The sequence below is a fragment of the Tamandua tetradactyla genome, chromosome 9, assembly GCF_023851605.1.
Source record: "Tamandua tetradactyla isolate mTamTet1 chromosome 9, mTamTet1.pri, whole genome shotgun sequence".
Lineage (NCBI taxonomy): Eukaryota > Metazoa > Chordata > Mammalia > Pilosa > Myrmecophagidae > Tamandua > Tamandua tetradactyla.
The window spans coordinates 11,440,808-11,584,986 of record NC_135335.1 but is presented as its reverse complement, the minus strand read 5'-3'; the positions used below and the strand labels follow the sequence as shown (position 1 = coordinate 11,584,986).

Sequence of the window (144,179 nt, the reverse complement as noted above, 5' to 3'; positions counted from 1 at the left end):
ATGTCTTCTTCATGTCCTCCCTCAATTTATCGATTTCGTTTTTGAAGAGGTTTTCCATTTCTGTTCGTATATTTAGAATTAGTTGTCTCAGCTCCTGTATCTCATTTGAACTATTGGTTTGTTCCTTTGACTGGGCCATATTTTCAATTATTTGAGCATGATCCGTTATCTTCTGTTGGTGTCTGCGCATTTAGACAGATTTCCCTGGGTATTGGATCCAAAAGTTTGGAAGATTTTTCTGTGAAATCTCTGGGTTCTGTTTTTCTTATCCTGCCCAGTAGGTGGCGCTCGTGGCACACATTTGTCTGCGGGTCCCACCAGTAAAAGGTGCTGTGGGACCTTAAACTTTGGAAAACTCTCGCCGTCCTGGGGGTTCGCTAGCTGAAGCGGCTTGAGCCGGCCTGGCGTCCGAACGCAGGGAGGGTTGCTGGTCGCCGCAGCCAGGGAAAGAGCCCGTCCGAATTTCCTAGTCGGCCCTGGGTAACAAGCGTGGCGGGAGGGCGCCAGCGGCAGCGGCCCGCCCGAGAGAGTGCACGTTCCCTGGGAGTCACGGGTTTGGAAGGGGCCTCCCGCACCCGTCACCGTTCTCCGTGGCCTGGCGGTTTCCGATCCAATTTTCTCAGTTGGTCCGGGGGCTGCGCGTGGTGTGGGCGCCAGCCGCCTTGGTTTCAGGGGACCACCTCTCCAATTCTCCCAGCCGGCCCGGGAAGGGGGAAGGGAGTAACTCCGGCTGCTTGCCACCCCGCCCGGTAAGGCCGCGCCTTGGCGATCTCACTCGAGCTGCTTCTCTCAGCCAGCCAGCCGTTCCAGGATGGGGTACGCTGTCTTTTTTATCTCTGTTGTGGCTTTGGGCACTTTCTGTATCGTTTCTACTCCCCTAGTAGGTGTCCTGGAGAAGAAACTAAGATCCGCGCCTTACTAAGTCGCCATCTTCCAGGAAGTCCCCCTGTGGGTCGAATATAGAATTCTTTTTTTTTTTTTTTTTTTGTGTAATTTTTTTATTAATCAAAAAAAGAAAAGAAATTAACACAACATTTAGAAATCATTCCATTCTACAAATGCACTCAGTAATTCTTAGTATCATCACATAGATATATGATCATCATTTCTTAGTACATTTGCATCGATTTAGGAAAAGAACTAGCAAAACAGCAGAAAAAAATATAGAATGTTAATATAGAGAAGAGAATTAAAATAATAATACTAATAATATATATATATATAAAGGAAAAAGAAAAAAAACAAAAACAAAAGATACAAACACACAAACAAACAAACAAAAAACCATATTTCAGGTGCAGCTTCATTCAGTGTTCCAACATAGTTACATTACACTTAGGTATTATTGTGCTGTCCATTTTTGAGTTTTTGTATCTAGTCCTGTTGCACAGTCTGTATCCCTTCAGCTCCAATTACCCATTATCTTACCCTGTTTCTAACTCCTGCTGGTCTCTGTTACCAATGATATATTCCAAGCTGATTCTCAAATGTCGGTTCACATCAGTGGGACCTTACAGTATTTGTCCTTTAGTTTTGGGCTAGACTCACTCAGCATAATGTTCTCTAGGTCCATCCATGTTATTACATGCTTCATAAGTTTAGTCTGTCTTAAAGCTGCATAATATTCCATCGTAGGTATACGCCACAGTTTGTTTAGCCACTCATCTGTTGATGAACATTTTGGCTGTTTCCATCTCTTTGCAATTGTAGATAATGCTGCTATAAACACTGGTGTGCAAATGTCCGTCTGTGTCTTTGCCCTTAAGTCCCTTGAGTAGATACTTAGCAGTGGTATTGCTGGGTCGTAATCCATTCTGCCATTCTATGTCTTTTGATTGGGAAATTCAGTTCATTAACTTTTAGTATTATTACTGTTTGGATAATATTTTCCTCTACCATTTTGGCTTTTGTATTATATATATCATATCTGATTTTCCTTCTTTCTACACTTTACTCCATACCTCTCTCTTCTGTCTTTTCGTATCTGACTCTAGTGCTCCCTTTAGTATTTCTTGCAGAGCTGGTCTCTTGGTCACAAATTCTCTCAGTGACTTTTTGTCTATAAATGTTTTAATTTCTCCTTCATTTTTGAAGGACAATTTTGCTGGATATAGGAGTCTTGGTTGGCAGTTTTTCTCTTTTAGTAATTTAAATATATCATCCCACTGTCTTCTAGCTTCCATGGTTTCTGCTGAGAAATCTACACATAGTCTTATTGGGTTTCCCTTGTATGTGACAGATTGTTTTTCTCTTGCTGCTTTCAAGATCCTCTCTTTCTCTTTGACCTCTGACATCCTAACTAGTAAGTGTCTTGGAGAACGCCTATTTGGGTCTATTTTCTTTGGGGTGCGCTGCACTTCTTGGATCTGTAAATTTAGGTCTTTCATAAGAGTTGGGAAATTTTCAGTGATAATTTCTTCCATTAGTTTTTCTCCTCCTTTTCCCTTCTCTTCTCCTTCTGGGACACCCACAACACGTATATTTGTGTGCTTCATATTGTCATTCAGTTCCCTGATCCCCTGCTCAAGTTTTTCCATTCTTTTCCCTATAGTTTCTGTTTCTTTTTGGAATTCAGATGTTCCATCCTCCAGTTCACTAATTGTAGCTTCTGCCTCTTTAGATCTACCATTGTAGGTATCCATTGTTTTTTCCATTTTTTCTTCTTTGTCCTTCACTCCCATAAGTTCTGTGATTTGTTTTTTCAGATTTTCTATTTCTTCTTTTTGTTCAGCTCATGTCTTCTTCATGTCCTCCCTCAATTTATTGATTTGGTTTTTGAAGAATATTTCCATTTCTGTTCGTATATTCAGCATTAGTTGTCTCAGCTCCTGTATCTCATTTGAACTATTGGTTTGTTCCTTTGACTGGGCCATATCTTCAATTTTCCGAGCGTCATCCATTATTTTCTGCTGGTGTCTGGGTATTTGATCAGATTTCCCTGGGTGTGTTACACAGCTGGTTGAAAGCTTTTTCTGTAAAATCTCTGGGCTCTGTTTTTCTTTTCCTGCCCAGTAGGTGGCACTCGTGGCGCTCGTCTGTCTGCACCGCAGTCGGCCAGGGAAACCGCGTGTGGAGGTGGGGGTCGCTGGCCGCCGCGGCTTGGGAGAGTGCCGGTCCTAATTGCCCAGCTGGCCCGAAATGCCAAGCGTGACGGGAGGGCCCCGCTATCCAACGTTCCCAGTCAGGCCGGTGAGCCACGTGCATGGAGGGGACCCCAGTCGCCAGCCGCCCCGGCCGGGAAAACGCGCACCCCTCGGGTATCTCACCACAGCAGATTCTCCCTGCCCGTTCAGCTGTTCCAGAATGGGGTACGCTGTCTTTTTGGTCTCTGTCGTGACTCCGGGAGCTGTTTCGTATTGTTTCTGTTTCTTTAGTTGCTTTTCTGGAGGAGGAACTAAGACCCGCGCGTCTTACTAAGCCGCCATCTTCTCCGGAAGTCCCCGAATATAGAATTCTTAATTGACAAGTTTTTTTTCCCCTCTAAGGACTCTAAATAGGCCATTCCACTATCTTCTGGTTTCCATGATTTCTAATGAGAAATCATTTGTTACTCTTATGGGGGGGGGGTCCCTTGTGTATGACCAGTTGCTTCTCTCTTGCTGCTTTCAAAATCCTTTGTCTTTGGACTTTAATAATTTCACTCTAGTGAGTCTTGGGGTGGATCTCTTACAGTCTATCTTGCTTGGAGTTCATTGAGTTTCCTGGATGTGCATGTTTATGTCTTTTATCAAATTTGGGAAGTTTTCAGCCATTATTTCTTCAAATACTTTTTCTGCCCCCTTTCCCCCTCTCTTCTGGGACTCCAGTGGTGCATATTGTGCTGGTTTGAAAGGAAGTATGCCCCCTAAGAAAAGCCATGTTTTGATAAAAATCCCATTTCTTAAAGGTAGAATACTCCCTATTCAATATTGTATATTTGAAACTGTAATGAGATCATCTCCCTAGGTGATGTGATTTAGTCAAGAATGGTTGTTTAACTGGATTAGGGGATGACATGTCTCCACCCATTTGAGTGGGTCTTGATTGGTTTATTGGAGTCCTATAAAAGAGGAAACATTTTGGAGAGAGAGACTCAGAGAGGGCAGAGAATGCTGCAGCACCACAAAGCAGAGTCCACCAGCCAGTGACCTTTGGAGATGAAGAAGGAAAACGCCTCCCGGGGAGCTTCATGAAACAGGAAGCCAGGAGACCAAGCTAGCAGATGACACCGTATTCGCCATGTGCCTGTCCAGCCAAGAGAGAAGCCCTGCCTGTGTTTGCCATGTGCATCTCACTTGAGAGAGAAACCCTGAACTTCATCGGCCTTCTTGAACCAAGGTATCTTTCCCTGGATGCCTTAGATTGGACATTACTATAGACTTGTTGTAATTGAGACATTTTCTTGGCCTTAGAACTGTAAACTAGCAACTCATTAAATCACCCCTTTTAAAAGCCATTCCGTTTTTGGTATATTGCATTCTGGCAGCTAACAAACTAGCTGTGTTGTTGGTATCTCATAGGTCCTTCAGGCTCTGTTCATTTTTCTTTAATTTTTCCCTTTCCACTCCTCACACTGCATAATTTCAATTACCATGTTTTCAAGTTCACTGATCCTTTTTCCTACCCGTTCAAATCTGTTAAATCTGTCTAGTGAGTTTTTTTTAAATTGCAATGACTATGTTTTGCAACTCCAAAATTTCTGCTTGGTTCTTTTTTATAGTTTCTATCTCTTTATTTTTTTCCAGACAATGTTTTCCTAATTTCCTTTAGTTCTTTGTGTATGTATTATTTCAGCTCATTGGACGTTTAAAGTCTTTGACTACTAGTTCCAATGTATGAATTTCCTTAGGGATGCTTGATGACAAATTCTTTTTCCCTGTGAATTGTCCATACCTTCCTGTTTCTTTGTCCATTTCATAGCTTTTTTTTTGTTGAGAACTGCATATTCTAGGTATTATGTTGTTAATACTGTGCAAACCTAGTTCTCTCACTCCTCTGAAATTAGTTTTCTTTGTTGTTGTTGCTGAGGGTTGGAGCTGTCAATTTGTATCTTTTCCAAACTAATTTGCCCCCTAACAGAGTGAAAAGAGAAAAGAGAAGGAAAAAAAGATACTGCCTCTTTAAATCTCTTTTCCCGAAGGGAAGTTGGGACAATGATTTCCCTCAGAACTTACCCCCAGAGCAATTTGCAGTAGTTATCAAAAGCAGTGATCAGCAATCAGAACTCAGACACCCAGATTTTGAAGACTAAGTCCTTATAGCCTATGCTGGCACCAGCAAACTACACCAGGAACTGAGCTGTATTCCCTACTGCAGCCTTCCATGTGGCCGGGGATGAGAGATGGTAGCCACTGCATAGAGGGTGACATTCACCAATACTTACCACAGTTTTCCAGGCTCTTCCTCCATCTCTTCCCTGAATGCTACTCGGTGTTCCATTAGACTCCAGAGTTTCAAAATAGTTTATTCACACAGTTCCTTCCAGTTCAATAATTATTTTGGTGGAATGACTAATTCCACCATCTCTCTACAATCCTCTTCCTGCACGACTTCTTGAACTGAGGGTTGGTTAATGTGTAGTGACCATTGAGTTTGGGCCAGAGGGACAAACTCTGTATAGTTACATTTAATTAAGTGGTTTTGCATTGATCTGGCCAGGAGTGGAGCATTTCTCTGAAACCACAGGTCAAGCAGAGGTCCCTTCTGCCCCACCCCCCATGGCTGCCATTTCTCCATTCCTTCTCTTGGAGTGGATACCCAGAAGATGCAGAGGCTCCTTCCCTCTTTCCTCTGGGGAGCTGGATTCAGGCTCCAACCTGAAGACCCCCTATTAGTCCTCAGAGTCCATCCTTTTCTTGTTCTGGTACTTGCAGTGGAATCATCTGCTGCTTCTGCCACGTCTTCCTAACCTTAGTTTTTCTTTCCACCTACAGGGGAAGGAGAAGCAGGATTCAAGAGTAGAGTTGGGGAATTCTTGTTAGGTGTTCAGACTCAGTTGTCCCACTTCATTTCCAAACCACCCATTCTTTCCAAGAGTTGGAAGTCTTAGGGAAGATTTCAGGCAACTCAGCCCATCTGTGAAAACAGGGTCCTGGCCGAGGAGGCAGGATGCTTGGATTCTAGCCTTGGCTTCATCAGAGTAAATCGTTGGGTCTGGCTTTATTTGTCCAAGAGGAGTGGACTAAGGGACTGTGAGATCCTTATAGCTCTGAGTGATGGATGGGGAGAGTGTTGGTCAATGGCTGGCCCAGGGTCTCTGGTAGGAGGATAGGGATGGGTCTGGCAGCCACAGAGATTGCACCATAGATGAAGAGAGGAAAGGAGGAGTAGAGCTTGGTGGTCATGCCCAGCAGTGGGCTCAGGATGCTACCTATAGTGGCGGAGGTCACCATCATGCTCAGATCCCTCTGTCTATGAGAAAGAGCACCTTAATGAGGCCAGTGGAGCCCGCAGTTGACCTAGCTCTACCTGCCACACTGTGCCACCTCTATTCACACTCACCACCCACTGGGTCAAATGCTTGTACTTGGTGCAAGAGAAGCAAATGACCGAGAACCAGAAAGTTTGCATTCCAGTCCCATTTTGACTGCTGTATGACTGTGAACAAATTCCCAATCAATCTCTCTCCTGAGGTCTAGGCTATACATCCACTCTCCTACTTTGCATCTTCACTGGGGTGTCTAAAATTTACCTTAAATTTTATATAGTCAAGGAACCCTTCATTTCTACCTCCACGCCTGCTCCTCCCATAGGTTTCCCCATCATGGGAAATGGCACTTCCAACCACCTAGTTGCTCAAGCCAAGTTTCTAGGAATTGTCCTTGATGCCTTCTGTACCCTTATTTTCCCACATCCAAAATGTAAATTTGGATGGCTTTTCTTCCAAAACATCCTCAGAGCTAGTCCCCCTCTCTCCATCTCAACACCATTGCCTCCCCACTTGATTCCAAGCCATTCTCTTACCTTCCCTGGATGACTGCAGTAGCCTTCCAACTGGCCTTCCCATTTCTACTCTTGACCCTACCCCCCCCAACCTGTTTTCCATGCAGAAGCCAAAGTGGATGATAATTAGATCAATTAATTAGATAATAGATCAGATAATCTTATTCCCTGCTTAAAACCTTCCAGTGACATCCCGTTGTACTAGAATGAAATCTAAATTGTTTATTCCCCTTTATCACCATTTCTAATCCCTTCCTTGCCAAAGTCAATTATTCTCTTGTCTTTGATGTACATTCATTTGTACATGTTCTTGTAATATGTGTGCAAGTATTTTACACCTAAATGGCATAGGTAATAGAACATTCTGTTTCTTGTTTCATTCAGCACTCTGTTTTCAACATATTTCCATGTAGCTGTGTGTTTACCTGCTGTTGCATCATACCTTACAGCGTGCATCTCCCCACATTTTGGACGTCCAGTTTGCTACCATCAACCATGAATTGTTTCGCTCAAATGATACTGCAATGAGCTTCCATGTCCCTTTCACAGTGTATATGCGTGTGTTTGTGTAAGTGCTGTAGATTGCTTTCCAGGGTGGCAGCCTCGATTTTTCCCTCCGGCCAGCAGTGCATGTGGGCCCCATGGGGTATAGGAGTCTTAAATCCTCACATGGCCAGCAATACTTGGCATTATCTCATTCTTTCTGTGGTCATTAACCTTTTGGGTGTTGTCAGCTGTAAAATGCCTGTTCATTTTCTTTGCTCATGTTTCTACTAGGGTTCTTTCTTTTTCTTGTTAACTTGTACGATTTCCATGTATATTTTTAATATTAGAATCTAGTCAGTTTTAAATGTTGCAAATATTTTCTCCCGATCTGTCATCTTTCTGTTAAATTGTGCCATTGTGTTCTTCAATAAGCAGAAATTCTTTTTGCTGTAATTAAGTTTATATAGTTGAAATATAAATGTCTGCTTTTAAGCCCTCACTTCAATTCTATTTGTCTGTTCTTGCACCAATACTGCACTCTTTTTGTTACTGTGATTTTGACATATGTTTTATGTCAAACAGTTTTAACTGTTTTACATTTGAAGTCTAATTTGTTGGATATTAGTATAGCTACTCCTGTTCTTTTCTGGTTGTTATTTGCATGAAATATCTTTTCCCAACCTTTCACTTTCAACTTATGTTTATCTTTGGGTCTAAGATGTGTTTCCTGTAGACAGCATATAGAAGGATCCTGTTTTTCAATCCATTCTGCCAGTCTATGTCTTTTGATTGGGGAGTTTAATCCATTAACATTTAGTGTTATTACTGTATGGGTAGTACTTTCTTCTACCATTTTGCCTTTTGTATTTTATATGTCATATCTAATTTTCTTTCTTTCTACACTCTTCTCCACACCTCTCTCTTCTGTCTTTTCATATCTGTCTCTAGTGCTCCCTTTAGTATTTCTTGCAGAGCTGGTCTCTTGGTCACAAATTCTCTCAGTGATTTTTTGTCTGAAAATGTTTTAATTTCTCCCTCATTTTTGAAGGACAATTTTGCTGGGTATAGAATTCTTGGTTGGCAGTTTTTCTCTTTTAGTAATTTAAATATATCACCTCACTGTCTTCTTGCCTCCATGGTTTCTGCTGAGAAATCTACACATAGTCTTATTGGGTTTCCCTTGTATGTGATGGATTGCTTTTCTCTTGCTGCTTTCAAGATTCTCTCTTTCCCTTTGACCTCTGACATTCTGACTAGTAAGTGTCTTGGAGAACGCCTATTTGGATCTATTCTCTTTGGGGTGTGCTGCACTTCTTGGATCTGTAATTTTAGGTCTTTCATAAGAGTTGGGAAATTTTCAGTGATAATTTCTTCCATTAGTTTTTCTCCTCCTTTTCCCTTCTCTTCTCCTTCTGGGACACCCACAACACGTATATTTGTGCGCTTTATATTATCATTCAATGCCCTGAGTCCCTGCTCACATTTTTCCATTCTTTTCCCTATAGTGTCTGTTTCTTTTTGGATTTCAGATGTTCCATCCTCCAGTTCACTAATCCTAACCTCTGTCTCTTGAAATCTACCATTGTAGGTTTCCATTGTTTTTTTCATCTCTTCTACTGTACCTTTTAGTCCCATAAATTCTGTGATTTGTTTTTTCAGACTTTCCATTTCTTTTTTTTTGTTCATTCCTTGCCTTCTTCATATCCTCCCTCAATTCATTGATTTGGTTTTTGATGAGGTTTTCCATGTCTGTTCGTATATTCTGAATTAATTGTTTCAGCTCCTGTATCTCATTTGAACTATTGGTTTGTTCCTTTGACTGGGCCATATCTTCAATTTTCCTAGTGTGATTTGTTATTTTTTGCTGGCGTCTGGACATTTAATTACTTTAATTAGTTTATTCTGGTGATTGCTTTCACTTATCTTACTTAGGGTTTTCTTGCTAAATGAGTTTGTTGTCTATCTGTTCTTTGACCTTCAGTTCAGCTTTTTCTGGACCTCTACCTTAGGTTTTGTTTAACAGAGGAGAATTTTTCTTGTTTTCTTGTTTCTTGCCCTGCTTGTAAGGTGCCTTTTCCCTCCCCACCCTTAGGAGGGTCTACCTAGGTAATATAGACTCCAGCCAGGTTTTCCCCGACTAAACTGGCCTCCTATCAAGGGGAAGGAGTCACCTGCATCAGTTTTCCCTGAGGGTGAGACCCAGCAGGTTGAAAGACTTTCCTGTGAAGTCTCTGGGCTGTTTTTCTTATCCTGCCCAGTATGTGGCACTTGTTTGCCTGCGGGTCCCACCAGCAAAAGATGTTGTGGCACCTTTAAGTTTGGAAGGCTCTCCCTGTGGGAGGCATGGTGGAGACAGAGGAGAGGTTGTAGGCTGGTTTTAATGGCTTCAAATTGCTGAGCCCTGGGTTCTGAATTCCTTGAGAGAGGGATTCCACCTGAGTTGGGCTTCACCCCTCCCCTGGGGAAGGCACAGGCGGGAGACAGCCCTGAAAGCAGTCCGTTTCTGCCTATGGCTGGGGCAGTTGCAGCCTGAGTAGTCCCGCCACTGAATCCAGAGGCAGCCAGCTTCCGTAGAGACAGCCACAAAAACCTCTGTTTCGTCCCCTTTCCTCTTTCTGGGTTAGCCCAGTAAGGGACCTCTGCCTTGACCAGGTTCACCTGATTGGGAGCCTATTTTTAGTAGTCAGAATTTGTTAATTAATGCCACAATTGGTGTTTGGTTGGACTCAGTCCCTGCTACTGTTAGAGTGTCTTTCCTTTCCCTCTGGGAAGCCACCTGTGGGGGAGGGGCGCCAGGCACCAGCCGCTGTGGCTTGGGGAACTCATGGTTCTGGGAGGCTCACAGCCAGTACAACTGGTCCAGACTGGGGTACGCTGTGTGTCCGGTCACTGTTGTGGCTCCAGGAGCTGTTCTGTACTGTTTCTGGTTATTTAGTAGTTGTTCTGGAGGACGAACTAAAACGAGCACCTTGCTAAGCCGCCATTGTGGTCCCTTGACGTATGTCTTAATAGATGGTAATGTGAGTCTCCCTTCTTTGCTTTTCTGTTTCAAAATTGACTTAGCAATTGTGGTCCTTTATTTTTCCACATAAATTTTAGAGTAAATCTTGGAGTGCCTTAAGAAAATCCAGCTGAAATCCTAATTTGATTGCACTGAATTTCTATATCAGGTCATTTGAAACATGAGTGTGGAATGTCTCTCCATTTACTTGCATTATCTTTATGATCTTGAAAGAGTTTCAAATATAGTCTCCATGGAAATCTTGAGTGTTCTTTGTTAGTTCTGTAATAATGTGTAGTTTTTGGTACTTTTCTGAATGGTATCTTAGTTTTCAAAACTATATTTTATAGTTGGTTATTGCTGTTGAGAATTTAGAAACTGATTTTGCATCCAGCATCCTTGCTGAACTCTCATTATTTTAAATTGTTTTTTGATTTTATTAGTTTATTTGGGTAGATGATCATATTCTAAATAAAAATATTTTGAACTCCTCCCCTATAATTCTTACATTTCTTATTTGTTTTTCTTTCCCAGGATCCCCAGTACACTACGTTAAACAATTGATTCTGCTCTCAAAGAGAATGCATCTAAAATTCCCATTAAGTATAGTGTTTGCTTTGGTACTCACGTGTTCTGCTTACCTCTGGCTTCCCACTTTCCCTGAGATTGTTAGCCTGTTTTTTCTTTACCATCTTTCCAGAATTTTGTTGATTTATAGGATACTTTAAAATATTCTGTTTCAGTTTGTTAAAGGTGGCAGAATGCAACATACGAGAAACACTACAGCTTTTAGAAGGGGAATTTATTAAGTTGCAAGTTTATAGTTTTAAGGCCATGAAATGTCCCAATAAGGCATCCAGAGAAAGATACCTTAACCCTAAAGAAAGGGTCAATGAAGTTTGTGATTTCTCTCTCAGCTGGGAAGGCATGTGGAGAAGTCTGCTAGCTTCCTCTCCCAGCTTCCTATTTCATGAAGCTCCCCCAGGGGGCCTTTTCTTTCTTCATCTCCAAAGTTATCAGGCTGTGTGGGCTCTGGTGGCTCTAGAGCTTTTTCCAAAATGGTTGCCTCTAAAAGGGCTCCAGAAAGCAACCCCACCTTGAATGGGTGGAGATTCATCTCCATGGAAACCACCTAATCCAAAATTACCACTCATAATTGGGTGGTTCACATCTCCATGGAAACAATATTCTCAGCAATATTGAATGGGGATTAAGAAGCATGGCTTTTCTGGGGGTACATGACAGTTGCAAACCAGCACATACTCCAAATGCTTTTTTTGTTATTGTTTTCAGTGGTAGGGTTGGTCTAGTTCATCATTAATGGAAATAGAAGTTCTTTTTCTAATTGTCTTCCCATAGTTCTTAATTCTGGATACTGATCCTTGCAAATGTGTTTGTCTGCTTTTTCCACCTTATTTATAGTGAGAAAGAAGACCAGAATTAAAAAAAATTGAAAGTAGAAAAGTTAGCACTTTTATGACTTAAGAAATCCTCCTCTACCCAGCAGCAATTCATTTTTGTTTAAGGTTGAAATATGGATTACATTTGATCTATTTCCCACATGAGTTGGTAGGTGTCCTGGTACTCTTAATGAATAATCCATGTTTTAGCCAATGAACTGCAGTGCCCTTCTGTCACATGACAAGTTTCCCCTATGTGTCAGTCTATTTCTGAGCTTGCTCTTCTCCACTGGTCAATTTTTTGTTTCTGCTCCATCATCCACTATTTTAATCACACAGTTTTAAAATAAGAGTTTATAATATGGCTTGATTTCAAGTAGGGCAAGTCCTTCCACCTTGTTCTTTTAAAAGAATTATCTTAGTTATGCCTCATCCTTAACACTTTAATATAAATTTTAGAATCTGCTTTTCTGGTTCCTTGAAAAGATCCATTGGGATTTTGATCAGAATTGCATTGAATCTATAAATTAGTATTGATATAAATGACTTCTTTTTTAAAAATTTATTTATTAATTTAAAAAGAAACAAAATAAAACAAAATACATAATCAGTAATTCACAATATCATCACTTAGTTGCATATTCATCATTTCTTAGAACATTTGCATTGACTTAGAAAAAGAAATAAAAAGACAATAGAAAAAGAAATAAAATGATAACAGAGAAAAGAAAGTTATACATACCATACCCCTTACCCCTCGCTGTCATTTTTCACTAGCATTTGAACTAAATTTATTTTAACATTTGTTCCCCCTATTATTTATTTTTATTCCATATGTTCTACTCGTCTGTTGACAAGGTAGATAAAATGAGCATCAGACACAAGGTTTTCACGATCACACAGTCACATTGTTACAGCTGTATCATTATTCAATCATCCTCAAGAAACATGGCTACTGGAAAACAGCTCTACATTTTCAGGCAGTTCCCTCCAGCCTCTCCATTACATCTTGAATAACAAGATGATAACTACTTGATGCATGAGAGTAACCTCCAGGATAACCTCTGGACTCTGTTTGGAATCTCTCAGCCATTGACACTTTGTCTCATTTCCCTCTTCCCCCTTTTGGTCGAGAAGGTTTTCTCAATCCCTCGATGCTAAGTCTTAGCTCATTCTAGGGCTTTTCTCAATCCCTCGATGCTGAGTCTCCATTCATTCCAAGATCTCTGTCCCACGTTGCCAGTAAGGTCCACACCCCTGGGAATCATGTCCCACGTAGAGAGGGGTAGGGTAGTGAGACTGCTCGTTGTGTTGGCTGGAGAGAGGGGCCACATCTGAGCAACAAAAGAGGCTCTCTTGGGGGTGACTCTTAGGCCCAAATTTTAAGTAGACTTGACCTATCCTTTGCGGGGTTAAGTTTCATATGAACAAACCCCAAGACTGGGGGCTCAGCCTATAGTTTTGGTTGTCCACACTGCTTGTGAGAATATCAAGAATTCAACTTGGGGAAGCTGAATTTCTCCCCATTCTCACCACTCCCCCAAGGGGGCTTTGCAGATACTTTCCCACTCACTGATCGAATCACTCTGGGATTCATCAGGGCATCACTCTGGACAAACCAACAAAATCTCATGTCCTCCCTGAGATTCCAAGTACTTATGGCGTTCAATCAAACTATCTACATAAGTTATATTAGGAAATGCACTAGTCAAAATACAAATTTTGTAACAAATAAACATTTTTTGCTTTAATCTCACACAGAAGGTGACATTTTAAAATATTAATTACCATCTATTTTCAGTACCCTGCAATAATGACATTCCTTTGTTCTTCCTCATGCAAAAACATTTTTTAAAATTGTACCTTGTACATTTCACTATTATTATACATTCTAGGCATTCCTAGATTATACCATCTCAATCTTTAACATCTATCTTTCTTTCTGATTTCATTTATGTCCCCAGCCCTCCTCCCTTTATCATTCTCACATGCAGCTTCATTCAGTGTTTTAACATAATTATATTACACTTAGGTAATATTGTGCTGTCCATTCCTGAGTTTTTGCATCCAGTCCTGTTGCACAGTCTGTATCCCTTCAGCTCCAATTACCCAATATCTTACCCTATTTCTATCTCCTGATGGTCTCTGTTACGAACAAAATATTCCAAGTTTATTCACTAATGTCAGTTCATATCAATGAGACCATACAGTATTTGTCCTTTAGTTTTTGGCTAGTCTCACTCAGCATAATGTTTTCAAGGTCCATCCATGTTGTTACATACTTTATAAGTTTATTCTGTCTTAAAGCTGCATAGTATTCCATCGTTTGTATATACCACAGTTTGTTTAGCCATTCTTCTGTTGATGGACATTTTGGCTGTTTCCATCTCCTTGCAATTGTAAATAATGCTGCTATAAACATTGGTGTGCAAATGTCCATTTGTATCTTTGCCCTTATGTCCTCTGAGTAGATACCTAGTAATGGTATTGCTGGGTCATATGGCAATTTTATATTCAGCTTTTTGAGGAACCACCAAAGTCATTTGGTTGCACCTAAATGACTTCTTTATGACAATTATAAGTTGACATTAAATGAATGTTCCTGTCCACAATATGTTATATGTACTATTCAGGGTTCTCTAGGGAAACAGAACCAACGGGAGACAACTATAAATATGAGATTTTATAAAAATACCTCATGCAACTGTGGAGATGTACAAGTCCAAATTCTGTAGGGCAGGCCACGAGGTGACAACTTCTATGGATGTCTTCATTGAATTCCCCAGAAGAGGCTGGCTGGCTGAAGCAGAGACATGCTGTCTTCTGACTTCTCCCTTAAAGCCTTCAACTGATTAGATTAAATGTCACTCATTGAGTAAGGCACTGCTCTTAGCAGACTGAAGATACAATCAGCCATAGATGCAATCAGTGTGCTGATGATTTAGGTCCACAAAATGTCCTCACAGCAACAGATAGGCCAGTGCTTGCTTGACCAGACAACTGGGCACCATCACCTGGCCAAGTTGATACATGAACCTAACCATCCCTGCATATTTATTTATTTGTTTTCTGTAATACTTTAATTAAAAATAAAAAATTTTCTTCATAAAGGTAATTAAAAATTATACTTCTAATATTTATTTTTAGAATAAGAATGCAGTCGATTTTTAAAATTTATTGACCTTGTATCCAGCTACATTGCCAAACTTTCTTTTCTAACACTGTAATATTTTTATATAGACAATTATAGCCTCTGTAAAAATGACAGTTTTGATTTTTTCCTTTCTAATCATTTCTTTTATTTCTTATTTGCATCCTGTTGCACTAACTGAACTCTGTAGGATAATGTTAAATAGAGGAGATAACAGGCACAAGTTAAAGGAAAAGCTTCTAATGTTTCACTGTAAGGGTAACATTTGCTGTGAATTTTGGTAGATATTGCATATCAAGTTAAATTATCTTCTTTCATATTTACGAGGAGTGTTTTTAATGGATTTTAATTTTTATTAAATGATTTTCTTTTTTTATTGGAATGATAGTCTTTTAATGTGGTGATATTAACATATTTTCTCATACTTTTCTGTGATACACTCTTTCTGGCTATAATATATTGTTTTAAAATACATTGCTGGATTTATTTATTTTTTAACATTTTGCTTAGGATTTTTATGTTTGTGTTTATGAATGATATTGAGCTGCAATCTTTCTTTCACAAACTATTATGCTTTGGTTTCAGCCTCAAAAATGTATTAAAGTGATTCCCCCCTTTTTTTGGGGGGGGAAAGAGTTTGTATAAGATTGGAAGATTTGTTCTTTGAATTGTGGTAGAACTCAGCTATAGCGTTATCTGGGCATGGTTTTTTCTTTCTGGAAATATTTTAATAGTGCTCTTCATGCTATCTGTTCTCCTATTTACATTTTTAGGAATTTCTCAATTTCATCTAAAATTTTTAATTTCTCAACATTGATTTGTTCATAGATTTCTTAAACCCTGTTAATCACTCTACATCTGTATTTTTGATCCTTTTTTATTCCTAGTATTATTTCTTTGTGTTTTTATATCCTTTGCCTTGATCATTTTTATCAGGGATTTGTCCATTTCACTGATGTTTTCAAAGACCAACTTTTTGCTTTCTTCAACCTCTCTATTATATCTTTGTTTTAGTTTCCTAAGCTGTTCAAGCAGATACCATACAAAGGAATGGCTTAAACAATAGGACTTTATTAACTCATGGTTTTGAGGCTAAGCTAGAAGTCCAAATCAAAGCATCATCAAGGTTATGCTTTCTACCCAAAGACTGGCATTTTGGGGTTGGCTACCGGGGATCCTTAGCTTGTCCCATGACAAGGCACATGGCAGCGTCTTCTGGTCTCTGGAGCTAAAATGACTGGTTCAAATTCTCAGTTTTCCTACCTATAAAACAAGGAGAATACTAATAGGCAAATTAAATGGAAAACTCCAATGGCTTGGACCTGTATGTGCCCCGGGAAAATGTGTTCTTAAACTTAATCATTCTTGGAAGTGTGAACCCATTATAAGTAGGACCTTTAGAGGGGATTACTTCAGTTAAGGTGTGGCCCAGGATGGGTCTTTATCCTATTATGGCAATCCTGCATAAGTGGAATGAAATTCAGACAGAGCGATCAAGCCTCAGGTAACAGTCAGAGGCTCAGCATCAAAGGAACACAGAATAGACCAGGGAGCTTATGAGTGGAGGGAAGAACTCCCCAGCTTGGGAGACAGCTGGACTCTATGGGACTCTTCTTAAAAAGATGGGGGATCCTCTGAGCTCCCAGAACACCTCTGTCCTTTTTCATTTGCTTGTGGGTCTCCCACAGCCCTCCGTCCCTGCCTGTACTGTGTTTTTCAGCCTGCTTATCTGTCCATCGGTTCATCCACCTCCTGCCTTAACTGAATGGCCCTCCCATGCTGGCATGAGGTGGAGGAAGAGGCAGTGAATGGCAGGACAATGCAGCAGCTACAGTGTTGAAGACTGGGCTTGGCTACTGGCCAATGACTTCTGGAAACTGCCTGGAGCACATGACACGATGGGCAGGGCTCAGGGTCAGGGCTCTCCCAGGGACCCCTTCCGCCACTCCTGCCCTGGGGAGCACTGGATGCGCTGGGTTTGGGAGTAAGTGTAGGAGCAGACAGAGCCCTCCTGGGGTGTCACAGGTCCCAGGGCTCTCAACTCCACCTGTAGCTTGGTGTCCTCTTCGTGCTCCCCATTGGTCCAGGCCGCTCTCTGCAGAGTCTTCAGGGTCAGGTCCAGACTCCCAGAGGAGGAGTACCAGGGGCCAGACGTGATGAAGAACCAGTGCACAGGGGATGGACAAGTCTTCATCCTGGACTAACAGAGAAAGAGTTGTGGCTGCCGAAGAGAGGACAGAGTAGAGCAAGGAGACATTTTGGAGGGGTGGAAAGAGTTCCGGGCTGGGCGTTAAGAGTCCTGGGTTCTACTTGCAGAATTACCACTATCTTCTTCGGAGATCTGGGACAAGTCCTGCCCTTCTCTGGACCATTCTCTTCCCCACCTGTCAAACTGTGCATTAGTTCTTTCTGTTCCCATTGGCTCTGATACTAGGGAAATAGGGAATGCCTAGAAGATGTCCTACCCACCTGTGACTCAATGTGGCCTCTCTAGGCCACCCTGAGTTCCCACACACCTGGAGTAGATGAGGAAGACGAAAAAGCTGCGGGTGGCACCAGCGGGGCACAGTATAGGCAATGCCAGCTGGGAGAAACTGGCCCAGGCTGGGCACAAGTCTGAATCAGAGGCCCAGATCTGCCTGGCAGGGTGTGGCTGGGCAGCTCTTTTAGCCTGGGGAAAGCAGCAGAGCTCAGGCTGAAGTTAGGACTTATGTGAATGTGTGTGTATTTGGGAGGCAGTAGCCACTTTCAGGTGGACGAGGATCTTCATATCAGAGGAGAAGGGCTCCTTTCTCCAGCTCAGTCCGCTTTGCCCCTCCAGACCCCTCAGAGGGTACAGCGGAGGTGGTATAATCACGGTCTACGCTGAGCTTGTGTGTGTTGCTTCAGTGGAGCAGTGGATGAACTGGGGAGCTCCAAATTCTCAGATGTGCTCCTATTTGGGGACCCTAAACCCAACATTCCTATTTCCTGACTTCCCCCAAACCACCTTTGACCTGTCTACAGCTACCCGTCTACACTTCCATCACCTAGTTAGTTCCACAGATGCTTAGGGTTGGCACTTCTGTGCCATGTCCTTTGCTTGGCCTGGGGAATAGGGATGGTGGAGCCATACTTTCAGGCCATCCTGCAGCACTTTTAAAAAAAATGCAATTGTGTTGAGATATATTCACCCAGCATAGAAGCCATTTGAAGTATACTATCACTGGTTCACAGTATCATCCCATGGTTGTACATATAGCCCTATGATCAAATTTAGATCATTTTCATTACTCCAAAAAATAAATAAAACTAAAAAAGAAAGCCCTAATCCTCCCCTACTCCTTATCCCCCCATATTTTCTTTTCTGGCTAATCACTCATTTTATTGCAGCTATATAATATCTACTTTACAGATATTACTGTTAAACAGCAAGCTATGTCACTGTTAACAACCACGGTCTCAGAAAATCTACTTAATAAAGAATATAGATTCTAAAAGCATAATACCAATAGCAGTATTAACTAGTGTCATGGCACTCTACAGTTTACAAAGCACCCACCCATGTATTTTCATACTTTAATAGAAAAATGCATTTATATGAAATTGGATCCATTTAACTTCTTAAAATTGTGAAATATAACATATATACAAAAAAAAGCAGTAAATTTCTAAGTACATTTTAACAAATAATTATAGAACAGATATCAAAGTTCGGTATGCCGAGGACAATACATAAGATTCCACAAGGGTTCCAGGCACTAGAGTAACTTTCCCTAGAAACCTACAACCCCCAGATGAGTCCCTGGTCCAGATAAGTCCTGAAACTTAGCCCAGCCTCTCCAGAATATCAAATAGTTCCATCTCCCTACCCCATATTAGTGACAGACCTTTCCAATAGCAAAAATTTAGAATGGCCATAGCCCAAATCACCCCTAAAGGGAGATATGGAAAGATCAAAGGTGATGGTGGAGTTATGCATCGAAGATAAGATTTAACAAATGAATATGAATGCTGAATCATTAAACTGATATCTCTTTTAGTCTCCAGTGTTTTAGAGCAGCTAGAAGTAAAAACCTAAAGTTGTGGAATTGTAACCCATGTCAAAGTCTGAAATATGTTCTACAACGAATTGTGGTGCCGTGTTTTGAAATGTGTTGCTTTTTTGTATGTATGTTATTTTTCACAAAGAAATAAGGAAAAAAGTTGATTGTGATGATAAAAAAATATTTTAAGCCCTCTAGCCTCCTATATTCTGGAGCAACTAGAAGGAAAAATCTGAGAGGATCATATGGTAGCCCATGGGAAACTCTGGGGTCTGTCCTGTAACCACTTATTGAAGAGTGCTTTGAAAACTATTGCTTTTTTATTTCTTTGCTTTGTATATATGTTATACCATACAATAAAAAAAGTTAAAATTCCAAAAAGAAAAATTTTGGTATGGGTTACAGTTCCATGATTTTTCATTTTTTCTTCTAGCTGTTCCAAGACACTGGAGACTAACAGAAATATCAATATAATGATTCAGCAGTCATACTCATTTGTTAAATCCTTTCTTCTCCTTCTGTTTAAATGACATATATACATAAAAGTATTAAATTTCAAAGTATATCACAGCAATTAGTTGTAGAATTGATTTCAGAGTTCAGTATGGGTTACAGTGCCACAATTTTTTAATTTCTTGTTGCTCTAAGGTACTGGAGACTAAAAGAAATATCAATATAATGACTCAACAATCATACTAATTTGTTAAACCCTACCTTCTCTGTATAACTCCACCATCACTTTTATCTTTCCCCCACTCTTTAGGGGTCTTTGGGCTATGCCCATTCTATCTATTTCATTTTGGGAGGGCTGTTGATAATTATCCCTCCATGTTATTGACCCATAGTATTGGTGTGGTACATTTATTATCGTTGATGAAAGAGTATTAAAATATTACTAACTGTAGTCCATAGTTTGCAATAGGTATATTTTCCCCACATACCTCTTTATTATTAATTCCTTATAATAGTCTGCACTGCTTTTTTTTTTTTATATATACATGGGCAGGCACCGGGAATCGAACCCGGGTTTCTGGCATGGCAGGCTAGAACTCTGTCAGTGAGCCACCGTGGCACGCCCTGCACTGCTTTTATTTCCTCCTGTGGACCAGACAAGCTAGCCTCTGGGCTTTGTATATTCTATTTTCTTCTGTGTATAACTCCATCTTCTCCTTTCATCTTTCTCCCACTCTTTAGGGGTATTTGGGCTATGCCCATTCTATCTTTTTCATGATGGAAAGGGGCTGTCAGTAATATGGGGTAGGGGGTGGAACTAGTTGATCTCCCTGGTTCTGGAGAGGCTGGCCCCTCTGGGTTTCAGGACTTACCTGGTTTAGGAACCCATCTGGAGGTTTCTGGAAAGTAATTATAGTGCATGGAACATTTGTCGAGTCTCAAATAAAGCTGTAGGTGTTCTTTAGGGTTGGTAGGAAAGGTTTTGATTGGGGTTTGGCAAACCATGATAAACAGCAGTATCTATTGGAAGCTCATGTAAGAGTAGCCTCCAGAGTAGCCTCTCGAATGTATCTGAACTCTCTCAGCGCTGATACCCCATTTGTTTAGTTTGTTGGAGTATAGTTGCTCATAGTATCCTCTTATGATTTTTTTTATTTCTTCAGAGTCTCTGGTAATGCACTCCTTCTCATTTCTGATTTTGTTTATTTGCATCTTCTCTCTTTTTTTCTTTGTCAATTTTGCTAGTGGCTCGTCAATTTTATTGATTTTCTCAAAGAACCAACTTTTGGTTTTATTGATTCTTTCTATTGTTCTTTTGTTCTCCCATTCATTTATCTCTGCTTTAATCTTTGCTATTTCTCTACTCCTGTTTGCTTTGGGGTTAGTTTGCTGTTCTTTCTCAAGTTCCTCCGGGTTTGCTGCTAAGTCCTTGATTTTTGCTCTTTCTTGTTTTTAAATATAGACATTTAAGGCAATAAATTTCCCTCTCAGCACAGCCTTTGCCACATCCTATATGTTCTGTTAAGTTATATTCTCATTTTCATCCATCTCTAGATAGCTACTGATTTCTCTAGCAATTTCTTCTTGACCCACTGGTTGTTTAAGAGTGTGTTATTTAATCTCCATTTATTTGTGATTGTTCTATTTCTTTGGTGGTTACTGAGATCCAGCTTCATCCCATTGTGATCAGAGAAAGTGCTTTGAATAATTTCAATATTTTTTAAAGTTATAAAGACCTGTTTTGTGCCCCAGCATATCCTAGAGAATGTTCCGTGAGCACTAGAGAAGAATGCATAACCTTGTTCTTTGGAGTAAAATGACCTATATATGTCTGTTAGGTCCAATTCATTTATCAAGTTGTTTAACTCCACTATTTCCTTGTTGATCTTCTGTCTGGTTGTTCTTTCTATAGAGGAGAGTAGTGAATTGAAATCTCCTTCTATTATTGTTGAGACATCTATCTCTCCCTTCAGTTTTGCCAACGTTTGTCTCATGTACTTTGAAGCTCCTTGATTGGGAGCATAAACATTTACGATTGTTCTATCTTCTTGGTGAATTGGCCCTTTAATTAATATATAGTGTCCTTCTTTGTCTCTTATGATGTCTTTACATTTAAAGTGCATTTTGTCCGACATTACTATAGCTACTCCTGCTTTCTTTTGGTTACAACTTGCGTGGAAAATCTTTTCCCATCCTTTCGCTTTCAATCTATTTGTATCCTTGTGTCTAAGATGAGTCTCTTATAAACAGCATATAGCTGGATTATGATTCTTAATCCGTTCTGCCAATCTGTATCTTTTAATTGGTAAATTTAATCCGTTAACATTCAAAGTTATTACTGAAAAGGTGTTTCTTGATTCCACCATCTTATCTTTTTTATTTTATTTGTCAGATCTATATATTCTTTTCCCTCTTTCTTTTCATATTCTTTAAATTACCCTTAGTGGTACTCTTCAATTCTGTGCCCTCCTCCAGACCTCCCTCCTGTCTTTTTTTTTTTCAGCCAGCAGAACTCCTTTTAGTATTTCTTTAGGGCCAGTCTCTTGTTGACAAACTGTTTCAGAATTTCTTTGTCTGTGGAAACTTTAATCTCTCCCTCAATTTTTTTTTTTTTAAAAGAGAGGTGCTAAACATTATTAGGTTTATTTGCAATATTATGAGATGCATGAGAAATGGGGGCAAATTAAAGGACATGCTTAATCTTTCCTTGGTAAAATTAGTAAGGGTAACATTATTAGTATAAATACATCAGAAATTACTTGCAGTTCTTAGAGATTTGTCAATAGCCTCACTGTCTGGAATAAGTACAGTTGCTGCTTTCCTTTAGGGAAGATCTACTTTTAAAATGTTTCATCCCATGGATCAACAATATTTCCCTGCTAACTGCATTATTTTTAAAATGAAATATCATTGATCTTTAACCACACCCAGTTTAAGAATTTCATAATCTTTAGATACTTTTTTTTTTTTTTTTTAGCTCGGATGCAGCTTCATTCAGTGTTTTAACATGATTACTTTACAATTAGGTATTATTGTGCTGTCCATTTTTGAGTTTTTGTATCTAGTCCTGTTGCACAGTCTGTATCCCATCAGCTCCAATCACCCATTATCTTACCCTGTTTCTAACTCCTGCTGAACTCTGTAACCAATGACATATTCCAAGTTTATTCTCGAATGTCAATTCACATCATTGGGACCATACAGTATTTGTCTTTTAGTTTTTGGCTAGACTCACTCAGCATAATGTTCTCTAGGTCCATCCATGTTATGACATGCTTCATAAGTTTATCCTGTCTTAAAGCTGCATAATATTCCATCGTATGTATATACCACAGTTTGTTTAGCCACTCGTCTGTTGATGGACATTTTGACTGTTTCCATCTCTTTGCAATTATAAATAACGCTGCTATAAACATTGGTGTGCAAATGTCCATTTGAGTTTTTGCCCTTTCTCCCTCAATTTTGAAGGACAGTTTGGGTGGGTACAGAATTCTTGGCTGGAAGTCTTTCTGTTTCAGGATCTTGAATATATCATACCACTGCCTTCTCACCTCCAGGGTGCTAGTTGAGTAGTCTGAACTCATTCTTACTTGATTTTTCTTGTATGTAGTAGATTGTTTTTCTCTTGCCAATTTCAGGATTTTCTGCTTCTCTTCAACATTTGACAGACTGATTAATATGTGCCCTGGGGAAGGCCTGTTTGAATTTATTCTGTTTGGAGTTCATTGGGCTTCTTTGACTTGCATATTTATGTCCTTTATGAGGGTTGGGAAGTTTTCCCCCATTATATCCTCAACTACTTTTCCTGGCCCTTTACTCCTCTCTTCTCCTTCTGGGACACCAATGATTCTTATATTTGTGTGCTTTGTTTTGTCTATTATTTCCCTGAGTTCCCATTGAAGTTTTTCCTTTTTTTTTTTTTTTTGTTGCTATTTTCTGTTTTAAATCTTCAAAGTTAATTTTCCTGTCCTCTGTATCAGTTATTCTTTCTTCTGTCTCTTCAAATCTGGTGTTGTGTGTCTCTGGTATGTTTTTTTTTTTAAATACCAAAAAACACAAAGCAAATGCAAACATTCCTATTTTGATCGTTCCGTTCTACACATATAATCAGTAATTCACAATATCATCACATAATTGCATATTCATCATCATAATCATTTCTTAGAACATTGGCATCTATTCAGAAAAAGAAATAAAACAAAAACAGAAAAAAAAATTTATACATGCCATACCCCTTACCCCTCCCTTTCATTGATCACTAGCATTTCAAATCTAGTTTGTTTTTTCTTTGGTCAACAGAGTCTTTAATCTCTGTGATCTCTGCTATTTTTCTATTTATTCTTTCAAATTCCTCTCTGTGCACTTCTATGGTTTTCTTGATCTCCTTTATGTCATTTGCTCTCCCACTTATTTTATTAAGTAGAACATCTTTGATTAGTTGTTCCAATGTCTGGGTTTCCCCTGGTATTTTAATTAGGTCATTAGGCAGGATTTTATCTGTCTGCATTGTGATATGCTTAGTGATCTTCTGCTGTTCTCGTCGCATGTAAATATCTTGATTGATTTACTTGGGGAGTTGATTTCTTTCGCTAGTCTGAGGCCTTGTGTTTGCAGGATGGTTGTACAGCAGGGAGCAGGGCACAGGGTGGGGCACTCAGTGCGGTGATTTGTCTCAGGACAGGTATGGGCTCAGGTTGGGGATGTTACGCTGATGCTTGTGAACGCAGGTACCCAGCAGTGCGGGAGGACGTAGCTGTGTGGGTGCACTGGCCTGGGGGGGCATAACACTGGTGTGCACTGGTCTAAGGCACGGGGCCTTTTGCACACATGCGCAGAGCTGTGGCAGCAGGTCAGCGTACACCTTTGTAGGATTGGGGGCAAATGTGACTCGGCTGCGCAGGTCGACACTTTCTCAGAGCTGGGAAGTGAGGCAGAGGTCTGTGCACATACGCGGTTCTAGGACCACTGTAAAGTGCGGTTCCCAGCGCTGAATGACGGGATTGGGGGCCGTGCACACGTGTGGGCCTGGGAGTGCAGTAAACAGATGCGCTGCGCTCAGGGAGGGCCCAGTGAGGCTGTGCGACACTATGGGGGTGGGGGTGGGGGGAGCCTAGGTCTGGAAGTTGGTGCCCACAGCTTTTATGCACTGACAACAGCCTGCAGGGAGCAGGGAGGGGGCGGTAGTGCTCGGGAGGGGTGCAGGAGAGGGGGGTTGGGCTGCACCGGGGGTGGGAGTGTGGGGGGCAGGGACATACACTGGGGGCTGGTGGGTGGGAGGGCCAAGCGCACGGGGAATGGGAGAGGGTGATGGGGTTTGGGTGTGTGGGATGTGGGGTGTGTCGCCGGTTACGGTGCTGCGCTGGTGAGGCTAGCGCACCCAGGCAACGCGGCCTGGCTTACTTCCTAGTCCTGTGTTCCCATCCGGTCCATGCACTCCAGCGGGCTCCATGACTCCACGCCTCTGCGCCAGGCTGCAGCTTTCTGCCTGTCAGTTCCTCCGCCTCAGCAACCAGGGCTAACGCATATGATGCAGAAGGCTCTCCCAGGTCAGCCGCACTCCTGAATCACTGCCTCAGTGGCCCTCCTGTCCTTTCTCTAACTTTTGTGTGGAGCAGGGCTAGTCTCGAGCCACTCTAGTCTCTTATTTGTTACAACTATTTCCCCCCTTTTGGTCAGGATGGCATTGTTGATCCCACGGTGCCAGGTCTGGATTCATCCCTGGGAGTCATCTCCCATGTCGCTAGAGAGGCTTTCACCCCTGGGAGCCTGGGGGTGTCAGGGCAGGGGAAGGGGGCTCTGGCCAGCTCCCCAAGGGCAGTCTCCACACCTCCTGCAGTCACAGGAAGGGGCAAATGCACAAGTGATAAAGCATCAGACACAAGGTTTACACAACCACATAGTCACACTGCAAAAGCTATATCATTATACAAACATCTTCAAGAAACATGGCTACTGGAACACAGCTCCACATTCTCAGGCAGTTCTCTCCAGCCTCTCCATTTCATCTTGAATAACAAGGTGATATCTACTCAATGAGTAAGAATAACCTCCAGGATAATCTCTCGACTCTATTTGGAATCTCTCAGCCATTGACACTTTGTCTCATTTCACTCTTCCCCCTTTTGGTCGAGAAGGTTTTCTCAATCCCTTGATGCTAAGTCTCAGCTCATGCTAGGGTTTTTCTCAATCCCTTGATGCTGAGTCTCAGCTCATTCTAGGATTTCTGTCCCACGTTTCCAGGAAGGTCCACACCCCTGGGAGTCATGTCCCACGTAGACAGGGAGAGGGTGGTGAGTTTGTTTGTTGTGTTGACTGGAGAGAGAGGCCACATCTGAGCAACAAAAGAGGCTCTCTGGGGGTGAATCTTAGGCCTAATTTTAAGTAGGCTTGACCTATCCTTTGTGGGGTTAAGTTTCATATGAACAAACCCCAAGACTGGGGGCTCAGCCTATAGCTTTGGTTGTCCACACTGCTTGTGAGAATATCAAGAATTCAACTTAGGGAGGTTGAATTTTCCCCCGTTCTCACCATTCTCTGAAGGGGACTTTGCCAGCAGGAGTTTTTATAACTTCTTTCCAGGCACTGAGTTAAACTATGACTTGAGAGTGGTCCATCAAATTATTAAGACTTACCGGATCCCAGGATTTTGGGACGATGGCAGAGTAGAGAGCTCCAGGGCTCAGTCCTTTTACTAGAACAACTATTAAATAGGTGGGAATTCTCTGAAACAACTATTTTGAAATTCCAGAGTGAGAGACAGAGACTGATAAATTAAGGTAAAGAACAGCAAATTTCTCTCTCTACCTGGCAGCCATCAGAACCCCACTCTTGCAGCCACCATGGGGTCCTTGCTGGTGACAGAAAGGGACATAAAAATCCTCTTCCCCCAAACCAGGGGTGAACATGGCTGATCACCGATCACAGCTTTTGATTAGCAACTTCAGATAGTGGAGGGCCTGGCTCTGAAGGCAGCTATTATTTCAACCTGCCCCAGACGGGGGTGGTGGTGGTGGAAATTTCAGGACCCTGTGCTGCCCCAAGGCTGAAGGGGACAGCTAATTTAAGGCCTACATTTGCAGGGCAGGCCAAGAAAGCTCTGCTTTGGGGAGCCTGTCAAGAACTCTTGGCACCCTTCTTGAATTTCTCCTCAGGGCACTTTGGAGCCAGTCTGCATCCCTGTGTGTCCCTGGCGCTGTTTTGGCCAGGAAAGACTGATTTGGGGAAGTCCTTTCTGGAGTGCCCTTTGTTCCTGAATTTGCCCTCCAGGCATAAGTGGCTTGGGACAATGCAACGAGTGTAAGGATGTATAGAGATTGACAGTCTAGGACAAAGCTTGCCAGCTTCAAACACCCAAGAAAGATGTTTCCTGTGAAACAGAGGGAACAACAAAACTTCTGTAAATAGGGAACTCCAAAACAACTAGCAAGCAAAAGCCCAGAAAGACAGAAAACTGTGCCAATACCTGTTGTGCAATTTTTGAAAAAGATTGTTTCTCATATTTCCTTAGATGTTCTTGTTGTTTAGAGTGGAAGAGTTACTCTGGACCCTCTTATTCTCTCATGTCTTGAGCTTTTTCTTTTCCATTAATTTTTTTTATTGTGATAACATACATACAGCTTAAAATTTCCCATTTTGAAGCAGTGAATGCAGTACGCAAAAGGAAATTTATAGCTATAAATGCCTATATTAAAAAAGAAGAAATATATTAAAGTAATAACCTAACTTCACATCTTGAAGAACTAGGAAAACAAGAGCAACATAAACCAAAGTTGGCAGAAGAAAAGAAATAATTAAGATTAGAGTGGAGTTAAATGAAACTGAGAATAGATCAATAAGAGAATAAATAAAACAAAAAGTTGGTTCTTTGAAAAAAATCAATATTATTGACTAGCCTTTAGTTAAACTAACAAAGTAAAAAAGAGAAAACATGCAAATAAGTAAAATAATAAAGGTAAATGAGGATATTACTATTGACCTTACAGAAATAAAAAGATTTATAAAAGAATGTTATAAACAACTATGCACCAAAAACTAGTTAATCTAGAAGAAATGGAAAAATTCCAAGAATAAATCAATTATCCATATTGATAATTGACTCAATTCAATTTAATAATTCTTATTGACTCAAGAAGAACTAGAAATACTAACAAACCTATGACAAGTACAGAGATTGCATCAATAATCAAAAACCTTCCAGCAAAGAAAAGTGTAGAACCAGATGGCTTCACTGGTGAATTCTACCAAATATTTAAAGAAGAATTGATATAAATCCTTCTCAAAATCTTGCAAATAATTGAAGAAGAGGTAAATTTTTAATTTATTCTATGAGGCCAGCATAACTCTGATACCTAAGCCTAGTAAAGACATCATAAGAAAAGACAATTACAGACCAATTTTCCTTAAGAATATATGTATTAGTCAGGTTTCTCTAGAGAAACAGAACCAACAGGAGTTATCTGTAAGTATGAGATTTTATAAAGTTGTCTCATGCAATTGTGGGAATGGAAAAGTCCAAAGTCTGCAGGACAGGCTGTGAAGCTGGTGGCTTTTATGAAGGGTCTGGACAAACTCCACAGGAGAAGCTAACTGGCTGAAGAAGCAGTGAAAATATCTCTCTTCTTCCTTAAAAAGTCTTCAACTGATTGGAGTATCTTATTGGTGAGAGAGATGTCTTAGTTGATTGCAGATATAATCAGCCACAGATGCAATCAACCGACTGATGATTTAATACACCAGCCTTCCAGTTTATCAGCCAGTCATGAAATATCCTTGCAGCAACGGTCAGGCCATTGCTTGCCTGACCAGACAACTGGGCATCATCACTTGACCAAGTTGACACCAGAACCTACCCATCACAATATAGGTGCAAAAATCCTTAGCAAAATACTAGCAAATGGAATTCAACAACGAATTAAAAAGATTATACAACGTAAACAAGTGGGACTCATCCCAGGAATGCAAGGGTGGTTTGATATATGAAAATCAATCTTTGTAATATACTACATAAATAGAATGAAGGAAAAAACCCCAAATGATTAGCTTAGTAGATGTAGGAAAAGCATTTGACAAAAGCCAGCACCCTTTCTAAATGCACTAAGTACAGTAGGGATAGAAAGTAACTTTCTCAATATGATAAAGGCCATTTATGAATTACTCACAGCTAATATTAAACTCAGTGGTGAAAGGCATACAGTTTTCCCCTTAAAATCAGTAACAAGACAAGGATGCCTCATTTTACCACTGTATTAATACTGTACTACAATTTCCTTCCAGAGCAATTAGGCAAGAAAAAGAAATAACAGTTATCCATATTGGAAAGCAAGAAATAAAATATCTATTTGTGGAGGGCATGATCGTATGTATAGAAAACCCAAATGAATCCACAAGAAAACTATTAATGCTAATAAATAAATTAAACTGGCAGGTTACAAGAAACAGAAGATGACAGAGTTCCTATACACAATCAATGTTCACTATGGAGAAGAAATTAAGTAAATTCTATTTACAATAGCATTTAAAAGAATAAAATATCTAGTATAAATTTAAGGATGCAAACGACTGTGGCCTAAATAAATGGCAAGATATCCTGTGTTTATGGATTGGAAGAGTTAACATTGTCAATATTACCCAAAGCAATATACAAATTTAGTGTAATCCTTACTAAAATTCTAGCAGCCTTTCTTGCAAATACAGAAAAACCAATCCTCAAATTCATATGTAACAACAAGGGGCCCCAAATAGCCAAAACAATCTTGAAAAAGAACAGGATTGGAGGATGTACACTTCCTAATTTCAAATTCTACTACGAAGCAACCATAACTAAAACAGTGGTAGTCGACCTAAAATAGACAATTGGATCAGTGGAACAGAATTGAAGTCTAGAAATAGCCCCACACATCTATGGCCAATTGATTTTTTAAATGCAATTTTATTGAGATATATTATATCCTTACATATCATATGTATCAGTTAGGGTTCTCTAGAGAAACAGAATCAACAGAGAATTCTCACAAATATAAAATTTATAAAAGTGTCTCATGTGGCCATGGGAATGCAGAGTCCAAAATCCGCAGGGCAGGCTTGAAGCCAACGACTCCACAGGAGAGGCTCACCAGCCAAAACAGAAAGAGCCCCTGTCTCTTCTGAATCCTTAAAAGGTGTCCTGTGATTAGATTAAGCATTACTCATTGCAGAAGACACTCTCCTTTGGCTGATTACAAATGGAATCAGCTGTGGATGCAGCTAACATGATCATGATCTAATTCTATGAAATGTCCTCATCACAACAGACAGGCCAGCACTTGCCCAACCAAACAGGTACCACCACTTAGCCAAGTTGACACATGAACCTGACCATGACATCATATAATCATCTAAACTGTATAATCAGTGATTCAGAGCATCATCATAAAGCTGTGCGTTTGTGTGTTAGTTAGGTTCAGGTAAACAGAGACAGCAGGAGATATCTGTAAATGTGAGATTTATAAAAGTGTCTCATGCAAATGTGGTGATGGAAGAGTCCAAAATCTCTAGGGCAGGACACAAGCTAGCGGTTTCTATAAAGGTCTTCAATGAACTCCCCAGGAGAGGCTGACTGGTTGAAGTGGAGAGAGAGATTCTGTCTTCTGAATTCTCCTTAAAAGCCTTCAGGTGATTAGACTAAGTGTCACTCAAATCAGAAGACACTCCCCTTAGCTGACTGCGGATGTAATCAGCCATGGATGCAGCTGATGTGATCATGATTTAAGTCCACAAAATGTCATCACAGCAACAGAGAGGCCAGTGCTTGTTTGACCAAACAACCGGGCATCATCATCTGGCCAAGTTGACACATGAACCTGACCATCACAATTTGTCATCACAATCAATTTTGAACATTTTTAATACTCCAAAAAAAGTAAGAATAAAAGTAAAAATAAAAGTGAAAAAGAACCCAAAATATACACACCCTCTTCTCCCCATTATTATTATTTTTTGTATTTTTATCTGGAGAAAGGAGTGTCGGTGCAAGGTTTTTGCAATCATGCAGTCACACCTTAAAAGTTCTATAGTTATTCAATCATCTTCAAGAATCAAGGCTCTCAAATTATAGTTCAACAGTTTCAGGTATTTCCCTCCAGTTACTCCAATACCCCAAATGCTGAAAAGGGATTTCTATATATTGCATAAGAATAACCTCCAGAATGATTTGTCAACTCTATTTGAAACCTCTCAGCCACTGGACCTTTATTTTGTTTCAGTTCTCTTCCCTCTTTTGGTCAAGAAGGCTTTTTCAATCCCATGATGCTAGGGCCAGGCTCATCCCCAGGAGTCAGGTCCCACATTGCCATCCCAGAGATTTACACCACTGGGAGTCATGTTCCATGTAGAGGGGAGAGCGGTGAGTTCACCAGCTGAGTTTGCTTAGAGAGAGAAGCCACATCTGAACAACAAAAGAGGGCTCTAGGGGAGTCTCTTAGACATAATCATAAGTAGGCCTAGCTTCTTCTTTGCAGGAGTAAGATTCATAAAGGCAAGTCCCAAGATTGAGGGCCTGACCCATCAAATTGGCCCTCCCTACTGACTGTGAGAATATCAAGTCTTCCCCAGGTGGGGAAGTTTAATATTTCCACACTTTTCCCCAGGCTCTCAAGGAGACTTTGCAAATGCTTTTTTTTTAAACTTTTTTTATTGTACAATATAACATATATACAAAACAAAGAAATAAGAAAGCAATCATTTTCAAAGCACTCTTCAACAAGTAGCTACAGGACAGATTCCAGAATTTGTCATGGGCTACCAAACGATCCTGTCATATTTTTCCTTCTAGCTGCTCCAGAACATAGGAGGCTAGAGGACTTAAATATTTTTTTTTTGTCATCACAACCTATTTTTTCCTTTTTTTTTTTGTGAAAAATAACATCTATACAAAAAAGCTATAAATTTCAAAGCACAGCACCACAATTCGTTGTAGAACCTATTTCAGAGTTTGACATGGGTTATAATTCCACCATTTTAGGTTTTCACTTCTAGCTGCTCTAAAATACTGGAGACTAAAAGAGATATCAATTCAATGACTCAGCATTCATACTCATTTGTTAAATACCTTCTCTGTATAGCTCCACCATCACCTTTGATCTTTCCATCCCCTTTTTTAGGGTGTTTGGGCTATGGTAATTCTAAATTTCTCATATTGGAAGGGTCTGTCATTAATATGGGCTAGGGAGATGGAACTATCTGATGTTCTGGAGAGGCTGGGCTAGGTTTCAGGACTTATTTGGACCAGGGACCCACCTGGAGGTTGTAGGTTTCTGGAAAGTTACTGTAGTGCCTGGAACCCTTGTGGAATCTCACATATTACCTTAGGTGTTCTTTAGGATTGGCTGGAATGGTCCTGGTTGAGGGTTGGTAGGTTATGATAGGTAGCCAGGTCTACCTGAAGCTTGCATAAGAGCAATCTCCAGAGTAGTCTCTCGACTCTATTTGAACTCTCTCTGCCACTGAAACTTTATTAATTACACTTCTTTTCCCTCTTTTGGTCAGGATGGAATTGTTGATCCCACAGTGCCAGGTCTGGATTCATCCCTGAGAGTCATCTCCCACTTCACCAGGGAGACTTTCACCCCTGGATGTCATGTCCCATGTAGGAGGGAGGGCAATGATTTCACTTGTAGAGTTGGGCTTAGAGAAACTGAGTCCACCACTGAGCAACAGCAGAGGTCCTTCAGAAGTAATAGGTATGCTTACAGGTAGCCTTAAGCTTCTCTGCTACCTATATAAGCTTCACAAGAGTAAGCCTCATAATCGACGGGCATGGCCTGTTGATTGGGTGTCCCTAAAGCTTGACACAGTATCAGGGGATTCCCTGATGGTAAGGTTTAATAGTTCCATATTTTTTCCCCCATCCCTCAGGGGACTTATTTTTTTTGACCAGACATTCTGGCTATACCACGTCATGATGAAGTTCTTCTGTTTTTAATTCTCTTTATTTGTGGAACTGGAAAATGGATTCGTTTTTGTTTTCTTCCTCTCAGAGGCTCCTCATCACTGTCTACGTTGATATATTTCCACTTTTCGGCTTTCCCAGGGGCAGCACAGAGTGCTTTCCTCATTTGGGCTATGCAGATTTTCTAGAAGTCTTCCTGAGTTAAAGCCTGACTAGTGCTGATGGCTGCAGTGTTAGCTCTCTGCTTTTCCATGGGTGTGGTGCTCAGTTTCTTGGAAATGTCTTGCTATTGTTCATTGCAAGAGTGGTGCACATCCACCCATTCAGTGTTGGCATCCTCCTTCTTACTGAGACGGGCGCTTTCCCACCCATCTTCATCATTCTCAGAATTCTCTTTCTCTTTTCCAACTTCCAGAACTTCTGCTCCTGGAATGTAATGTTTTATTTATTTATTTTTTGTATGCTGTATGGCGGGGGTCAAAGTTCATTCTTTTTCCATGTGAGTATCCCATTATTGCAGCATCATTTGTGGAATTTTTGTTTGTTTTCCTTTCTTTCTTTGCTCATTTTATTTTATTTTTTTGGGGAAATGCATGGGTTGGGAATTGAACCCGGGTCTCCTGCATGGCGGTGTGAATTCTACCACTGAATTACCCTTGCAGCCCCCTGGACTATAATCTTTAGCATCTAATTTTCCATATTCTTGAACTCTTGCTCCAATCGAGGCTTCTGTAGGCTTGCTCTGGAATTTCTTCTGCAACATCTGAGGGTTTAGTGTTTGGAAGAGCTGAATCAAAGCCCTAGCAGACATCATCACTTCCTTATCTATGTGTGTTTCATACGGGGCCAGGTCTTGGAGAAGGCCTTCATTCATGGCTAGATGACATTGAGCTGTTATCTCTTGTAGAGCATTGATTCCTATTGTCATAACTTCGCCAGAGTTCTTGTCTGTAGCAAAATTGTTGGTCACAGTCATAAGCAGTGACTGAATGATCTCTGGGGATACCAGGTCATGAGAAGCTTCTGCAGCAAATGGAAGGATCTTTGTTACCTCTCTTTGCTGTGGCTGCATAAACCTCTACACAAAGGCATAGAAGTCAAAGAGAAAAAGCTCATGAATTCTCACCAATTTCAAGATAAAGTTTATGGGCATCATCTTCACTTCAAATCTTTCCTTAGAGCTCTCTAATTGCTTTAGTAATTTTTCTGCAAAATCTTGGGGGACCATGAATCAAGTGAATAGCTGAAAAGTTAAACACCTCTGGCTTCTTCTTTTTCTTCTTCTTTTTTTTTTGAGCACTTTTATCATCTTTTCCAACTTTTTCTTGTGTTTGGAGCTTTTCTTTCCTGTGGCATACTGCACTAGCAGATCTCTTGCTATTGGTCCACCATCTTCAGATTCTGAGCCACTGTCCTTTTTCTCCTCTTCATCTTTCCCTAGGAAGAATGTCAAAGCAGCAATTACTATCTTGGTGACTTTGGAGAAACATGCAGTTGTGTTAACATTGACAGTTTTGGCATCATTCCAGTTGTTTCTTTTGTAGAGTTCAATCATCACATCTAAAGAAATTTTGGCCGCAGTTGCATTGCTGTCTCTTAATATGTTGTACAGGAAATTCTGCAATATTACATTCACTTTACTGTTCTTGTGTTTTGCGTTTGTATTCTTGATATCCATCACAATAGAAGTGTACAGAGTCTTTCACAGAAGTTTATCATGGCAACGCAGAATTTCAAAGAAGAGTTTTAGCAAAACTTGATGAATTGATGAGATTCTTATTTCTCAGCAAGATCAAAGCTTTGCAAAATGTCATTCGAAGACATGGATCCAAGGCAGAGTGAGTGTAAGAGAGCAGATCTTTCAGATCTTGAGGAAAATCATGTAGATGTTCTGGGTAGTAATGACCAGTCTATGCCATATATTCTGAATTAATTGTTTCAGCTCTTGTATCTCATTTGAACTGTTGGTTTGTTCCTTTGGCTGGGCCATAACTTCAATTTTCCTGCTGTGATTTGTTATTTTTTGCTGGCGTCTAGACATTTAATTACCTTAATTAGTTTATTCTGGAGATTGTTTTCACTTCTCCTACCTAGGGTTTTCTTGCTGGATGAATTTGTTGTCTATCTGTTCTTTGACATTCAGTTCAACTTTTTCTGGACCTCTGGCTTAGGTTTTGTTTAACAGAGGAGAATTTTTTGGTTCTTGTTTTCTTGTTCATTGCCCTGCTTGTGTGGTACTTTTCCCCCCAACCTTAGTAGGTATTATAGGCCCCAGCTGGGTTTTCCCGGACTAAACTGGCCTCTTATCGGGGGAAGGAGTCACCTGCGTCAGTTTTCCCTGAGGGTAAGATCCAGCAGGTTAAAAGGCTTTCCTGTGAAGTCTCTGGACTGTTTTTCTTATCCTGCCCAGTATGTGGCACTTGTCTGCCTGCAGGTCCCACCAGTGTAAGATGATGCGGCACCTTTAACTTTGGCAGACTCTCCCTGGTGGGGCTGTGGTGGAGACAGAGGAGAGGTTGTAGATTGGTTTTAATGGCTTCAAATTACCAAGGCCTGGGGTCTGAATTCCTTGAGGGAGGGATTCCACCTGAGTTGGGCTTCACCCCTCCCCTGGGGAAGGCACAGGCTTGAGACAAGCCCTGAAAGCAGCTTGTTTCTGCCTATGCCTGGGGGAGTTGCAGCCTGAGAAGTCCTGCCACTGAATCCAGAGGCAGTCAAGCCTTTGTAGAAACACAGCCACAAACACCTCCGTTTCTTTTCTTTTTTCTTTTTCCATTAGCCCAATGAGTGACCTCCACTTTGACCAGGTTCATCTGAGCTGGGGGCCTATTTTTACTAGTCATAATTTGTTAATTAATGCCACAATTGGTGTTTGGTTGGACTCAGTCCCTGCTGCTGTTAAAGTCTCTTTCCTTTCCCCTCTGGGAAGCAGCCTGTGGGGGATGGGTGCCGGCTCCCGCGGCTTGGGGAACTCACGGTTCTGGGGGGCTCACAGCCGGTCCAGCTGGTCCAGACTGGGGTACGCTGTGTGTCCGGTCACTGACGTGGCTTCAGGAGTTGTTCTTTACTGTTTCTGGTTATTTAGTAGTTGTTCTGGAGGACGGACTAAAACGCGCAGATTGCTAAGCTGCCGTCTTGGCCACTCGCCCTTTTCCAGTCTGTGCCATAAATATCACTAGCTCCACCAGTTCTTTCTTGGGTTTCTTTGGTTGTAATTTGAAAATCTCCACATTGGATTTATAGTGATTATATTGCTGTAGAAACGCCTCGATGTAGGTTGGTGGGTCCCGTTTGATCAGATTCTGCAACCATGGCAGGTGGTTGGGCAGCTTCTCATTGTTCTGATGGACATGTTGACCGCAGACTGGCTCAGCAATGAGCAGTTCTCACAAAACTATACCACTTCACCAAGTGATTTTTGATAGGGATGTTAAGTACATGCAGCGGGGAAAGAATTGCCTCTTCAACAAATCTTGTTGGGAAAACTGGATATCCATATGTGGAAGAATGAAGTTGAACCCCCTGCCTCACACCATATACACAATTCAACTCAAAATGGATCAAGGACCTAAGTATAAGAGCTTGAATACTAAAATGCTTAGCAGACAGCATAAGGGCACTCTTCATGACATGAAAGATGGCAATAGATTCTCAGATATGATACCAAAAGCATGAGTGACTAAAGAAATGCTAGATACATTTGATATCATCAAAATTGAAAGCTTTGTGCATTGAAGGAAATTATCAAGAAAGTGAAAAGACATTCTACAGAATGGGAGAAAGTAGTTTCAAACCACATATCAGATAAGGGTTTAATATCCAGAATATATAAAGAACTTAACAGCAAAAAGATAACCCAATTTATAAATGGGGAAAGGACTTGAATAGACATTTCTCTAAAGAAGAGATACAAATGGAAATAGGTACATGAGAAAATGCTTAACACTTTTAGCCATTAGGGAAATGCAACTGAAATGTCCAGTCAACTTAATGAGGAAAAGATAATCTTTAAAAAAAAAAGGTGTTGGAATCATTGGATATTCATATGTAAGAAAATAAGCCACAGTCCTCTTACCACATACCATTTATAAAAATAACTTGAAATGAATCATAAACTCAAAATGTAAGAATCAAAAGTATAAAACCTCTATAAGAAAACCTAAGAGAAAATTTTAGTGTCCTTGGGCTTGGCAGAGATTTCTTAAGTAAGACACAGGAAGCATGAACTTTAAAGTAAAATATTTAGTAAATTGGACTTTATCAAAATTAAAAGCTCTGACTACTCAAAATATGAAAATGAAAAGGCAAGCTATAAACTTGGAGAATACTTGCAAGACATATTTAGCAAAGGACTTGTTTCTAGAGTTTTAAAAACCATTTCCAATTCAATAATAAGAAATCAAACAATCAAATAAATGGGCAAAATTCTTAAAAAAAAGATACCTCACCAAAGAAGAATACAAGTGGAAATAAGCATGTGAAAAGTTACTTCATATCATTGGTCATTAGGAAAAGCAAATTAAAACTACAATGCAATAAGATGGCTGAAGTTAAAAACACTGACCATACCACGTCTTGACAAAGCTATGGAGCCACTAGGACTCTCATCTATTGCTGAATGGAGTAGAAAATGTTATGACCAGTTTGGGAACTCATTTGGCTATTTATTAAAAAGGTAAGTGTGCACCTTACATACTACTCAGCCATTTCACTCCTAGATATCTGCTCAAGAGAAATGAAAGCGTACATCCACCTAAAGATGGGGGTTTGAGGAAAGTGTTGGTGATGACGGATATGCTAATTGTCCGGATGGCGGTGATGATGTCGTTGGTACATACATCCATCAAAACTCATCAAAGTGTACACTTGAACTATGAGCAGTTTATCGTACGTTACATTCCAAGAAAGTTTAAAACTTTTTCCGTTGAGATTTTCTTTGATAGAAAAAACAACTCACAATGGCTTAAAGAATGAGGAGAATTTAAATTTAAATCCTCACACTTAATTAGAGTTGTTGTAGGTGGCTCCAGGATCAATTAAATCAGCGACTCAGTGGCATCATTCAACTCCAGATTAATCCTGTTCCTCTACTCTGTTATGCTCAGTTATTGCCTTAATCTTTGCTGTCACTACCTTCTTGACTCAAGAAGGTAGCTACCTGACAAATTCAGGCCCTAACTGGCTGTTTGTTTTCTTCTATGGGTGCAGCTCACATGGAACTTACTTGTCCTTGGGGAGGGGTTTAAGAGAAGCAGTAGCAGACCTCACTAGAGCTGGGTGGGGAAACTGAGCCTCAAGTTCATCTAGTTTATTAGTCTGACATCTTGCAGTGGAGTCTGCTACTGTTCTATGGCTGCAAGTGGAACCCCGTGGAGACAGCAACATTTCAGAGACCGTTACTAAATGGTCTTGAAAGCCATTACTTTTCTTTTGCTCCCTATACCCACAACAAAAATCTTCCCTTCCACATTTTTTTTTTCCCCCAAACATCTGCAGCTGACATGGGAGTTTAGCAGGGGGGAGTCTAGGACTCCCTAACTCAAATGCCTACAGCCAACCAAGAAGGTGACATGCATGTGTAAATCTATGTGCATCTCTTTGGAGCTAAGGCGATAGGGAATGGTGCATGTCCCACACAGCAAAACAAACAACTCACTCCCATTAAAACCCCAATGCATGGCAAATTCTAGAATCTTTATGGGCCAATTAGAGACCCCTGGAGGAGTCTGTGAATAAGGGATGCATATTCATTCTCTATAACTATTATAAGAAATTGCTTAAAACTAAACTCAGAGAGCCAGAGAGCACACACAGCCAGAGACCTTTGGAGCTCTGGGGGAGCTTCATGAAAAAGGAAGCCTGGAAAGAACGCTATCAGATGTTGTCATGTTTGCCATGTGCCTTTCCAATTGAGAGAGAAACCCTGAACATCATCGGCCTTCTTGAACCAAGGTATCTTTTGCTGGATGCCTTAGATTGGACATTTCTATAGTCTTGCTTTAATTTGGACATTTTCACAGTCTTAGAACTGTAAACTTGCAACTTAATAAATTCCCTTTTTAAAAAATTGTTCTTTTTCTGGTGTATCACATTTCTGTAGCTGGCAAACTAGAATGGATTTTGATACCAGGAGTGGGGTTCTGTTGCAGTTTACAAATACCAAATGTGTTGGAAAGATTTTTTAAATGGATAAGGGGAAGATTTTGGAAGAGTTCTGAGGCCTAAAGTGCTGTGGAGAGACTGTTGGTAGAAATGTGGACTTTAAAAATACCTCTCATGAGGCACTAGACAGGAATGAGGCATGTATTATTGCAAACTGGAAGCAAGGTGATCCTTGTTCTAAAATGACAGATAATCTGGCAAAATTAACTAATGGCTTTGGCTGGAAGGCAGATTTTAAAAGCCATGAACTTGGATATTTAGCAGAAGAGATTTCCAAATTAAATGTGAAAAGTGCGGTCTGGTTTCTCGTTTCAGCTTACAGTGAAATGTGACAGGAAAGAGATAAGCTGAGAACTCTTGGGTAAAAAAAAAAAAAAAAAAAAAGAAGTTGATGTTCTGGAAAATTCTGGGCTTCCAGGAAGTGAGACCCCAAGAATGGTGCCCCATGTGAGGATTTGGCCAAATGTGGAAACATTAGCCATTGCAGAGAAAGCCAGGATTGGAGATGGAGTTATCCAGGAAGGATTTTGGAAACTCCTTCTATCTGATGGGCATGGTCTGAGCCTACTGCATAGAAAGCCAACAAAAAGTGCTGTGGGATCTGTATAAATGCAACCACTGCCAGTTGGGACTAAAAGTCTCATAAAAGGGAAAAAGTGAAGGTACAATTACTTCAGAGGCAAAACTATGGAATCTAAGGTCTGAAGTCAAGAGACCTCGGGCCAGGAGAGCGGACCCACCCAAACAAGCTCTTGGAGAGGGCGAGTTTGCCCCGAAGACAGCGGGTGGGACTTCTACCACATTGCAGTGGAGGAGTTGTGCTGCCTCAGGCATTGGAGAGGGTGGAGCACATTTCTTAGGGGTTGGGGAGAGCCTGGCTGCCACCACAGGGAGGGGTTGAACATGTACCCCAGAGATGGCAGAGAGCCTGGGTGCAGCCCCAATCCTTGGAGAACGTGGAGCTGAGAATAAAGGTGGTCTCCCCAATGTCCCCCAAGGTTGCGTTTGGAGAGAGGTGGGCCGCTGCGTAGGCCCTTGGAAAGAGTGGGACTGCTGCTTTCTAAAGCCCCAAAGATAAATGACTCTTAGACTTTGAAATCTAGTGGACTTTGCCCTGCAGGTATTTGAAACTGTTTAGGTCCAGCGACCCCTGTGTTCCTTCCAATTTCTCCCTATGGAAATGGAAATATGTATGCTATGACTGTCCCTCTTTAGTATGTTGACAGCAGATAACTCGTTCTGAGTTTTACAGGTCCAGAGCCAGAGGAGAATTTTGCCTTGGGACAGACCATGCCTGTAACAGACTTTGATGAGTCTTTGTTACTGGTTTTAACCTTGTATTGTTACTGAAATGGTTTAAGGCTTTCTGATATTGTGATGAAGTGATTGTATTTTGTATATGGGAAAAACGTGTCTTTTTTAGGGTGCAGGGAGTGGAATGTGCTGGTTTGAAAGGATTATGTACCCTAGAAAATCCATGTTTTAATCCTGCTCCATTTGTGGAAGCAGCGGTTTCTTTTAATCTCTATTCTGTCTGTAGTTGGAAACTTGATTAAATGATCTCCACAGAGATGTAACACACCGAACTTTGGGTGTTAATCTTTGATTAGAGGGAAATGTGACTTCACCCATTCCAGGTGGGTCTTGAGTTTACTGGAATCTTTTAAAAGAGGAAACATTTTGGAAGAACCTTCAGAGCCAGAGCCCACACAGTCAGAGACCTTTGGAGATGAAGAGGGAAAACACCCCCAGGGGAGCTTCATGAAACAAGAAGCCTAGATAAAAAGCTAGGGGATGTCACCATGTTTGCCATGTGCCTTTCCAGTTGAGAGAGAAACCCTAAATGTCATTGGCCTTCTTGAACCAAGATATCTTTCCCTGGATGCCTCAGATTGAACATTTCTATAGCCATGCTTTAATTTGGACATTTTCACAGCCTTAGCACTGTAAACTTGCAGCTTAATAAATTCTCCTTTTTAAAAGTCTCCCCCTCCCCCCCCCCAAAAAAAACCCATAAACAACTAAATTCATCATTAGAATTCTGGAGGTAAAGCATCTAAAATCATTGTGCTGGCAGAGCGGTGTTTCTTTGGGAGGCTTTGGGGGAGAATCTATTCCCTTGTCTTTTGCAGCTTCTAGAAGCCCCTTACTTGCTTCATTCCAGTCTCTCGTTTCCTTTTACCCACTCTGATATCCTCTCTCTCTCCCTATGCTGGGCCCTCCCAGATAATCTAAAAGAACTCTCCCCATCTCAAGATCCTTAACTTAATTACCCCTGCAAAGCCCCTAGTATAACATATTCACAAGTTCTGGAGAGGAGGAGGTGGACATCTTTGGGGTGTGTGTGTCAACATTTCACCAACCACAAGATGTGAGAGCTTCCACTCTCTAAGGGGACACGCAGACCCTGGGTTGGGCAGAGTGGAGGGAGGGGCTCGGGGTGGGAGGTGTCTGGGCTGCAGAGGTGGGACCTGGGGTGCAAGGATGGATTCCTGGGAAGGCGGCTTCTGGGGACCCCACTGCCAAGGGCCGTGAAATATACCTCTGTGACCAGGAAGTGTCCAGACCTGAAGGCTCTGCCACCCCCTGCTGAGAGTAAAACCTTGTGGCCAAAACCCGGGACAGCAATGGAGGCCACCGTGTTGAGGCACGGCAGGACCAGAACTCGAGCGCAGGGTCGAATCCAGAGGGTGGAACCTGAGCCCGTGTTCAAGGGCTGTCCCTGGGGAGGCAGGGATAGGAGTCACTTACAGGGGACTCGGAGGAAAGTAGCGTTCAGTTTGGTCAAGGGCACAGAGTGAGGGTGGAAAGTCCCAAGGCCAGGAGCTGGGGAAATGGATCCTGTGCAGATGGCCTGAATTGTTTGAGGCAGCACAAAGGATTTGCACAAATTGGGGGTGCAACTGAGGCAGACCAGGAGAAGCTGACCTTGGGCAGCTTTCTTGGGGAGGTACAGATATGGGGTAAACTGAGCCTAGAGATGAGAGCGGCTCGGAGCATGGTGGAGTCCCAGGGGAAGCATGCTCCAGAGCTGCAGAAGCAGAGCTAGAACCAGGAGTTCCGCCTCCCAGACCCAGTCCTGGCTCTGGCTACAGAAGGTGCTATCCCAGGTGCTGGAGAAATCGCAGCCTGAGAGGAGCTGGTGGCCCATCTAGAGGGTCCTACGGTGCCAGGGAAGGGAGTCCCAGCACCACGGAGGAAACACTAGACGACAGGGGAGGCGGGGTGGGTGTGGCGATTTCAGCTCCACCCTGATTGGTCCTGGGAGTCAGGGATCAGCCTCAGTGGCTTTTCAGAGGCGCTCCAAGGCCACCTCCCCTGACCAGGTTTACACCGACAGCCTAAGCTGTGGGAGCCAGTGGGGTGACTTTCCCTGCATCACCGCAGGCTTCCCTATCGGGAGCTCCCAGTTACTAACAAGGTGGGCAAGAGGGGCCCGTAACCTCTTTGTGCCTTGATTTCCTCATCTGCAAAATGGAGAGTCGTAGTAGTTTTTCTCGGAGGAGTAAATGAGTTAACATAGGCCAAATGCTTAGGGTCGGGCCTGGCGTATACTCACATACTCAGCACTCAGTGCTGGCTCTCCCCCACCCCCCTTCCCTCCCCTCTCCTCTGCACCAGCCCAGGGACTAGAAGGAAGCAGAGCAACAAAGAAAGCTCAGGAAATACAGCAGGAAGGATTAGGTTAGCTAGTAGGCTGAACTTCCAGCAAGTGTCAAACCACTTTAAGAGTCCAAACCCTGCTAGGTGGTTGCCCCCTAATGGCCCTGCCGTGGTCCCTTTTTCTCCTCCTTTGCTGCCAGAGAATCCCATCTGCTCCCCTGGAAAAGCAGGAGCCTCAGAGCCTCCCACTGACTTTTCATTTGACGCTCTGGTCAATTTCCAGCCAGACGGGGAGAGGGGGTGCGGGGGAAGGGGAGGCGCCTAAGGCATTTGAGTCAAACATGCAGGACAATCTGAATAGGTCAGAGGAGGAGGGAGGGATGGAGGAGGGGGCTAAGGTCAGAGACTCCTTTCAAGTTGTCTGGGATGGTTGGAGAGGTCCTGGGGCTGCAGGCGGCCTGGCTGGATGACCTCTTGGGCTGGAAGCTGGAATGGGCAGTGGCTGTTGCATTTGAGCCAAGAGCAATGCAGAGAGACTTGCATGTGGTTGAACTTTTTTTTTTTGCATGGGCAGGCACCGAGACTCGAATGCTGGGTCTCCGGCATGACAGGCGAGAATTATGCCACTGAGCCACCATCACATCGCCCGTGGCTGAACTTTTTAATGATATGGCCTTAGTGGGGTTATCCGAGGAGGGGGTCCCCACATGGGGCCACCACCCTCCCCCACCCCTCTAGGGCCCCGTCGGGTCCCCTCCCTGTTCTCAGAGTCCACTCTTCTCTGGTGCTGAGGCCTGGAGCGGGACCATTTGCTTCTGTTGGTCCTGCTGCTGTCGCCTCCGTTTCCCTCTCCTCCTGGAGGGGTGGGGAGAGTGGGGAGAGTGGTGCCCGTGGGGTCTGCAACCTCTAGGCCAGGGATGGAAGTTGGGGGCTCCCAGGGATCTCTCCACTCAGCTGTGCTCAGCCACCTACTCTCTGCCCCAAATATCTACTTCTCCCCCCCACCTCCCAGTCCCCCCAAAGCTGGGAGCTTCAGGAAGGATTCCAGAAGACTCAGCCAGTTTGGGAAGCAAGGAGGAAAGAGACCTGGCCTGAAAGAGGCAGCCTCCGGCTTTGAGTGTCTAACACCCTCCCCTCCACCACCCAAGAACGAGACCTGGGGTACGTCCCGGTTCCCTCTGGGCCCCCGGGTCCTTCTCTGCTACAGAAAGAGGCGAGTCCCGGTTCCTGAGGCTCTAAGAGCTGCTCAAGGCCGCAGCTCACCTGTCATCCAGGTCTTGCACTGTGTCAGGCAGTGGCTGGTTCAGGGTCTCCGGCAGGAGGACCGTGGCAGCGCTGGCGGCTATGGGGATGGTGCCGAAGATAAAGAGAGGCAAGGAGGGGTAGAGCTCGGCGGTCATGCTCACCAGTGGGCTCACGATGCTGCCTACCCGGGCCATGGTGTTGCCCATGCCCAGGCCTATTTGCCTGTGGGGCCACAGGGGTGGGTGTTGGTCAGGACTCGCGCCTGAGCACTAAGGCAGCATACCCCCCGCCAGGACACTCCCAGCTGCCTTCTCTGTTCCCCATCTGACTGGCAACCCAGTTTAGCACTTGATTTGGCCATTTTACAAAAGGCAAGTTGGGCAGGGCACTGACCAGGGACTTGGGAGACCTGAGATTGAATGTTGCCTCTGCCCTTACATTGCTGTGTGATGTTGGGCTAGTCTCTTTACCTCTCTGGGCCTCGTATTCCTTAGTTGTCAAATAAGACAGTTGGGCTAATGGCTCGCAAACCATCTGGGGGCCTTTTTGAGTTACAGGTGCCCAAGGCTTACACAGACCTATTGGATTAGAACCCCGGGGAGGGGACCTGGAATCTGCATGTTAAGAGTTGGGAAACAAACTGCTTGGGTAAATCCTGGCCTTACCCTGGGCAAGTCACTTAACCTCTCTGAGCCTCAGTTTTCTCACTGTAAAATGGAAATGATGACTGTACCTACCTAAAAGGCGTGCAATGAGGATTAGACGAGTTAATACTTGTAAAAAATTTAAAACGGAGATCAGCACATAAAATGTGCTGTATATGTTTATTCCTCTCCCTGAAATCCCATAAGGACACAGGCAGTGACTATGACCCCCTCCGGGTTTGGGAAGCCTGGCAATTCTTTGCCATCTAATGTTTTATCTGAAAAACTTCTGTGACTTTGGCGTCCCATTCTTAAAATAGGCACCTGCTTCTCATTTCTTCTTGCAAAACCTCCTCCTCCTCCACCCCATCTTGGCACTCCAAAAGGCAGTGCTGTGCTTATCCATCTCTCTGGCATACTGTCAAGTACTAGCATTTTTAAGCATGGTTCCCGCGCTAGGAAGTTACTGTCAATGGTCTGGTTTCAGATGTGCCGCTTGGTTTATTAGGGTTAGAATTTAGCTTTGGTGGCAGCTTCTAGCTCTGGCTTTGGAGGTGCACTGCCTCTGAGATGTGTCATCTTGGAGTCCTACTCTGCCTCAGTTGGTGATTCCCTTGGAAACCTTCTTCTAGGGTCAGGTAAGAGCTTAGAGGGCAGCCTCACCTGTGTCAGCCCAGGCAGTCAGCCACGAAGTTTGTATCGGGCACTTCCTATATGCTGTGTTCTGGGGTCTGACTTGGGTGTGGCCGAATGTCTGTCATCGAGCTCCCCCCACCCCACCCTGACCCCCACTCACCGTACCACGGTGGGATACACCTCCCCGGTATACAAGAAGATGCAGTTGAAGGAGGCAGCCAGGCAGCCCTTCCCCAGCACAGCCAGGGAGGTCCGAACAATGGACTGGTCTAGTGAGAGAGGAGTGGGGGAGGAGGGGAAGAGGGAGCTTGGGAGATGGAGTCTGAGAAGCTGGGGCCGTGTCTGGGGAGGGGGCTGAGGATGAGTAGCCGAGGGGCTTGTGTTTGCTCACCCTGGGGTACCACGCCGTTGATCACAATGCAGATGCCAGCCAGCAGCAGCGAGGCCACCTGGGCAGGCCGGCGGCCCAGGGAGTTGATGACGAGGAAGCACACAAACTTGGCGGGCAGGTCTATGGCACCGAAGATCACCTGGATTAGGTAGATGCTGACCCCAAAACCCTGCAAGTCCATAACCAGTCCGTAGTAGGCAAAGCTGGTGGCGAACCTAGTGGGGGAGGGGTCAGGAGTGCGGGTCAGAGGCTTAAAGGGGAAGGTGCCAATTCAGAGTAGGCGTAAGCTGCCCTGGGTTCTTTGCGGGAGGAGATGGACTCGGCTTTGGTTAACATTTCTTCAGACCTTTAGCATCCAGATTTCTCACAGGAGTGCTTCTAGTGTCTTAGGAAAATTTCATCTAGTTTTTATGCAGGGTTGGTGTAATTTTTGTCTTTATGTTATTCATCAGTGTTGGGTGGAGGGACGACAGTGGAATATCTAAGCCAGATCTTCAAGACCAAAGGGTTGGGAGAGGCCAAAGTCTTTAGGATCTGTCCATGGTGCTGGGATGTGTTGGAAGTGAAAAATTGATTGGCAAGATTGTTCCTTCTGACGATGCAGCTCTCCTTTTTTGTTTGTTTTTACCAGCATATTTTCTTATTTTTAATCATAAGTGTTTCTGACCCATTTGGAATTTATGTAGCTATACAGTATAAGGAATACATCCAATTTTATATTTTTCCACACGACTATCCAGCTGCCCCAATGACACTAATTCAAAAGGCTTCCCTTACAAAATTAAATTCTACCTGGACTGGAATTCTAAATGAGAAAGGTAAAACAATAAACCTCCTAGAAAATAATACAGGAAAATACTTCATAAAAAATTTGGAATAGGTAAAGATATTTAAAATGGAACATAGCACTAACCACACACACAAAAAATGATCTCCTGATAATTTTTACTTTCTTTAGAATATTCTAAGTGTTTAAAAAAATCAAGAGGTTAAAAAATTTTTTTCTGGCCAAAAAAATGTTCACCTTTCCTTTACTATCTGTGTCATCATGGGCCCCTCTGACTCAGTTTCTAATTTTTAAAATTGGAGCTGGTCAACAACTGTTTGAAGGCCATTGAGGATTAATTGAGAAATTTGTTCTAAAAGCACTGAAGCAATATCTGTCATACAGATTATGATTAACAAAAACTAGTTTATCTCTAATTAAGCCACGATTTGCATGCATAAATAAGGAAGATGGGTTGAGTCTGAAAATTCTTACCTAGCTCTAGAAATTGGCACTCCCAAGTCCTGACAGACAGTAGCAAAGGCAGACGATCCCTGGAATATTAGTTGTCACCTGGCCCTAGGAACTGGCATCCTCGAGCCCTAACAGCAGCCCACAGATTAGCAGACAATTGCTGAGGGCTCTGGTGCTGTGGTATTAGTTCTGTAACAGTTCTTTCTCCAAGTGAACAGCTGCTTGCATGGCTCTCACACAACCTTCTTTCTCCACCAGTTGACAGTTTACAAGTCTGACTATGCATCTCTCAACTGGCCTGGGGTGGGGATGGATTTTATGATGGGAAGGAGCTAACACATGGGGAGGGTCTTACGGAAAGGAAGCCTTTGGCTTATCTCAGTCTTAGCCAACACCTACTTTCAGGGATGAGCCTTGTGCATCTTCTTGCCAGGGCCTGTGCTCCTGGCAGGCACCATGAGGCCAATCGTTCTCCAAATGGCTTTGCAAGCCAGGTGGGTCTCTGCCTTCATGGTGGGCTTCCATCAGCGCTGGAGGCCACCAGCCCTGAGGTTGGTGCTTCCATATTTGAACAGGGTTGGTGAGACGAGAGGTAGAGGGGGAGATTGATACCCAACTCGGGGAAGGGGACTGAGCCGGGGCTGTAGGACTCATCTGTCCTCTTTGACTCATTGCATCAGCTCCCTCCCCGACCAGCCGTTTGTCCCTCGGTCTGTCCGTCAGTCAGTCCGTCTCAGCCTACCACAGCATGGAGAGGCAGAGGAAGAAGCGGCGAAGGGTGGGGCAACGCAGCAGCAACATGGCGGAGGCCTGACCTTGGCTAGTTGTCATCTCCTTCTGCAGGCTGGCCTGGAGCACCTGCCAGGAGGGGGGTCGGATTCAGGGCCTGGGCTCCCCCAGAAGCTCTTCCAAGCCAAACCCCTGGTGAGGGATGGCCCCCGGCTCCTGGATTTGGGGGAGGAGGACGGGTGGACACCTTGGTGAGGTGTCACGGGAGGTTTTGGGCTCTCACCTCCATACTCAGCTTGGCGCCCTCTTCTCTCTTGCCATTGATCCTGGCTACGCGGTGCAGAGCCTTCAGGGTGAGGTCGGGTCTCCCAGAGGAAGAGTACCAGCGGGCAGACTCGATGAAGAACCTGGGACCAGGGGGGTAAGGGCGGCCACGGGCCTGTAGCGGGATCCAGTTTAAGGTTGGGAGCCCAGGGGCGTCGCCTAGCTCCTCTCTCTCTCTGACCACAGGTGAAGACTCTTCCCCCACCCAATCCAGGAGCTCAGCTCTTGGGTGCTGGTAGGAGGAGCGGTGCAGGCCGGCTGGGGAGGAGGTGGGTAGGGGGTGGTGGTGCTGGGGGAAGCTGGAGAACTACATCTCCTGGGGCAAACCTGCCCCCCACCTCCGGCCTCTGTTTCCCCACCCGCCACACCGTGGCCTCACCTGGGTTTGTCCCCTGGGCCTCGACCTTCTCTGATGCTGTGGCCCGGGCTGTGCAATGAGCTCTGAGAGATGTCATGTCCCTCTGGGCTCCGGTGGCACCCGCCCCACCCCCGCCCTGGCCCGGCCCCTACTCACCAGGAGTAGATGAAGAAGGCAAAGTAAGGCACAGAGACCAGCAGCTGCAGGTGGCGCCAGTGGGGCACGGCGTAGGCCACCCCGGCCAGCAGGAACTGGCCGAGGCTGTAGATGTACCCCACCAGGGTGCCCACGCAGGCCCGGGTGTGGATGGGGATCCACTCCATGTCTGCAAAGAGGGTCCGAGCAGGGCGTTGCAACTCAAGGGGCCGGGCCGCGAGACTCAGCAGAAGATGCATCCGTTAGGCTTGGTGTCGGGGTGGGGGGCTGGGGGGGGGATTGCTCAGAATCCCCAGGGACTTGTCCCTCTGCCCCCCTGCTGTCTTTCTTCTCCTTAAACCTCCTGTCCCAGCTAGAGACCCCTCTCTCTTCAGAGTGACTCTAACCACACCCCCCCCTCGAACCCTTTGGTGCTCCCCAGCTCTGAGCCAGACTCCAGCTTTAGTGGCCAGAGCAACTCAGATGCAGGCAGTGGCTTTTCTCCACCCTGGAGAATCAGGAGAGAAGTGAGGTCACCTGCCTGCTTCCCTCTGAAGAGGCCCGGCTCGGTTCCCCATGGGCGCCTCATTTAGCTGCTGGGGCAGGGGACGGCTTCCTCAGGTGCCCCGCCCCAGCCCCAGCCCCAGCCCCAACCCTGTCCCGGTTAGCTGCTTTGGTCCAGAAAATCCAGAATCCTTAGATTCTCTCCTGGGCTTGAGGGGTGAGGGGCGACTTCCCGTTAGTCCCGTCCCCTCTCCTGCTCTCAGATTCCCCATCTGAGAAACGGGGTGCGGGATGGGGGAGGGGGTCTGTTAGAGGAAGTGCACTGATCCCACGGGTGGACCAGGTTCGGTCCATCAATGCATTTGGTCTGCGTGATGCTGGCCTGCCCTATGCTCAAAAAATATTAGCGTTTAATTGCAAACGTTGAAAAAGTGGGAGGGGCAGGCCATGGGGGCTCAGCAGGCAGAGTTCTCGCCTGCCATGCCGGAGACCCGGGTTCGATTCCTAGTGCCTGCCCATGCAAAAAAAAAGAGGTGGGAGAGGGCAATGTAAGGGTAGTTCAGTGGTAGAATTCTCGTGCTCGTGTTGCATGCGGGAGACCTGGGTTCGATTCCCGGACCATGCCTCTTCCCCACCCCCATCAAAAAAAAAATTGGGAGATTTTACATAAAAAAAAAAAACCAAGCAAACAACTCTCCCCCCCATCCCCTGGAAGATTTGGCAAGGGACATTGGCCAGAACGGTTAGTGGTTGTGGCCTTGGAATGGAGTGAGAACACTCTCTGGACACAGTCCTCACCACTCCCTATTGCCTCTCATATCCAGCCCGGCTTGGGTCATTTCCACTATCTGGTTGGCCCTAACGATGGACTTTGCTATCCAGTGTCTAAATGAGACCTCAGGATGGCATGAGCCAGAGGGAAAGGCTGGAAGGAAAGGGAGGTCCCGGGAGGGGTGGGACTGGGAAAGGAGGCTGGGAAGGGCCCAAGGGGAGAAGGGAGAGGCCCACCCTATCCCGCCCCACCCCTCCCCTCCCCTCTCCACCCTGTCGCTATCCCTCACTCAGTGTCATGCAGATGAGGGCAGTACTGGCCAGCGACATGCCCGAGAGAAACCGGAAGACACAGTAGGTGGGGAAGTTGGGTGCGACGGCCACGCAGGTCCCTGACACAGCTGTCTGCAGGTAGCTCAAGATTAATACCTTCCGGCGGCCCAGCCTGCGGTGGGAAGGGAGACCTGTAGCAGGGGTCCTGAGGGGCTGCTGGGGGGTGGGTAGGCTAGGCAGGGAGAGGAGTGCTGCCCCTGGGGTGGTTACTGAGGCATCCTAGTTCTAGACCTGCCAGGGCCCCTGGAGGGCCGAGGGGATGACCAGTGCTTGCTGAGCTCCTGCCATGTGCATGGGGTACCCTAAGCACTTTCCCATCCGTCGTGAAGCGGTTTGAGAGATGAAGAAACAGAGGTTCAGAGTGGTGGAGTGACTTGGCCGAGACCACACAGCCTGTGAGTGGCAGAGGCAGGCTTTGGTATCTGGAGACCTCTGACCCCAGAGCCCGTCCTCTGCCCACCCATACCATCCCTTCCCATCGCTGGACTTGGGTCCGCCTTTGCCAAACGACCAGGCTGGGCCAGAGCTGAAGGGCATGTGCTGTGCTCTTTGGAGCCCTTTGGATCCTCAAAGTGTCTCTGGGGCTCCTGTGTGAGTATGTGAGTGTGGGAATGCGTCGTGGGGTGGGGGTGGGGTGGGGCTTGAAATCAAAGGCTGAGCTGGGGGCATTCTGGACCCCCACCCCCACCCCACCCCTCCCGGCTCCCTTCAGAGAAGACCTGCTTTTAGCTGTTAAAATATATTGAGCTTTCAGGGAAAGGGCCTCTGTTGTTAGAGGAAAGGTGGGGAAACTCCAGGATAGACAGTACCCGAGGCCCCCTGCTGTCCTGGTAATGAAGGGATTAGGGCTCTTTGGACAAGTCCCATGTGCAAGGCTGGCACTGTAGGTCCCCAGAGCAGCCACGGCTGGGAATGCCCACCTCCCAGTTAGGCCCTGTTGAGGAGCCCTTAGCCCGGCCCAGCCCCCTTGGCCTTAGCCAGGACTGACCTGTCTGCCAGGCCCCCGAACACCAGGGATCCGAGCAGCACCCCTGCCATGTACAGGGACTGAGCCAGCTGATGCAAGGTCCGGTGAGAGCACACGAGGTTCCACTGTGGGGAGAAGGGAGGAAGGGTCAGCAGAGATGCGCCTGGCGTGGCAGGGAAGCCCTGTTCCCTCCTTCCAGCTGGCTCTCTCGGGTCACCTTCTTTTCTCTGACACTTCCCCACACTGTTTGCCTCCCCGGTCTCAGGAGCTGAGAGTTGTTTTAAAATTTCCAATAACTCTGCATCTCCCACCTCCACCTCTTCTCCAAAGTTCTCCCCCCACTTCCCAGAACCTTGCACCCTCGGTCCACCTTCCCACCTTGACCTCTGGAGATGGTGAGCCAGTCTGGGTGTGTGTCTCAGAGGGGAAGGCAGAGGCTGGGTGGTGCTCGGAGTGGGGCGCCCAGGTCTCACCTCGGTCACGATGGTGGAAGGGAAGGTGCTGTTGTCGTAGATCCAGCCGTCGGTACAGGGCTCTGTGGCCCCCGTGCTGTTGGCTTCGGTGCCATTGGCAAAGGGCGGTCCCCAGTGCGGGGAGGTGAAGCGGCGGCAGGACTCGGGCTTGCCCTGCCTGTCCCGGGGCAGCCAGGCCCCCAGCCCCCGGCCCTTGCTGAGGTTGGCGTTGGCAGGTGGGCGGCAGTGGTGGGGGGGGATGGCGGCGGTGAAGTTCTGCAGGGTGTTGTGGGAAGCCATCAGGAGCAGGGGCAGGGCCACCAGGGCGATCTGGATCCGCTGAAAGCGGCCGACACCCCCGATCTGCTGCAGGAGGTCATCGAAGGCCATGGGGCCAGGCCTGGGCCCAGGGGTGGCGGGTGGCCCAGGACTTCCAGTCCCGGGGTTTCCGTGGGGGTGTCCGCCTGCCTGCCGCCCGCCGCTGGAGGAGAGGGGCGGCCGGTGCCTTCGCGGCCGGAGCTGCTCCTGGGGCTGAATCTGAGCCGGCTCTGTGGGGAGGGGGGGGACCGCAGCCTGGCCGGCCTGCCCCTCCTTCCCTCCCTGTCCTTGCTCTGTCCCTCCCTTTCTCTTGCAGCCTCTCCTCACTCGGGGTGGGGGTGGGGGCTCGGCTTTCAGGGTCTGCTGTGGCCCTGACCCCAGTGTGGGCAGTTTTTAATCCTTGGCCTGGAGGGAATGAGTTAAAGTGTGACTTGATATCCGGAGATTAACCCTTCGGCTATCCTTGTGTCTGTGGAATCTTTCCAAGTGGGTACAAAGGGCAGGAGAGAGTGGGCTCAAGTGGAGTGGCAGGAGGGAATGTACAAGACTGGCCCACCTGGGCAGGAGGGGGCAGGAGGGGGCAGGAGGGGACAGGAGGGGACCCTTTCTCTTCCTTTTAGTGAAGAGAAGCACTTACCACTCTGGGAAGAGTGGGGAGCTTTTCTGGTCTTCTCGGTGGACTGTATCCAAATAGCCTGCCTTTGGGGAGGGTTGCCAGACAAAACACAAGACTCCCCATTATGTCTGAATTTCAGAGTGACTGATCATTTAAAAATTAAATATTTTAAAAAATTAAAAATGAAATATCCCCAATATCGCAGGATACACACTTACACGAACAAATGATTCACTGATGTGAAGTTGATGTTTTAGATATTCATTTGCCAAATTCAGCAACCCTAGTCTTAGGTCTTCCAGGAACATACGCATCTTATGGAACTGTACTTTGTTCACTTGGAAGAAATGACAGAGGTCAGAGGCCACTCTCGAAAGAGTGATCCTTTGACAGGCATCGTGTACCGCACAGGTTGATTCTTCCAGGGTCTCAGTGTCTACTTTCTTGCTTTGTCATGTCGCCTTCTGGCCTTAGTTGATTTGTCTGGTTTTGCAATGAACATGAACTCATGTAATTTTTAGCCACAACTCTAGGACAATCACTTTAATTTCTTCCAACAACTTAGACCCTGAGTCCTGGTCACTCCTGAGCGGGGCAGGGTTGAGGGTGCTAAGAGAGCAGGTCACAGCTTCTCATTTTTGACGTGCACGGTGTGTAGTATATACAGCATGGACTGTGGGGGCAGCCGCGTAGACACACAGCCTCATTCCTACTAGCTGTGGAACCTCAGATAACTTCTGGAGACTTCAGTGTCCTCATTTGCTGGATGGGATAATAGTTGTGCCTACATCATTGGGTTGTCGGAGGGTTAAATGAGCCAATCCATGTAAAGAGCTTAAAGTAGGGCCTGTCCCATAGCTCAGTGAATGGGCTGCTCTTATTGTTTGCTTCTGGTATAAACGTGGGACTATTAGCATCAAATGGATCTGATAGAGAAAATATGTCTGAACACATCTTTTTCCGCAACAGTGGTCCTCTACCAGGGCTGGTTTTGCTCCTTCCCCCATGAAGGGGACAACTGGCAATGTCTGGAGGCCGTTTTGGCTGTGATGATGGCAGGCAAGGAGATGCATCTAGAGCAAAGAGGCCAGGGATGTTGCTAAATATCCTATGATGCATAAGACAGACCCCCATCCCAAAGAATTATCCAGCCCCCAAATGTCAACCACGTCAAGATTGAGAAAACCTACTCTAAAGAGATGACTGGATGTTAATTCAGATTTATATTGCATAGTGATTAATCCCATATCTGCTTGGCAAGGAAATTTCCATCCTACAGGTACATCCTACCAAAATCTTTCTAATGCCCAAGGGTACATGAGTGTCCACGTTGCCTCTCAGTTGGGTGGAGCAAACATTCTACGCGCTGAGGAAGTGAACTTCTCCTCCTCCTTGTTCTGCTTGAGTTTGGCAAAGTAGCCTGGGCTCAAAAGTACTGCAGCTCTTTCCACGTCCAGAACCACCCAGCCACTTTCTCCTGGGGCATGTCCTTCCACTGAGGTGGCCGAATCAAGACCTCTGTCTTCCTGTGTCCAGCATAACACTCTTTCCCACCATGTTCTAACTCAGTTCTTGAGGTTGGCTTACCATGCTAGACTCTTCCTGGTGTTTCCTTTCGGGTCTCTGGCTGTCGCTATGTGGAATCTGGCTCCTGGTGACCCCCTCAGTCCTACCCCACCAGATATGTGGGTATAAGTCTGAACCTGATTGTGGGGTCCATAGTTTTACTGGAAGTACCCAAGGCCCTATGCACATTAGCTGATGTAAATGGCCTGAAGGGAAGGGGCATTTCTCAGTTCTTCTGGGGGAGAAATCTCCAAGTCTGGGGAAGCACTTTGATGCCTGAGTCCTCTTGTTTGACGTCAAGATGCCCTGTTATTATTGTGCAGTTCACACAAATTGCACATTCGTGATGAAGTTTGGAGGGTGTTTTTCGTCCATGGATAGTCTGCAAGATGTGAGACCTTGGACTATTTACTGCTTTAAACTTATTATGTTTAACTCGAAAGTCAGACTCTTAACTGCTGTTCTAGAAGTGTGGACTGCCCAGCTAAAAGGGTGTTGGAGATCATTCAGAAGAGGACAGGGGAAACCTAGAGAGGATTATGACTCATCCCAGCCTACCCAGTGTTGCTTCTGGGCTGGGACCCAGTGGGTGTTCAGATGCCTGACAACATTCTCCAGGCCAAGGTATATAAATGCTCTGCGGCCTGGGGATGCAAGGACAGCTGGACAAACAACTTAGGGTCTGCAGGGCCAGTTTCTCTCCAGGACTTGGTGCCCTCATGGGGGGTGGAGGGGGGTGGGCAAAATGCTGAGGGCGGTGGGAAAGATGATGGGCCCCTGCAAGCACCTCCCTCTCTGAGTCCTATGCCAAAATCTGCCTCCTCTAGTGCCTGCTAGCTCCAAGCCAGGCTGAGTCTGGAAAAGGTTCCACTGGGGACTCAAGGGACTGAATTATAGTTGGCTCCTGGGAGCCTCTGGGTGTCAAGGGGATTCCCCACCAGCCTTCCAGCCCTTGGATGTTTTCTGGAAGGAAATACTCTCACAGCAAATGATTTTCAGAACCGGGAACTATCCTCTTTGGATCTCTTGAGTCAGTGGGTACTCAGATATTCCCTGTGCTATCTGCAAGAAAGATTTAAATCCCGGTCATGCTTACTGAAAGGAGCCAAATCTGGGAACTTCCCAATTGGTCAAAAGCCAAAGAAACACACACCATCAGAGCTGAATGCTATCACCCTAGGGAAAACATCTCCTTGGGCAGATAAGGAAACCGAGGCCAAGAGTAGGCAAGGGATTTGCCCATGATCACACAGCAAGCAAATGTAGAATTCAACTCTCTCCATTCTGTTGGTCTTTCTGACATTCTAGCAGCCATCACATATTCCAGATTTTCCAGGACCAGTCTTGATTTTGTAAAATAGTGTTTGGTTAAGTAAATGGGATTTAATGTGCATGGCCACATGTGATTTTTTTGGCATGGGCATGTCCCGGGAATTGAACCGGGGTCTCTGGCATGGCAGGCGGGAACTCTGCCTGCTGAGCCACCATGGTCCGTCCCCCATGTGATTTTAATTCTTATTTTTTTGTACAACTTTTCAAATAAATAATTTACAGATCAAAGAAAACAGTGTTGCTCGGTTCACATGTCCCCGTGTGTGGGTTTGAAATGATTGACCCGGAGAAGGGTCCAGCAGACTCCAAAGTGCCTGCCAACTGCATAGCAACATTCTTAGGATGGAGGCAAACTGTGCACTTTTGTGCCTTGTGGCCTGGATATCCTGGCTGATGGATGGTGTAGGGATTAGAAATTCACCCAAAGGCTGCCATTTGAAGGCTGGACATGAGGCCAGTAACCAATGAGGTGGCCCAGCGTGGGGACTTTTGTCAAGAGGGTGCTCTGTAGGGGGTGGTGTGGTGGTTTGAAGCTGTTATTATATCCCAGAAAAGGCCATGTTCTTTCAATCCATTCCTGTGGGTGCAGACCTATTGTACGTGGGACCTGTTGATTATATTATTTCAATTGAGAAGTTGCCCCAAGTTGGGTCTTAATTCTTTTATTGAAGTCCTTTATAAGAGCTAAAATTAAGAGAAGCTCATAGAGAAAAGCCCTGGAGAAGCTAAGAGAGGACCTATGGAAACAGAGAGGAAGCCACTGAAACTAGAAGCTGAAAGCAACACAACCTGGGAGAGATGGTCCAGCAGGTGCCGGCCATGTGCCTTCCCATGTGACAGAGGTGTCTCGGCCACCGGCAGCCTTTCTTCAGAGTCCAGGTATTGTTCCGCTGATGCCTTGAGTTGGACATTGTCACGGTCTAGGAACTTGAAATTGTAAGTTAATAAATCCCCATTGTGAATGCCAACACATTTTTGTTATATTGTATTTCATAAGCTTTAGCAGACCAAAACAGATGGTAATTCACTGAGCCAGTTGGAGGCCCTACTCAAGGACAGAGATAAGGGAGTAAGAGAAGCAGAAGAAACTGGAGCTGTGGAAGGGAAGAAGGTGGAGAGAAGGGGGAATACAGATGGGTCATTTGAAGATGGCAAGAATCGGTCGTCTGAGGGGCCAGTATGTCCTGACCCCCAACCCAGATCGCCATGAGACCTGACAGTGAGCTGGGAAGAGCTTTCCTGGGTGTTCTTCCCTTCCTTTCCTTTGTGTCTTTGCAATAAATACTCAGAAATGGCATAGGAGTGGCCTTGGCCAGGAGATTGTAGGAGCCACTTTGAAAGATGGAAGCAAGGGAAGAGGGGATGCTTCCTTACAGAGTCCAGTCCTTCTCCCTTCCAGGCGAGTCCCAGTTAATCCAAGGGAAGGCATTACTGGTCGCATTGCCAGGTAGAAACTCTATAGGAGGTGAGGATGGCCTCCAGAGTGAAGGCCAGATCTCAATGGGCAGCGTAGTACAGGGCTGGCCCTGGGTTGGCAAGGAGGGGATGCTTTGCATCTGAAATGATCAGAAATGGTCAGTCCCAGCAGTTTCCCACTTGGCTGAGCAACAGGTGGGCTGGCATGGAGATCCTTCTAACTTGCTCATTCTATTCCCTCCTGACTCTTGCTTCCCTGTCATGACTTACTTCCTGTATCACTTATATTGTGCCCCCACCGCCAAGAAAAAAAAAAAAGAAAGATATGTTCAAGTCTTAACTCCTGATCATATGTATATGGCCTTATTTGGAAAATCAGATCATTTCAGATGGAGTTAGTTAAGCGAAAATGAGGCCAAACTGGATGGGTGGGCCCAATGCAACACGACTGGTGTCCTTATAAGAAGAGGAAATTTGAACACACAGATAGACACAGGAGAATGCCATGAGAACATTGAGACACAGGGACGGAGGCCACGTGATGACTGAGGCTGAGATTGAAGTCCCCAAATGGCCAGCAAACCATCAGATTCTCTTCTATGGCTTTCAGACTTTTAGCCTCCAGAACCACGAGACAATAAATCTCTGCTGTTTTAAGCCATCCAGTTTTAGTACTTTGGGACATCAGCCCTGAGAAATGAAGACATGTCTCTGCCTTCCTACTCATGCTGTCTGTGCTCTCCTGCTAAACAAATAATTTGCGCTCAAGTTCTAGAGTCAGGGTTGCCTTCTGGGGGAACCCACATTAAGACAGCCTGCCATCACAAGTCGGGGTGATAAGCCGAGGCACCTAACCCAGACTCTAGGGAGCCGGAGAAGGCTTTCTGGAGGAAGCAATCCAAGCCAAGTGTCAAGGATGAGCTGGAGTGAGCCAAGTAGAGAGTGGTGAGATGGGAGAAGTCAGGCACCATGCATGTGAGAAGGGCAGGGGCAAGAGAACACAGATCCAAGTCTAAGAACTGAAAGAAGTTGGATGAGGCTAGATTGCAGGGTGCGAGAGGGAGAAAGTTTCAACTGCAGCCATCGAATTGAGTTGGGGCCTGCTCACAAAGGGCCGAATTGGTTGGCCACTGAAAAGTTGAAGCAGGGGTGCGATATGACCTCTTTCACATTTATCAAGCTCTTACTCGAATCCCTGAATATAGAGTAATTAGCTCTGTGGCTGATAATTGCAGACCTGTAGTAGATGAATATGTCTGAGTTGTTCAATATGGTAGCCACTTGTCACTACTGGGCACTTGAATTGGGCTAGTCTGACTCAAGATGTCCTGTGAGTGTAAACAACACACCAAGTTTTGAAGACTCAGCATGAATGAAAGAATGTAAATATCACATTAATCTTATGGTGGTTAGATTCAGTTGTCAACTTGGCCAGGCGAAGGCACCTAGTTCTGTTGCTGTGGACATGAGCTGATGGCACGTGAACCTCATCTGTTGCTGATTACATCTGCAGTCGGCTAGGAGGCGTGCCTGCTGCAATGAGTGATGTTTGGTTTAATTGGCTGGTGCTTAAATGAGAGAGCTCAGTGTAGCACAGCCCAAGCAGCGCAGCACACCTCATCTCAGCACTCGCAGCTCAGCCCAGGCCTTTGAAGATGACAAAAGGAATCACCCCAGGGAAAGTTGTTGGAACCCAGGCCTGGAGAGAAGGCCAGCAGAGATTGCCCTGTGCCTTCCTGTGTAAGAAAGAACCTCAGTTGAAAGTTAGCTACCTTTCCTCTGAAGAACTAATGAAATAAATCTCCTTTTACTAAAAATCAATCCATCTCTGGTGTGTTGCATTCTGGCAGCTAGCAAACTAGAACAGATTTCTTATTGAGTACACATCAAATTGGCAATATCTGGATATGTTGAGTTAAGACAGACTAAACTACTAAGATGAATTTCACTGTTTCTTTTTAACTTTTTCAAAACGGCTACTAGGGTCCCTGGGCCAGATAAGTCCTGAAACTTAGCCCGGCCTCTCCAGAACATCAGATAGTTCCATCTCCCTACCCCATATTAGTGACAGATCCTTCCAATATAAAAAATTTAGAATTGCCATAAAGAGAGGGATGGAAAGATCAAAGGTGATGGTGGAATTATACATAGAAGATAGGACTTAACAAATGACTATGAATGCTGAATCATTAAATTGATATCTCTTTTAGTCTCCAGTATTTAGAGCAGCTAGAAGTAAAAACCTAAAACGGTGGAAGTATAACCCATGTCAAAGTCTGAAATATGTTCTACAACTAATTGTGGTGCTGTGCTTTGAAATTTATAGCTTTTTTGTACAGATGTTATTGTTCACAAAAAAAGATGGAAAAAAAGTTGATTGTGATGATAAAAAGGTATTTAAGCCCTCTAGCCTCCTGTACTCTGGAGCAGCTAGAAGGAAAAAGGAGAGGATGGTACGGTACTCCATGACAAACTCTGGGATCTGTCCTGTAACCACTTGTCGAAGAGTGCTTTGAAAACTATTGCTTTTTTATTTCTTTGCTTTGTGCATATATTATACTCTACAATAAAAAAAGTTAAAAAAACAACAACAAACGATGACTAGGAACTTTAAAATGATAAATGCCTGCATTATATTTAAACTGGACAGTTCTGGAGGAAGAGAAGCTAGTCTAGAGTGCCAAGGAATGCCACCGTGTAAGGGATGATAGAGGAAGAGGAGATGCTTTTGGAATTGTTTGGCTGTAAGGAATAGACTCTTTCAAGTTCGCTTAAACTAAAAGGGGAATTTATTGGGAGCATTCAGGGATATTCTACAAAAAGAACCCAGGGGCAGGCATCCAGGGCTGAGGAGGAGCTGGAATCCACTGGGGATCTGTAAAACGTTCTCATCAACTTTTTTTTTTTTTAAATGGACCCTTGTGTTCTCTTGTTCTCTGAACCTCCACTTTATTCTTTCTCTTTATCTGGCTTTCTCTGCTCCCCTTACCAGCCCAGCTTCTCATTAACTTGCCTTCCCAGGGCAAGGACCAAGAAACTATCTAGTACATCTGTGTCCCAAATCCATCCCAGGAGAGATGAAACCAGTTTGGATCAAGAGGGCCTCCCCGTCCAGGTGGTCATGACCAGAGGTCTGGGGTCGTGTAACTGTCCCACTAGTATGTTCTGGAGACATGGACCTCCGGAGAGAGGCTGAGGGCAGGACAGGCAGAGTGACCACTGTGGCACTGGCAGGAAACCCCAAAGGGACCTGAGAAGGAGCAACCATAGGATGGGAGGGGGCTGCAAGCATGCAGGTTCCCAGAAACCCAGGTAGGTGGGCGTGACAAGGAAGGACAAATGTGCCGAGAAGCCGAGCGAGAGGACGATGGCACGTGACCTTGGATTCTGTACAGGGTGGCAATGGGTGTCCCTGGTGAAAGCAGTTTTGCAGGAGGGAAGGGGTGGAAGCCAGAGAGCAGTGTGGGGAGGTCTGAGCTGGAAAGTGGAGGGAAGAGGTGCATGCAGACAGCTCCTTTATGGCATTTGGCTGTCAAGGGGAGGAGACAGCGAAAGCCCTTGGAGGGAGAGATGGAGTCCAGTCAGGGCTGGTGCGTTTGTTTCTGTTTTTCGTTAAGATGGGAGAGGCTGGAGCTTGTTTTGCTGGTGATGGGAAGGAGTCAGGAAAGAGGGAATGGCTAGAGGCCGGTGCGGGTAGAAGAGGCAGTGGGAGGGCTAGCCCCTCTGCTGTGACCAGAAGGAATCCCGGGAACGTGACAGCAGGTGGCGGCAGCATTCAACTGGGGCTGCAGTTTTCTCACTGACCGAAGAGAGAAAGTCATCTGCTGGGCATGGGGCTGGGATATGGAAGGAGACTTGAGGCCAGCAGGAAAGGAAGACCGTACTGGAAGTGGGGGCTTCACTTCTGTCTTCAGCCAGCTTAGGCTTGGTCAGTCATCTGCCCTCAGGTGTGGTGGGGACGTGCAGATTCCCGCACATGCACGTGCATAGTCACACCTGTCCAGCTTGCACACCTGTGGGTCCGTTCCTGTACGTGCACACAAAGCGGGGATGTGTGTGCATCACACATGCACACGGGGGCCCATCCTCTTCTCCCACCCTTGTCCTTGCACAGCGTGACCTGAGTTCTTCATCACCGTTTATTGAAACCTCCCTCCCTGAAGGCTGCTTTGGGGAAAGGGATGGGAGGCAAGAAGGCAAAGGTGATTTCATCCTGGGAGCCCAGGAATGAGCCAGGAGGCCTCAGGGGGAGGGGCCTGGGACAGCAGGTAAGGGCTGGACAGAAGAGTGACGGGTCTGGGTTGCAGGGGAGTGGAGGGCAGGAGTGGGTATGGGAAGGCTGGCGGCAGACATCTGGACGGAGCTGGGCCTGGAGTGCCGGCAGTGGTGGTGGAGAAGACTCTCTCCTGGGACCGTGAACCTCCACCCCCATGGGGTCCCCAAGGAGCCCAGCGGTAGGCAGGGACCTGATGGGATCAGTCACCGGAGGGCAGGGAAAAAGGGGTTCCGTTGCCCTCAGCTGGGGGCCACTTCGGCTCCACAAGGCTGCAGAGGGATCCCTTGGGTTGCCTTCTCTTCTGTCTCCTGCTCTGGCTCCTTTGCCCGCGGGGACCTAAGGAGAGCGAGAGCGTGGGGACAAGCCCTGGGCCCAGATGTGCTTCTCCAGGGACGAACCCTGAAAGGGGGCCAGAGGCAGGGGACTGACCAGTCTTCGATGTCTTCGATCGTCTCCGGCAAGGGCCGGTTGAGGGTCTCGGGCAGGAAGAAGGCAGCGCTGCCTCCTAGCAGGGTGATGGTCCCGTAGATGATGTTAGGGATGAAGGGGTGCACGTCACCCAGGATCTTGACCAGTGGGGTCACCATGCTTCCCACGCGGGTCCACACGGTGCTTATACCCATACCTGTTTGCCTGGCGGGGGGGTTGGAGCAGGGATTAGCAGCCTCTGTGCATGCGTGGTCCCTAAAGGACGGCTCTGGGATGCCTGGGCAGGGGGCAGGAGGAAGCCACAGGCCCCGCCTGAGCCTGTGTCCTCTCGCCAGGCCCCGCCACAGCCTTAGCACCTACCGGATGACAGTGGGGTACAGCTCACTCGTGTAGAGGAAGAGGCAGCTAAAAGAGCTGGACATGCATCCCTTCCCAAACACAGCCAGCACTGTCCTCAGGATCTGTAGATCTGCCGGGGAAAGAAAATGTGGTTGGGGCTTAGGAATACCCACGTGTTCTCATCTCTTAGCAAACCTTCCCAGTCAACCTTTTCTGGACCAGGCCTTGCCACGTGCATGAGCCCCGATAATCCTTCTCACAGCCCCAGAAAGGGAAGATCTCGGGGCCTGAGGCCAGCTCTTAGGGGAGATGCTAGTAAAGTTTCAACAACGGGAAAAGCTTTGATTTGATAATAAGGACTCTGCAATTGATCTGGTTTCCCCTATTGCTTTGGCTGTTAGGAAGCTCAGATCCAGACTTAAAGCTGAGTGACAGCTCTCTGCTATTCTTAATGCTTTGCATGCTTGTGCCCTTCTGTGTTTGTATTTTTCCCTGTCTCTGATTCCCTATTCTCGTTTATGTATTTTTCCCTATCTTTCTGTCGTAAAATACCTCAAATCCCTTTGGAAGTTTTTTGGGGTATCAATGAAGAAGCATCCCTATAAAATTAAAGTGGCTTTTTCAAAGACATGTTAGAATAAATTGTGAGTCTTTCTTGAGCCCTGGGCTATTCTGTTTCCCCATCCCAGCTCATCCTCTGCCGTGATGTCACCCACAACATGCCCAGTCCCAAAATAATCCCCCACGCTGTCTGGACACCATCATGCTTTGCCCGGCCTAAGTTAAATCGGAAAAGGAGCTTCGGTATCATCTCGTCCAACCGAGTTTTGTTCTAGATGAGAGGCCCGAGATCCAGAGAATGCAGGGACTTGCTCAAGGTAACACAGTCAATGAGAGGCAGAGCCAGCCTGCCTGGGGTCCTCGGCACCCCACTTCCCAGCGTGTGGTGGCCTGCGATGCCATAGACGTGTTGGCTGGCGGGCTTCATCCCCCTTCCAGAAGGTTCCCAAGCAGTCTTGGTCTCTCACCCGAGGGCACAAAGGTGAGAGCTAAGATGGCCCCTCCTCCCAGGAGCAGGGCAGCAGCTTCCGTGGTACGCCGACCCAGGTAGCTCATGGAGAGGATGGTGATGAACTTGGCCGGGATATCCACCCCGCCAAAGATGACTTGGAGGATGTAGATGTTGACTCCTAATTCTTCCACGCCCATGGCCAGACTGTAGTAGGCAAAACCGGTGGAAAACCTGAGGAGCAGAGAGGGACTGGTCAGCCCCTTGCCAGTGAGCTGGAGCCTCTCCCCATACTGGACATTGGCTCACCAGGGGAAGGAATGGTTTCATTTCTTGGGCCAATTTAACCCAACCGGTAAGGGATGCCATTTGGAGACCGTGTCTGGGCTCAATGAGAAAGTGTTGTGATTGATTGGTTATGTCTGACACGGGCACAGGTCTGGAATATGGTGGCACAGGTGCCACGTAACCGACCCCAGAGAACATCAGAACTAGAAGGCATCTCAGAGACCCAAGGAGGCAGAAAATGAGCTCTCAGGAATTGCCTGACTAGGAGTTTAACCTTCAGAAAATGAGAGGTAGAAATCAAGCTGTCCACATGGGTCAGATGTAACTAGTTCTTTTGTTTTTCCTTAAATAAAAACAAACAAACAAACTTGCGATATGATTCACACAAAATCCATTCTTTTTAAGTGTAAATTCTGGGGTTTTCAGTATATTGATGAAGTTTCCACTACTTAGTTTTAGAACACTTTCTCTCTATCTTGAAGAATCTTGTGTTATAGTAACATGTGTACAACTCAAAATTTCCCTTTTGAAGGGCTCCTGGACAAACTGGATCCTAGTCACAGGGAGGTGGCCGTGACACAGAAGGACCCCAGAAGGGTCAAAGTTCACAAAAGGGGCATTGAAGGAGCTGTGGAATGTCGGCCAGAAGAGAAGACCAGGAGAAACACAATTTCTGGCTTCAGGTCTGAAACCCTGAGAGGCCAGCTTTGCTCCGTAGAGTCCAAGGGTGAGAGTTGGACCAGTGGGGGACAGTGACAGAGAAACTGTCGTGGCGGGGGTGTGAGCTGGTGAAGGGGTTTGAAGCCTGTGCCCAGTGGGGTGTGGGGGGGTGGGTATGACCTCAGAAGGCAGCAGGTCCTGATGGCTGGGTCTGCAGGCAGGGATGCAGGGGATTTCTGGGGTTGGGGCTGGGTTGCAAGATTCCCCTTGCAGGCTCCCTAAAGCCATGCCTCCTGGGATGCCTGCTGGAGGTCTCGTCCATCACCTCTGCCTTGGCAGAGGTACAGGTGTGTGGTCAAGAGCGGGTGGTGGGTTACCAGGCCAGGGAAAGGCAGAAGGTCACACGGCGCAGAACGGGTGTCCGGAACAGGTCAGCCATGCTGTACTTGACCTTGGCCAAGGAAAGCTCCTTCTGCAGGTTGAATTTGAGCTCCTTGGGGCAGAGGAGGGGGAGGGGTGCTGTCAGTGACCAGCTGGTGAACAAGGGAGGGCGGTGCAGGCCTGGGGCCTCCCCAGGAGATTGCTTAGGGGATCAGACGCGATGTAGACTTGTACCAGAAGGGGAAACAGAGGCCCGTGGAGGGGACAGCCCAAGAGGACAACTCAGGAGGCCCCTACCTCCACGGTGAGCTTTTTTCCCTCCTCCTTCTTGCCGTTGATGACAGCCACCCGCTGGAGTATTTGCAGAGCTTTCAAGGACTTTCCAGATAGGACCAGCCAGCGTACGGACTCTGTCATCCACCTGGGGGCCCAGAGTCAAGTCACAGTGCCTCCTTCCCACCCCAGAACCCCCTTGGAGAGGCTGGGAGAACATCAACAGCCAGCACCAAGGAGTAAGAGGGCCAGAAACCCGAGCTGCCTTTACTGCAGATTTTCTGGGATTTAAGCATGGCCAAACTTTGCACCTGGGCTGCTTGCTGCTGGCACAAATTCCAGCGTTCTCTTCTTTTCCTTCCAGAAGAGGCCTCCTTCTAACCCCCCACTTTGGCTGCTTGTTGTCTTTGGGCGGCTTCCTTAGCTAGGAGTCCTGGGCCCTTGGCCAAGGCAGGTGGGATCTGAGGCTTGGTCGAGGTTGGACTGCTTGAGGGTCCTGCACACCCGCCTCCCCCAGCCTTCCTGGGGCCATAGTCCCAGCCTCTGTGGTGCAGAAGGAGCAGGGCTGGGGTGGCTTGGGAGAGGGGCCTGAGGCCAAGGTGAGGATTGGGGCCTCACCTATGGCACAGGTTTGAGGACCCTTTGACTCTTCCTGCAAAGGACAGACTTGGCAGGGTTGGGGACACAGGATGGGGTGTTCTCAGTTCTCTTGGGATTGGAAAGTGGGCAGCCAGCCCATCTCCCCTCTGGCCCCCTGCAGCGGGGCTACACTGTTGGAGTTGGCCCAGCCTGAGCAGATGCCCAGGGTTATCAGGCAGAGTGGAATGGAGCAGGCAGCCGTGTGGGGCCCCTCCAAGGTGGGGTCAGCTCCAGCCTGCCCCCTGTAGGTACCCAGGACCTGGCTCCTGGGAGGCCTTCAGGGGTGGTGGACGCTGGTCACCTGGCCTCAGGCCACTGTCCCCAGCTGATGGCGGCAGCTTCCTGGACCTACCGTTCCCTACCCTCCCAGCCTGGGACACTCGGATTTGACCCTGCCATCTTCTGAGCCTGCTGTCATCAAGATTATCACCAAGTTTATCAGTGGCCTCCTCCCAGCACCACACCAGGACATGGAGTCCATCCTCCTTTCCCTGAGAATAACAACAGTAGTGGCTTCCAATTAGCAAGTCGCCCTGTGTCACCAGACACGCAGGACCCTGGGCGACCCACGCTGTTTTCTCCATTCTACCTAGAACATTCTTGACGCTCAGAAAGGGTGAGACTTGTCCAAAGCTCTGAGCTCTGGACCGCACACCAGGGCCACCCACTCTCCTCTCACCTCCTAATTCTGGCAGCAATTCTGTGCTCTCAGCCTGTCTCACCCTCTCACCCTCAAGTCCAAGTGTCTAGTCTCACGTCCAAGCTGAAGTCCCATCCCAATTCTATCTTTTTTCTGTGGTAATTTGGGGAACCATTTTGCATCTCTGAGCCTCGCCTTCTTCACCTGTACAATGGGGATAGGAATGTCCCCTTCACACAGAAATGCTACGAGTTGCAGAGACAATGGAGGTCGAGACCCCCCCCAGGGCTCTGCACATCTCAAGTGCTCTGTGCAAGGTTTCCTGTTCTTTGGCTCCTACGAACCTTCCGGAGACTCACCTTCTGTCTCCAGTGTCTCCTCAGGTTTAAGATGTTGAAGATAATGGGGACCCAGTTTCCTCTGTCCCACTCCCAGGCTCTGACCCCGGCTCCTCAATCCTCCCAAGCTCCCAGATGGGCTTCTCGTTGAGCGTTCCTTTCCCCTTTCATCTCCAATCCAGAAGTCCCCACTTTCTGGGAACTCTTCCTTCGCAATGTCTCTGGGACGTGACCTCCTGCTGGTACAACCCCCTCCCTCAAGCCCCTGCTCCCCACTCCTCATCTCACCCACTTGGGTCTGGCCTTCTGAGCTACGATTTCACAATCGAACGTCTTGGTCAAGGCTTTGACTGTCACAGTCTCCTTCAGTGGCTTCCTTAGCTTCCCAACTCATTCCCCGCCCTCAGCCACGGGCAGCCAATCAGTGCAGCCCACCCCCCACTCCGACACCTGCTCCGTCTTGCAGCATGCATGCGCTCCTGCAATCCCTTCTCTCTGGGGTGTCCTTCCCTGGCCCTGGGGTGGGGCTGGGGTGCCTGGGGACCCTGGTCAGGCATGGCTCCCCTTTGTTTGACCCTGGTGGGCCTGAGCAGGGAGGCGGGGAGGTGGGGGGCTGGGTGTCACATACCAGGACCACAGGAAGCAGACAAAGTAGGGAACGGACACAGTTAACTGCAGCCTGCGCCACTGGGGGACAGCGTAGGCCAGGCCGGGCAGGATGAACTGGCCGATGGTGTAGCAGTAGCCAAGGAACGTGGACGAAATGGCCCGCATCCGGGTGGGCATCCACTCGATATCTGCAGGGAGGGGCCCAAGCACCGGCTGAGTGCCCCAATTCGTGCAGGGGACATCGGCGCCTGCCTCTCAGGGAGGGGTTTGGGTGGGTGGGGTCAACTCAACTTGGTCCTGCTAGCAAGGGCTCACTGTCCCCATTTTATCGACGCAGTGACTGAGGTTCAAGGAGGCAGGATTCGAACCCAGCTCTGCCTCCCTAGCCCCCCGGGCTTGACCACTGCCTCCCCACTGCCTTCAGTGGCGATAAGAACCCAGCATGTGGGTATGAGCCCAAGGAGGGCACCCACCCTGCAGGACACCCGGCCCGGGCCGTCCCATGTTGACAGCTGCTCTGATGAACCTTGCCCCAGCATCTCTGTGCAGAGGGCAGTCTCTGAGGTCCAGCGAGGGGCAGCCCCTTGACCAAGGCCCCTGGGGAGCCTGGGCTCCAGCCAAGCCCAGAAGCTCCCCACTCTCTCCATTCCGGGCGGTGCTCCCCAAAACCCTCTCCCGGCCCCTCCACGAGGCTCACTCAAAATGATGGTGCTTAGGATGATGCCCGAAATGCCGCAGCCGGACAGGAAACGGAAGGCCATGTAAGTGGGCATGAACGGGCTGAAGGCTGCCCCGGAGCCACTGGCGGCCAGCAGCAAGTAACCCCAGGTCAGGATGGGCTTGCGGCCAAACCTGCAGCTCGAAGGAGAGGAGGGGCCGGGTCAGCTGCCAAGGCCGGTGACTCTGCAGGCTCTGGGGTGAAGGGCCAGACTCCCCACCTCCCAGTGGCAGAGCTCTGCTGGTAATTGCTATTTTGCAACAAGTTTGTAATTAGAAGTTTGGGTTAATGAGTAATGCTCTCCGCCTTCACCCCCAGTTCAGCTGTCTGAGCAGGGGTCAAAGGATTAGGCCGCTCTGAGCAGCCACTAGGCTGCATCAGGAGACCCCGAGATTTCCCTCCCTGGGGCTGGGGCGGTTGGAGGTCTCAAGTTGCAAAGGGTTCAGGGTAAAGAGAAGGCTGTGCCCCCGGACAGGGACTACAGAGAGAGAGGACCATTCCTCCCGCCTCCCCCAGAGCTTTGCCTCTCCAAAGGAGCACACAGGGTCGACTCGCTGGATTGTATTCTCTTCTTGGGGGACCCCAGCCCCTCACCTGTCAGACAGGCCCCCGAGCACGATTCCTCCAATCAGTATGCCCGCCATGAAGACAGACTGGGCCAATTCCTTCACTTTGTTGGATTTGCATACCAAGTCCCACTGCACAAGAGAAAAATGTCAAGCCAAATGGGCTCAGTCCACCCCAGCACTCTTACCCAAACTCAGTCTGTGCTCCCCCATTCCCCAGGCTCACCCACTCTCCCAGCACCCTCATTTACTTCCCTAAGCCTGGGTCCCTACTTCCTAAGTGCCATTTCCCCTTTCAGCCCCGCCCGGGGTTCCTTGTGTCTGCCTGTAGCCCTTTGGGTCCCTCACCATGGTTTGCAAAGAGAAGAACCCTCAACCATGCGTGGGCTGCCACTTGGCTTCCAGTCTGCTCAGCAGTCATATTTCTCGATCTCCTGCCTTGTCACCTCCAAGCTTGCCTCCCGTCCCTGTGACTCCCCTTACATGTCCAAGGCCAGTCCCTTCACCTGCATCTTTGACTCCCCTCTCTCCTCCAAGGAGATATTACTTTATTGTCACTACCCCATCTTCAGACTCCCTCACTCTCTCCTGACTTCTCCCCATCAGCATTTGCATGGACCCTGATCTGTATATCTTGAAATGCATCTTTCTGTCCCCCATCTGCTCGATTTCTCCCTTCCCTTCAAAGCCAAGTCTCCTGAATGAATATCTACACTTGCCATCACCACATCCTCATTTCCACTTGTTTCTACTTCCCTCTACTCCAGCTTCTGCCCCCACTGCCCCACTGAGACTGGGCTCCCCCCAACCACTGATGAGTTCTATTTTACTAAACCCAATGGAACCTGCTGTGGCCTGGTCCGACTTGAACTTTTAGCCTCTTTGACACTGCTGACACTCCCTCTGCCAGGTTTTCTCCCACCACTTCACCGGTCCTCCTTTTCCTCCGTGGGTTTCTTTCCCTTTTCCTGTCCCTTCAAGTTCCCTCAAGGCTCTCCCTGGAGCCTCCTTTCTCTGTTTCTACTTTCCCCAGGCAACTCTATCTATGGCTTCAATGACTGTCTTATGAGGAAGACTCCAAAGCTCTATCCAGCCCAGCCTCTCTTCTAGCCTGGAGACCAGTGTATCCAGCTGCCAACTTGAAAACTCCATCTGGATGATGTCACAAGACTCATCAGTCCCTTCCTCAGGAGTTTCCTGTTTCAGTGACCAGTGGTGCTCTCTTCATTCCTCCCCATCTCTCCCATTCCACCATCATACCACCCGCTGGTTTCTAACTCTTTTTGATATTTCTCGAACCTGGGCTTCTCTTTCTATTTCCACTACTGCTGCCTTAGTATAGACCTTACCCATCTTGCACTTAGATTGATAAAAATAAATAATAAAAAGCGAATATTTATCCAGGGCTTATTATATGCCAGGCACTGGTCCAAGCACTTTTCATGCCTTAAACTTTTTAAATTCTCACAATGGCCTTATGATGTAGTTGCCATCATTTCCATTTTAGAGGAGGAAACTGAGGGCCAGAGTGGACCACTGTCACCACTTTCTGACTGGTCTCCCAGTCTTCATAACTGGTCTCCTAGTCTTCATTTTGTCTCATCCCTTCCTATCCATTCTTTCCATGAGGACATGAATTGCTACCCAAGACACTGCTCAAATCAGGTTCCTCTCTTGTTGAAAGCATTCGCTGGTAAAGATAAAGCTCTGCCCCCTGCTTATCCATCTGGCCTAATCTGTTGCTAATCCTCAACGAGCACCTTTTGCTCCAGCCAGCCTGAATTTCTTGGATAAGGAATTGGACATTTTTATTCTTTAGAAATGCCCTACAGGATTTTGTTTTGGGGGAGTAAACCAATGTCAGGGAAGAACTTGGGGAGCTCTTTCCATTTTCCTCTGCTGAAAATGGGGGTGGATGAAGCCCCCAGGTCTCCTAGAGATTTCAGAGTAGTCCTGCATGGCCAGTTAGCCTTGGTGGTCCCTTTTGGCTGGGATGGAAACCTGCCACAGTATGTGTGTAGGGAGCAGGAGAAGGGAAAAGGGTAAAGAAGGAAATGAAAGGACTATGTCAGTGGACATCTAGAGGAGACTTCTGGTACTTTGTGGAATGTGCTACAAAGTGCCCTTTAGGAGAAATCTAAAAGACCTACTGTCCATCTAAATTCATTTGTCCCTTCTTGCATTGTAAGTAAGAGCACACTTCCCAGCTGATCCTGTAGCTGGGTAGGGCCATGTGGTTCTAGACAATGAAATGTGAGTGCCAGAGAGGGAATTCCTGGGCCAGACTTGCACACCTTTTCGCTTCCCATTGGCTGTAACGGCCACAACTAGAAAGCTCTGGAAGCCACATGTTGAAGATGGCAGACTATAGTCTGTCTGGATCCACCTACCAGCTTGAAACGCTCCCCTTGGAACTGTTTCATAAGAAAGAGAAACGCTGCTATGTTCTTTCACCAAGAATTACTTTTGGCTCTTTTGTTATGGCAGCCTATCCTATCCTAAGACATCCCACAAGAGGTTGCGAATGAAAATCTGATTTTTCTCCCAACCTCCATGAACATATAGCAGCATATTACAGCAGAGTGCTTGATCATGACAGGCAAAGTCAGACCTCCTTGGGTAAATTTATGGTTCCTGCTTTGCTTCACTGTCTGAGACCAGAGGTCTTGGTTCCTATCTGGGACTCCCGGTTGCTTAGGTTTTTGGGTAACTGTCACAAGCCAGTTTCAACCAGAAAATGGATCAGTTCACAAGAAATACCATTCCTGGGATGGATCTTGAGTAAAGTTTAGAACATGCCCAAATCCTTGCAAAGGTTCCAGCAGGATCCACTTTCATTATACCCCTCTTACCTCTCTTCTCTTACCTGCTACTACTCTCACCCTTGCATACTCCACTCTAGTTGCATAGCTCTCCTTGCCATTTGTGCTGGTTTGAAACTATTATATTCCCCAGAAAAGCCATGTTCTTCTAATCCAATCTTGAGGGGGCAGACCTATTGTTTGGGTGGGGTCTTTTGATTAGATTGTTTCCATGGAGATGTGGCACCACCCATCCAAGGAGAGTCTTCATCCCTTTACGGGAGTCCTCTATGAAGAGAATAAAAAGCAGAAAACATAGAGAGAGCTCAAAGCTGACACAGCAGAGAGATGAAACCAAGACACAGAAGCTTGGAGATGCCAAGTTAAGAGTCAAAAGCCAGAATTTGCCTTGGAGAAGCTAAATGAGGACCCACAGCTGCTTAGAGAGAAAGCCACTGGAATCAGAAGCTGAAGGCAATGGAACCAGAGTAAGGACAAGCAAATACCAGCCATGTGCCTTCCCAGCTGACAGAGGTATCCAAAATGCCAGCGGCCTGTCTCTAGAGGCAAGGTTTCTTTCCCTGAATGCTTTTGTTTGGACACTTAACTTTCATGGCCTTAGAACTGTAAATTTGTAACTTAATAAATCCCTTTTTTAAAAAGCCAATCCATTTCTGATATGTTGCATTCCGGTAGCTTTAGCCAACAGAAACACCATTCTTCAGACATGCCAGGCATACTCCTACCTCTAAGTCTTTGCATGGGCTAGTCTTTTTTTTTTTTTTTCTGGAATGTTCTTCCCCCAAAGAGTCTTTTGGCTTGCTCTCTCACCTCCTTCAGATGATATTTTCTAAAGGAGATCTCCTTTGACCACCCTATTTAAAATTGCAACCCCCCAGCAGTCTCCACCCCTCACTCTATTTTTTCTATGCAGCTTCAACCATCAGGCATACCGCATATTTTTTCTTTGTTTATTTTATTTACTATAGGTTTATCCCTCAAGAATGTAAGCTTGATGACGGCAAAGCTTTTGGTCTGTTTTGTTCACTGCTGTAATTTCAGCGCCTAGAATTTTGCCTGACATATAGTAGGCATTCAGTAAAGATTTGTGGTATTGAGTAAGTGAACATTCTACAGAAAAAGTAGAGGGATGGAGAGCCATAGAGCTTAAAGACATGCCGATATCTAAATGAGAGCTGATAGCTTCAAATGCTTATGTGTGAGATTGCCTCACTCCATAGGATGAGTCCATCAGTATGGAGTGTTTGTGCTGTCTATACCAAATGCATACATCAGTCACAAGGAGAGAACTGCTTTGCTTTAACAAAGAAAAATTGTCTACCAGGGGATGGTAAAATAAGGCTTAGAGGCTCAGAAAGAAGAACAGATTTACGGCTTGATATTGAAAAAATATTAAACTTCAACTGCATTCTAAGTTGCTGCCAGAGATGTCACAGCTAATGAAGCTCATCAGAGCTGGTGAGAAAAATGCAACCCCACAGTTGCCCTTCAGCTTAACACAGATGGGGAGAGCTCAGACCTGAGATGCTGGGTGATTCTGGGGTGTCTGACATGCCTGCTGGTTGGATGGGTGATTATGGAAAAGGGGGCTGGGAAGAGAAGAGCAGGGCTGCACAAGGGAACCATGTGAAGAGAGGATGGGAGAGATTTGTAAAGGCCTTCCAGGACTTTGGGGGAGAGTGGAAGATATTTACAGAGAATTTTGGCATGCTTTCTGTATAGTTAGCTGTGCAAAACTCCTAAGAAGACTCCGTTAAGAAAATCTCTAGCAGAAGCCTGGATTATTCTCCAAGGTGTGGAAAGTTAGATTTCCTTTGGCTGGGCCATGTGGGGTCCTAGGACCCACTGATTTATTTTTATTATTATCGTTTCATATGCTGTATGGTGGGGGTCACATTTCATTCTTTTTCCATGTGACTACCTGGTTATTGCAGCACCATTACTTGGATTTATTTTTGCCGGGGAGGTGAGGAGTGCATGGGCCGAGAATTGAACCTGGGTCTCCTGCATGGCAGATGAGAATTTTACCACCGAACTATGCTTGCATCCCACTCCCTCGCCCGAATTTAATTGGCTACCCTAGGTATTCTCGAAAAGCTCTTTCTTTCTTCTTTGCTTTTGTATTTGTGAACTCCGTATTCTAGTAACGTCCTTCGAAACTCAGATTTTCTGAGTGCCAGGCACGCAGGTGATCAGCAAGTTTGTGTAATGAACAAATGACTGAAAAGCACCTCCAGACTTGCAGTCTGGGTTGGGGTCCCCTATTTCTTCATCCAGACTCTGCACCCTGTTGTCACCTCTACTAGGGCACCAATTGCGCAGTAGCCTAGCTGCTTATTTACTTATCCTTCTCTCTCCTATTCTGCAACCTCACTGAGGGCAGAGACCATCTTTTGGACTGTTTATCCCTAGCAGCTCACAGAATAGTTGTACATGGCAAACGTTAATATTTGCTCATTGAATAATTAATGAGTGATCAGGGTTGGGTAATTACCCTCGTTTCCCTGATGGGGCTCAGAGAGGAAAAGTTAACTCGCAGATAACTGAAAGGAGGTGAATAGTCACTCAGTTGCCTGGTACTTCTCTCTGACCCTTGGCATGGCACCAGCTGACCTCAGCCCATCTAGCTTATGGCCACCACATACTCTTCTTGCATCCTGTCTTCTAAGCTAATGCAGTTGGGCTCCCTTTTGCTTTCTTGGCGTGTTCACCGAGCCCCTGAGTAGCTGGTGGTTCTAGAAGGCAGGGACCGGCAGCTCATTATCCTGTCCTCCTGCCTGGGCTAAGATACCAGAGAGAGGTTAGGGAAGAGAGAAAGGAACTACTAACCCACGAGAAAGCTTTAATCTTGTAAATAAACACCTTAGGAAGCAGGCAGTACTCCCATTTTACAGATTAACAACCTGAGGCTCAGACAGTTAGTGACTTGTCCATGAAGAGCTGGGTTCACTTCAAGGCAGAGACCCAAACCGAGGCCTGCTGGAGCCCCCCCGGCCGGGACTTATGACCCTGGCTTCCTTTTTTTTTTTTTAAAAAAAAAAACACATGGGCAGACACCAGGAATTGAACCCGGGTCCTCTGACATGGCAAGCAAGCACTCTGTCTGCTAAGCCACCATGGCCCACCCTGTCCCTGGGTTCCTGATGGCATATTGTGTGCTTGGCTGAGCTCCTGGCCAGTGGAAGGAGTGAGCAAAGCTGGGAGCTGTTGAAGATGGGCTGGAATTGTGGTGGAGGGGGCCGGCTGAGGCCAGAGCCAGGGGGCCCTGTCTGATACTAGGTCCAAAGGGTGAGGTGAGGACAGGCTCGGGAGAAGGAGGAGCAGCGAAGTCAGAGGCCAGGAGGCCTCTTAGAGGGAAGGCGGGCTGGGAAAGGCCAGGATGTGTCATTCATGGCACATTCATGGCAAGTCCATGATCAACAGGATGGGAGCCCCGCTGTGTGTGGGGGTGTGTGTGTGTGGGGGGGTCAGTGGGAAAGGGGGGCACTGATTCTGTTAATGGTCCCCCCCCACCATGGCCCCTCCTCTCTGTTCCCAGAACAAGGACAAAGAAACAGCCTGTCTGAGCGAGGGGAACTTCTGGCGCCAGGTCAGAACTTTAGGGAGAATTGCTGCAACCCCTGGGCACTCCCAGGTCCTGGATAGAACATATGCAAAGGCTTAAGACAAGGGCCAGAGAGAATGTGCCAGGTACCCTGGGAGAGTCAAAAGGACATGAGTCTCCAGCTCTGCCGCTTAGAGGCTGTGTGTTTCTGGGCTAACCTCTCTGGGCGTGGTCTCCTCATCTGTAGTGTGGGGATAATCCTGGTACCTCCTTCTTGGGATCGTAAATGACATAAGGAGGGAAGAGCCCCCCAGTACTGTGCCTGGCAAATAAGTGGCACTCGATCAATGATAGCTGTTTTAATTGTCACAGGTCATTGTAAGGTCATGCAATGCAAAAGAAAGGTCCTGCGTTCTGAAGTCGGGAGCCCTGCAAAAGCCTGGCTTTTCTATCTTTGCTGCAAAAGCCACCTTCTCAAGTGCAGCCCAGTCCATGCTTCTGTAAAACAAAGATGCCAATGCCTGATTCTCAGATGAGGAGTGGAAAGCATCAGTCCAGGGACCTTGCGTCCAGCAGGTGCTTACTGAGTGAGCTACGGGTCATTGAGGGCCCCCAGGACAGCCTCAGACCACTCCTGCCCACAGGATCAGGGGGTCCTAGGAAGGCTGGGCTGGCCAAGTGGCTGGGGAAGGGCTATCAGTTCATCCAGAGCTCATTGTTTCTCAGCCAGGAGTCAGTTGGCACCTAGGAACTGGGGGAAGGGATGGAGATGGGAGGATGTGCCCAGGGCAGGGCTGAGGGTGGGCAAGCGGGGATGGGAAGCAGGAGTGGAGCTGGGGACCAAGAGATGGACAAGCAATCTGGGAGCTGGAATGGGGGTGGGGGAGGTCAGAGGTGACTGGCCAGGGACTTGGCCACCGGGCAGGCTCTCTGCTTCTGCAGCAGCTGACCGGTGTGGGAGAGGTTGGGCTTCCTGGAGCCCTGAAGCTGAGGTGGGGGAGCTCAAGGCCCAGGGAGGAATCCCAGGGGGCTCGAGAAGGCAGGGCCTTGCTCCTTTGTGGCCAGCTGCCTAGCCTCAGGGCTGAGGTTCAGTTACATGGGGGGCCCATGGGGCATTATGGCTCCTCTCCTGAGCCCAGGGTCTCCCCCCCCAGACCTCGCTCTCCATGCTTCCAAGACTTAAAAGAAAGACCTTTGTTTTCTCTTAATGTCCCAGTAAAGCTCCTTTTGAAAATTCCAACCTTGTCTCTGCTGAACGGAGAGAGAGGAATGTGTGATCGCCCCTGCCAGGAAAGCTTAGGGGATCAGAAGTGGGAGGGGACCTCCCCCTTGCTCCTGGTGAGACCCTAGGCTGGGTTTGCTCAGGACGCTAGCTCAGAGCTGCGCCCCTCATCTCCCCCCCCCACCCCATGATATAGATTCCTTATTATCCTCAGTCTACAGATGCGGGACCCAAAGGAGGAAGGGGGGGGGTGCGTGTGTGCACAACTCAGCAGGCCACTGGCGGTGGGGGTGCAGCTGGGGTTTGCATTCACCCCTGTCTCTTTCTCAGGTTTGGTGAGGTGGGGGTCGTGGAGGGAGGCCGAGGGAGCTGGGAAATGTGGGACATCTGACTTCCCCTTTTCACTAGAGGACCCCCCTCCTGTCCTGGTGGGGATCACTCCCTCCCCCCACCCAAGACACCCCTAGTAACGATGCTAACAGCAACCATAAGAGCAGCTGCCATCAACCGAAGGCTTTGTGGGTGCCGGGCTCTGGGCTCAGTGGCATCCTTGCACCACCCTTCCCCTTTCATCCTCACCCTCCACTTTACGGATGAAGAAACCGAGGCTTCCGGGGCTTGTGACATCCCCAGCAAATAGCCGAGTCAGGATTCGAACTCTGGCCCTCCACTCGAGTTCAGGATCCCATCGTGTCCATCTGGAAGACGGCCCATTGCCTCTGGCCCCCTTGCCAGGACCCAGCTCGTTGCCAACTGGCCCTGCCTTCCTCTCTGCCACCCTTCCCACCAGAGCCAGCACAGCCAGCCTCCTGCCTCCATGCCACCCTGAGGCCTGCCCCGGTCACGGTTCTGCCTCTGCCACCTGGGGGGACCCCACGTACCCCATCTGCCCCAAGTAGTTGGAGCATGACAGACTTGCCATGGACAGAGGGGTCTGCCCTTGGCATGGTGGTTCTAGTGCTGGCTGGGCTTGGCCCCCATGGCATCATTGGCCAGGCAGGGACCTTCCTTATGGGCTTTCACTCTTGAGAGCCCCCAGAGAACCAGAGCCTGCCAGACCCGGTCCACAGAAGGGGTGCAGTACCCTTTGGCTCCGTGAACCTCATGTTTCGCTGGGATGCAGATTTGCACTATCCCAACTGGTTGTAGGAACCCCAGGAACTCGGCTGGGAGGAATGTAAATCGACGCTTCACTGGGGTAGAGAGACCTGTAACCTTTGCTCTTGGCCAAACTCCCTGGAGCCTGAGGTCCACCCTGGAAAGGAAGCTGCTTCCAGCCATCAGCAGTGCCAGGCTCTGACTACAGGATACCTTTCGTTCAGCATTGCTTGTGATTATGGAGATGGAGAAGGCACAGGCTGGTGGGGAGAGGCAGATTTGTGAGCGGGTCAGGCCCCCCAACACCCACCTCAGAGCCCGGGGTGCACAGCCATGGGCTAAAGAGTGTAAGACTCCGAGCCCGACTGCTGGGGTTTGAATCTCGGCTCCATCATTTATGAAATATGGTGCCTTGGGCCCATGGTGCCGAGCTGACCCTCGGTTTGCTCATCTATAAAAAGGGGATACTGGAGGTATCCTAACCTCAGAGGGCTGTCGTGAGATCAGCTGAATCGATACAAGCAAAGCGCCTAGAACCAGGGTGGCACGTGGCACGCGTGCTGCCAGTTTTAATAGTGACCATCATGGAATTGCTTCCTGAGTTAATGCTTCATTGATGCACAGTTTCTGTTTGGGGTGGTGGAAAAGTTTTGGCAATCGGTGGTGGTGATGGTGACATAACATTGCGAATACGATTAATTCCACTGAACTGTATATTTGCAAGTGGTTAAAACAGGGAATTTTAGGCTGCCAGAATAAAAATTCAAAACAAACAAGCAAACATAGACCTGTCCAACAGAAACAGCGAGCCCTAATGTAAACTACGAGCTACACTAAACAGTATAATTAAATAATATTAGTTCGTTCGTTGGAACAAAAGTACCGCATTGATGCAAAGGGTTAAAAATAGGGAAAACCGGGGTCTGGCAGTCCATGGAAAAGTCTGACTTTACTCCACTATTCCCAGAGATGGCAGGTGAAAGAATCGGTGAGTAAATGAAGGGATGAATGGATGAGATGAGCCCATGGTGAGTGCGCAAGACATTTTTCAGGGTCCCTCCTCCACACTCCCTCCTACCCCAGGGCCTTTACACAAGCTGGACTTTTCCTCCTTCCCATCGGTGCTGGAGTACCCCTTGGCCAACGCTCATAACTCAGCCCCAGGTTCGCTTCTTTGGGGAATTTCCTCCACCGCTACGCACCCCCCAACCCCATCCATACATTTCTTTGTGGGGCACTTTCAATAATTGGTGTCATCCCCCCTGCCCCCCACTAGACTGTCACAGGAGCAGGGATGGTGCAATTTTCGCTTCCCCAAGCACAGCACCTGATCAGAGAATGGACCCCTCCAAAACGGCTTTGACTCTCAGAGGGTCAATAAAGGAGCCAGTTGGTCTACTTTTGCACCCAGCTCCTTCGTCTTTGCCCCATAGGGATTGCTTAACCTGCTCATGAGCGGTGCAGGGCATGGGGAGGAGTGGGGGGGGCGAGTGCAGTGGGGTGCCCCGTGGCGGGAGAGGGGCCACATACCTCTGTCACGATGGTGTCGCTTGTGCCGATGTAGACCCAGCCATCCAGGCAGGGCTCCGTGGCCCCCCGGGTGTCGTTGGGTAGGCTGGTGTTGGGCGGATCGGCGAAGCGGAGGCACCTCTCCGGCTTCCCATCCGGCCCCGTGGGGAGCACCCAGGGCTCTGCGGAGGCGTTGGGGGGCGGGTGGCAGTGGTGGGCTGGGGTGGTGGCTGTGAAGATCTGCAGGAGCTGGTGGTTGGCCAGGCCCAGGATCGGGAGGCCGAGCAGGAGCATGTGCAGACACTGGAAACGACCCATGCTGCCCACGCGGTCCAGAAGCTCCGAGAAGGTCATGGCGCCAGCCGGGGCGGGGGACGGGGCCGTCGGAGCTGCAGGCAAGGCACCGGGCCGGGAGAGGTACGCGTGCGTGGATGTGTGATGTACACGTGCGGAGGCACAAGGGTGCACGGTGAGCTCGGGCGTGTGCACCGGTGGATGCCTAAGATGCTCAGGTGTGAATGCCCACAGGTGCGTGGAATCAGACGCAGGATGGGGGTGGGTGGGGGTGGGGGAGGGGGGGAGGCACCTCTCCTGCGATATCTGTAGGTATATGTATGTGGAGGTCGGAGTGCAAGGCCCAGTTATGAGTTTGCTTGTTGTGTGTGTGTGTGCACTTGTGCATGCGAGTAGGTGTGTTGCTCAGCTAGGCTAGTCATGCATGCTGCACACATGTGGTGGGTGCAGATCTCACGGGTGGGGACCAAGCAATCCAGCCTTGGATGTTGTTGGCTATTGAGGATCAGATGGTCGGGATGGTGCTGGCAGAGCCAAGGTCCCCTCTGAGGACCAGGGGCTACCGGACAGAGCCTCCTCCCGGCTTTGGGGTGTTGCCGGCGGCAGGACTTCCACCACCCTCTCCCCCGGCCCACCCCAGTGGAAAGGGCCCACACGGGGCCCCAGAGGGTGTGAGGGGCTTGGCTAGGAAGCAGGGCCCGGCCTTGGGGGCTCCCTGAGGAGTTTCCTGGGTGCCTGGGCTTGGGCCCTGCACGCCTCCTCACCTGGTAGCTGGGCTGGGCTCCCGTGAGTTTGGTGGGCGATGTGCTCGCAGCCTCAGCTCCGTGCCGGGGTCTGGCAGCGGTTGCAATTGTGCAGCTCAGCTCCAACAAGCTGTGTTTGTGCCTCCTCCAGGGGGGCTTATATAAGGCGTAAGCTGTTCCTGAGGCTAATATTTGACTTTCTCCTGAGGATTACCGGCATCGGCAGGGACAGCCCCAGGAACCCACCCAGCCTAGCTTCTCTTCTCAAGGGCTGCCCGGCTCAGCAGAGTCCGGGGTTAGGGTCGGGGCTGAGCCTAGGGGGCTGCCGGCTGGACAGAAGGACAAGGGGCCGGGGCAGGCTCACCTAAGATCCCAGGGTCTGGGTGCTAACGTTGCTGGGATTTGGAGCTGAGACCAGCCCATGGGAGAGGCTCGGTCACAGGGGAAAGGACACCTCATGCCACCACATTCCCAGTCCAGGGCCTCCAGAGAAGACCCTCCCCCCAGACTGGCTGCCCCCGAAATGGTAGGGCACACCGAGGCAGAAAATGTCACCCACATCTGTCCTTAAGAACTCAGGCTCCTCTTCTGAACTGCTGCTTCCCTCTGGGGGACAAATGGCAGTTCCTACTGCTTTGCTTCTTTCCCTAAATATTATTATTATTACTATTTTTTGCATGGGTAGACACCGGGAATCGAACCCGGGTCTCTGGCACGGCAGGTGAAAATTCTGCCACTGAGCCACTGTTGCATTACCCAATATTATTTTCTCTTTTTTGGGGGGTGGGACTGGTGCATGGTCCAGGACTCGAACCCGGGTCTCCCGCATGGCAGGTGAGCATTCTACCACTGAACCACCCATGCATCCCCCCCCCAATATTATTTTAATTGTATAACAATGGGTGTTTGTGTCATAAAAGTTTGGGAACTACAGACAAACCAAACAGCCCAGCCAGTCTCATTGGCATTTGGATGTAACTTCTTCTAGCCCTTTCCCTATTACAGACTTAGGTCTAAGTGACGCCCCCTACCCCCACTGAACCCTCACAGGGGCTCTGCTACTATTATTCAAGCATAATAAATTAGGAAACGGAAGCACAGCAGGTTAAATAACTTGCCCAGACTCCCGCAGACAGTAAGTGGCAGCACGGCTCTATGCCCACTTGTGTTCCTTGGAACCAGCATTTTCTACTAAGCCTGCAGGACCCCCCTACTTCACTGCCTCTGCCTTAGCAAGGCCACCTGGTCTGGCCTTCAACAGTGTCCCTGCCTCCTTTTAGTTCTCTGCTTCTACCTCCAGGGACCCCTGGGAACTGCTCATCCCATCTGCTGCGGGGTGGGGGGGCGGTTGGCTGGGGAGGGGATCACCTAGGGACCCCCCCACCCCCCACTTTCGGTTGGAGGGGTGCTTCCTTCTCTGTGTTATCCAGGCTCGGCTGGGTTCCTGCCTCTGAGGTCTCCTCCAGCCCTCCCTCCCATCCCCTTCCCTGGGCGGGGTCAGCCTGTTAACCCAGGCCCAGCCCCTCCTCTCTGCTCCCCACCTGGGCCCAGCAGTAATTGATATTCTCAGAGTGGCCCGAGGCAGGGTGAAATCCGGAGACATCAAAGGAAGATTAAATTATGCGCCGAGGCAGCCAAGGGGATGTTTTAGGAAGGTTTTTCCACAATGAGGTTTGCAGCGAGCTGGGCTGCAGCCCCAGCCGCAGTCCTGCCTGCCCCTCCATTCTGGGCAAGATTCCCCGGTGAGATTTTTCTGTTCCTAATTGGGCCGGGGCTGTCCACTCTGTCCTCCCGTCCTTCTGGAATGTTGTGGAAAGGAGCATGGTGGCTCCCCGCTGAGGCTGCTGAAGTTGGGCCAGAGTATATACATGTCCAAGACGCCCAGCTCAGAGGAGCAACCCCCACCTCCACCCCAATGTATGTGGCTGAATTCGGGGGGCCTGAACCAAGGGGCTCTTTTAGCCACGGCTTTGTGGCAATGCCCTTGCTCTATGACCTTGGCGAACTGCCTTTCTCTGGGCCTCTTGTTTATTTTCATCTGTTAAGTTATTATTATTATTTTTTAAAAGCACCGGAAATCTTTTACTTGACCAATATATTGGGTTTATAAGATCGATACATATAAAGCAGAAAATAAAGTGAGGAGGAAGGAAGGGGAGAGGCATGACCGGGAGGGCTTCCCCCTCGCTCCCTCCCACCCCCAGCCCTTTTCCTGCCCCAGGCATGCCCCTTCCCCAGGCATCTAATTCGGAAGAGTCTCCATCCCTTGCCACAGGATGCAATCCTAAAAGCCATGGGCTGAAATGAATGTGTGTGCGCGTGTTTTAAAGAAATGATGCATTTGGCAAATCTTACATGCCAAATGTATTTTTAATTTTCTTTTTCTTTTCCCCCACCCCCACCCCCCCGCCCCTGTCTTTTCTTTCTTTGTGTGGTCTTTTGTCTCAACTCTTCCAGAATCTCCTTTAAGCTGGATGCAGTCAGTTTTCCCTGTTCTCTGCTGGGTCCCAGCACTGACATCCTTTCTGGGTCCAAGGGCTGATCAAATCCACTGTCCTCATTTGACATGTCCAGTAAGGAGAAAAAACACAGATCCAATTCACAGCTTCCCCGCACCTCCAAGAGTAGGCAGTCTCTCTAAATCTTAAATTCTCAGAGGCAGGAGAGGCATTGAGAACAAATAGGAAAGGGAAACCTTATTCCTTGGAGGAAGCGAGGGCTGTCTTGGAGTTCTGGGTAATTACAGGGAGGCCTTATTGAATTTTCTGTTGGTCATCCATTCTCCTACCCATTCTCTGTCCATCTGTCCATCCATCCATCCATCTGTCCAATGTGTATCATGACCTTGTATGTATGTGGCCCCATGTTAGGAACTTCTCTGCCTCACCTACCTTCTACTTGGTTGTCAGAGGAGACAGCAGCCACTGACAACTATAGGGCAAAGGAGACGGACTTCAATGCACATAGTTCCAGGGACTCTCAGGGGAGGGAGAGAATCACCAGGTTTGAGGGCTCATATCAAGGTGGGTTACCTGGAGGAAGTGGCATTTGCACTGGGCTTTGATGATTGGGAAGATCAACAGGTAGAATTAGAGAGGGTCCTGCAGAGCCAAAGGAGTATCTGAGGGAAAAGCCTGGGGCTTGTGTGGCCTACTGGGCAATGGGAGGTGAGTTTGGAGAAATATCTTGGGCAGAATCTCTCTTGCCACCTAGGCTGGCAGCATTGGTCTCAAGGTCTAGGACATTGCTATGATAATCTCAAAGTGGGTGACAGTCCCTCTGGGATTCTCTGTCCTCCAGGGCATGGGGCTGCAAAGCTCCTGAAGCTTGTGTGCCACGAGGCAGCAGGAGCTGCCTGCCATGCTCCCTCTGTGCAGCTTCTGGGTGTCCTGCCCCTCATCCCGATGACCACGCCATTTGAACCACCATGTGTTCCCCTCTGTAGCCTTGGCTGCTGTCTGCCTGTCTGCTCACCATCCTTGCATGGTTCAAAGCAGAAGCTGTAGTATGATGAGACCTGTCCTGCTGCCCAGGCTTTGGCCACAGGCAGGTAGGGTGGACATCCTGTAAATCCCCAAGGGCCAAGAGCCATTCCTTCCTGGTGGCCAATCTGGGATCTCTCAATTCTTCACCTCCTTCTTAGGGACCCTAGATTCAGCCCCTGTCCTTGGGAGGCTATGGTAGAGTGGGGGGCCAGTGAAGCATGGCTTCAGACTGGTCCTGGGAAAGGGGTGTCCTTTGACCTCAAACCCCAATCTCCCTCCCCCTCCCAACTCACTCCAAGGGGTGAACCTAAAACTTCCTTCAGGGGAACAAAGTGGTCCAGGGAGGGGACATTCCACAGGCTTGGGTTTGAATCTTCGCTTCACCACTTGCTGGCTCAGTGGCCTTGGGCAGGTGAGGTCGACTTGTTTAAGCCTCAGTTTCCTCACCTGTAAAATGGGGATATTAATTTCTACTTTATAGGGCTGCTGGGATTTAAAAATAAAGTCTACAAAACCCTGAATAGAGTGCCAATCATACAGTAAGTACCGGATTTGAGGGTCAGCTCTGAGGGAACAGAACTCAGGAAGCCTGAGCTCTCCTGGGAAAGGAGGAAGAGAAGGTGGCTGGAGGGAAAGCGCTGGCTTAGAAGTGCTAAAGGAACGCTGGGGAGAGTCTCCCCCTGCTGGTGAGAGTTAGGAACTGCGCTTTCTCCCTCAAGATCCCCACGGCTGACTATTGGAGGATACCAGCCGGGAAGCAGATTTACGAGCACGTGGAAGCTTCTGCACACTGGACAACCGCTGTAAGAACTCCAGGGGGGCTGGGGAACCCCGGGCCGACTCTCCTTAGCCGCAGGCTGATGGGTCCCCATATCTACAGCAAGGCTTTCTGTTGCTCAGATGTTTTAAATCAGGGTTGGCAGGAGACTGGAATGAATGAAGTGGGCGAGTGGCGTGGTCCCCTGGGGAGAAGTGCAGAGCGCATGTCCAGTCTGAAGGGGGCAGCGGCCGGCTGCTGAGCCCTCCCCCCACCCCTGGTGTTGCCATGGGGATATGCAGGCTCTGGGTTGCCAGATCTTCAGATTTTTTAAAAATAGCTTGAAATCTGGACTTTTGTGTGAAAAATTCCAATTGTGTAGGCAACCCGTCCTCCCGCCTTCTGGAATCCCTTTGTCTTTTTCGCCTCTGTCACCTAGAGGGGCCCCACATTCCGACGAGTGATTCCTTGTGGAATCAGGTAGGATTCCTCAGATTCCCCATAGTTCCTTCTGCTGGAACTCAAGGTCTGGTGAGCAGGGGCTTCAGGATTTGGTTTATTCAGCAAACATTTACCCAAGATCTGCTTTTACCTTGACCTTGCGCAGAAAGGGTGTTGAGGAGGGACGAGATGAGGTCAGACATGAGACCACTGCTTTGGGGGCAGGGGTGGGGGTGGCCGTGTTCACTGACCCACAGAGGGAGAACAGAGGGGAACAAGAATCCGTGGAGCCCGAAGCAGGCGTCAGCAACTGCGTGACACCATCCCACAGACTGTTCCCGAAGCCAGGGATCGGAGCTCCCGTGGTTTCCTCTGTAACCCCACTGTGGGGCGGGATGGATTTAGAACCATGCCGTACTCAGCCCCTCCCATCCTCTTCACTCTCCCTGTTCCCAAGGCCAGCTCTGGCAATGGTCTCTCTGCCACTCCGCTTTCGTCTCTTTAGAGGTTGATCATGGTGTGAAATTAAGTGCATGCTTATTACCTATCTCTGCCCCCCCCCCCCCACCCCGAATGTCTGGCCTCCTGGAAGGCACTTGGAGAATTCATGTTGAGGAGATGTTGTGCAATGAAGACCCATCTGCTCCATGCACTCCAAGGACTTAAAAGAATGGCAGATGGTGAACTTATGAATCTGGGAGTCACCCCCATTCTACTTCCTCTCTTGCTGTCCCTTGGGGCCCCAGGGAACCCCATCAGCTTTCAGGGAGCCGTCCTGTAAACCCCAACTGCTGGGCCTTTTATCCTCACTCACAAAATGGGAACACTGATAATAGTCCTATCCTTAGTGGGCTATGGGAAGGGTGGACTCACGCGATGCCTGTGAGATGCGAAAGCCCAAAGCCGAACGTCTGTCACGAGGTGGGGTGTCCCTGTGTCCCTGAGTCCTGGCTGGGAGCTCAGAGCCCATCTCACAACTGTCCCGCCCCCAAGCGCTGCATTATCCTGCCTGCTTTGTTTCCTGCCCACAGGCCTAGCACAGGCCAGCTCTGCACTTGGTCTCCCTTGCCAGGCAGAAGAGCTTGGCGAGAAAGATGGGCTGATTCTCGGGGAGCAGACGGTGCAGGAGAGAAGCAGCCACGGATGCAAAGGAGGATGCTCAGAACCTAAGAAATCCCAGCTCAACCTCCCTCTTCAGGTCCTCGGGCCTCTCCCCGCCTGGGGAGGCGGATCAGTAGGTGACATTTTTTACCGCAACGCAGATAGCCCTGGTGCAGCCAGGCCCCTGCCTGTCGGGTTGCTTGGCAGTGGAAATGGGTTTGATGTCAATGAAGCCACAACCAGGTACATGGTTGCTTGGACAGGGTATGAGACTGGGTCTGGGCAGGGTGGGAGATGGGTCAGCTGGTTCCAGTTGGGTGCATTTGTGTCTGCTGCACCTACAAGATGCAGAATCATAGAAGGCTGTCTGCCTGGGGGAGGGAGTTTTGGTGGCCCAGCCCAGGACTCTGATGTCATCTTTGCTTCATCAGTGCAGCCGATGAAATTCAGAGAGATAAAGTTGATATGGTGTGCAAAGAACCCAAAACTGGGATACAGAGTGTCTAAACTGGAGGAAAGAATCAGGACCCAAATACTTGGAGGGTTGAGTGCTAAGCCTGTAGCTTCTAGCAATGGAGCTTCAGATGAATCTCTGAAACTTCCTGAGCCTCGATTTCCTTGTCTGCAAAGTGGGGGCAATGCATCCTGCACTGCAGTATTGGGGTGGTGGGGTGGTGGTGATAAAAGAGAAAACTTGGGGAAGGCACCTGGCACGCAGTAGGCCCTCAAAGACTGGTGGCCACCACTGTGACAGTTAACTCATGAGCTCCTTAGGGGCAGGGGACTTGTCTTTCCTTTCCGTCTTACCAGGGCCTGGCATGGCGTGGGCACCAAACAAATGTTCATCAGATGAATGAAGATGACGAAATTTGACAGGGATAAATGTCAGTTCCCAGACTCAGATCCAAAGACCCAGCTGCACGAAGATGCATTGGGGGCGAAACGACTTAGCAACAGGGTGTGTGAGAAAAGCTGAAGGATTGAAGCTGATGACAATGCTGGTCAGCACCTTGCGGCCTCCCGGATCAGCCATGCAAGCTGGGTGGCATTATTAGAAGTCTGAAGCTCTGAAGGAGGGAGGCAGGGTGGCCTGGGAGAAGCCTGGAGGTCACATCCCATGGGGGTGAAGAGACCAGGCACCGAGCCTGGAGAAGGGAAGTTCCCCTGGGGGCACGGGATGCATTCCCATCTGGCCTCTTCCACTTGCTTTGGGCAAATCAATCGACAGCTCTGAGCCTCCGTTTTCCTCATCAGTAAAATGGGCAAGTCACAGGCTCCCCGTCACTCGGCTGCTGGGACTGGGCCGGAACGGGAGCTGGAGGCAGGTCTCCCCGACTGGCCCTGAGCTCCCAGCACGGGGGTGTGTGTATGCGGAGGCTGGAGGACAGCTGATGGGGAAGCCGTGGGTGGCAAGCGTCTGTCTCCATTGTGGGAGTTGCACCAGGACGACACGTGCTCGCCCCCCTTTCCTCCCCTTGGGGCCGGTTCTACAGTCGGGTCACTTTCCCCGTAGCCAGCTGCATGTTACTGCATGCGCGACTGTACGTGCAAAAAGGCTGGACACCCCGTTTTTCTCTCTCCCACGCCCGCCCGTGAGCAGGCAGCACGTCCGCCTGGCGTCCTTGCGCGCCCTCTGCTGGTCGAGGGGAGCACCGCGCTGGACTCAGCCGGAAGCCTCCGCGCAGAGCCAAACAGAACCCGGGTTTGGGAATCACTCATACTGGTAAAAATCTAGACCTGCCACTTAAAGGCCACGACCTTGGTTAACTCCCTTAAGGTCTCTGAGCTTTAGTTTCCTCGTCTGTAAAATGCGGAGCAATAATGCCTAATCTCCCTGCGGCCGCCCGGGTCCGGGCCACCCTTCTCCCGCACGTGCGAGGACCGCAAACAGTCCTGCTGGGCTCCCCCGTGCTCCGCGCCACCCCCTTCCCCCCGCCCCGCATTGAAGTCTTTTCTTCCACTAAGCAGTCAGGGGTCCTAAGGACGTAAGTCAGATCGAGTCACTGCTTGCAACTCCCCCAGCCCCTCCCCCTGGCCACAGCTCACGCCCCCTTGCAGTCCAGTCTGCTTTCATTCCACCCTAATTGGGACTGTCCCATCTCGTCCCAAGGACTCTACCCACACTCTGTCCTGTCCCAGAGGGTCAGACCCCTGCGTGTCCGCAGCTCAGCCAGCACCCAGGGCCGTGAGGGTGGGAAGCCAGATGCCAGGGTCCCCTCTGGCAACCACCACCCTCCAAGGTGATGCTCTCGATCCCCGTCGCTTGGCTTGGGGAGTGTTTTTTTTTTTCTCTCTCTCTCTTTTGGTGGGTGCAAGCACCGCTCCCTTCTTCCTCCAAGGCTGACAAATCTTTGGGAAGAAATTTTCACTCTGAACAGCATTCTTTGAATTGCTGAACTCTTTTACACAGACTGGGGGTGGTGGGGGGCTAGGGGCTTGGTTCTAATGGTCTCATCGTAAGCCCAGCGAGATGGCCATGCCTCTCTGCCTCGGCGGGGTGTCTGAGGGCAGGAAAGGGCCCGTCGGTGTCAGGTCCCATCCATTTACCTGTTTGCAGCCTGCCTTGTCTGCTAGAATGCAGACTTCCTGGGGGAAGACCCCTGCACCCCCAGGCAGAGAAGGAGAGAGGCTCAGTGCTTGTTGAAGGTGTGAAGGAGTAGGTGGTGAGGATTACAATAGCTGGGATGGGATGTGGGGTCCTCTGCAGAAGTCACAGGTGGGGGACCTGTTATTATTAAGGTTTGTGGGTTGAAGGTGACATCAGACGCAGGCTGGGGGTGGGGGACAGGGGACTGACTCTGCTGGACACAGAAAGCAAAGCAGCCAGAGGCCCAGGTGGCTGGTCCCCTCGCAGGCTCTGCCTTACCCCTTCTCTCCTCAACCCCCCACCCCAGCCCCTGCAGAAGCAGCCAGAGCCAGTCTGGTCTTTTGCTGGGTTGGATCTACTGTTCCTGGAACAGAAAATGGTCCAGACAGCAGAGGCTAAGCAGAGAGTTGGGGATGGCATGGGGTGGGGTGTGGAGAATATGTGTGTGCATGCATGTTTGTGCGCACACGTGCATGAATATACGAGTGTGCGTGTGTGCTTTCGCGTGAGCATGCGTATTTGTGCGCGGGTGTGTTTGTATGTGTGGTGCATTTGAGTGTGTGAGGTGGCCAGCACCCAGGGCCTGTGGCAGGGTCCACTGAGGCTGCGGGTTTGAGGTTGGTAGTCGGTGTATGCCGTGGGTGCCTCGGGCGCCCTCCAGGGAAAAGGGTGGGTGTTCCCCCTCACCCAGGGAAAGGGGCCGCATTTTGAGGAGTACACTGAGAGCTACTGACCCTCGCCGTGGTTCCCAAGAGGCAAGGGTGGTAGCTGTTAGGATCATGAGGCCGCAATTTCCTGGCCGAGCTGGGGTTCTGGGCGGCAGCCGCGCATGGACTCGCTACCACCGAGGGGGGCCGGAACGTGGAAACCCCTGGATCCGCCAGGCGGCCTTGACCGGGCGCCAACGGGTCCCCGCCGGGCTCAGCGGCGGGTTGTGCTCTACAGCGACACCCTGTGGCAGCGAGAAGCCACAGCAGCGGCGGACGGCGGGGCCGCTGCTTCCGCACGGGCTGACCTCAGCCCTCCGGGGAAGCATAAGCCTCTGGGGGAAAAGGCGGGGAAGAATAAGACAGCTGGGGGCTGGATCAACCTATTGGGGAAAAAAAATGTGAACGTTTTCACATTTCCTGAACACTTACAAGGCACAAGAGCCCCAGATATTCCCGAGCCTCGCTTGCCTCCCTGATCTACACTTGGGTAGGAGAGAGCCTGGAGTGCAAAAAGAGGTTGTCTGTTTCCCACATTGCTTGTTAATAAAGATGCTGACTGTTTAGTGCGTGTCTCTTAGGCCATGCCCAAATGTCCTTGAAACAAAGTGACAGTGTCAAACGGCAGCCCAGTGTCCCTCACACCCAAGTGACTGCCCACGAGGCCACTTGCTCCCCTCGGGGCTGCCGGGGGTGGGGTGCGGAGTGGGGGTGGGGTGGGTACAAGCCGTGGGGGGGGGGGGGGCACACCTTCCTGGAGCCTTCTGTGTCCCGCTCCAGAGAGCGCCTTTCACGCTGAGTACCACGGGAGTGGCAGCCCTGGATTGTGAGCGTAGTTGCAAACACGGGGCAGGCAGAGGACACAAGGTGAGAGCTGGCACCCACCCAGAAGTCCCCGTGGGTCCAGAGGGCCTGGCGTCAGAAGGCCGGCTTCCTTAGCTAGGATGCTAAATGGGCGATTCCGTTTAGATCAATTCCTGGTGATTGGCAGTGGCTGCGTAGCGTGACATGTGGACTCCTTTGGGGTGGGGGTGGGGGGGGCATTTCTGTGTCTACCACAATTACCAATGTCTGCATATTATTTAGAATCCCACCCCCCCCCCCGTAAGAATACCCGAGTATCCCATTATTGTAGCACTATTTGTTGAGTTTTTTGGGGAGAGGGGGCAGGGGCAGCGCACCGGCCAGGAATCGAACCCGGGTCTCCTACCTGGCATGCAAGAATGGGAGCTGGGTTATTTCACCATGGTCAGCCTGGGGGTTAATTCCCCCTGCACTTCTAGCCTGCCATGCTTGGGCAGAGCAGACCCTGGTGGCCAGAGAAAGCCCGTTGGCAAAGAGAAGCAAGTCCTGGCGCCAGGAAGTCAGACTATCAATAGGTGAAATGTAAAGGCTAAGGGGATGTGTGCGGGGCATTGGCAGCATCTGCCAACCTGCTCCAGGTGTTTCCATCTCTGTATCCACAGGTCTCAGCTCAGAGGGGCATGGGACCAGGGCCAAGGGTCAGCTCACCTGCTCTGCTCAACAGGTGGGAGAGCAGGCAAGGTGCACGCCTTCATCCCCTCCCTCAGCCTGCTTGCAACCACTATCTCATCTGCTCATTTGGAAGCCAGACTGAAAAAGCCTGCCTCCTAGGACCCAGGGGAAAAGGGAGGGAGGGGGGAAGGTGCAAAGAGAAGTGTGAAGAGGCCATTTTACCTGGTGAAGGGATGGCATTTACTGAGTGCCTTCTAAGCCCTGTCTAAGCCCTAAATGATAAATTATTATCATTTATCTCCTTCTCCATCTTCTCTATTTTTGTCTTTTAGAATTGCCATTTTTTTGCCGCTTTGGAATTGAGACACAGACACAGATACACACACACACTAGCGCTAACTTGGCACTACCACACACAAAAGCCTCTTCTTATGGAAATATTCAAACATATACTGAAATCATTTAGTTTCCACATTTATCAACATTTAGCCAATCTTGTTAACAAGCTCCACCTCCAACAATTTTTTATCATCTTTTAAAAGGACAGTGTAAAAATGAAGCTGGAGGTCTCGCGCTGCCTGACTTTAAGGCATATTATGAAGCCACAGTGGTCAAAACAGCATGGTATTGGCATAAAGATAGATATATCGACCAATGGAATCGAATAGAGTGCTCAGATATAGACCCTCTCATCTATGGACATTTGATCTTTGATAAAGCAGTCAAGCCAACTCACCTGGGACAGAACAGTCTCTTCAATAAATGGTGCCTAGAGAACTGGATATCCATATGCAAAAGAATGAAAGAAGACCCATATCTCACACCCTATAGAAAAGTTAACTCAAAATGGATCAAAGATCTAAACATTAGGTCTAAGACCATAAAACAGTTAGAGGAAAATGTAGGGAGATATCTTATGAAACTTACAACTGGAGGCAGCTTTATGGACCTTAAACCTAAAGCAAGAGCACTGAAGAAGGAAATAAATAAATGGGAGCTCCTCAAAATTAAACACTTTTGTGCATCAAAGAACTTCATCAAGAAAGTAGAAAGACAGCCTACACAATGGGAGATAATATTTGGAAATGACATATCAGATAAAGGTCTAGTATCCAGAATTTATAAAGAGATTGTTCAACTCAACAACAAAAAGACAGCCAACCCAATTACAAAATGGGAAAAAGACTTGAACAGACACCTACCAGAAGAGGAAATACGATGGCCAAGAGGCACATGAAGAGATGCTCAATGTCCCTGGCCATTAGAGAAATGCAAATCAAAACCACAATGAGATATCATCTCACACCCACCAGAATGGCCATTATCAACAAAATAGAAAATGACAAGTGCTGGAGAGGATGCGGAGAAAGAGGCACACTTATCCACTGTTGGTGGGAATGTCAAATGGTGCAACCACTGTGGAAGGCAGTTTGGTGGTTCCTCAAAAAGCTGAATATAGAATTGCCATACGACCCAGCAATACCATTGCTAGGTATCTACTCAAAGGACTTAAGGGCAAAGACACAAACGGACATTTGCACACCAATGTTTATAGCAGTGTTATTTACAATTGCAAAGAGATGGAAACAGCCAAAATCTCCATCAACAGAAGAGTGGCTAAACAAACTGTGGTATATACATACGATGGAATATTATGCAGCTTTAAGACAAGATAAACTTATGAAGCATGTAATAACATGGATGGACCTAGAGAACATTATGCTGAGTGAGTCTAGCCAAAAACTAAAGGAAAAATACTGTATGGTCCCACTGATGTGAACCGACATTCGAGAATAAACTTGGAATATGTCATTGGTAACAGAGTCCAGCAGGAGTTAGAAACAGAGTAAGATAATGGGTAATTGGAGCTGAAGGGATACAGACTGTGCAACAGGACTAGATACAAAAACTCAGAAATGGACAACACAATAATACCTAATTGTAAAGTAATCATGTTAAAACACTAAATGAAGCTGCATCTGAGCTATAGGTTTTTTTTTTTACTATTATTATTACTTTTATTTCTTTTCTCTATATTAACATTCTATATCTTTCTCTGTTGTGTTGCTAGTTCCTCTAAACCGATGCAAATGTACTAAGAAACGATGATCATGCATCTATGTGATGATGTTAAGAATTACTGATTGCATATGTAGAATGGTATGATTTCTAAATGTTGGGTTAATTTCTTTTTTTTCCGTTAATTAATAATAAAAAAAAAGGACAGTGTAACGTAATATGTTCTTAAAATAAAGAATAGTTCTTTAAATGGAAGAATTTTAGTTTAAATAGGAATTCACTACCATGTCTGATTTTTTTCTCATCTTACGGCACCCAGATGTAAATGCTGTCATGAACACTTATCTAATCCACTGTCTTGATTTTATAGATGAGAAAACTGAGACTCACAGAGAAAGGGACTTGGTCAAAGCCACCCAGAGAGGATGGTAAGGTTTCTACTGGAACCGGGTTTTTTTGTCCAGGCCATGTCGCCTTCTCTGCCACCTCTGTACATCGCCTTTAAAAGGGCTTGGTTGTTTCTGAAATGCCTGGAGGCCCAAAATCATGATGACAACCTGAGGTTTTCCACCTTGGTATTACCTATAATCCCAAGGACAGCATATCCACGTGAATGGAGTGGAAAGGCAGCTGCAGCTCTGTCTTTTCAGCTATTATGCATGCGCATAAACTCTGATGTGGTATCTCTTTCCATGTACCTTGAGAAAAATAAGCTTGGATAAGGATCAAAGGATGGGTCTTTGCTTCTGCTGTGTGATATGGGAGAGCACGCATTGAGTAAAGAGTCAGGATAGAGAAAACATCTTTTAATCCTGGCTAAATCACTAAATGGCCCCGTGACTGTGCAAATTGTAGAGGTTTAGGAGCTTCTGATTTTTTTCAGCTACAAAATGGTGGTGGAGGGGGCAGGCCATGGTTTTTGCCTGCCATGTTGGAGACCCAGGTTTGATTCCCCGTGCTTGCCCATGCAAAACAACAACAACAACAAAAAAAAAACGGTAGTAGGAGGAAGTTGGAAGAGGGCAGGGAGGAATGCTTGCCCCTTGTCTCATTGACTTCTTGTGCTTTAAAAGTTAAAAATCTGTGAAGAAATAACTGAGTGTCCTTCAGTAGGGCCCAGCCTGTCTATTCCCTTATTACAATATTTCCATTTGTTCCTGATTTTGTGAAATCTCTTAGAAATACATTGATTTGAAAATGAACTGAGCTTTCCGAATCGTGCATTTAGAAAAGGGATTTCCAAATGTGCTCTCCATGGATAGGACGTCAGGATGTCATGATGTACAATGCAAAGCCACAGTGAGCTCTTAGACTCAAATGTGCAATTCGGTATCTAAAGGAACTGATAGAGAATGGCTATCAGAGGGGTGCTTGTTTCCTTCTGGTGGCTTTTGTTCCATTGAAGGAGACCTAAAGCCAACTTGGAGATCAGGTCCATCTGAAGCAAGATTAGGGAAGTTTATCTTTATTCAGAGTGTAGGGAAAAGCAGAAAATGGCCCATGTTATGACTCCTTCCCTGAACTGAGAACTTGGCCCCTTGTGGAGATCAATAGTCATTGACGAGTTGAGGTGACTTTGAGGAACTGGATGCAATAAACGATTAACCTCGTCCAAAGAGAGGTTCAGCTTTGTCCTCAGTTCCTGGAATGTCTTGCCTGAAAAGAGTTGTCTTTGTTTGCTTGGGGGTCTTGGAATATGCTAGATGGCCTATGCTGATATTGTGATTGATGATGGGGAGCCTTGAGCCACACAGTATCAACTTGATTTCTGGAAGGGCTGGAGACCTTGATCAATCCTGTGGATAGATAACTAGGTCTATTAGACCAAGCTCAAAAAAAATTCTGGACATCAAGGTTTGGATGACCTACCTTGGTTGGCAATACTCTGTGCATGCTGTCATATACCCATGTTGGGAGACTGCTTTTGTCCACATGTCTCCAGCTGGGAAAGGACCAACTGGAAGCTCCCTGCTTTGGTGTCTCCTGGACTCTGTCTAATGAGCTTCTTCTCTCTGCTGATTTTAATCTGTATCCTTCCACTGTGATAACCTGTAACAATGAATATAACAGTGTTTATGAAGGCTGTGCATTATTCTAGTGAATTATCGAACCAGAGGGTGGTCTTGAGGAGCCCCCCAAGTTTGCAAACTTTATCAGTTATCTATTGCTATGTAGCAATCCATTCCAAAACTTAGTAGCTTAAAACAATAATCATTCATTTAGCTTGTGGGTCTGTGGGTTGCCTGGACAGTACTTTTTGTCTGGGGCAGCTTAGCTGATCCTCATCAGACTTGTTCATGTGCATGTGGTCAGCTGTTTGGCTAGTTGAAGGCTTGGATGGTCTAGGATTGCCTCATTCTAGTGTCTGGAAGTTTGACAGGCTGGTTGGTCTGATATGAGGCTCCCCAGCTGGTTTGGCTCATTTCTACACCGTCCTTTAGCTGTCCAGCCTGGGCTTCCAAAGAGCAAGCTCTTTGTGTTTGCTAATGTCCTTTTGGCCAAAGCAAATCACACAGCCAACCCAGATTCAAGGGGAGGAGAAATCAATTCCGCTTCTTGATGGGGATACATGCATGTCACATTATAAGGGTATGGATGCAAAAGGGGAAGGTAGGTTTTATGATATATCACAGGAACCAAAGAGAATGTCTCTAAAGGAAAATAGAGTGGTATATTACATTTCCTAGGGATTCCATAAGAAATTACTACAAACTTCGTGGCTTAAAACAACAGAAATTTATTCTTTCATAGTTCTGAAGGCTTGAAATTTGAAATCAAGGTGTTGGCAGGGCTCTACTCTCTCCAGACCCTCTATGGAAAAATCCTTTCTTTGTTCTTCCAGCTTCAGGTGGCTGCTGGTGTTCTTTTCCTTGTGGAAACATCACTCTAGGCTCTGCTGCTGTGGTTATGTTGCTTTCTCCTCTATGCAGGTCTAATTTCCCTCTGCCTCCATCTTATTAGGACCTTTGTCAGTGGATTTAGGTCCCACTTGGAAAAGCCAGGATAAGCTCTTCCTCTCAAAATCCTTGGCTTGCTAACATCTTTTGCCATATAAGGTCACATTTGTAGGTTCTGGGGATTAGAACATACGTATATCTTTTTGGGGCCACCACTTAGCCCATGACAAGTGGACTTTGGAAAACGAGATTTGCCTACCTCCATTTTGTAAAGGTAGAGAGAGGGAGAAAGAGTGTGGGTGAGTGAGAAGGCTCTGGGGAGAGTCCACGAGACAGCAGGTTTGCCATGAAGCTGCCGGATAGCTCTTAGGCATGTGATTCAGGAACTTTCCTTCAGCACACAAGACCCAAAATGGGTACTTCATCATTTTCCTGAAATTTCCCCCTGCCCCTCTGCCCGTCTTCCTAATTTCCATATCATTAGAGGAAAATCCAAACTCCAGTCTCCAAAATACAGATTCCAGATCCTTCTAGAAACTCAGGTTCTTTGGAACATCTCTCTATTAGTTGCTTATTATTGGGTAAAAAAAAAAAAAAGGACCCCAAAACTTACTGGCTTAAAACAACAAATCTTTATTATCTTCCAGCTTCTGTGGGGCAGGACTCTGGAGCTGGCTTTGCTAGGTTCCTCTGACTCAGCGTCTCTCCTGAGACTCCCCTCAAGCTGTAGTCTAGAGCTGGGGTCTCAATCTGATGTTCCTGTCTTTCCCCCCTTCTTCCATAACTTTCTGCTTTATGGCAGCTCTTCAAATATATATATATTTGGGTGCATGATCCGGGAATCGAACCCAGATCTCCTGCATGGAAGGCACGCATTCTGCCACGGAACCACGTGTACACCTTCAAACATTTTGAAGACAGATTTTATGTCTCTTTCTAAATGTTCTGTTTTCTAGAGTAAACTTGTTTTCTGAATCTGAAGGTGTGGTAGTTAGATTCAGTTGTCAACTGGGCCAGGTGAAGGCACCAGGTTCTGTTGCTGTGGACATGAGCCAATGGTACGTGAACTTCATCTGTTGCTCATTACATTGGCAGTTGGCTAGGAGGCGTGCCTGCTGCAATGAATGACGTTTAGGTTAATTGGCTGGTGCTTCAATGAGAGAGCACAACGTAGCACAGCCTAAGCAGCTCAGCATACCTCATCTCAGCACTCACAGCTCAGCCCAGGCCTTTGGAGATGCAGAAAGGAATCACCCGGGGGAAAGTCGTTGGAACCCAGAGGCCTGGAGAGAAGACCAGCAGAGACCATCCTGTGCCTTCCCACGTAAGAAAGAACCTCAGATGAAAGTTAGCTTCCTTTCCTCTGAAGAACTAATGAAATAAATCCCTTTTTATTAAAAGCCAATCCGTCTCTGGTGTGTTGCATTCCGGCAGCTAGCAAACTACAACAGAAGGGATCAATCCCATCTTGTTCTGAGTGGAGCTGCATTTCTTGGTCATTAAAAATTCTTGCAATACTGGGAAGCTAAATGGTTCTGACAGTGGGTACAGAGGCACACAGCCATGGCCTTTTGTCCTAGATCTACCTCTTTCTGGGTTTATGGATTTGGGTGATTATCTAATTCTCTGAGATGATGTTCCCCCAGGAATAAAATAGGAGTGATAACACAAGCTTCATTAAACAGACCATACAAGATAGAGAGGAACTTGGAGGCAGAAGCCTTGGGATGGTCATTCCTTCAGGCAACTATCCATACCCTTCCACGGTATTTTACATACACAGTGATATATATTGTTGTTCTACTTTGCTAGCTGCCGGAATGCAATATACCAGAAATGGAATGGTTTTTAACAAGGAGAATTTAATGAGTTGCTAGTTTACAGTTCCAAGGCCGAGAAAATGTCCCAATTAAAACAAATCTATAGAAATGTCCAATGTAAGGCATCCAGGGAAAGATACCTTGGCTCAAGAAGGCCAACGGTGTTCAACGTTTCTCTCTCAACTGGAAGGGCACATGGCGAACATGGCGGCATCTGCTGGCTTTTACGTGGCTCTACCAAAAAGGGGCTCTCTCCAAAATGTTTCCTCTTTTAAAGGATTCCAGCAAGCAACTCCACCTTCAGTGGGTGGAGACACACCTCCATGAAAATCATCTAATCAAAAGCTACCACCCACAATTGAGTGGGTCACATCTTCATGGAAACAATCAAAATGCTCCCACCCAGCAATATTGAATGAAGATCAAAGGGCATGGCTTTTCTGGGGTCCCCCACAGATTCAGACCAGCACAACTGGGAAATGTGATTGGCAGCTGTTTGGATTTGGGTAGCTTTCTAACTTGCACATCTGAAGTCAACCTGCTCAATGCTTGACATACAGGTGATGGACAATGAACTTGTCCTTGATTCAGTCTGTGCTCTCGTTAGACTTCTTGCCCTCCTTGTTTTGGGGAGTCTAATAATGCCAAGGAAATGTGTTACCAAATGGTTTCTCATCATAGAAGCAGATTTCACAGGCTTGAACTTAAGCTGGACAAAAACAAGTTCTTCACCGTTTTCAGTTGGGCATTTTTGTGTTGCTCTTACTGGGAGCCAGTGGTCTCTTACCTGGTAGTTCAAGTTTTCCAGATTTGAAATGGCTTCTGGGCAGAGACCACACTCACTCTCAGCAATGAGCCTGAGAAAGGTTCCTTCACTATGTCCTTTGGATCCACTGTACCTTCCTTCCTATTTCAGTTGCCTGCTCTAGCATCGTTAGGTGTTCTCGTAGCTTCCTTTCCTTCTTCCTCCTTTGATGCATAATCCATATGAAGCTTCTGATAAGATATTCATTGGACACTTTTTAAATTGTGGCACTAATTTATTAATGAATGAACAACACCTCTATTTTGCATGGTACATATTTCTTTTTCTTTTAGGCCTCAGGCACTGAGGATTGAGCTAATCATTTTCCTCACTTTATGGCACATTCTGCTCATTATTTGTGTAAGGTCTCTCTTTTGGTATGTATGTATGACAGATGTAAATATATGTGTATTTGTATATAGATGCTTGCATGCATGCTTTCTCTCCCTGCTCCACAGATGTCCATTCTAATGGTTTCGTTTGTATGTGTTATTACAGAATAGGTTATTTTTATGCACGTTTTTTTATTGAAGTATAATTTACATGCAGTGAAATGCATTGATCTTAGTATACAATTTAATTAATTTTGATTAATGCATATGTTTGTGTAACTCACACAGCATTACAATATAGAACATTTAACTCACCCTGGAAATTTCTCTTGTGCTCCCTCCAGTCAATTCCTACACTGCCACTGCCCCAGGCAACCACTCTTCTTTCTTTTTTTTTTGTATGCTGTATGGCAGGAGTCACATTTCATTCTTTTTTCCATGTGCGGATCCCCTTAGTGCAGCATCATTTGTTGAATTTTGTTTGTTTTGGGTTTTCATTTGTTTGCTGGCTTGTTTGTTTGTTTGGGAAGTGCATGGCAGGTGAGAGTTCTACCACTGAACTACCCTTGCAGCCCCCTTCCTATTTCTTTCATTAAAGATTAATTGTGCCTATTCTTGAACTTCATATAAATAGATCATATAGTGTATGGTATTTTGCATCTGGCTTCTTTCGTGTGACATATTGTACTCGAGATTCATCCATGTTGTTGTTTCAGTAGTTCATTCTTTTCAACTGATGAAGTTTCCCATTGTATGAAAACAGCACAATTTGCTTGTCATTCTCCTGTTGATGGACAATTTGATTTTACAGTTTTTGGCTATTACGAATGAAGCTTCTATAAATATTCTTACAACAGCATTTTTGGAGACATATATTTTCATGAATAAAACTTAGGAGTGGAATTTATGGATCATAGGATAGTTGTATGTTTGACAGCATAAGCAACCACCAAACTCTTTTCTGAAGCATTTGCATTATTTCACATTCATGCCACAATGATGAAAATCTTAGGTTGCTTCACAACCTGGCCAAGATTTGGTGAGGGTAGGCTTTGTGTGTATACATATACACAGGTGTACACACACACATATATACACATACAGACATGCATGCCTACCTGTGTGTGTGTGTGTGTGTGTGTATCTGCTATCATGCCTTCCTGGCTTTGAAGACGTAAGCTGTCAGGTGTGAGGGAACCTGTGGAGGGCCATGTGGCCGGGAACTGCGTGAGGTCTCTGGGAGCTGATGGCCAGTTGGAAAACAGGAGCTGGTCAAAGAGATTAATTCTGCCAACAATGTGAGCGAGTCTGGAGGTGGATCTTTCCCCAGTCAAGTCTCTGATGAGACCACAGCCCTCTCCACACTTGGATTGCAGGCTGGTGAAGCCCTGAAACAGAGCTAAGCTCTGCCTGGACTCCTGACCCAGGGAAACTGTGAGATAATAAATGTATGCTGTCTTAAGCCACTAAGTGTGTGATTTTTTTAATGTAGCAATAGAAAATTAGTACAACAAACTGATATAGTAAATGAATTTTGAGATTTATTAAACATTATTTGTGCATTTATTGAGAGGATTATATGGTTTTTAAATTTATTCTGTAATACAGGGGAATTACATTGATCTTCAGATGTTCAAGTAATTTTGTATTCCTGGGGATAAATCACTTTTGTTCATGCCAGATTCTCTTGGCTATTATTTTGTTAAATATTTTGCTTCTAAGTTCTTGATAGGTATTGATTTGTGATTTTCTGGTTTTATTATTAGGGTTATGCTGAGTTGGTCTCATAAAATGAGTTGGGAAAAATGGAAAGAATATGTGTAAAATTGATATTAATGCTTCCTTAAATAGTTGATAAACTTTACCAGTGGAGTTGTCTTGGCTTGATGGGTTTGTGCATGTGTGTATATGAAATTTATAAAGAATTCAATGTCTTTCAGTAGACAGGCTATTTTTTTCTTGTCTGTTTAGGTCATTTGTTTCTCGGGGAATTTATATATTTCATGGAAGATATATAATTTATTAGAGGAAGTTGTTCATGACATTTCTGTAGTGATATCCCCTCTGTTTCTGATTTGGCAATATGTATTTTAACTTCTTTTTTTGTGCTCATTCTAAGAAATTTGTCAATTTTATTAATCTTTCCAAAAATTAATTTTTCTTTTTATTTATCTATTTTATATTTTATTGATATTTGCTCATTATATTCTTCCTTCTACTTAATCTAGGCTTAATTTATTACTGTTTGACTAGTTTCTTAAGCTTTCTTCTTTTAAAATATAAGCTTTCAAAACTACTTTTTTTCTAGGTATTGCTTAGCACAGCATCCCTCAAATTTTGATATGTTCTGTTTCCATTGTCATTCTGTTAAGAATATTTTTAAAATTCCTGTGTGATTTCTTCTCTGACTCATAGATTAATTAGAATCTATGGTATTTTTATAGATTTCTTATTTTCATTAATTTCTACTTTAATGCTATTGTGGTTAGATAACATACTCTATACAATTGCACTCTTTTGATTTTTAATAAGGTTCTTTTAACTATCCAGCATTTATTCTGTCTCGATGAATTGTTGCAAATATACCTGAAAATAGTGCATTCCGAGATTGTTGGGTGTCAATGAGATCAAGTTCATTGATAAGATTAAACCCATATACTTACTCATTCTTTATGTACATGTCCTATCAACTACTGAGAGAAGAGTATTAAAATCTTCAACTCTCATTGAAGATTTTCTATTTCTTCCTTTATTTCTGTTATGTATTTTTGAAGCTAGGTGATTATATACTTATAAAGTATTTTTTTTATGATATATCCTCCTTTATTATTTTTCCAGAAAACTTTTAATTTAACAATACTTTCAAACTTACATACAGTTACAAAAATAGTACAGATCCCATACAGAGGAAATCAATATGCCCTATTCTCCCAGATACCCAGATCCACCAGTTTTAACATTGTGTGCTATTTGTTATATTATTCCTTCTGTTCATCAGGTTATCAATTTATCCATCTATCAATTAATTTTTTTTTTACTATTTAAATATCAATTAATTTTATGAACATTTGACTATAGGTTATATCCATCATGCTCTTTGAACACTTAATACTGCCAGGTCCATTTCCTAAGAATGAGGATATTCACTTATGTATTGTAGATAACAAGTACAAGAAATTTAACATCGATATAAAGCTTACAATCTATATTCCAGTTTTTTTTCATAGTCCTAATAATGTCCTTTTGAGCATGGCTTGTATTGCTTCTAACAAAAAAATCAGTCATTGGCCTTATTGGTGTTTCCTTGTAGGTAATGTGACTTTTCCCCTTAGGATTCAGTTGAGATTTTCTTTTCATCTTTTTTTATTATTTAGTACTTTGACTCAAAAGTGCATAATTTTGCTTTTAGTTTTTATTATTATCCTTGAGTTTTGTTGAACTTGGATATATGGGCCCTTGTATTTTTTTTTTCAAATTAGGAAGAACTTTGCACTATTACTTAATTTTTTCTGCGTTAAACTTTCTCTCCTTTTCGTAATACCATTTTTGCATATGTTAAACTGCTTGTTATTCTTTCATTGGTCGCCGCAACTCTGTTTTTTTTTCTTTTTTTCTCTAGTTGTTTTTCTTTCCATTGCCCAAACTGAGTAAGAGTGACCTTAATCTGATACAGCTGAGTCCCTAGAAGCAAAAGCTATGGGACACAAAAGAGAAGCCAAGGGGAGAAGCCAGAAGCTGGAAGTCAAAGGAACACAGAAGAAAAGGAGAAGACACCACCATGTGTATTGCTGTGTGACAGAAAAGCCAAGAAACCTCAAAGATTGCTGGCCAGCCATAAGGTGGCAACCAACCCGGGACAAAGAAAGTTTATTAGCCTCTAAAACTGTGAGCCAATAAAACCGTGTTGTTAAGCCACCCCATTGTATTGTATACATTTTACCATCCAGGAAACTAAAACAAGATGTCACCCCAAAATGACCCACCTTATCGACACAGCGATGCATACTTCAGTAAATTAACTTCAGAAAATTCAGGCGCATACAATTTTCTTATTTTGCTGAGAGGATCAACTTCTTAAGCTAAACTCAGAGTCACTAGGCTCCAATAATGTGATTTAAGTATATAAAAATGCAATATATTGATACTAATGGTATACACAAGAGGCAAATACCCTGGAAAGATCAGTTTGGCCTGAGCAGTGAATTTCTCTTTATGGGGATGCTGTGCAGAAACACAATTATTAGAAGATTGGCCTGCATAGGGAATCTGAGTTAGATGATTTTAAGAAGAGTCTCTCAGATAAGTTAGCTTGGGGCATTCTCGTTTGCTGGAGGAAATTATTGCTGAATGTGTGGGCCCTGAACTTCTTTGGAGGGTAGACTGGGATGAGGCTTCTCCCCCAGAAACTCTCACTTCTCTTCATTGGCTGATCCACTTTTTCTGTATAATGACTGTGGTAATTAGATTCTGTTGTCAACTTGGCCAGGTGAAGGCACCTAGTTCTGCTGCTGTGGACATGAGCCAATGGTACGTGAACCTCATCTGTTGCTGATTACATCTGCAGTCGGCTAGGAGGCGTGCTTGCTGCAATGAATGACGCTTGACTTAATTGGCTGGTGCTTAAATGAGAGAGCTCAATGTAGCACAGCCCAAGCAACTCGGTATTCCTCATCTCAGCACTCACAGCTCAGCCCAGGTTTTTGGAGATGCAGAAAGAAGTCACCCCAGGGAAAGTTGTTGGAACCCAGAGGCCTGGAGAGAAGGCCAGCAGAGACCATCCTGTGCCTTCCCACATAAGAAAGAACCTCAGTGGAAAGTTAGCTGCCTTTCCTCTGAAGAACTAACAAAATACATCCCCTTTCATTAAAAGCCAATCCATTTCTGGTGTATTGCATTCCAGCAGCTAGCAAACTAAAACAATTATCTTTCTCAAGCAGAGGATAGTTTGGAATAACCAACCCTCCCCTCCTCTAGTCCAGTACCCTCAAATTTGCCCCAGACCCTCCTGAGTAGTATTCAAGCATTCCCAAATACATTACTCACACTTCAATAACTTTCTCAGTTAACTCCATGGATAATAATCACATCTGATGTATTATTCTGAGGATCACTGCTCTAGCTAGCTGCTGGAATGTGATATACCAGAAACAGAATGGCTTTTAAAAAGGGGAATTTATTACGTTGTGAGGTTACAGTTCTGAGGCTGTGAAGATGTCCGAATTAAGACAAGTCTATGAAAATGTCTATATTAAGACACCAAGAGGTTACCTTCACTCAAGAAAGACCCATGACGTTCAGGGTTTCTTTCTCAGCTGGAAAGGCAGATGGTGAAGTAGGTTAGTTTTCTCTCCTGGTTTCCTGGTTCATGAAGCTCCCCTGGGGGCGTTTTCCTTCTTCATTGCCAGAGGTCTCTGGTTGTGTGGGCTCTGTAGCTTTTTCCAAAATGGTTCCTTCTTAAAGGGCTCCAGTAAGCAAACCCATCTTGAATGGGTGGAGACACATCTCCATGGAAACCAACTAATCAGACATTACCGCCCACAGTTGGGTGGGTCACATCTCCATGGAAACAATCAAGAAGCTCCCACCAAGCAACACTGAATGAGGATTAAAGAACTTGGCTTTTCTGGGACTACATAACAGATTCAAACCAGCACAATAATCCTTTTTCAAGTTCTTGGAAATATAATTTAGGGGATTCACCTACAATGACAATATCGGTAATGAGAGACAGACAAAATGGATTATTTAAGAAGTTGCTGTGGTCGTTAGTTTATAAGGGTCACTGACACATCACTGGAAACATGAGGAGATAGAGAAAATTACTTTTACCAGAATAATTTTCATGGAGAATATTTTATGTGGCTAGGACTTTTAAAAGTTTTCTTGGATGGAGGTTGAGAGCACTAGGTCTTACCCTTCTTTTTTTTTTTTTTTTTTTTTTGCTTTTTAAAGAGGGAATGTATTATGTTGCAGGTTCACAGTTCTAAGGCCAGTGAAAGTGTCCCAACTAAAGCCAGGCTATAGAAATGTCCAATCTAAGGCATCCATCCAGGGAAAGATACCTTGGTTCAAGAAGGCCGATGAAGTTCAGGGTTTCTCTCTCAATTGGAAAGGCACATGGAAAACATGGTGGCATCTACTAGCTTTCTCTCCCGGCTTCATGTTCCATGAAGCTCTCCCAAGGGCATTTTCCTTCTTCATCTCCAAAGGTCTCTGGCTGATGGGCTCTCTGCTTCTCTTGGCATTCTCTCTCTTCCCTTTTTTTTTTAAATACAATTTTATTGAGAAATATTCACAAGCCAAAGTATACAATCACTGGCTCACAGTATCATCACATAGTTGTGCATACATCCCCATGATCAATTCATAAATATAAATTTTTGAATAGCGTTTGTGGAACAGTGCATGGGTTGATTGGTTCCTATGCCGACGCATGATGTCTCCATTTTGCAAATGGGCTAACGGAGGCCCAGAGAATAAGAGAGGTCCTGGCTGACTCTGCTTGAGCTCAGTGCTGTTCCTGTAATGCTCATGCTGAAAGCTCCCAGCTCACATGTCAGGCCTGAGTCACCTTCCTGAAAGCCTGTGCGACTAAACTGCTCCCTAATGTATTTTTACTTGGAGGTATTTTAAAACTGATTCTGCTTCTAGGCAGATAAGACTTAAAAAAATATCTTCCCACATATATTCATTGCGTTCCCTTCCTCTAATTTGCATTAAGTTAGATAAACAAAATTCATTTCATTTCTGATAAAGCACATGCGGCACAATCATGACGAAATAGCTAAAGGCTCTGCTATTTTATCCGAGGATTTCAGGTTGGCTCTTGCCTGAGTTGCGTTGGGGATGAACAATAAGAGACCCGTACAGAATGGGCTTGTAAACAGTCTCCGAGCCTACTTAACCCATTTGTACATATGCATCCTCTGACAAAAATCCATATACTGGGGACACATCTGGGAGCCAAGGAATCTCATCACCTCCTGTGGATACCATCCTGCATGCCTTCACTTACTCTTTTTTTTGTGTGTGTAAAAAATAACATATATACAAAAAGCAATAAAATTTAAAGCACAGAACAACAATTTGTTGTAGATCAGATTTCAGAGTTTGGTATGGTTTTTTAAAAATCCATCATTTTAGGTTTTTACTTCTAGCTGCTCTAAGATACTAGAGACTGAAAGAAATATCAGTATAATGATTCAGTAGTTAGACTCGTTCGTTAAACCTGACCTTCTCTGTATAACTCCACCATCACCTTTGATCTTTCTATTCCACTCTTTAGAGGTGTTTGGGATATGCCCATTCTAACTTTTGCATGTTGGAAGGGGCTATCAATAATATGGGGTAGGGGGATGGAACTAGCTGATGTTCTGGAGAGGCTGGCCCCACTGCATTTCAGGATTTATCTGGCCCAGGGAACCATTTGGAGATGGTAGGTTTCTGGAAAGTTACCCTAGTGCGTAGAACTTTTGTCAAACCTTATTAATGCCCTAGGTGTTCCTTAGGATTGGCAGAAATGGTTTTGGTTGGGGTTTGGCAAGCTATGATAGATAGCAATGTCTAACTGAAGCTTTCATGAGAGTGACTTCCAGAGTAGCCTCTCAACTTTATGTGAACCCTCTTAGCCATTGATACCTTAATTGTTATACTTGTTTTCCTCTTTTTGGTTAGGATGGCATTGTTGATCCCATGGTGCCAGGGTCAGGCTCATCCCTGAGAGTCATCTCCCATGCTGCCAGGGAGCTTTTCGCTCCTGGATGTCATGTCCCACATGGTGAGAAGGGCAGTGGTTTCACTTGCAGAGTTGGGCTGAGAGACAGAGAGATGCCACATCTGAGCAACAAAAGAGGCCCTCCAGAAGTAGCTCTTAGGGATAGCTATAGGTAGGCTAAGTTTCTCCATACCTATATAAGCTTCACAAGAGCAGGCCTCAAGATCAAGGGCTTGGCCTATTGATTTAGGTGTCCCTAATGTTTGACATAGAATCTGGGGTTTCTCTGATGGTAAAGTTTAATAGTTCCATAGTTTTTCTCCCATCCCTCAGGGGACTTTGTCAATACTTTTTGATTATATGCTTAAAATACTCTAGGATGTATTCAGGCATCACATTAAGCTATACAGGATTAAAGGCCCTCATTCTTATTCTGGGCTTCCTCTGTTTGGATTATTAAATGAGCTATCCAGATGGGTTGAGTTTAATTCAGTGCTACTGAAAATTTTTGTTCTAGACAAAATAAACCTTTCTTCCTTTGGTCTACAATAGTAGATGAGGTTCTAAAATACAGACTATGTCTTCCTTACCCCTGTATTCTGAATTATCTTAATCCTGACCTGATCAGCTTCGTTCTTATCTCTAAATGCCAGAAGACAGCTTCTCAAAATTCAGAAATAACAATTACCACTCCGGACTAAATGTGATTGCTATAAGAGCTTACAATTTAGGCCCCTGTTCTAGTATACGTGTCTTCTAAATGTGACCATACAATAATTGCTCTTTTGTTCCTGGCTTTTTTTTGCCTCACCAAACATCCCATAGGTTCATTCACAACATTGCATGTCTCGTAACTTTGTTCCTTTTTATAGCAGCACAATATTCGATCATGTTTACACCATCGTTTGCCTATCTACTTCTCATTCAGTGTGTTCTAGTTTGTTAGCTGCTGGAATGCAATATACCAAGAACGGAATGCCTTTTTAAAAGAGGAATTTAATACATTGCTAGTTTACAGTTCTAAGGCTGAGAAAATGTCCCAGTTAAAGCAAGTCTATAGAAACGTCCAATCTAAGGCATCCAGGAAAAGATACCTTGGTTTAAGAAGGCTGATGAAGTTCAGGGTTTCTCTCTCAATTGAGAAGGCACATGACAAATATGGCCAGGGTTACTCTCTCATCTGGAAAGGGATGTTGCAAACATGGCATCATCTGTTATCTTCTTCTCCTGGCTTCCTGTTTCATGAAGCTCTCTGGAAGGCATTTTCCTTCTTCAGCTCCAAAGGTCACTGGCTGGTGGACTCTGCTTCTTGTGGCTGCATCATTCTGCTCTCTCAGAATCTCTCTCATTCTCCAAAATATTTCCTCTTATATAGGATTCCAGTAAACTAATCTAGACCCACCTGAATGGGTGGAGACACATCTTCACCTAATCCATTTAACAACCATTCTTGAATCACTCAAGATCACATCAAGATGTAACTCCTTAAGCCACATTTCCAGGGAGATGATCTAATTACAGTTTCAAACATACAGTACTGAATAGGGATTAGAAGAAACTGTTGCCTTTACAAAATAGGATTAGGATTAAAACATGGTTTTTCTAGGGTACATAATCATTTCAAACCAGCACACAGTGCATTCTTCAGCCATCTCCATTCATTCAGCATGATGTATGACATCCAAAGTCAATAGTCTATCAACACTCTCGATTTTAGATAATTTCACTGTTCACAAGAGTACTTTCTCCCTTCTTAATGAGGATGTGTCCGTTGACTTCAGGACTTTTATTTTAGTGATTGGGCTTGAAAGTTGGGGTCATAAAATACTTTTTCAAAACAATAAAAAGAGATGCGTCATCACCACATGTCCTCCTCCTTAGTTTCCCCCTTACCCTAGAAATTTTGCTTCTAACAAAGGCTGAAATATTTAGACTGGCTAGGGTGCTGCATTTTTGGTCTGGCTCATTTTGAATTACCAATCCACCATTCATCTCCAGAAGCTTTTCTCTGCAACTTGTTCACTTGCAGCTACTGAAGAGAGTTCTCCCTGACTCATATGGGCCTGAAGGCATGCCAGGAACATTTATAATAAAAGCACAGCACAAACCTTAGGTTGTATGATTTTTTGCTCTTCTCAGTAAGCTCCTGGGGACAAGGCTCATCTGAGCTGCTTTGCTTTTGTCAGGAGTCACATCAGACTTCTTAGCGTCAGCTCATCTAAGTTTAGCTATTGTGTGGAAGTCCAAGTCTGTGAGTTGGTTTGTCTATGGTTGTCAGGAAATAATCAAAGCTCCCTCTTAGTTTCAAACTTCCTTTCTGGCCTGGTACATTGATCAAGGTTTTGCTAAAGACTGGTGTGCTGGTTTGAAAGGATGTATGCCTCCTAGAAAAGCCATGTTTTAATCAAAATCCCATTTCATAAAGGTAGAATAATCCCTACTGAATACTGTATGTTTGAAACTGTAATCAGATCATCTCCTCTGATGATGTGATTTAGTCAAGAGTGGTTGTTAAGGTGGATTAGGTGATGACGTGTCTCCACCCATTTGGGTGGGTCTTGATTACTTTCTGAAGTCCTATAAAAGAGGAAGCATTTTGGGAGATTCAGAGACAGATTCAGAGAGAGCAGAGCAGAACGACATAACCATGAGAAGCAGAGTCCACCAGCCAGCGACCTTTGGAGATGAAGAAGGAAAATGCCTCCTGGGGAGCTTCATGAAACGAGAAGCCAGGAGAAAAAGCTAGCAGATGATGCCTTGCTCGCCATGTGCCCTTCCAGCTGAGAGAGAAACCGTGACTGTGTTCACCATGTGCCTTTCCGGATGAGAGAGAAACTCTGACTGTGTTTGCCACGTGCCTTCTCACTTGAGAGAGAAACCCTGAACTTCATCGGCCTTCTTGAACCAAGGTATCTATCCCTGGATGCCTTAGATTGGACATTTCTACAGATTTGCTTTAATTGGGACATTTTCTCAGCCTTTGAACTGTAAACTAGCAACTTATTAAATTCCCCTTTTTAAAAGCCATTCTGTTTCTGGTATATTGCATTCTGGCAGTTAGCAAAGCAGAACAAATGGAGTTCAAAAATCTACACCAAGGCTTTCTCATCCTCCTAAATGCTGTAATTATGGATCTCATTATAAGAACTGGCTTCCAACCAGTGCTTCTCAAACTTTAACGCGCGTATGAATCATTTGACTCTGTTGTTTAAATGAAGATTCTGATTCAGAAGCTTGTAGAAAAGCCTGAGATTTTGCTGTTCTAACAAGCTCTATGGTGATGCTGATGCTGCCTGTGTTTAGACCGTACTTTGAATAATAAGTTTCTAGAACAAATCCAATGACAGTTCCCTGGATGATAGAGAAGCCTAATTTGTGAGTTTCTTCCTCGTACAGTGTACATTAAGGGTTGTGAACGCAACAAAGTTCTTCACCTCTCCTTTTAGGTCAAATAGAAAATTTTCTTTCTATCCCTCAGAGAGAAGTCAACTAAGTAATTCGTGAAGGATTAGCTACGATAGAGCATAGGTCTACAATTACTGGACTAATTATCTACAGGTTTTATTTACAGTAGTTGGGCTTCACTCAACGTTATTTTTCAACCTGATGTCACCAAAGGAGTTAAGAAAATAAAACTTAAGAAACTTAAGCGACTCTGTATTCTAGCAGCAAATGGTTTCTTAAGAACAATGACCAGTCAATGAAATAAGCACAAAATGAAGTAAGGTACAAGAAATAAGAACCAGCAGAAACAACAGAGGGCAGAAATAGACCTACAAAAATCTTCAGATGTTGGAATTATCAGCCATATTTTAAAAACAATTATGCTTATTATATCAAACAAAATAAAACCAAGGCTAAAAATATCTTTAGGGCTAAGAAAGTTATAATGGCAACATAGCATAATTGGGGGAAAAAACAGATAGGACTTTTAGAAATGAAAAGTACAACAACCTGATTGGCAGCTTACTGGATTCAGTTTTCTCTGGAGCTTTCAGAGAAAATAACAAGCCATCTGAAAAATACAAGAAACAAAACTGTATTAGGTTAGTTGACTCTAGCAGTTCTACCAAACAATGCTAAAATCCAAGATACTTAGCATTATAAATGTATTTCTTGCTTACACATTCTCTTGCAAAATGTGGATATCAATAGTCTCCCACACTATTTGTTGAAGAGATTATTAATTTCCCATTAAATGGTCTTGATTTCCTTGTCAAAAAATCAATCAACTACAGATGGTCTACTTATGGATTATGAATTCTATTCCACTGGTGTATCTGTCTATCCTTATGTCAATGCCCCATTCTTTTGATTACTGTAGCTTTGCAATAAGTTTGAAATTGGGAAGTGTGATTTTTCCAACTTTGTTCTTCTTTTTCAAGATTGTTTTGGTTATTCAGTGAGATGGCTTGAAGCTATGTGCCCATTTCAGTTTGCTAAAGCTGCTAAAATGCAATATACCAGAATGGACTGGTGTTTTTTTTTTTTTTTTTTTTTTTTTTGGTACCTGTATGGCGGGGTCACATTTCATTCTTTTACCATTTGAATATCCCGTTCTTGCAGCACCATTTGTTGAATTTTTTGTTTGTTTGTTTTTGTTGGTTTCTTTGTTGTTTGTTGGGAATCGAATGGGGGTCTCCCACATGGCAGGCAAGAATTCTACCATTGAACAATTCTCATATCCCTTGGACTGGCTTTTTTTTTCAACTTTTTTATTGTATAGTATAACAAAGCCAAGAAATAAGAAGCAATAGTTTTCAAAGCAGTCTTCAACAAGTAGTTACAGGACAGATCCCAGAGTTTGTCATGGGCTACCATACAATCCTCTCGGATTTTTCCTTCTAGCTGCTCCAGAATATAGGAGACTAGAAGACTTAATATTCTTTTTTACTATCACAATTGACTTTTTTCTTTCTTTTTTTTTGTGTGAAAAATAACATATATACAAAAAAGCAATACATTTCAAAGCACACCACAACAAATAGTTGTAGAACATACTTCAGAGTTTGGTATGGGTTATGTATGATTCCACAATTTTAGGTTTTTACTTCTAGCTGCTCTAAAATACTGGAGACTAAAAGAGATATCAATTTAATGATTCAGCATTCATTTTCATTTGTTAAATCCTATCTTCTCTGTATAACTCCACCATCACCTTTGATCTTTGTATCCCTCTCTTTAGGGGTTTTTGGGCTATGGCCATTCTAACTTTTTCATTCTAACTAGTTTCATGTCTATCATTAATATGGGGTAGGGAGATGGAACTATCAGATGTTGGGCTAGGTTTCAGGACTTATCTGGTCCAGGGAACCATCTGGAGGTTGTAGGTTTCTAGAAAGTTACTCTAGTGCACGGAACCCTTGTGGAATCTTATATATTGCCCTAGGTGCTCTTTAGTATTGGCTGGAATGGTCCTGGTTGAGGTTTGACAAGTTATGTAGGTAACAAGGTCTAACTGAAGCTTGCATAAAAGCAAGCTCCAGAGTAACCTCTCAACTCTATTTGAACTCTCTCTGCCACTGATACTTTATTAGTTACACTTCTTTTGCCCCTTTTGGTCAGGATGAAATTGTTGATCCCACGGTGCCAGGGCTGGATTCATCCGTGGGAGTCATCTGCCATGTCTCCAGGGAGACTTTCACCCTTGGATGTCATGTCCCATGTAGCAGGCGGGCATGATTTTACTTGCAGAGTTGGGCTTAGAGAGAGTGAGGCCACATCTGAGCAACAAAAGAGGTCCTCAGAAGTAACTCTTAGGCATACCTGTATTAGGCTAAGCTTCTCCACTACCTACATAGACTTCACCAGAGTAAGCCTCAAGATCAAGGACTTGGCCTATTGATTTGGGGGTCCTCACAGTTTGACACAGTATCAAGGGATTTCCTGAAGGTAAAGTTTCATAGTTCTATATTTCTCTCCCATCCCTCAAGGGACTTTGCCAGTGTTTTTTGATTATCTGCTTAATAAATGCTAGAATGTATCAGGCATTACACTAAAGCTATACAGGATTAGAGGACCTCTTTCTTATTCTGGGCTCCCTGTGTTTCAATTGCTCAAATGAGCTATGCAGATAGGTTGAGTTAGATGATATGCTACAGAAAATTTTGGTTCCAGACCAAATAAACCTTTCTTCTTTTGGTCTCAAAGAGTACATGTGGTCCTAAAATGTAGACATTGTCTTCCTTACCCCTGTGTTCTGAACTACTTTAACCGCAACCTGATCGTGCTCATTCTTATCTATAAATATCAGGTTATACATATATATCAGCCTCTCGAAATCCCAAAATAATAATGACCACTCTGGGCTAAATGTATCTGCTATAAAAGCTTACAATCTAGGCCCCTATTTTCTTGTAAGCGTTTTCTAAAGGAGACCATACCATTGTTGTTCTTTTGTTTCTGAGTTACTTGGCCTCACCTAAATGTCCCACACCTTGATTCACATTGTTGCTTGCCTCATGACTTTGTTCCTTTTTTGTAGCAGCATAGCATTCATTGATATGTATACACCATTATGCACCAATCTACTTCTCAGTCAGTGCATCCTTCAGCCACCTCCATTTATCAGAGATCATGTCTAGTGCCCCTGGACTGGCTTTTAACAATGGAGATTCATAAGCTTACTAATGTACAGTTCTAAGGCCAAGAAAATGTACAAATTAAGGCATCAAGAGGAAGATACCATCTCTGAAGAAAGGCTGCTGGCACCTGGAATTCCTCTGTCAGATAGCAAGGTACATCGCTGACATCTGCTGGTCCTTCATTCTTGGGTTTCATTGCTTCAGATCCTCTTCTGAAGTTCCAGAGACCTCGTCACTAAACCTGTGTGGGTCCTTGCTTAGCATCTCCAGAGTTTTTCTCTTGAAGCTCTCTTGTTTTTTTCTGTCCTTATCTTCTCATAAAGGACTCCAGTAAAAGGATTCAGACCCACTTTGAATGGGATGGGTCACATCTCAATTTAAATAACCTAACCAAAATGTCCCACCCACAACAGATGTGCACCCCCCAGGAATGGGCTAAAAGAACGTGGCTTTTCTTGGGTACATACAGCTTCAAACCATCATAGCACCCCAGGAAAAATGTTCTTAAACTTAATCCATTCCTATGAGTGTGAATCCACTGTAAGTAGGGCCTTTTGATGAGGTTACTTAAGTTAAGGTGTGGTCCACCTTCATCAGGATGGATCTTAATGTTGTTACTGGAGTCCTTTATAAGGGGATTGAAATTCAGACAGAAAGAGAGAAAGCCACAGGAAGTAAGAAGCTGAAAGTCAGTGGAACCTGGAAGAGAAGGGGTAGACCAGAAGGCTGCTCTGCCCCTTGTCATAGGACAGAGAAGCTCAGGATCTAGAATTACCAGCATCCAGCCCCAGAATGCCAGTCTTTGGGAAGAAAGAATCGATTTAATGACAGCTTGATTTGGACCCTTTCCTAGTCTCAAAACCATGAGCGAATCAATTCCTGCTGTTTAAGTTAACTCATTGCATGGTATTTGCTTGAGCAGTCAAAGAAACTAAAACATTCAGGTGCCCTTGAAATTATATAGGAATTTCAGGATCATTTTTGTAAAAAGCGACTGTTGGGATTTTGCTAGAGATTGTATTGACTCTGTAGTTCACTTTGGGTAGTATTGCCATTTTAATATTAAATCTTCTCATCGATGGACATGGGATACATTCCATTTAAATAGGTAATTTAAAAATTCTTTCAGCTGTGCTTTGAGATTTTATTGTATAAGTCTCATATATCTTTGGTTAAATTTATTCCCATGTATTTCATTCTTTTTTTTTTTTTAATGCAACATAGATTACAGAAGTTGGCCTATGGAAGCTTATAAACATTACAAATTACCGTCTGCTTTTACTAACCAAGGTTGCCACCAACAAGCAAGTGTATTTTAGTAAGCACTTAAAACAGCTTAAGTCATGATCCCTCCCCTTAGAGGTGAAAAGAAAAAACTTAATATCTATCCTAACAAAGCTTTACCCTGAGCTATCAAATTTCAGCAGATGGAATACCAGAAATAGGTTAAAAGATTTTTGCCTAGGCTAACCTTTCAAAAGAAGGCACAGGTTTTTCTTTAAACTTTGTTTCAATGGGCCTCAAAATTCTGTGACAGAGTTTTCCTTGTTGTTTCTATTTTAAAAGTATTGATTTAAAAAATGAATAACTTAAAACTGCCACATGGAAACAAATGGTCCACAAAACATTTCTTTCCTTCTGAAGGTTTTACGATGCATTGTTTTCATTCACCAGTCTTTTGCTGTTAAACTTAAATGGCCAATTGAGACAAACAGTTCTGAGACCGTTCTTCCACCACTGATTAAAACTGGGATGGCATGTGTTATGGGTAATATTCATTTAGCTTTCTGAGCTTTCTGGGCAGACTTGGTGACCTTGCCAGCTCCAGCAGCCTTCTTGTCCACTGCCTTGATGACACCCACAGCAACTGTCTATCTCATATCACAAACAGCAAAATGACCCAGAAAAGGATAGTCAGAGAAACTCCCAACCCACATGGGTTTCCAGGAACCATATCAATGATGGCAGCATCCCCAGATTTCAGGAATTTGGTGCCATCTTCCAGCTTCTTCCCAGAAAGCAATCAATCTCCTCCTTCAGCTTGGCAAGCTTGCAGGCAATGTGAGCTGTGTGACAATCCAGCACAGGGTACACAGTCAGCACTGATGTGACCTGGATGGCTCAGGATAATCACCTGAGCAGTGAAGCCAGCTGCTTCCACTGGTGGGTCATTTTTTGCTGTCACTATCCACATTGCCACAAGGAACAGCTTTTACAGACATGTTCTTTTTCTTCTTTCACTTCTTAATAATTGTATAATATAGCATAATACAAAGAAAAGAAAGAAAATAGCAATAATTTTCAGAGTACTCTTCAACAAGTAGTTACAGGACAGATCCCAGAGTTTGTCATGGGCTACCACACCATCATCTCAGATTTTTCCTTCTAGCTGCCCAGGATATAAGAGGCTAGAAGGAATAAATATTTTTTTTTGTCATCACAATTGACTTTTCTTTTCTTTTTTTTGTGATGAGTAACATATATACAAAAAAGCAATAAATTTCAAAGCGCAGCACAACAATTAGTTGTAGAACAGATTTCAGAGTTTGGGATGGGTTACAATTCTACAGTTTGAAGTTTTACTTCTAGCTGCTCTAAGATACTGGAGACGGAAAGATATCAATTTAATGATTCAGGATTCATAATTTGTTTGTTAAATCTCTTTAGGGATATTTGGGTTATACACATTCTAACTTTTTCATGTTGGAAGGGGTTGTCAATAATATGGAGTAGGGGGATGGAAGTAGTTGATGTTCTGGAGAGGCTGGCCCCTCTGTATTTCAGGACTTATCTGGTGCAGGGACCCATCTGGAGGTTGTAGGTTTCTGGAAAGTTCCCCTAGTGCATGCAACCTTTGTAAACTCTTATAGATTGCCCTAGGTGTTCTTTAGGATCGGCTCACAGACACACTGCTTTTTATTGTTTTTGTTGCTATTCTTTTGTTTCTGGTTTATTTTGTCTCACCAAACGTCCCACATATTCATTCACATTGTTGCCTGCATCACGGCTTTGTTCCTTTTCGTAGCAGCACAGCCTTCATTCATAAGGATATACTGTCGTTCGCCAATCTGCTTCTCCATCAGTGCTTCCTTCAGCCACCTGCATTCATCGGGCATCATGTACAGGGCCCAAAGAACAGACGTGTTTTTGACACTGAAGCCCACACTGTCCCCAGGAAGAGCTACACTCAAAGCTTCACGATGCATTTCAACAGACTTCACTTCAGTTGTAACATTTACTGGAGCAAAGGTGACCATCGTGCCTGGTTTGAGAACACCAGTCTCCATTCTGCCCACAGGCACAGTACCAATACCACCAATTCTGTAGATGTCCTGAAGAGGCAGATGCAAGGGTCTGTCAGTTGGACGAGGTGGTGGCAGGGTGCAACCCAGAACTTCAGGCAGCATGGTTCCATTGGCACTGCCATCCTTGTGGGTGACTTTCCATCCCTTGAGCCAAGGCATATTAGCGCTTGTCTCCAGCATGTCGTCACCATTCCAACCAGAAATTGGCACAAATGCTATGTGTAAGGTCGTAGCCAATTTTCTCGATGTGGGTGCTGACTTCCTTAATGGTTTCCTCATATCTCTTCTTACCATAGGGTGGTTCGGTGGAATCCGTTCTGTTAACACCAACTATTAGCTGTTTCACACGTCGTGTGTAAGCCGGAAGGGCATGCTCTCAGGTCTGTCCATTCTGGGATATACCAGCTTCAAATTTCACCAGCATTAGCAGCAACAATCAGAATAGCCCATTCAGCCTGAGATGTGCCTATAATCATTTTTAATAAGTCTCTGTTCTGGGGCACCAATGATGGCCACGTAATACTTGCTGGCCTCAAATGTCCACAGGGAGATGTCAATGGTGATACCACACTCATGTTCAGCTTTTAGTTTATCCAAGACCCAGGCATACTTGAAGGACACCTTTCCCATCTAAGTAGCCACCTCCTCAAATCTTTCAATGGTTCTTTTGTCAATTCCACCACCTTTGTAGATCAGATGGCGAGTCGTGGTAGACTTGCCTGAATCTATGGGTCCAATAATGACATTGTTCATCTGAGTCATTTCCTTTACCATGTTGGTTTGACATGTAGCTGTGATTTTCATGACACCTGTGTTCTGGCAGCAAACCTGTAGCAAAAAAGCTATTTCATTCTTTTTATTTTTTTGGGTGCGTGGTCTGGGAATCGTACCCGGGTCTCCCGCATGAAAGGTGAGCATTCTACCACTGAACCACCTGCTTTTCATTCTTTCTTTTTTTTTGCATGGACAGGCACCAGGAAGTGAACCTGGGTCTCTGGCGTGGCAGCGAGAACTCTGCCACTGAGCCACCGTCACACCACCCTTTTTATGCTATGTTAAATGGAATTGTTTTCTCTATTTCTTTTTCAGATTGTTCTTTGCTAGTGTAATAGAAGTACAACTGCTTTTTCTGTGTTGTTCTTATATCCTACAACCTTGCTGAATTTGTTTATTAACATTAATCTTTTTTTTAGTGTGTGTAGATTCTTTAGGATTTTTAACATAGAATTATGTCATCTTGGAAATGAGATAATTTTACTTTTTCTTTTCCAGTTTGGAGGCTTCAAATTTATTTTCCTTGACTAAATGCTGTATCTAGAACTCCCAGTATAATGTTGAACAGGAAGGCATGAGCAGGCATCCTTGTCTTGTTCGTGATCTTAGCAGGGGGTGGGGGAATAGCTTTATGTCTTTCACCTTGGTATTATCTTCACTGGGTTTTTCATAAATGCCCTTTATCATATTGAGGAAATTCCCTTCTATTCCTAGTTTTTTGAGTATTTTTGTCGTGAAGTGGTGTTAGAGTTTACCAAATGCCTTTTCTGCATCCATTGAGATGATCATGTGTTTTTTTTCCCTCCTTCATTTTATTAATTATTGTTCTGTCATCTTTTCGCACAAAATTAGTTGCACCAGTGCATCTCCAGATGGTGATTATGGATCTACATGGAGATGGTGAGACAATACCTTGATGAATGCTGCCAAATTCCCTCCATTACACACTTCCACATCACGGACTCAGCAAACACAAAGAAGTCAGCGTTTGGAAAAGAAGCATGGACAGGCTTCCAAAGGGAAGACCTACCCTGTGGGTGTGGAAGTGGGAAACTGGGACATTTTGCACACAAGTTTTTATTCCACAACTAAACCATGTTATTTTAGCCTGTATCCATGGCTTTGTTCCAATTATTCTGTGTCCTTGAAATAGATTCTGCCCTCCCCTCATTTCCTCCACTCCTTATTTGTCTCATGAAATCTTCGTATCCTTTAAGCTCTCTCTTAGGGGTAATTGTTGGGATTGAATCATGTCCTCTAGAAGATGTATTCAAATCCTAAGGCTTGGTCCTGTGGGTGTGAACTCATTTGTACATTTACAAGTCTTCGAAGATCCTAATAAGATGAAGCCTACTTGAATCAGGGTGGGTTTTAATCCTATGTGACTGAAAGTTCCTAAAGGCAAAGGAGATTTGAATGTGGAAGGAGAAACCACAGGAGGAGACAGATGGAGAGAGATCCCCAAGACAGAGACAGAGACTGAGCCACCACCAACCCAAATGCTGCAGATTTTGGAGCAAGCATGGTTTGCTGATACTTAATTTTAAAGTTCTAGTCCCCCAAACAGTGAGATGGTGAATTTCTGTGGTTTCAGTCCATCAGTTTGTGGTGTCTGCAGTCCTGGCAATCGAAGACCATTATCTTTAAAGTGAAGATTTCCTTGAGTCATCCCATTCATCGAGGTAACATTGGAAGTTTTTTTTCCTTTATATCAAAGCACCTCACCCACACTCTACGTATGACAGTATGATACCGTCCTGTAAGCATGTGTTCACTTCTCAATCTCTTTCACGGGACCATGAATTTTATTTTATATATCATTGTATTTTATATATCATTCTACCTCTAGCATAAACACAGAGCAGTTCCTTAAACACATTATTCAAATGAATGAATCTATCTAGGGAAATAAATTCTTGCATCTACTGAGTCATTTGCCTATCATTCCTCTCTCTCCACATTCTATGACTCCATTTCGAACGATACGAAACCAGTCTGCGACCCGAGGAGAATTTTCACTAAAGCAGAAACTTGCTAGCAAAAATCAGTATGTTATATTGGCCTTTCCACTTTGCTTTAATTTAACTCTGGTTTGTTTAAATTAGCTTTTAAAACCCAGAATATTAAACAAATGCCTGGTGCTCTGTGCTTCCCACAGGAACGCCATAAAGCGCGCATGACTGAGTTTCAGAACTTCCCTTTGTGAACTAACCTGAGACCCATGAATAAGTACAGTTTAGCTGAGAGTACATCCAGCTAAAAGGTCACGCTTGACTCCTGGGGCGCTGCTGAGGTCAGGGACATGCTCAGAGAAGGAACAGTACACCCTCATTATCTGTTTACAGTAGGAGTAGTCTTTGCCAAAGAATTTTCTCTATGCCCTTACTGAAAATATTTGGCTGACTAATTCCAAAAGGGCCTGGGGAAACTGTCTGCACTGCTTTGCTTCAATGGAGAGGTGGGGTTCTTTGAAAAGAAGCGGCATCTGTGTCAACGCGGATTTAGGGCAACAGTGAAAAACAAAATTTTCTTTAGGGGGAAATCATTCATGTTTGAGCTTTCAGTCTGTCTTGTGTGTGCAAAGAACTCTTCACTCAGACTCACACTTCATTCCTTCAGAAAGTATTAATTAAAGAAAAAAAGAAATTAACACAACATTTAGAAATCATTCCATTCTACACATGCAATCAGTAATTCTTAACATCATCACATAGATGCATGATCATCATTTCTTAGTACATTTGCATCGATTTAGGAAAAGAACTCGCAAAACAACAGAAAAAGATATAGAATGTTAATATAGAGAAAAAATAAAAATAATAATAATAGTAAAAAAAAAGAAAAGGAAAAAGAAAAAAAAAGACAAACAGACAGACAAAAAAAAAAACCTATAGCTCAGATGCAGCTTCATTCAGTGTTTTAACATGATTACTTTACAATTAGGTATTATTGTGCTGTCCATTTTTGAGTTTTTGTATCTAGTCCTGTTGCACAGTCTATATCCCTTCAGCTCCACTTACCCATTATCTTACCCTGTTTCTAACTCCTGCTGGACTCTGTTACCAATGACATATTCCAAGTTTATTCTCGAATGTCGGTTCACATCAGTGGGACCATACAGTATTTGTCCTTAAGTTTTTGGCTAGACTCACTCAGCATAATGCTCTCTAGGTTCATCCATGTTATTACATGCTTCATAAGTTTATTCTGTCTTAAAGCTGCATAATATTCCATCATATGTATATACCACAGTTTGTTTAGCCACTCGTCTGTTGATGGACATTTTGGCTGTTTCCATCTTTTTGCAATTGTAAATAACACTGCTATAAACATTGGTGCGCAAATGTCCGTTTGTGTCTTTGCCCTTAAGTCCTTTGAGTAGATTCCTAGCAATGGTATCGCTGGGTCGTATGGCAATTCTATATTCAGTTTTTTGAGGAACCGCCAAACTGCCTTCCACAGTGGTTGCACCATTTGACATTCCCACCAACAGTGGATAAGTGTGCCTCTTTCTCCGCATCCTCTCCAGCACTTGTCATTTTCTGTTTTGTTGATAATGGCCATTCTGGTGAGATGATATCTCATTGTGGTTTTGATTTGCATTTCTCTAATGGCCAGGGACATTGAGCATCTCTTCATGTGCCTTTTGGCCATTTGTATTTCCTCTTCTGAGAGGTGTCTGTTCAAGTCTTTTTCCCATTTTGTAATTGGGTTGGCTGTCTTTTTGTTGTTGAGTTGGACAGTCTCTTTATAAATTGTGGACACTAGACCTTTATCTGATATGTCATTTCCAAATATTGTCTCCCATTGTGTAGTCTGTCTTTCTACTTTCTTGATGAAGTTCTTCGATGCACAAAAGTGTTTAATTTTGAGGAGCTCCCATTTATTTATTTCCTTCTTCAGTGCTCTTGCTTTAGGTTTAAGGTCCATAAAACCGCCTCCAACTGTAAGTTTCATAAGATATCTCCCTACATTTTCCTCTAATTGTTTTATGGTCTTAGACCTAATGTTTAGGTCTTTGATCCATTTTGAGTTAACTTTTGTATAGGGTGTGAGATACGGGTCTTCTTTCATTCTTTTGCATATGGATATCCAGTTCTCTAGGCACCATTTATTGAAGAGACTGTTCTGTCCCAGGTGAGTTGGCTTGACTGACTTATCAAAGATCAAATGTCCATAGATGAGAGGGTCTATATCTGAGCACTCTATTTGATTCCATTGGTCGATATATCTATCTTTATGCCAATACCATGCTGTTTTGACCACTGTGGCTTCATAATATGCCTTAAAGTCAGGCAGCGCGAGACCTCCAGCTTCATTTTTTTCCCTCAGGATGTTTTTAGCAATTCGGGGCACCCTGCCCTTCCACATAAATTTGCTTATTGGTTTTTCTATTTCTGAAAAATAAGTTGTTGGGATTTTGATTGGTATTGCATTGAATCTGTAAATCAATTTAGGTAGGATTGACATCTTAACTATATTTAGTCTTCCAATCCATGAACACGGTATGCCCTTCCATCTATTTAGGTCTTCTGTGATTTCTTTTAACAGTTTTTTGTAGTTTTCTTTATATAGGTTTTTTGTCTCTTTAGTTAAATTTATTCCTAGGTATTTTATTCTTTTAGTTGCAATTGTAAATGGGATTCGTTTCTTGATTTTCCCTTCAGCTTGTTCATTACTAGTGTATAGAAATGCTACAGATTTTTGAATGTTGATCTTGTAACCTGCTACTTTGCTGTACTCATTTATTAGCTCTAGTAGTTTTGTTGTGGATTTTTCCGGGTTTTCGACGTATAGTATCATATCGTCTGCAAACAGTGATAGTTTTACTTCTTCCTTTCCAATTTTGATGCCTTGTATTTCTTTTTCTTGTCTAATTGCTCTGGCTAGAACCTCCAACACAATGTTGAATAATAGTGGTGATAGTGGACATCCTTGTCTTGTTCCTGATCTTAGGGGGAAAGTTTTCAATTTTTTCCCATTGAGGATGATATTAGCTGTGGGTTTTTCATATATTCCCTCTATCATTTTAAGGAAGTTCCCTTTTATTCCTATCTTTTGAAGTGTTTTCAACAGGAAAGGATGTTGAATCTTGTCAAATGCCTTCTCTGCATCAATTGAAATGATCATGTGATTTTTCTGCTTTGATTTGTTGATATGGTGTATTCCATTAATTGATTTTCTTATGTTGAACCATCCTTGCATACCTGGGATGAATCCTACTTGGTCATGATGTATAATTCTTTTATTGTGCTGTTGGATACGATTTGCTAGAATTTTATTGAGGATTTTTGCATCTATATTCATTAGAGAGATTGGTCTGTAGTTTTTTTTTTTGTAATATCTTTACCTGGTTTTGGTATGAGGGTGATGTTGGCTTCATAGAATGAAGTAGGTAGTTTTCCCTCCACTTCTATTTTTTTGAAGAGTTTGAGGAGAGTTGGTACTAATTCTTTCTGGAATGTTTGATAGAATTCAGATGTGAAGCCGTCTGGTCCTGGACTTTTCTTTTTAGGAAGTTTTTGAATGACTGATTCAATTTCTTTACTTGTGATTGGTTTGTTGAGGTCATCTATTTCTTCTTGAGTCAAAGTTTGTTGTTCATGTCTTTCCAGGAACCCGTCCATTTCATCTAAATTGTTGTATTTATTAGCGTAAAGTTGTTCATAGTATCCTGTTATTACCTCCTTTATTTCTGTGAGATCAGTAGTTATGTCTCCTCTTCCATTTCTGATCTTATTTATTTGCATCCTCTCTCTTCTTCTTTTTGTCAATCTTGCTAAGGGCCCATCAATCTTATTGATTTTCTCATAGAGCCAACTTCTGGTCTTATTGATTTTCTCTATTGTTTTCAATTTCATTTATTTCTGCTCTAATCTTTGTTATTTCTTTCCTTTTGCTTGCTTTGGGATTAGTTTACTGTTCTTTCTCCAGTTCTTCCAAGTGGACAGTTAATTCCTGAATTTTTGCCTTTTCTTCTTTTCTGATATAGGCATTTAGGGCAATAAATTTCCCTCTTAGCACTGCCTTTGCTGCATCCCATAAGTTTTGATATGTTGTGTTTTCGTTTTCATTCGCCTCGAGGTATTTACTAATTTCTCTTGCAATTTCTTCTTTGACCCACTCGTTGTTTAAGAGTGTGTTGTTGAGCCTCCACGTATTTGTGAATTTTCTGGCACTCCACCTATTATTGATTTCCAACTTCATTCCTTTATGATCCGAGAAAGTGTTGTGTATGATTTCAATCTTTTCAAATTTGTTAAGACTTGCTTTGTGACCCAGCATATGGTCTATCTTTGAGGATGTTCCATGAGCAGTTGAGAAAAAGTTGTATTCTGCTGTTGTGGGATGTAATGTCCTGTAAATGTCTGTTAAGTCTAGCTCATTTATAGTAATATTCAGATTCTCTATTTCTTTATTGATCCTCTGTCTAGATGTTCTGTCCATTGATGAGAGTAGTGAATTGAAGTCTCCAACTATTATGGTATATGTGTCTATTTCCCTTTTCAGTGTTTGCAGTGTATTCCTCATGTATTTTGGGGCATTCTGGTTCGGTGCATAAATATTTATGATTGTTATGTCTTCTTATTTAATTGTTCCTTTTATTAGTAGATAGTGTCCTTCTTTGTCTCTTTTAACTGTTTTACATTTGAAGTCTAATTTGTTGGATATTAGTATAGCTACTCCTGCTCTTTTCTGGTTGTTATTTGCATGAAATATCTTTTCCCAACCTTTCACTTTCAATCTATGTTTATCTTTGGGTCTAAGATGTGTTTCCTGTAGACAGTATATAGAAGGATCCTGTTTTTTAATCCATTCTGCCAGTCTATGTCTTTTGATTGGGGAATTCAGTCCATTGACATTTAGTGTTATTACTGTTTGGATAATATTTTCCCCTACCATTTTGTCTTTTGTATTATGTACATCATATTTGATTTTCCTTCTTTCTACACTCTTCTCCATACCTCTCTCTTCTGTCTTTTCATATCTGACTCTAGTGCTCCCTTTAGTATTTCTTGCAGAGCTGGTCTCTTGGTCACAAATTCTCTCAGTGACTTTTTGTCTGAGAATGTTTTAATTTCTCCCTCATTTTTGAAGGACAATTTTGCTGGATATAGAAGTCTTGGTTGGCAGTTTTTCTCTTTTAGTAATTTAAATATATCATCCCACTGTCTTCTAGCTTCCATGGTTTCTGCTGAGAAATCTACACATAGTCTTATTGGGTTTCCCTTGTATGTGATGGATTGTTTTTCTCTTGCTGCTTTCAAGATCCTCTCTTTCTCTTTGACCTCTGACATTTTAACTAGTAAGTGTCTTGGAGAACGCCTATTTGGGTCTATTCTCTTTGGGGTGTGCTGCACTTCTTGCATCTGTAATTTTAGGTCTTTCATAAGAGTTGGGAAATTTTCAGTGATAATTTCTTCCGTTAGTTTTTCTCCTCCTTCTCCCTTCTCTTCTCCTTCTGGGACACCCACAACACGTATATTTGTGCGCTTCATATTGTCCTTCAGTTCCCTGATCCCCTGTTCAAATTTTTCCATTCTTTTCCCTATAGTTTCTGTTTCTTTTTGGAATTCAGATGTTCCATCCTCCAAATCACTAATTCTATCTTCTGTCTCTTTAAATCTATCATTGTAGGTATCCATTGTTTTTTCCATTTTTTTCTACTTTGTCCTTCACTTCCATAAGTTCTGTGATTTGTTTGTTCAGTTTTTCTATTTCTTCTTTTTGTTCGGCCCATGTCTTCTTCATGTCCTTCCTCAATTTATCGATTTCATTTTTGAAGAGGTTTTCCATTTCTGTTTGTATATTCAACATTAGTTGTCTCAGCTCCTGTATCTCATTTGAACTATTGGTTTGTTCCTTTGACTGGGCCATATTTTCAATTTTCTGAGCGTGATCTGTTATCTTCTGCTGGCGTCTGGGCATTTAATCAGATTTCCCTGGTTGTTGGACCCAACAGGTTGAAAGATTTTTTTGTGAAATCTCTGGGTTCTGTTTTTCTTATCCTTCCCAGTAGTTGGCGCTCGTGGCACTCGTTTGTCTGCGGGTCCCACCAGTAAAAGGTGCTGTGGGTCCTTTAACTTTGGAAAACTCTCGCCGTGGGGGAGGTTCGCCAGCCGAAGCGGCTTGGAAGAGTGCCAATCCAAGTCTTCCAGCCGGCCCGGGGATCCGAATGCAGGGAGGGTTGCTGGCTGTTGCAGCCCGGGAGAGCACCCGTCCGAATCTCCTAGCCGGCCCGGGGTGCCAAGCGTGGTGGGAGGGCGCCAGCCGCCGCGGCCCGGGGGAGTGCTCCGTTCCCAGCCGGACCGGGAAGCCACGAGTTTGGAAGGGACCCCGGTCACCGTTCTCCGCGGCCTGGGGATCTCCGATCCAATTCTCCCACCTGGTCCGGGGGGCTGTGCGTGGGGGGGTGCCTACTGCTGCAGCTTGACGGGACCGCCTGTCCAATTCTCCCAGCCGACCCGGGAAGGAGGGAGGGAGGGACTCCGGCCACTTGCCGCCCCGGCCCAGGGAAGCCCGCGCCCTTTGGCGATCTCACTGGATTGGGTTCTCCCAGCCAGTCAGCCATTCCAGAATGGGGTACGCTGTCTTCTTGATCTCTGTCGTGGCTCCGGGAGCTGTTCTGTATTGTTTATACTCCCCTAGTAGCTGTTCTGGAGGAGGAACTAAAACCCGTGTGTCTTACTAAGCTGCCATCTTCTCCAGAAGTCAACGTTTGCGTTTTTAATCCCTGGGCTGGGAGTGTGTTCTACAAGGAAGCAGGGAAACTCTCACAGCCACGAGCCGCTCCTCGCCATGGCCAGGCACACTTTGAAAACCCTCACGCCGCTCCTTGAAGACCCCGCCCACTGCGCACCTGCTTTCTCCCGCCTGCGCGCCAGGAACGCAGCTGGCGTTAGAAAGTATTAATTTTTAAAAAACATCCTTATTGGGAACAACAAATAAACATACAAATGTTCTTGACATGGTTACAATCAATGGCTCACAGTATCATCACATAGTTGTGTATTCATCACTATGATCATTTTTTTGAACATTTGCATCTCTCCAGCAAAAGAAGAAAGAAAAGAGAAAAAACTCATACATGCCATATCCCTTACCCCTCCTTCTCATTGACCACTAATATTTCAATCTACCCAATTAATTTTAACCTTTGTTTCCCCTATTATTTGTTTATTTTTTTATCCATATCTTTTGCTCATCTGTCCATTCCATAGACAAAAGGAGCATCAGACACAAGGTTTTCACAATCACACAGTCAATTGAGAAAGCTATATCATTATACAATCATCTTTTAGAAACATGGCTACTGGGACAGAGCTCTACAGTTTCAGTAACTTCCCTCTAGCCACTGAAATATGCCAAAACTAAAAAGGGGCTATCTATATAATGCATAAGAATAACCTCCAGGATAACCTCTAAACTCTGTTTGAAATCTCTCAGCCACAGACACTTTATTTTGTCTCATCTCTCTTCCCCCTTTTGGTCAAGAAGGTTTTCACAATCCCTTGATGCCAAGTCCCAGCTCATCCCAGGATTTCTGTCCCAATTTGCCAGGGAGGTTTACACCCCTGGGAATCATGTCCCACATAGAGAGGGGGAGGCCAGTGAGTTCACTTGCCATGACGGCTGAGAGAGAGAGGCCACATCTGAGCAACAAAAGAGGTTTGCTGGGGGTGACTCTTAGGCCTACTTTTAAGTAAGCTTAGCCTATCCTTTGCAAGGGTAAGTTTCATAGGGGCAAACCCTATGACTGAGGGATTGGCCTATTTATTTGGTTATATTAATTTTTTAAATCTACTGTATGCCAGGCATTTGTCGCCACTGCCACTCCAGAAGTCAGCAAAATAGATATGCCTTCTCTCTGAACTTATGGTCCAGTGGGGAAAATGTATGATCTAATAAATAATTGAAATAATGTATAGCATCCTAGGATGGGGAACTACAGAGGGCGAAAAGCATAATGTCAAGCCCTGTTGGATAAAGTCATTTTTAAGCTAAAACCCAAGGTAGTGTATCTATTAATCAAGTAAAGGGGGTTGGAACTATATGAGAAAAATACAAGTGATATCCAGGTGGGAAGAGCCAGCTGATGGATGGTTCTGGGTTGAGAGGAAACAGTGCATCTGAAGAACTGTGAGAAGCTTAATATTTCTTAAATGTAGGATCCTAGGGGTCAAGTGACATGAGGTTGGAAAGGGAGGCAGGGATCAACTGCCAGAGGAACTTTCAATTCCTGTTAAGGGGTTTAGAGCCAGTAGGTTTTAAGGTCCCCTGGTTTTGCTGGGCTGCTCTCCTTTTCCTCTGGGACCTGGAATGGGTGCCGCAGACTTTGAAACACTGGTTCAACCTGACTTTGTGGCTGAATCACAGGTTAAAGACCTTGCAAGTGGTTGCCTCTTGGATAGGTGAGTGTCATCCTCTCCTAGGTGTGTTTCTTCTTGAGCATTCACTTGGGTGTCTTTTTATTTAACAAATTTTATTGATTTACAACTGGCTCTGTTTTACATGCTGGTCTTTACCTCCAGGGAGCTAGCAGCCTAAGAGAACGGACATTAGTAATTTGACAATTAATAGCTCAATGGGTTCAGCACTCATGATAAATGCTTTATTAAAAAGCACATCCAGTTAAAGGTTCATACTTGACTTATGGGGGCTGCACTTGGGAGGACAGAGAAAGGGCATTTAGATTAATGTAGGGGCATATCAGGGAAGGCTTTGCAGGGAACATGCCCTGACATGAGGGTTACAAACTGTAACGAAAGGGGTGAGGGGAAGATCTTTCGAGGCAAAGGGTACAAACTATAGATGTGTGAAATAGGCTTGCTGGCCTTAGCCAGCCTGACATGGTCTGGTAGGGCAGGGGCTGAATGGCTGCTTATGACCAAGACTGGCCATCCTTTCATAGGTCCAGAGTAGGTGCCCATACATGACATCTACCTATTATTATAAACATCTAGCTCAAGTGAGGTAGTGGGGGAAGTTAGAATTGCCCCTGCAGTTCACATATTAGGTCCTGGTTACATGCTGTGCATTAAATACAGAGTGTTGTATTTCTTCTTTTTTTTTTTAGTAATCATTTTAAGTCCTTGAGTTAAGGAGTTAGGTGACATGACTTGGGATGTGATGCTTCTTAAGTCGAGGCCAGACACCCTCCATGGCCCATGACGGAGCTGCTGGTCTTGAGGAATGCCACTCACTGCACATTGTCCAGGCTAAAGTCATCGAGTGCTCTTTGCTAGAAATTGTGACCTTATTACAGCACATTATAATTTGTATGGGGGCTTATATGTCAACGTGCTTTAGATCTCTAGTCCTTAGATCTAGGCCTGGTGGTACTGAGTCAAGTAACATGAAACGTCCAGGAGAAAGTGCACACAGGTCAGTTTAATGGAAGAGGATGTAAGGGAAAGTGGAAGGAGAGGAGAGCAGAGAGTTAGGCAGCCTTAGAAGGACCATGTGTGCCAAGTTAAGGGTTCTGAACTGCATGCAGAGAGCTGTGGGGAACCACTGAAGGCTTCTGAGTCGGAAAGGGGAATGGCCCTACTTATATTACAATAGATGATACTGATGAGGATAGGTAGCATAGGTCTCTGGGAAGGAACAGTAAAGGCTGCCAGAACAGCTAGGAGGTGAATGATGTGTAAGGTTGTCCCATAGACTAGAACATTTGGAAACAGATTGTCTAGTTCAGCTCCGTATGGAAGCAGGAGCAGTAGCTAGTATATGGGCCCCTCATGGCCCATTACAATTGAGGGCAGGGCAGAGATGTCTAGCATGACCAGATATCAGACTGTGGGAGAAGAGAAGACCTCAGCCCTTGAGTTGTGTGGCTTTGAAACTGCATGTTGAGCACAGCTCATTTTCTGGTGGCATCCTGGATCAGGACACAATGGCATTTGGAGTTGCAGATCTTTGGCTCCTACAATAACCTGTAAGCTCAACATTCATAGTCGGAAACATTAGCTCCTCCAGTGAGCTTGAGTGGGTGGTAGGGTCCAAGCCTTGAAGCACAGGACTACAGTGGGTTTGTGGGTTTCCATGCAACTCCTCAGGATGCAATTTCTTTAGCAGGAGGCCAGTCTATAAAGGGTCAATCTTGGGAAAATTAACATTTACTCTCAGATACAAATCTGGCATTTAAGCAGTGTATCAATTTTAAGGAACTGGGCAAGATCATTAAAGAAAGGAATGTAGGTAAAGAGTTGGAGATTGATGCCAGGGTTCCTCCTCTTTTGAGAGGTTGAGAAGAAGATGAAGTACAGCAAAGAGACTGAGAAGAAAAGTTAGAGCTCTGAAGCTATGAAAGTCAGCATTACCCTATACAGAACCACTAAAAAAGTTGAAAAAATGATCAGACTTCAGCTACAGATATGAATGAAGCTGATTTGGATAGGACTAAGGTAAATCAAAATACTGGGTAAAGGATGATATGGTTCATATTTTAAAACTTCAACCTTCGTGTGAGATCAAAGGAAGCGACATTTATTTGGTGCAAAATTTATATTTTGGGTACCGCAGTGTCTAATTTAACTTGTAGGGTCAGTTTATTTGAACATCATAGTTATATGGAACCTTGAATAGGGCATGAGAGCTCGTTGGTTTGTACAGGTTAGTATGATGCCTTACTATATTCCAGAGTATTATGGGCAGAGAATAAATAAGTATTTGCATTATTCCCTTGGAGGACTAGGGAGAAAGGAAGAAATGCTAAACTTCCCTATCTGGGGAATTCCTGATATTCTCGTAAGCAATGGGGACAACCAAGTCAATAGGCTGAGTCCTAGATCTTGAGATTCGACCCTATGAAACTCATTCCTGCAAAGGAAAAGCTAACCTACTTAGAATTATGCCTAAGAGTCACCCCCAGAGAACGTCTTTTGTTGCTCAGATGTGGCCTCTTTCTCTAAGCCAACTTGGCTGATGAACTCACTGCCCTTCCCAACATATGGGACTTCCAGGGATGTAAATCCCCCTGGCAACATAGGACAGGACTCCCAGAGCCAGGACCTGATATCATGGGATTGAGAAAGCCTTCTTGCCCAAAAGAAAGAAAGAAATGAGACAAAATAAAGTTTCAGTGGCTGAGAGATATCAAACAGAGCTGAGAGGTTATTCTGGAGGTTATACTTATGCATTATATTGATATCCTTTTTTAGTTTATGGTGTATTGGAGTGGTTGGAGAGATGTTCTTGAAACTGTTGAACCATGTTCCAATAGCCTTAATTCTTCTTTTTTTTAGATGTTTGCATCGACAAATCTTCACACACGTATATTCCATACAAGGTGTACAATCAATGGCTCACAATATCATCACATAGTTGTTTGTTCAACACCATGATCATTTTTTAGAACATTTGCGTCATTTCAGAAGACGACGTAAAAAGGAAAAAGAAAAAACTCATACATACCATACCCCTTACCCATCCCTCTCATCGACCATCGCCTTAATCCTTGAAGACAATTGTATAACTATATAGCTTTTACAATGTGAATATGTCATTGTGAAAACTTTGTGTCTGATGCTCCTTTATCCAGGGTATGAGAACAGATGAGTGGAAAAAAAATAAATAATAATAGGGGGGATAAGGGGTAAAAAATATTGGGTTGATTGAAATACTAGTGGGCAATAAGAGGGAGGGATAAGGGGTATGGGATGTATGGGTTTTCTTTATTCTCTCTATTTCTTTTTCTAGAGTGTGCAAATGTTCTAAAAATGGTCATGGTGATTAATACACAATTATATAATGGTAATGTGAGCCATTGATTGTATGCCGTGGATGGACTGTATGTGTGTGAAGATGTCTCAATAAAAGTATTTTTTAAAAAAGGCTAAAATAAGTAAAAATAAAGAAGCAATCATGAGGTAGGAGAAAAATCAGGAGAGAAATAGCATGATTTTATTATTAAGGGGAAAATTGTCAGCGTTGCCAACAGCTACTGATCAGGAAAGGGTCTTCAATGCAGGGAAATGACCTATTGTTGTAGTTACCAATTGCTGTGTAACAAACCATCCCCAAACTTAGTGGCTTAATACAAAAGCTGTTCTGTTACTTGTCCCAGTTCTACTGGTCTCACTTGGGTTCTCTCACCTGGTTGCAGTCAGTTGAGGCTGGGTTGGAGTCAGTTGGAGACTCAACTGTGACGCTGGGACAGCTTGGCCACTCTTGTTCTTCAGTGGTCCCAGCACCTCTCCTTTCCATGTGACCTCTCCTGTGGTCTCCACGTGGACTCTCTAACAGTGAAGCTGAACTTCTTCCGTAGCAGTTCTGGGCCCCTCAAAGTGCAAATGCAGAAGATGTAGCCCTTGCTAAGGCTTGGGTCCAGAATTGGCACAGCCTCCCTTCTGCCACGTTCTATTGGTTAGAGCGAGTCACACACCCCGTTGAGATTCAATGGGTCATGAATGGCGGAGACATGCTTAATCGGGGCCCATCTCTAGAGAAGCACTTTCCTATCAATTCATTTGCCGAGATGGAGGTTTTTAATGACATTGACTAAGACAGTCTTCCATTTTGTTCTGAGTTTATTCAGTTAATCTGTTCAGCTTCTTTCTGTTCTCTTCCTATTGTTTCCAATTTTGCTAAAACCATTGCTAGAAATCAGGAAACGATCTTTCTAGACATTTTCCTGTTTGAGCATTTTTATTAGCCCACTTTTTCCCAATTCTGCAGGGACCAAACCTGTATCATTTAAATGCCATGAATAATGTCTTTCTCTGACAATTTGCTTCCAAGCTTTTACTACCTGAAACAGAAAAGAAGTAAGCAGCCATTCAGGCAAGAAGATTTCATCATGTTCTCCTCCTCTCTCCCTCTTTCTTTATATCAAAAATTGCCTGTTTCTTGTTGGTTTGAGCATCTCAAAGACGATCCCCTTTGGGCTAATCTGTAAGAGTACTGATGTGGGTTTCAAATTTGGATCTTCAAACTCACAAGACTCGGTTAGGCGGGTGGTGCGATGGTGGCTCAGTGGCAGAGTTCTTGCCTGCCATGCCGGAGACCCGGGTGCGGTTTCCCGTGCCTGCCCATGCCCCGCCCCCCCTAAAAAAAACATAACAGGCTTGCGTAGCACCACGTTTACTTAGCATTAAGAAGGGACACACACACACACACACACACACACACACACACACACACACACACAAGGGCTACACAGCAGGAAGAACTGTAGCAGGCACAGATTCTCATCTCCCACTCGCTCAATATGGAATGTGTCACTGTCAATGTAAAGGCTACATCAGTGTGAGGATGTTACCTGGTTTGGGACCTCTCGGCTTCATTACTCGGCTAATCCTGTAATCCCTGCAAGAATAAGTGACTAGCTCCCATTCCTTACTGTAACTAAAGCCCCCAGATTACAAAATAAACAATGAACCATACTGGACGTGAAGTAAAACAAGCTGAGGAACATTCATGGAGCAGCGAAGAATGCATGGCAGGGCTTCTGAGATCCTCCTGTATCTTCAAAGTCGATGCTGCACTAAATTCCATTAAGGGTCAAAGCTTTAAACAGGAGGAGGGACTAACCATTGAGCTGGAAAACCTTTCTTGTAACGGGAGAATTTCTCATTATTTTAAATTAAGTTTAATTTTTACTATGATGCGTAGTATCTCAAGAGAAATATGGATAGTATCTCGAGAGAATACAAAAGGGGACCTTTAAAGAATGGAAGATATTAAATCATTTTTGTTAGTGAGGAGACTGATCCGGTATGTGGCTAGAAACTAATCATTGAAGAAGAGATTTTGGGAGCCAATTCCTGACAATACATCTTTCTGTCTCTCTCTATCCTTTTGTGTCTCTGGAGAACCTTGACTGGTATACCATCTTAGTATTCAGTCTTCTAATCCATGAATGTGTTTCCACTTATTTAGGTCTTCATTAATTTCTTTCAGCAATATTTTGAGTTTTTAGTATACAAGTCTTACATCTCCTTGGTTTAATTTATTTCTATTTTTTTTGATGTTTTTGTAAATGGAATTTTAAAAAAATTTTCTTTCTTGATTGCGAGCGTATGAATAGACAACTGATTTTTTTTTTTTATATATATGGGCAGGCACGGGGAATCGAACCCGCGTCTCCGGCATGGCAGGCAAGAACTCTGCCACTGAGCCACCGTGGCCCGCCTTTTTTTCTTTCGAGTGTTTTTATCATGAAAGAGTGTTGAATGTTGTCAAATGCTTTTTGTTTTGTGCTTTAACTGAAATGGTACCATGGATTTTTCCTTTGTTCTATTAACGTGGAATATTACATTGATTGTTTCTGTGTTTTGAACCACACTTGCATTCCGGGGATAAATCCCACTTAGTCATGTGTGTAATCCTCTTACTATACTATACTATGGATTCAGTTTGGTAGTGTTTTGTTGAGAGTTTTGCATCTGTATTAATAAGAGACATTGGTGCATAGTTTCTTGTGATGTCTTCATCAGTTTTGGTATATGACTTGGTTCTCTCCTCTTCTATGTTTTTTTTTTTTTTAACATGGGCAGGCACCGGGAATCGAACCCAGGTTCTCTAGCATGGCAGGCGAGCATTCTTGCCTGCTGAGCCACCGTGGCCCGCCCGTCTCCTCTTCTATTTTTGGGAAGAAATTGAGAAGGATTGGTGTTCTTTTTTAAAGCTTTGATAAAATTCACCAGTGGAACCTCTCTCTGGTCTAGGGCTTTTGTTTGGAGATTTTTCATTACTCATTTAATTTCTTTATTTGTTATAGGTCAGGTGAGATTTTATATTTCTTCTTGAGTCTGTTTTGGTAGATTGTGTGTTTTTAGGACTTTGTCTATTTGATCTGGTTTATCTAAATTTTTTTTGTGTACAAATGTGCACAGAATTCTTTTAAAATCCTTCTTATTTCTGTAAGGTTTATTTTTTATTGCATCTTTATTGAATGGATAAATCACAATTTGTTTATTCATTCAGCTGTTGATGGATGTTTTAGTTGTTTCCAGTTTGTGGCTATTACAAAAAACTTTCTTTGAACATTTGACATATATTCTCAGTTGTCTTGAAGTGGAATAAATGAGATATTTGATAGATATATGTTTACCTTTGTAAGAAACTGCCATACTGATTTTTCAAGGGTTTTTTTTTTATCACTTCCATTCCTACAGCAGTATATGAGAATTCATGTTGCTTCACATCTTTATAAAACTTGGTTTGGTCAGTCTTTTGGGTGTGTAAGCTGCTGGAATGCCACATACCAGAAACGGATGGCTTTCAAAAAGGGAATTTATTACATTGCAAATTTACAGGTCTAAGGCTGTGAAAATGTCCGAATTAAGGGATCCAGAGAAAGATACCTTAACTCCAAAGAAAGGGCCAATGAAGTTCAGTGTTTCTTTCTCAGCTGGGAGGGCACAAGTCTCATTTCATAAGACTTTCCTGGAGGTGTTTTCTTTCTACATCTCCAAAGATGTCTGACTGTGTGGGCACTGTTGGCTCTCCAGCTTTTGCCAAAATGGTTCCCTCTTAAAAGGCTCCAGTAAGCAACCCCACCTTGAATGGGTGGAGATGCATCTCTATGGAAACGATTTGTGCTGGTTTGAAAAGATTATATAAGCTACAAAGCCATGTTTTAATCCTGATCCATCTTGTGGATCTTTTCATCCCTATTCAGTATATAGGTTGGAAACCTGATTATGTTATCTCTACGGAGATGTGACACCCAAATGTGGGTATTAATCTTTCATTAGAAGGAGATAGGACCCCACCTGTTCCAGGTGGGTATTAATTAGTTTATTGGACTCCTTTAAAAGAAGAAGCATTTTGGAGAGAGTTCCTTTTTAGAGTTACGAGAATCACAGAGCCCATGCAACCAGAGACCTTTGGAGATAAAGAAGGAATACATCCCTGGGGAAGCTTCATGAAAGAAGGAGCCTGCAGAGAAAGCTAACACACGTCACCATGTTTGCCATATACCTTTCTAGGTGAGAGAGAAACCTTGAACTTCATCAGTGTATCTTGAGTAAAAGTAACCTCTTGGTGCCTTAATTTGGACATTTTTATAGACTTGCTTTAATTGGGACATTTTCATGGTCTTAGAACTGTAAACCTGTAACTTAATAAATCCCCCCCTTTTAAAAAATTTATTTATTAATTAAAAAAATTTAACAAATGAACTAAAACATTAACATATATAATCAGTAATTCACAATATCATCACTTAGTTGCATATTCATCAATTCTGAAAACATTTGCATCGATTCAGAAAAAGAAATACAAAGACAACAGAAAAAGAAAGAAAACGAAAACAGAAAAAAAAGGTTATACATACCATACCCCTTACCTCTCCCTTTCATTAGCATTTCAAACTGAATTTATTTTAACATTTGTTCCCCCCATTATTTATTTTTATTCCGTATGTTCTACTCTTCTGTTGACAAGGTAGATAAAAGGAGCATCAGACACAAGGTTTTCACAATCACACAGGCACATTGTGAAAGCTCTATCACTATTCAATCATCCTCAAGAAACATGGCTACTGGAACATGGCTCTACATTTTCAGGCAGTTCCCTCCAGCCTCTCCACTACATCTTGAATAACAAGGTGATTTCTACTTAATGCATAAGAATAACCTACAGGATAACCTCTTCACTCTGTTTGGAATCTCTCAGCCATTGCCACTTTGTCTCATTTCCCTCTTCTCCCTTTTGGTTGAGAAAGTTTTATCAATCCCTTGATGCTGAGTCTCAGCTCATTCTGGGATTTCTGTCCCATGTTGCCAGGAAGGTCCACACCCCTGGGAGTCATGTCCCACATTGACAGGGAGAGGGTGGTGAGATTGCTTGTTGTGTTGGCTGAAGAGAGAGACCACATCTGAGCAACAAAAGAGGCTCTCTTGGGGGTGACTCTTAGGCCTAAATTTTAAGTAGACTTGACCTATCCTTCGTGGGGTTAAGTTTCATACGAATGAACCCCAAGACCGGGGGCTTAGCCTATAGCTTTGGTTGTCCACACTGCTTGTGAGAATATCAAGAATTCAACTTGGGGAAGTTGATAAATTCCCCCTTTTAAAAGCCATTCTATTACTGGTATATCACATTCCAGCAGCTACCAAACTAGAACACCATCTTATCAAAACTTACTACCCACATTTGGGTGGGTCACATCTCCACAGAAACAATAAAAATATCCCACCCAGCAGTATTGAATGAGGATTAAAGGACTGGCTTTTCTGGGGTACATGAGAGTTTCAAACTAGCATAGATGGTATCTGTGATTTTAAATTTAGCATTTCTGTGATGACAGCTCCCTTTGGACAACTTTTTACATGCATATATGACATCTATATATCCTCCTTGGCAAAATGTCTGTTCAAATAGTTTGTCCACTAGAAAAATTACAGATTTGTTTTGCTTTACTATTATTTGGTTGTAAAAGCTCATTATGTAATCTAGATACAGGTCTTTTGTCATATGTATGTATTTCAAGTATGTTTTAAAAATATTTTTATTGACTAAGCAACATATGAACACAACATTCCTAACATATGAAAATTCCATACTTGGTGTACAATCAGTGGCCCACAAGATCATCACATAGTTGTATATTCATCATTATGATCATTTCTTAGAATATTTGCATCACTCCAGAAAAAGAAATAAAAGAAAAAACTCATACATAACATACTCTTTACCCTTTCTCTCATTGACCACTCATATTTCCATCTACCCAATATATTTTAACCTTTTATTCCCCATATTTTCCCCCTATTTTCCCCTATTTTTCCCATACCTCTTCCAACTCCCTTTCATTGATCACTAGTATTTCAATCTACTCAATTTATTTTAACATTCGTTCCCCCTATTTTTTACTTATTATTAATCCATATGTTTTACTCATGTGTCCATACCATAGGTAAAAGGAGCATCAGGCACAAGGTTTTCACAATCACACAGTCATGTTGTGAAACCTATATCATTATACAATCATTGTCAGGAATCATGGCTACTGGAACACAGCTCTACAGTTTCAGGTACTTTCCTCTAGCCACTCTAATACGCCTTAATTATATATAATGCATAAGAATACCCTCCAGGATAACCTCTCTACTCTGTTTGAAATCTCTCAGCCACTGATACTTTATTTTGTCTCATTTCTCTTTTCTCGCTTTTGGTCAAGAAAGTTTTCAGGAGAAGATGGCGGCTTAGTAAGACGCACGGATCTTGGTTCCTCCTCCAGAACAGCTGCTGGGGGAGTCGAGACGATACAGAGTAGCTCCCGGAGCCGCAACGGAGATCAAGAAGACAGCGTACCCCAGCCAGGAACGGCTGACTGACTGTGAGAACCCGCTCTGGTGAGATCGCCGAGGGGCATGGGCTACCCCGGGTCGGGGCGGCGAGCGGCCGGTGTCCCTCCCTTCCTCCTTCCCAGGCCAGCTGGGGGAACTGGACAGGCGGTCCCCTCAAGCCGCAGCGGCTGGCGCCCCCCCCACACGCAGCCCCCCGGACCAACTGGGAGAATTGGATCAGAGATCCCCAGACCGTGGAGAATGGTGACTGGGGCCCCTTCCAAGCACGTGACTTCCCGGTCCGGCTGGGAACAGTGCACTCTCCCGGGCCGCGGTGGCTGGCACCCTCCCGCCACGCTTGGCGCCCCAGGCCTAGGAGATTTGGACGGGCACTCTCCTGGGCTGCGGCGGCCGGCGACCCTCCCCACGTTCGGATCGCTGGGCCGGCTGGCACTCTTCCAGGCCGCTTCAGCTGGTAAGCCTCCCCCACGGCGAGAGTTTTCCAGGGTTGGAGGACCCACAGCACCTTTTACTGGTGGGACCCGCAGACAAACGAGTGCCACGAGCGCCACCTACTGGGAAGGATAAGAAAAACAGAACCCAGAGATTTCACAGAAAAATATTACAACCTGTTGGATCCAACACCCAGGGAAATCTGACTAAATGACCAGACGCCAGCAGAAGATAATGGATCACGCTCAAAAAATTGAAAATATGGCCTAGTCAAAGGAACAAACCAATAGTTCAAATGAGATACAGGAGCTGAGACAACTAATGCTGAATATACGAACAGAAATGGAAAATCTCTTCAAAAATGAAATCGATAAATTGAGGAAGAACATGAAGAAGACATGGGCTGAACAAAAAGAAGAAATAGAAAAACTGAAAAAACAAATCACAGAACTTATGGAAGTGAAGGACAAAGTAGAAAAAATGGAAAAAACAATGGATACCTACAATGATAGATTTAAAGAGACAGAAGATAGAATTAGTGATTTGGAGGATAGAACATCTGAATTCCAAAAAGAAACAGAAACTATAGGGAAAAGAATGGAAAAATTTGAACAGGGGATCAGGGAACTGAAAGACAATATGAAGCGCACAAATATACGTGTTGTGGGTGTCCCAGAAGGAGAAGAGAAGGGAGAAGGAGGAGAAAAACTAATGGAAGAAATTATCACTGAAAATTTCCCAACTCTTATGAAAGACCTAAAATTACAGATCCAAGAAGTGCAGTGCACCCCAAAGAGAATAGACCCAAATAGGCGTTCTCCAAGACACTTACTAGTTAGAATGTCAGAGGTCAAAGAGAAAGAGAGGATCTTGAAAGAAGCAAGAGAAAAACAATCCATCACATACAAGGGAAACCCAATAAGACTATGTGTAGATTTCTCAGCAGAAACCATGGAAGCTAGAAGACAGTGGGATGATATATTTAAATTACTAAAAGAGAAAAACTGCCAACCAAGACTCCTATATCCAGCAAAATTGTCCTTCAAAAATGAGGGAGAAATTAAAACATTCTCAGACAAAAAGTCACTGAGAGAATTTGTGACCAAGACACCAGCTCTGCAAGAAATACTAAAGGGAGCACTAGAGTCAGATACGAAAAGACAGAAGAGAAAAGTATGGAGAAGAGTGTGAAAGAAGGAAAGTGAGATATGATATATATAATACAAAAGGCAAAATGGTAGAGGAAAATATTATCCAAACAGTAATAACACTAAATGTTAATGGACTGAATTCCCCAATCAAAAGACATAGATTGGCAGAATGGATTAAAAAACAGGATCCTTCTATATGCTGTCTACAGGAAACACATCTTAGACCCAAAGATAAACATAGGTTGAAAGTGAAAGGTTGGGAAAAGATATTTCATGCAAATAACAACCAGAAAAGAGCAGGAGTAGCTATACTAATAACCAACAAATTAGACTTCAAATGTAAAACAGTTAAAAGAGACAAAGAAGGACACTATCTACTAATAAAAGGAACAATTAAACAAGAAGACATAACAATCATAAATATTTATGCACCGAACCAGAATGCCCCAAAATACGTGAGGAATACACTGCAAACACTGAAAAGGGAAATAGACACAAATACCATAATAGTTGGAGACTTCAATTCACTACTCACATCAATGGACAGAACATCTAAACAGAGGATCAGTAAAGAAATAGAGAATCTGAACATTACTATAAAGGAGCTAGACTTAACAGACATTTATATGACATTACATCCCACAACAGCAGGATACACCTTTTTTTCAAGTGCTCATGGATCATTCTCAAAGATAGACCATATGCTGGGTCACAAAGCAAGTCTTAACAAATTTAAAAAGATTGAAATCATACACAACATTTTCTCGGATCATAAAGGAATGAAGTTGGAAATTAATAATAGGCAAAGTGCCAGAAAATTCACAAATATGTGGAGGCTCAACAACACACTCTTAAAGAACGAGTGGGTCAAAGAGGAAATTGCAAGAGAAATTAGTAAATACCTAGAGGCGAATGAAAATGAAAACACAACATATCAAAACCTACGGGACAAAACAAAGGCAGTGCTAAGAGGGAAATTTATTGCCCTAAATGCCTATATCAGAAAAGAAGAAAAGGCAAAAATGCAGGAATTAACTGTTCACTTGGAAGAACTGGAGAAAGAACAGCAAACTAATCCCAAAGCAAGCAAAAGGAAAGAAATAACAAAGATTAGAGCAGAAATAAATGAAATTGAAAACATGAAAACAATATAGAAAATCAATAAGACCAGATGTTGGTTCTATGAGAAAATCAATAAGATTGATGGGCCCTTAGCAAGATTGACAAAAAGAAGAAGAGAGAGGATGCAAATTAATTAGATCAGAAATGGAAGAGGAGACATAACTACTGACCTCACAGAAATAAAGGAGGTAATAACAGGATACTATGAACAACTTTACGCTAATAAATACAACAATTTAGATGAAATGGACGGGTTCCTGGAAAGACGTGAACAACCAACTTTGACTCAAGAAGAAATAGATGACCTCAACAAACCAATCACAAGTAAAGAAATTGAATTAATCATTCAAAAGCTTCCTAAAAAGAAAAGTCCAGGACCAGATGGCTTCACATGTGAATTCTATCAAACATTCCAGAAGGAATTAGTACCAACTCTCCTCAAACTCTTCAAAAAAATAGAAGTGGATGGAAAACTACCTACTTCATTTTATGAAGCCAACATCACCCTCATACCAAAACCAGGCAAAGATATTACAAAAAAAAAAACCTACAGACCAATCTCTCTAATGAATATAGATGCAAAAATCCTCAATAAAATTCTAGCAAATCGTATCCAACAACACATTAAAAGAATTATACATCATGACCAAGTAGGATTCATCCCAGGTATGCAAGGATGGTTCAACATAAGAAAATCAATTAATGGAATACACCATATCAACAAATCAAAGCAGAAAAATCACATGATCATCTCAATTGATGCAGAGAAGGCATTTGACAAGATTCAACATCCTTTCCTGTTGAAAACACTTCAAAAGATAGGAATACAAGGGAACTTCCTTAAAATGATAGAGGGAATATATGAAAAACCCACAGCTAATATCATCCTCAATGGGGAAAAATTGAAAACTTTCCCCCTAAGATCAGGAACAAGACAAGGATGTCCACTATCACCACTATTATTCAACATTGTGTTGGAGGTTCTAGCCAGAGTAATTAGACAAGAAAAAGACATACAAGGTATCAAAATTGGAAAGGAAGAAGTAAAACTATCACTGTTTGCAGATGATATGATACTATACGTCGAAAACCCGGAAAAATCCACAACAAAACTACTAGAGCTAATAAATGAGTACAGCAAAGTAGCAGGTTACAAGATCAACATTCAAAAATCTGTAGCATTTCTATACACTAGTAATGAACAAGCTGAGGGGGAAATCAAGAAACGAATCCCACTTACAATTGCAACTAAAAGAATAAAATACCTAGGAATAAATTTAACTAAAGAGACAAAAAACCTATATAAAGAAAACTACAAAAAACTGCTAAAAGAAATCACAGAAGACCTAAATAGATGGAAGGGCATACCGTGTTCATGGATTGGAAGACTAAATATAGTTAAGATGTCAATCCTACCTAAATTGATTTACAGATTCAATGCAATACCAATCAAAATCCCAACAACTTATTTTTCAGAAATAGAAAAACCAATAAGCAAATTTATCTGGAAGGGCAGGGTGCCCCGAATTGCTAAAAACATCTTGAGGAAAAAAAACGAAGCTGGAGGTCTCGCGCTGCCTGACTTTAAGGCATATTATGAAGCCACAGTGGTCAAAACAGCATGGTATTGGCATAAAGATAGATATATCGACCAATGGAATCGAATAGAGTGCTCAGATATAGACCCTCTCATCTATGGACATTTGATCTTTGATAAGGCAGTCAAGCCAACTCACCTGGGACAGAACAGTCTCTTCAATAAATGGTGCCTAGAGAACTGGATATCCATATGCAAAAGAATGAAAGAAGACCCGTATCTCACACCCTATACAAAAGTTAACTCAAAATGGATCAAAGACCTAAACATTAGGTCTAAGACCATAAAACAGTTAGAGGAAAATGTAGGGAGATATCTTATGAAACTTACAATTGGAGACGGTTTTATGGACCTTAAACCTAAAGCAAGAGCACTGAAGAAGGAAATAAATAAATGGGAGCTCCTCAAAATTAAACACTTTTGTGCATGAAAGAACTTCATCAAGAAGGTAGAAAGACAGCCTACACAATGAGAGACAATATTTGGAAATGACATATCAGATAAAGGTCTGGTATCCAGAATTTATAAAGAGATTGTCCAACTCAACAACAAAAAGATAGCCAACCCAATTACAAAATGGGAAAAAGACTTGAACAGACACCTCTCAGAAGAGGAAATACAAATGGCCAAAAGGCACATGAAGAGATGCTCAATGTCCCTGGCCATTAGAGAAATGCAAATCAAAACCACAATGAGATATCATCTCACACCCACCAGAATGGCCATTATCAACAAAACAGAAAATGACAAGTGCTGGAGAGGATGCAGAGAAAGAGGCACACTTATCCACTGTTGGTGGGAATGTCAAATGGTGCAACCACTGTGGAAGGCAGTTTGGTGGTTCTCAAAAAGCTGAATATAGAATTGCCATACGACCCAGCAATACCATTGCTGGGTATCTACTCAGAGGACTTAAGGGCAAAGACACAAACGGACTTTTGCACACCAATGTTTATAGCAGCATTATTTACAATTGCAAAGAGATGGAAACAGCCAAAATGTCCATCAACAGACGAGTGACTAAACAAACTGTGGTATATACATATGATGGAATATTATGCAGCTTTAAGACAGAATAAACTTATGAAGCATGTAATAACATGGATGGACCTAGAGAGCATTATGCTGAGTGAGTCTAGCCAAAAACCAAAGGACAAATACTGTATGGTCCCACTGATGTGAACGGACATTCGAGAATAAACTTGGAATATGTCATTGGTAACAGAGTCCAGCAGGAGTTAGAAACAGGGTAAGATAATGGGGAATTGGAGATGAAGGGATACAGACTGTGCAACAGGACTAGATACAAAAACTCAAAAATGGACAGCACAATAATACCTAATTGTAAAGTAATCATGTTAAAACACTGAATGAAGCTGCATCTGAACTATAGGGTTTTTTTTGTCTGTCTGATTGTTTGTTTGTTTTTTTGTACTATTATTATTATTTTTATTTTTTCTCTCTGTATTAACATTCTATATCTTCTGTTGTTTTGCTAGTTCTTCTTCTAAATCGATGCAAATGTACTAAGAAATGATGATCATGCATCTATGTGATGATGTTAAGAATTACTGATTGACTGATTGCATATGTAGAATGGAATGATTTCTAAATGTTGGGTTAATTTCTTTTTTTTCTTTAATTAATAAAAAAAAGAAATAAAAGAAAGTTTTCACAATCCCTCGATTCTGAGTCCCAACTCATTGTAGGATTTCTGTCCCATGTTGCCAGAGGTTTACACCCCTGGGAGTCATGACCCACATAGAGAGGGGGAGGGCAAGTGAGTTTGCTTGCTGTGTTGGCTGAGAAAGAGACAGGCCATATTTGAGCAACAAAAGAAGTTCTCTGGGGGTGTCCCTTAGGTCTAATTTTAAGTAGGCTTAGTCTATCCTTTGCTGGGATAAGTTTCATATGAACAAACCCCAAGATCGAGGACTCAACCTACTGATTTGATTGTCCCCACTATTTGCAAGAATATCAAGAATTGTACAATTGGGGAAGTTGAATTTTCCCCTTTCTGGCCGTTTCCCCAAGGGGAGTTTGCAAATACTTCTTTATTCACTGTTCAAATCACTCTGAGATTTATTGGGGCATCACACTCGACAAACCTACAAAATCTCATACCCTATTCAAGGTTCCGTGTACTTATGGTGTTCAATTAACCTGTCCATATAAATTATATTAGGAAATGCACTAGTCAAAATATAAATTTTGTACCAAATAAATATTTTTTTGCTTTAGTCTCACACAGAAGTTGAAGTTTTAAAATATGAATGATCATCTATTTCCAACACCCTGCAATATTGACATTCCTTTGTTCTTCCTCATGTAAAAGTATTTTAATGCATACATTTAGTCACTCTCTGTGCTAGTTTGAAAGGATGTATGAACCATAGAAAAGCCATATTTTAATAAAAATCCCATTTCATAATGGTAGAATAATCCCTATTCAATACAGTATGTTTGAATTTGTAATTAGATCATCCACCTGGAGATGTAACCCAATCAAGAGTGGTTGTTAAACTGGGTTAGGGTAGATGTATCTCCACCCATTTGGGTGGGTCTTGATTGGTTTACTGGAGTCCTATAAAAGAGAATGGAGATTCAGAGAGAGCAGAATGACATAGCCACGAGAAGCAGAAGTCCACCAGCCAGCGACCTTTGGAGATGAAGAAGGAAAACGTCTCCCGGGGAGCTTCATGAAACAGGAAGCCAGGATAAGAAGCTAGCAGATGATGCCATGTTTGCCATGAGCCCTTCCAGATGAAAGAGAAACTCTAACTGTTCGCCATGTGCCCTTCCAGCTGAGAGAGAAACTATGACTGTGTTCACCATGTGCCTTCTCACTAAGAGAAACCCTGAACTTCATTGGCCTTCTTGAACCAAGGTGTCTTTCCCTGGATTCCTTTGATTGGACATTTCTAGACTTGTTGTAATTGGGAACATTTTCTCAGCCTTTGAACTGTAAACTAGCCACTTATTAAATTCTCCTTTTAAAAACCATTCCATTTCTGGTATATTGCATTCCAGCGGCTAGCAAAATAGAACACTATCATTCCACACTCTAGGCATTTCTAGATTATACCATCTCAGTCTTTATCATCTATCTTTCCTTCTGGTTTCATATGTGCCCCCAGCCCCCCTCCCTCTATCCTTCTCACATTCAGCTCCATTCAGTGTTTTTATGTTATTGTGCCATCCATTTCTGAATTTTTATGATCAGTCTTGTTGCACAATCTATATCCTTTCAGCTCCAATTGCCCAAAATCTACCCTACTTTGTCTCTTGATGACCTCTGTTCTTAACTGAAATTCTCCAAGTTCATTCATTAATGTTGGTTCATATGAGTGAGACCATACAGTATTTTTCCTTTTGTTTCTGGCTAATCTCAGCATAATGTCCTCAAGGTCCATCCATGTTGTTACATGCTTCAAGACTCTATTCTCTTATAGCTGCATAATATTCCATCATATGCATACACCACAGCTTATTTAGCCACTTGTCTGTTGATGGACATTTGGGCTGTTTCCATCTCTTGACAATTGTAAATAATGCTGCTATGAATATTGGTGTGCAAATGTCCGTTTGTGTCCTTGCCCTCATGTCCTCTGAAAAGATACCTAGCAATGGCATGGCCAGATCATATGGCAATTCTATACTTAGTTTCCTGAGGAACCGCCAAACTGCCTTCCACAGTGGTTGTACCATTTTACTTTCCCACCAACAGTGGATAAATGTGCCTTTTTCTCCTCATCCTCTCTAGCACTTCTCATTTTCTGTTTTATTGATAATAGCCATTCTGGTGGGTATGAGATAATAACTGATTGTGGTTTTGATTTGCATTTCCCCAATAGCCAGGGAAGTTGAGCATCTTTTTCATGTGCCTTTCAGCCATTTGTATTTCCTCTTCTGAGAAATGTCTGTTCATATCTTTTGCCCATTTTATAATTGGGTTGTTTGTCTATTCGTTGTTGAACAATCTCTTTATGTATTCTGGATATTAGACCCTTATCTGATACATCATTTCCAAATATTGTCTTCCATTGTATAGGCTGTCTTTTTACTTTCTTGACAAAGTTCTTTGATGCACAAAAGTGTTTACTTTTGAGGAGTTCACATTTATCTATTTCTTTCTTCAGTGTTCATGCTTTGGGTGTAAGATCTAGAAACCTACCTCCTATTACAAGTTTTATAAAATATTTCCCTACATTTTCTTCTAAAACTTTTATGTTCTTAGATCTAATGTTTAGGACTTTGATCCATTTTGAGTTAATTTTTGTATAGGGTGTGAGATAAGGATCCTCTTTCATT

At 44.6% G+C, this 144,179-nt stretch overlaps 2 protein-coding genes and 1 pseudogene across 3 annotated transcripts; all 3 read right to left on the bottom strand.

Moving 5' to 3' along the window:
* Window positions 1-24,547: 24,547 nt before the first annotated feature.
* Window positions 24,548-41,675, bottom strand: LOC143645522 (protein SDA1 homolog; annotated as a pseudogene).
* Window positions 41,676-42,891: 1,216 nt separating this feature from the next.
* On the bottom strand, window positions 42,892-51,246 carry SLC22A6 (solute carrier family 22 member 6). 2 transcript variants are annotated; one of them, XM_077114975.1, is made up of 10 exons: window positions 50,878-51,246; window positions 50,426-50,529; window positions 49,395-49,549; window positions 47,851-48,019; window positions 47,296-47,419; window positions 47,026-47,141; window positions 45,044-45,258; window positions 44,813-44,921; window positions 43,391-43,594; window positions 42,892-42,979 (listed from the first exon to the last, which is right to left on the bottom strand). In XM_077114975.1, exons 1-10 carry the CDS (start codon window positions 51,244-51,246, stop codon window positions 42,892-42,894), a joined length of 1,653 nt encoding a protein of 550 aa, XP_076971090.1. The 2 variants fall into 2 exon arrangements, with proteins under 2 accessions (XP_076971090.1, XP_076971091.1); XM_077114976.1 differs by having other exon boundaries at window positions 43,391-43,462.
* A 9,001-nt stretch (window positions 51,247-60,247) lies between these two features.
* On the bottom strand, window positions 60,248-77,818 carry SLC22A8 (solute carrier family 22 member 8). Its single transcript, XM_077114831.1, has 10 exons — window positions 77,486-77,818; window positions 67,298-67,401; window positions 66,683-66,837; window positions 66,005-66,173; window positions 63,784-63,907; window positions 63,483-63,598; window positions 62,177-62,391; window positions 61,170-61,278; window positions 60,810-61,013; window positions 60,248-60,716 (listed from the first exon to the last, which is right to left on the bottom strand). Exons 1-10 carry the CDS (start codon window positions 77,816-77,818, stop codon window positions 60,620-60,622), a joined length of 1,626 nt encoding a protein of 541 aa, XP_076970946.1. The 3' UTR covers window positions 60,248-60,619.
* Between the last annotated feature and the right edge of the window lie 66,361 nt (window positions 77,819-144,179).

Coding starts and splice junctions, on each gene's coding strand:
- SLC22A8 (XM_077114831.1), bottom strand. CDS start 77,818: ATGACCTTCTCGGAGCTTCTGGACCGCGTGGGCAGCATGGGTCGTTTC. Junction 63,908..66,004: donor GTCTGCTTCCTGTGGTCCTG/GTATGTGACACC, acceptor CTGGGCCCCCAG/GTGGATGACAGAGTCCGTAC. Junction 61,279..62,176: donor TCTCACCTTTGTGCCCTCGG/GTGAGAGACCAA, acceptor TTTCCCCGGCAG/ATCTACAGATCCTGAGGACA.
- SLC22A6 (XM_077114975.1), bottom strand. CDS start 51,246: ATGGCCTTCGATGACCTCCTGCAGCAGATCGGGGGTGTCGGCCGCTTT. Junction 49,550..50,425: donor TTCGGGGGCCTGGCAGACAG/GTCAGTCCTGGC, acceptor TTCCCACCGCAG/GCTGGGCCGCCGGAAGGTAT. Junction 47,420..47,850: donor GCCTTCTTCATCTACTCCTG/GTGAGTAGGGGC, acceptor CCCTGGTCCCAG/GTTCTTCATCGAGTCTGCCC.